Source organism: Coturnix japonica, chromosome 8 (assembly GCF_054131305.1).
Source record: "Coturnix japonica strain WE chromosome 8, WE-NBRP24, whole genome shotgun sequence".
NCBI lineage: Eukaryota > Metazoa > Chordata > Aves > Galliformes > Phasianidae > Coturnix > Coturnix japonica.
Window position 1 is genome coordinate 1,557,368 of NC_140670.1, and position 121,896 is coordinate 1,679,263.

Sequence of the window (121,896 nt, forward strand, 5' to 3'; positions counted from 1 at the left end):
ATCTCGTTCCCAGGCTGGAGTGCCCTCCTTCTTCTCTCGAACTTCTCGGAGAGTGGGAAGCGTTCCAGCCGTGTCGCCTAGAGTTCACAGTAGGCCTCTCGGTTTTCGGGGACTCTCTCTCTCTCTGTTTGTTCGATTTGTTAGCCTCAATTATATTATATTGTGTTATCTTGTATTTCGATATATATTTAGTAAAATAAGTTTTTCCTCCTTAGATTGTCGCTGTTTTTATCCCATTCCCCTTTTCCCCCTCCTTTCCGGGCCCTGGGGGGAGGGGGGGGGGGGGCATGGGGTGGCTTCCCCTGTCACGGGCATAGGTAAATCTAAGTAACCCGTGACACTGATCCTCGGGTGTTTACCAGCCAGGTGGCTTCTGCTAGATGTTTCTCCCAGTTCTTAAATGTTCCACCACCCATCGCTTTCAGCGTGGTTTTCAGCAAACCGTTGTGGCGCTCGATCTTACCAGCGGCTGGTGCGTGATAGGGGATGTGATAGATCCACTTGATGCCATGTTCTTTGGCCCAGGTGCTCACCAGTGAATTTTTGAAATGAGTCCCATTGTCTGATTCGATCCTCTCTGGGGTGCCATGTCGCCACAGGATTTGTGTCTCTAGGCCTAATATGGTGTTTCTCACAGTGGCATGGGGCACCGCATATGTCTCAAGCCACCCGGTGGTTACCTCCACCATGGTGAGTACATAATGCTTACCATTACGAGTCCTTGGCAGGGTGATGTAATCAATCTGCCATGCCTCCCCATATTTATACTTTTCCCATCGCCCTTCCCACCAGAGAGGTCTCATCCTCTTGGCCTGTTTGATCATGGCACAGTTGTCACAATCATGGATGATCTGCGCAATAGCGTCCATAGTTATGTCCACCCCTCGGTCTCTAGCCCACTTATGTGTTCCATCTCTGCCTTGATGGCCTGAGGTTTCATGGGCCCACTGAGCTAGGAATAACTCTCCCTTATTCTGCCAGTCTAGATCTATCTGGGCCACCTCAATTCTGGCAGCTCGATCTACCTGGTGGTTATTTTGTTGCTCCTCTGTCGCTCGACTCTTGGGCACGTGGGCATCCACATGACGCACCTTTAGGACCATGTTCTTTATTCGGGCAGCAATGTTCTTCCATAGTTCAGCGGCCCAAACAGGTTTACGATTCCGCTGCCAGTTGTTTTGCTCCCATTGCTGCAACCACCCCCATAAGGCATTGGCCACCATCCATGAGTCAGTATAGAGGTAAAGCACTGGCCATTTCTCCCGCTCAGCAATGTCTAGGGCCAGCTGGACAGCCTTTACCTCCGCAAATTGACTCGATTCTCCTCTTCCTTCTGTGGCCTCTGCAACTTGTCGTGTGGGGCTCCACACAGCAGCCTTCCATCTGCGATGTTTCCCAACAATGTGGCACGATCAATCAGTGAACAGAGCAAACTTCTTTTCGCTTTCCGGAAGTTCACTGTACGGGGGAGCCTCTTTGGCGCGTGACACCTCTTCTGCTGGTGGTGCTTCAAACTTTTTACCTTCAGGCCAGTCCATGATCACTTCTAGGATCCCTGGACGGCTGAGGTTCCCCATCCGGGCCCGCTGTGTGATTAGTGCAACCCACTTACTCCATGTGGCGTCTGTGGCATGGTGAGTGGAGGGAACCTGCTCTTTAAACATCCAATTCAGCACTGGAAGTTGAGGTGCCAGGAGAAGCTGTGTTTCGGTGCCAGTTACCTCAGAGGCAGCCCGGACCCCTTCATATGCGGCTAAGATCTCCTTCTCAGTTGGAGTGTAGCCCTCTTCCGACCCCCTGTATGCTCTACTCCAGAATCCTAGGGGTCAGCCTCGGGTCTCATCTGAGGTTCTCTGCCACAAGCTCCAAGTGGGACCTTTCTCCCCAGCAGCAGTGTAAAGGATGTTCTTCACATCCTGTCCCATCGGTACTGGCCCCAGGGCCACAGCACGGGCTATCCCTTGCTTGATTTGCTCAAAGGCCTGCTGCTGTTCAGGGCCCCACACGAAGCTATTCTTCTTTCGGGTCACCTGATAGAGGGGGCTCACAATGAGGCTATAATTTGGGATGTGCATCCTCCAAAAGCCTACTACACCCAGGAAGGACTGTGTCTCTTTTTTGTCAGTGGGCGCAGACATTGCAGTAATTTTGTTGATCACGTCTGTTGGGATGTGGCGATGCCCATCTTGCCATTTCACCCCTAGAAACTGGATTTCTTGGGCAGGGCCCTTCACTTTGTCTCACTTAATAGTGAAACCAGCAGACAGGAGGATTTGGATTATCCGTTCTCCTTTTTTAAAAACCTCCATCGCTGTATCACCCCACACAACGATATCATCTATGTACTGCAAGTGCTCTGGAGCACCGCCCTGTTCCAACGTGGCTTGGATCAGCCCACGGCAGATGGTCGGGCTGTGTTTCCACCCCTGGGGCAAACGGTTCCAAGTGTACTGAACACCCCTCCAAGTAAAGGCAAACTGTGGCCTACACTCTGTGGCCAAAGGGACAGAGAAGAATGCATTGGCAATATCAATGGTGGCATACCATTTTGCCTCTTTTGATTCCAGTTCATACTGGAGTTCCAACATGTCTGGCACTGCAGCGCTCAATGGGGGTGTGACCTCATTAAGGCCACGATAGTCCACTGTCAGCCTCCATTCTCCACTGGCTTTGCGCACTGGCCATATGGGGCTATTGAAAGGTGAATGGGTCTTACTAATTACTCCCTGACTTTCTAGTTGTTGAATTAGCTTATGGATGGGTGTCTCGCTCCGATTTGTAGGAGGGAGGCAAGGTTCTTTGATATGTGTATACCCGGCGTGAGATTAAGAAGCAACGGTTCAAATGTTGGTCCAACCAGTTTATTATTAAAGTCCTAGCCATTTTTAGGGAGATGGGGAAGGGAAGGTAGGCGATAGGGAAAGTAGGAAATATAAGCAAGGAGTCTTTGCAGAGAGCAAAAGAGATAGTCACCACCGTGGGTCCAGCGAGATACACAGTAGGTCTGTTGATCTCAGGAACTCGTCTGATCACCGCAGAGGATGGGAGACAGCCAGGGAGCTTCGCAGCAAGCCGGTCCCGGGGTTCTTCCGACGAGGTTTTCCCCTCAGGGAATTCTCTGTCAAAGGTGTCTTTGGGAGTTTGTCTCCAAAGTCCCCAGTTTAGCGAGGGCCTTTTATCCCCCATTTCGGTGAGGTTGTTTTTCTCCTTCTTTTAAGTTTGACTCAGCATTTTTGGGAACGTATCTTGGGCAAACACTGAACTTCCAAACAAGCAGGTAAACACACTTTGTAGTAGGGATTTAAACCAGCTTTTGTGACATTCCTGGCCCACAGATAAGCCAGCAAGGGGGGGGATCTCTGTCGCCAGACACAAGCATTATCGCCTTCTGCAGTGGTCAGCTCCTTCGAGCAGCACCCCTGAAGAAAACTGCTCGTCCTGCTTCTGCTTATCTTTGCAATCGTAAGCAGAAACACTATGGCACAATGACAACCAACGTCCATCCCCAAGGACATTTAACAGATGTTAGTCAGAGTCTTATCATCAGGAAGGCCTCATGAAGCAAACTTTGAGACAACAAAAGAAAGCCAGTTCTGTCTTTCACAATGGGGAGCAAGGAATCCCTATTAGTACGGTACTGTCGTCTATGCACTGTTCTCGTGGCAATCGGTACCCGTTGTTCTTCCACCCGTAGTAACCCCACAGCAGACGGGTCCCCTGATAGGCCAGGCAAATCAGACAGCTGCTTAATGTTGTCTGTTTCTATAGCAGCTATTCCAAAAGCCCATTGGTGTCCTTTGGGGTCCTTGAAATGTCCCCTTCTTAGGTAATCTATTCCAAGTATGCAAGGAGCCCCCTGGCCAGTCACTATACGATGTTTCTGCCAGTCTCTACCAGTGAGGCTTATCTCGGCCTCCAACACAGATAGTTCCTGCAAACCCCCAGTCACCCCATGTATATGTATCCGTTCTGTCCCTTTGAAACCTGAGGGTATCAGAGTGCACTGTGCACCGGTATCCACCGGTGCTTTATATTTTTGTGGTTCTGATGTGCCAGGCCACCGAATCCACACAATCCAATACACTCTGTTATCCCTCTCCCCCCCTGGCTGAGGGCAGGGCCCCTCTATTGGTTGTCTGAAGCGGTAGAGGCAATCTCAGTAGTGGCTGACCTCTTTTGTAATTCTCTTACCTGTGCTCCCAGTGCAAAATTGGGTTCGTCATGCCACTTCCTCATATTCTCTCCATGGTCACGCAGGTAGTTCCACATGGCGCCACGTGACATAGGCTCACTGCGGTCATTCACTCGGACAGGCAGGAGTTTGCGTCTGATGGCTGAGACTGCCACAGGTTCACTGTGGTTTCTTGCCGCAGACTAGCTCTTCTGCATGTTGTCTTGTTTTCTCTCCATTTGGTCCAGTCTATCCACCAATTGACAGACAGCTGTGATGGTGGTACGGTGTGGCAGTAGTGTGTTTTCGGTATTTTGCAGTGAAAGGATGAGCTCAAAAATTGCAGGTCTTCTATCCAGCTCATCATACCTGTTAGAGTTCGTTAATAGTATACTGGAATACTTCCCTGGTGCTGACCGTATGAGTTTCTTGCATATTTTCTGAGTACAGCTCACCTTTTCTGGGTCATGGCCATCCTCTGGGTCCCCAGGGACAAATGTGGGATCGAACAGCATTTCTGCCACAGCCATTTCTCTCAGGTACTGGATACCTTCCTCAGCTGTACTCCATTTTTCCAGTACAGGCTCCAAATCACTTTTGAGAAGACAGGTTGCCTTTACAGCTGATAGCATCCTCTCCCAGACAGTGGCGACTCCATCGAGACATCTGCTGATCCCTCTATCAATAGATGAGTCTCGAGCAGTTTCCTAATTGACGAGCCTCATTGCAGCTTAGGGACATGCAGGCGGCCCCATTGTCCCAACACCGGAGCAGCCAAGTGACAAGGCGTTCACCTGGGAGTCGGGCAAACTCCCTTCTCGCACCTTGGATTTCAGTAATTTTCAGAGGTTTGCGAGTTGAGGAAGCAGTGACTTTTCCCTCATCATCACTATCCTCTCCACGTCTGTTAGTCTTCTGAGTTGCCTTTCTCGGTGGTTTTGGGGAGGGTCCCTCGCCAGGATCTTCCTCTACTTCCTCCATCTGTTCCAGACGTGAGGACACACGTTCCCATCTCTGGCCTTCCACTGGGGCGACTGACACTGATGCTGGTGCTTCCTGTGGTCGGCTGGGATTAACTTGGCGCCTTCCCCTTACGGTTTGGATCTCATTCTCGAGACTCTCTATCTTTTTCATAAGCCGTTCGTTCTGAGATCCCCCTGATCTCCCACCCTCACTCACCAGTTCTTTTAATCTCTCATTAAAAAGTTATATTAATTTCCCAAGGTCCCTTTGGTGTCCAGGGGTGAGATTACCTGATACTGGGGGTCCCGATGCTTCTGGCCCTTTTCCTGAGTCTCTCTGCACTATTCTTTGCAAGTCTCTCCGCCCTTTATAGTAAACTACTACAATTAGAGAGACTAACAACACAGTATCCCATTTGACACCCTAGTCATACTTATCGAATTCAGAGCATTCGTGAGCCAGTTCGAGCACAGTGCCGGTGATGTTCGTTAGTCTGGAAGGGAGCCAGGCAAGTATCTCTATCCCTGCTAGCCATCGGCTTAATATATCTACCCATACCCCCATCATCAGGATGTTCTGAAGCCAGGACCACAGGAACTTAAGGACTGTCAGTCCTACATACAGGACTGCTGAAAAAAACCACCTAATTACTGCCCAAAACATTGCCCAGAGCATTGCCCGCATTCTCCACCAAAAATGTCACGGAGTTCTCTCTAGAGCTCACTCCGGGACAGTGGGAACAAACCCAGGGGAGCAGGAACTAAAGTCCCCCCCCTTTTCTCTAGCGGCACTGTATGGCACGGTGCGGCGCGGCCCGGCCACGTGCGTTTAGGGAGAGGGGAAGGGAAGGGAGATTGTGATTAGGTCTAACAAAAAATGAAGGAGAAAAAAAGGTGATCTGAGAACGAATGGCAGTTTAATAACCTAATAACACTAAACAACAACAAGAGAGTCTCAACAAAGAGAATACCAAGTCCCCAATCTCACCGATGGAGCTGTGGAAGGCGGGAAGCTCCGACCACATTGTCTCCTCGCAGGGAGCTGGGCCAGCAACCCTGTCCCCTTCCCCACTTCCCTTCTGGTGCCACTCCCCACATTCCCATTTAAGTGGGTCCACAGAAAAAAACTTGTCCCCTTTACTCCCATTATTACGCATGGTGTTCTGATGTGGAATACCAACACCAACCAAATTGCAAAACCGTAACACTGGGGTACCAGGTGTCTGGGGACAGGCAGCACAGCTCCCACCTGGGGGGCTGCTCTCAACCATGGGCCAGCTGCCACCTGGGGGCTTGCCCCCAACTGCGGGGCTGCACTTACCGGTGCTGCAGCTGCTGCCTGGGGGGCTGCACCCACGGATGGCTCCCCCCGCTGCCCCTGCTCACTGCTGGGGACATCCCCTGCTGGCAGGGACGTTGCTGCCCCAGCAGCCCATGGGGCTGTGGCCTGGGGCCGTGCCCCATGCAGAGCCCCCGCAGCCCGCAGGCACCTGCCTGCGCAGGTCCCCGGCCGCCCCAGCCCCCCGCCACTTCTTTTGCAGGTACCGGCACTGCAGCAGCTGCAGCAGCAGGTGCTCCCCGTGCTCTGCACCCTGCCCACCAGCTGGGAGCCACCAATGGAGCCCTTTCAAGACGCCGTGCTGCTCATGGAGGACCAGGGGCACCCAGCACCCACTGACGTCTGCCCCCATCCAGACACAGCTCCACTCACCTGCAGCGCTGCCACGCCGCAATCAGGAGGTGAGTTCAGGGGCTGCAGAGCGGGTGGCTGGCTGTCCGCACCGACTGGCTGTGGGAAAGCTGGCATTGCCCCACTAGGGATCTTCTGGCTTTTCCAGCATGGACAACAAGCGCCGGCACCCCGCAGGACATGGCAGACATCAATGAGCTGCTGGCATGGATCAACAACAGTGAGTTTGGGGGCAGCAGAGCTGGCCAGGCTTGTTGGCACCCAGTGGCTGTGGGAGAGCTTGCATTGCCCCACTGGGCAATGGATTTTCTTCCTTCTCCAGAAGTCACATCTGAGACAGGCATCCTGTACGACACCGCAGACTTCGACCAGCTGCTGACGTGGATCAGCCAGGGTGAGTTTGGGGGCAGCAGAGCTGCTGGGGGGGTGTCTGAACCGAGTGGCTGAGTGGGAAAGCTGGCACTGCCCCACTGGGGATTTTCTTCCTTCCTTTTCCAGAAGAGACACCCAGCAGCAACAGACGTGAGGACGACGTGGAAATGGACAGTTTCCTCACCTGGATTCTTGGTGAGTTTGTGGTTTACAGAGGTGATTGACGGGTGGCTGTCTGCACCCAGCAGGTGTGGGAAGGATGCCATCATTCTTCTGGTCTCGGGGATGTTCTTGCTTTTTCAGAAGTGACGAGTGCTCTGGAGGTCCCCCAGCACAACCAGGGCCTGCCTGCAGTCACAAAGACAGAGGGAACAAAGACACTGAGAACGCGCAAGAGGAAAATCATGCTGACAAGCTGCTGGCAGAACTGGACAGCTGCAAAAGGGAAGGGCAGATGCAGTGCATTGCTGCCATGAGGCCAGATGTCTCCAGCAGCCTGGGCTCTTCTTCCAACACAGAGACCCCTGATTCCTCAGGGGCCAGCAGGGAGCTCAGCAAAGAGCCAGATCCTGAATCAGGGCTCCTCACAAACATGCTGTGGCGGCAGCCAGCATCCCCTGAGCTGCCTGAGCTGACCCCCCTGGCTGCCCCCACACCTCCGTCGCCCTGCACTGCACGTCTGATGGAAGAGGCACGGCAGAGGCAGCCCCGAGTGCTGCTCAGCTGCCTGGCACTGCCACCCGACTGCATCTCCTGCCAGCTGGCAGACAAGCACCACGGGGACAGCAGTCAAACGGCCTAGTGCCCAGAACCCACCTGCACCACCACAAGAGGCAAAAGCAGCGGGCACAAGCAGCACACTGGCAGTGTCCCCGCCACAACCAGGAAGCCACCATGCTACCAGCATGTTCCAGGTCACAAACACTGGCGCTAGGCAGAGCTGCCTGTGTCAGCACGGCGGCCAGCAGGAGGACTCAGTGCCCATCACACCCCAACAGTGGCTCCAGCGGGAGCAGACCAAGAAACCGGCCCGCTTGGTGTAGCAGGAGATGTGGCCATAACCAACCAAGGCGGTTCCCTGTAGCCCTGGGCTCCTGGCCGGCCCCCACCACACCCAGAGAGCAGCGGCAGTGTTCCAAGGGCACCAGCACCAGCCCCAGCCCTACCCCTCCCAAACTGGGCTGTCCGCAAACGGCATCTTGGACTGGGGCACTGCGGGGCTCTGAAGATGATGGACCGACAAAGCGTTGCACTGTCAAAGCTAGGGGCTGGGAAATGCTGGGTGGGGGGTGGGAAATGGTTGGGGGGGGAAGGGGTGGGAATTCTTGGGGTGGCCAATATGAGGGTGGGAACTGGGGGTGGCTGGCGGGTGGGAATTGGGGGTGGTGAATTGCTGGGGTGGGGGAGTGGTTGGGGTCTGGAGTTTGGGGTGGGAATTCGTGGGAATTGGCGGTGGGACCTTTTTGGGGTGGGCAATGGAATGGCTGTACTCTGCTACTGGTGGGGTGGGAATCTGGGGGGTGGGAAATGACTGGGGAGACAAATGTCTGCGCTGGGAGATGGCTGGCATCCAAAATGAGTGGACTCTGTAACTGCTGGCACTGGGGATGTGGTGAGGGGGAGGGAACTTGGTAGGGTGGCAATTCTGGGGGAGAAATTGTACTCTGATAATGTTACACTCTGAAAGGGTTGCAATTTGGAGGAAGGAATTACTGGGATGGGAATCTGGGGGGCCGTTGTAATACCAGAAAAATTTTACAGAGCAGCAGCCATGCATCAAGAGAAGGGCTTCACAGAGCAGCAGCTGTGGAGGGAGCAGGAGAAACCGCATGAGAATCAAGAACACCTCTAGGAAAAGAATGAGTAGCTCGTGGCTTTCAAGGGGGGTCTTTGAATGGGGATTGTTATCGCGGTAGCTTTCCTCCAATTGGTGTGTATGGTTTTTAAATGCCCTCGTCTGTCTGTTATAAAAGCATGGCTGTTCGGGCAGTCGATGGACGCAGCCATATTTAACAATATTGGTGTGTGGCTGTTTGCCTGCTGACTTTTTGCCTTCAGGTTCACCAACTACTGTCTCAGGAACCAGAGTTATTAGGCATTATCCAGGTTATCGTGTGCTTCTTTTTTGTTAATAGATTGGATGTGAATCAAATAGGATCTGATGTTACCGATGGTGCTGGAATCTACAGGAATAATCATTGAATGTATTAGTAATGCTTGGTTATGATGCTATTAGCCTATTTTAATTTAAAGCCTTTTCTTAATTTGAAAAGACAAAACCTGGAAAGGAATCCCAGGCAAAGGGATGACCCTGTATCACAGAATGGCTACCTCTCTTACATCAAAATAAGAGGGAATTTTAAAATATCACCATGCATCACTTGAGACAAATGCGCACGCTCATAGAACTGAATGGGAGAGTTGATTTCATTTTCCAAGCAGGTGTTCCTCTTGGGCTCTGTATCACGCACTGGCCATGCGGATATGGAGTACAATGGGAAGAAATCCTTCAGAGCCTGAATGCAGGAGAGAATGTGTGGTGGGTGAGAGAGGAAAGGTGCACTTTGAAGCAGGGGACGCCCTGCTGGCACTGCCTGTCGCATCCACCACCAACACGGTTTGCTCTTTATCCTGCTCCACAGCTGCTGCTCTGTCAAGTCCTTCTCTTGATCCATGGCTGCTGCCATTCTTCTTGGATTACAACAGGGGGCTGGGAGTTTTTTTGCAGAGGAAGGGAACTATTGGCGGGAGGAAGCGGGGCGGGGAGAAATTGATTGGGGGTGGGAGTTTTAGGGGGTGGAAGCAGAAAGAATTGTTAGGGTGGGAAATGGTTGGGAATACTGTCATTTATTTACTGTTTGGTATGTTCAGTTATTAAATGTCTTACATTCACTTTGCTATACCTCTGCCTGCAGCTGTTCATTCAGTTACAAAGCTCACCTCCCTGGGCCCACCTTCAGGGCAACTTGGGCAGCAGAAAGGGCAGTGTCCCAGATCTGCCGCCACCATTGGACCCATCCCTCCCCTCCAGGACCCCCTCCCCTCCTCAGTCAGTTCTGCGTGGGAATGGAGGGATGAGAAGGGGAGATCGGAATTCTGTTAGAGCTGAGTGGCTCAGCCTGTAGTGGAGGAGGCTCACTGCCATCCCAGACACAGCCATCAGTCCCCAGGTGCAGAGAGGACTGAGCCAGGCTGCACACTGCAGTACCCAGCAGCAGTATCAGAGTCTGAAGCCTGCCTAGTCGTGTGGCTGCGCTGCAGGCTGAGCTATGGAGAAAGCCCCATTTCGAGACTGTTTCAGTTCCTGAATCCCCCTCCGTCTTGCTCTGCTCCATCCCCAGCCGCAGGCCGGCGTCCCCAACATGTTGCTGTGGTTGCAGAGCTGGACTTGGCCCTTGACCTGTGCCCCTGCCCCCATGATCCACCTTGCCTTCTCATCCCTCTATATCCAGCGCATGCCCCATCTATCTCAACTCCATGTCCCACCCATGTCCTCTCTACGTCCTCTCCCTACTCTTCTCCATATCCACCCAACAGCTGCCGAAGCACTGCGGGGAAGGAAGTGGGAGCTGCCATTCATCCCTATAGAGAAAGTGCCAATGCAGAAGCAGGAACGCCCAGCACAGATCCACCTGGAGCAGCAAAACTCTGTCCCGAGACAGAAATGCTTCCTTGGCAGCTCCTGCCTGTGCTGCACTGCTGCACCCAGACATGGGCCCTGCTCTCCCTTCTCAAGCCGGGGGCTGGGAGCTGCGTCCTTCCCAGGCAGCACAGCAACTGCTCCGCACATTGCAGACCGCTCCCCCAAACCACCCTCACGGTGCCTTACCTCCTGGCAGGCTCAGGGAAGGAGCACCCGGTGCCCTGAGCCCACAGGCCCAGCCCTGCACAGCACTGCACACAGTACTGTCATGGCGGCACCCGGTGCTGCCGCACAGCATCCTGGGAGTGGTAGTTCCTGCGGGCCCTGCAGCTCCCAGCAGGCCCTGCAGCTCCCAGCAGGCCCAGACGAGGGCAGAGGGGAGCAGTGCTGTCAGCCGGGAGCTCGCCCAGAGAGCCCGATGTTCGGAGCACTTCACACCAGGAACTTTGGACTCGGCTGCTTCTGTCCACAACGGCCCTGAGCTGCTCAGGAAGCACAACTGTCTCACCCTCTGAGAGCTGGGCTGTGCAAAGGAGGCTGCAATTGCAGGCTCAGCTCTGCCCTGTTCCAGCAATGCACTTCCTTACAACTGGAGCACTGTCACGCTTGCTTCTTGCACGTAGCAGTCGCCTGTGATAAAATGTTTGCTCATTAAGACCGGGATGTGGTAGCATTGTGGTGGAGTGCTTGTTCATTAGGACCGGGATGTGATGGTGGAATATGGAGGCCACAAGGGTTGCAGAACACTCTAATTTTATGGGTAGATTGTGTACTCTGCATAGTTACAGGCAAAGCGCGCCCCGATGGATACAAAGTTTCACGGAAGGACCAACCAAGGAACGACACACCAAGTGGCACGATCACGACCGACCAATTAAAGGACAATACGCTCGGGATGGACAATACAAAAGAAGTTGCAAGGGACGGGACGGTGCGGCAGTTGGAGGAACGATAATCCCCCTGTCGCCCAGCGCTGAATTGCCTTTTTGTTTTACCCGCTACAATTAATAAAAGTTTATAATTGGAAAATTATTGGCTCATTGCTTATAAATTGATGACATCGCCCACCACTTTGCACACCTCTGTGCTCGTGCAAATGGCCACCACCCCATCCCTGCACACATACACCCACGTACCACCTCATGCTTGCACACCCTCCCACATGCGTGCACAAATCTCTGCAGTGCATGGACACACCCATGCACACCCACATGTGTGCAAACCCAGCACTGTCCACAGCTCCGTGCACGCTCATTTGTGCATGAAGATGTGCACAGCCTTGCTCATAGCCATGTGCATACACACAAGTGTGAAGAACAAACAGTCCACTGGCGTCCCTCTGTCTGTGCCTCACTGGCTGTGTCACCAGAAGAGAATTCAACTCTAAAGAATGAAGAACTCACATCTGGCTCCAAGGATTGTAACCCTCCTGTCTCTCTGAGATCTCCACTGTCTCACCTGGACGTGAGCGTCTCTCACAGCCAGCCAGAAAAGCAAGCAGAGGCTGATACCAAGGAACCCCTCCCTGATGTGCAACTCTCTGACAGTTTCTCTTTACACAGAGTGCTGGCCGCAGCCGTGTGCATTATCACATGCACTTGTATGGGCAGTTGGTGTCTAGGCGTGAAGGAGACTTGCTAATTGCCCTGCTGACATATAGGGACAGACAGAAAATTTCAAGGGAGAGCTGGAGCATGTATATAAAGGATGTACAGACCTACAGTTAAGGATGTGGATTTGCATCTGAGTCCGTGCCTGCAGACGATGCAAGTGCTATGCATTGTCACCCAATGGAAATGATCAAACAGCTGCTTTGGGACAGACTGTCTATAGGGCTCAGGAAGTGTGGCCTTCCAAGGTACTTCAGGTGTCCCAAAGAACAGAGGCAAGCAGTGATGATTCCCTTCTCTCTTGATTCTAATACTTGTTGGTAGAGCGCTTGAGAAAGACTTTGGAGGCTTTCCTCAGCCTCTACCTTTCCTTGTACCTTTACAAAAGCAGACTGCCTAAAAACAAGAAGACTGGACACACTTTTTGGGTTTGGTTATTTTTATTAGTATTTTTTTAATATTATAATATATATAATATAATATTATTTATTATTGTATTTATTATATTATATATATTATGTGTATTGTGTATATTATAATATATATATTATATATATTATATAATCATATATTATAATATATATAATATATAAATAATATATAATATATATATATTTTTAGTTGTTTTGGCGTTTTTGGTGTTTTTTGTTGTTTTTTGTTGTTTTAGTCCAGTCCAATGTAATAAATTCTCAGTCTTACATGGGATGAATTTTTAAGGTCTTCCTGCTGATGGACCACACTCCACTTGAACATCAAGGGGAGCATGAGGTAGCCTTCATCCAGAAAGGTGGAATCTTGATGGGATGTTGCTGTCTTATGGAGAGGAATCTCGGCGTCCCCCAGGTTGAGCCAACACACGGACACAGATTTCTGGATGGTGACCATCACTTTCTGCCCCTGCTCCTGCTGCCTGGTCTCTCTTCGTCATCGGTATCCAGCAGGAGATCACGAAGCCCTGGAGGCACAGTGGTATCCAGGTCATCATCAGAAACTTCTTCCACCAGATTGGAAGGGACCAGTCCTCTTGTGCCGTCCGTCAGCTCTCCCAGAAACCAGCCATCCTCATCCATGTCTCCGTAGACGTAAACATATTGTCCAGCTGTCAGTGGAAGCTCTTTTTCTGGGTCCTCATTAGGGCCTTCAAAAGGATTGTAGCTGTGACGAGATAAGAATCTTCGTATTAGTGGTAGTGAGGGTCTGTGAGAATGCATGCTGCAGACTGCCACTGGCCACACTTCAGACTCCCCCAGCTTTTCCTGGGGGTTGGGGCATTCCTGTTCGGGATATCTGTGCAGCCTCAGCTTTTTCCCGATCTCCTGGAGCTGTGTGCAGTTTTCCTCCAGACGCTTGCCAAGTGCACCAAGCTTGACATCAGCCTGCTGGAGACTCTGCAGCTTCTGGCACAATTCTGGAGAACGTCCCTGTCTCAGCAGGTGGTTCTGGGCCTTCAGGGCCTGGCACTGCCTCTCCAGGTTGCTCAGGGTTCGTTGGAGGCAGCTGCACTGCTCCAGCAGCTTGCTGCTTGTGCTGCTTGGGAACCCCGGGTCTTCCTTGGCCTTCTCATTCTCCTTTTCCACATGCTGTCTTTGCAGCTGGTTAATGTCCTCTGCCTTCTCTGTGGCCTCTTCAGATGTGGAAGAGGCCTCCTTGAGCTGCTGGACTCTACGCTTGCCTAGTGCTCCTAGTTTGACCTCAGCCTGATGGAGAGACTGCAGCTTCTGGCATGCTTCTGGAGAGTGTCCCTCTCTCAGCAGGTGGTTCTGGGCCTTCAGGGCCTGGCAGTGCCTCTCCGGGTTGCTCAGGGCTGGTTGGAGGCAGCTACACTGCTCCAGCAGCTTGCTGCTTGTGCTGCTTGGGAACCCCGGGTCTTCCTTGGCTGTCTCATTCTCCTTTTCCACATGCTGTCCCTGCAGCTGGTTGACGTCCTCTGCCTTCTCAGTGGCCTCTTCAGATGTGGAAGAGGCCTCCTTAAGCTGCCGGACGCTACGCTTGCCTAGTGCTCCTAGTTTGACCTCAGCCTGATGGAGAGACTGCAGCTTCTGGCATGCTTCTGGAGAGTGTCCCTCTCTCAGCAGGTGGTTCTGGGCCTTCAGGGCCTGGCAGTGCCTCTCCGGGTTGCTCAGGGCTGGTTGGAGGCAGCTACACTGCTCCAGCAGCTTGCTGCTTGTGCTGCTTGGGAACCCCGGGTCTTCCTTGGCTGTCTCATTCTCCTTTTCCACATGCTGTCCCTGCAGCTGGTTGACGTCCTCTGCCTTCTCAGTGGCCTCTTCAGATGTGGAAGAGGCCTCCTTAAGCTGCCGGACGCTACGCTTGCCTAGTGCTCCTAGTTTGACCTCAGCCTGCTGGAGAGACTGCAGCTTCTTGCATGCTTCTGGAGAGTGTCCCTCTCTCAGCAGGTGGTTCTGGGCCTTCAGGGCCTGGCAGTGCCTCTCCGGGTTGCTCAGGGCTGGTTGGAGGCAGCTACACTGCTCCAGCAGCTTGCTGCTTGTGCTGCTTGGGAACCCCGGGTCTTCCTTGGCTGTCTCATTCTCCTTTTCCACATGCTGTCTTTGCAGCTGGTTGACATCCTCTGCCTTCTCAGTGGCCTCTTCAGATGTGGAAGAGGCCTCCTTAAGCTGCCGGACGCTACGCTTGCCTAGTGCTCCTAGTTTGACCTCAGCCTGCTGGAGAGACTGCAGCTTCTTGCATGCTTCTGGAGAGTGTCCCTCTCTCAGCAGGTGGTTCTGGGCCTTCAGGGCCTGGCAGTGCCTCTCCAGGTTGCTCAGGGCTGGTTGGAGGCAGCTAGACTGCTCCAGCAGCTTGCTGCTTGTGCTGCTTGGGAACCCCGGGTCTTCCTTGGCCGTCTCATTCTCCTTTTCCACATGCTGTCCCTGCAGCTGGTTGACGTCCTCTGCCTTCTCAGTGGCCTCTTTGGATGTGGAAGAGGCCTCCTTAAGCTGCCGGACACTACGCTTGCCTAGTGCTCCTAGTTTGACCTCAGCCTGATGGAGAGACTGCAGCTTCTGGCATGCTTCTGGAGAGTGTCCCTCTCTCAGCAGGTGGTTCTGGGTCTTCAGGGCCTGGCAGTGCCTCTCCAGGTTGCTCAGGGCTGGTTGGAGGCAGCTACACTGCTCCAGCAGCTCGCTGCTTGTGCTGCTTGGGAACCCCGGGTCTTCCTTGGCTGTCTCATTCTCCTTTTCCACTGCATGGGAAAAGGAGAACTGTCCCTGCAGCTGGTTGACGTCCTCTGCCTTCTCTGTGGCCTCTTTGGATGTGGAAGAGGCCTCCTTGAGACACTCCACATCCTCCCACATCTGCTGAGAGCTTCTGCTCTTCTCTTCAAGGAGGCTGCACGGTCTCCGCAGCTCCTTCAGCTTACTCAGCAGATGTGTGTTCTGCTCCTGCTGCTCCCTGCACTCAGGTGGGCAGGCCTCTTGTTGCTCTGCAGCCTGAACACCCACCTCTGCTACAGCCCGATGGCAGGCCCTGGCCCTGTCGAAGAAGACGCGTGGCTGCCCCTCCACGTGCTCCAGGATGTACTGCAGGAAGCGTCTTCTCTGCTCCTGCAGCTCACACTGGAGGCGCTTGCTCTCCACGGCCTGCTCTGCACGGGACTTCCAGCAGAGCTGCCGCTGGACTTCCTGCTGCATTCTGCGGTCTGCTCTGCTGCTGCTGCTCCTCAGCAGTGCCTCCACCAGCTGCCGCTGCAGATGCCATGCCTGGTGGATGGTGTCGTTGCGCCGCTTCTGCAGCAGCTCCTGCATCTGGCGCAGCTGGGCCTCCTTCTCCTGCAGCAGTTGGCGGATCTCTGCTTTCCACTGCCTCAGGCTCTGCTCCTGCAGGCGCTGCAGCTTTGACACCCTCACCCGCTCCCACTTGGAGCGCAGTTTGTCGGCCAGAAGCTGTCGCTCCCGCTCTGCCGCCTCCTGCCGCTCACGTCTCTCAGCAGCACAGCGGTGCTGCAGCTCCTGGGAGCGGAGCCGCTCGCCCTCCAGCTGGGCCTGCAGTGCCTTCAGCTCCTGCGCCTTCTCCTCCCGTTGTGCAGGGCAAGCAGGGGGCTGTGCCGGGCCCCGGTGGGGAGAGGGCCGACTGCCCAGGAGCCCCAGGTCTTCCTTGGCTTTCTCTGGCACCTAGAACCAGAAAATCATAGAATAACAGAATGGTTTGTGTAGGAAGGGGCCTTCAAGACTCTCCCGTTCCAAGCCCATGCCAAGGGCAGGGACAGCTTCCACTAGGACAGGTTGCCCAAAGGTGCGTCCAGCCTGGCCTGGGGCACTGCCAGGCGTGTGGCAACCACAGCCTCTCCTGGGCAGCCTGTGCCAGCACCTCTGCCCCCTCATGGTGTCCCGTCTTCTTATATCTCATCCAGATCTCCCCTCTTCTACTTTCAGGGTGTTGTCCTTTGTTGTATCACTACCCTCCCTTACAACCAGTCCCTCTCCAGCTTTCCCCTGTTCTCCTTCAGGCACTGGAGGGCCACTCTGTGGTTTCCCCAGAGCCTCCCCTCCCCAGGCTGAACAATCCCCACTCTCTCAGTGTGTCATCTCACCTGGACGTGAGCGTCCTTCATGGCCGGTTGACTGGAGCCCTGCTCTGCACGGTGGCGGCGCAGAGCTCCCTCTTTTTCCTGGGAGCAGGACATTGCGTTACGGAGCACGTCTGCCCAGCTCCCCACAATGTAATAGGTGAAGAGCCTCCTCTCCAGCTCCAGCTGACGCTGGAGGTGGCGGATGTAGGCAGGCTGCTCACCATCCGTCTCCCAGCGCAGCTTGCTGAGGGCGACCTGCAGCTGGGCATGGGCCGCCTCGCTGCTCGGGGGGTTCCTCAGCACCTTGGACAGATGCTGCTGCAGCTCCCGAGCCTGGCGCAGGGCTGCATCGCAATCACGCTGCAGCTGCTCCTTTGTCGCGCGCAGCTCGGCCTCCTTCCAGAGCAGCAGCTGCCGGGTCCCCGTCACCCGCTGCCGCTGCTCCCACTCCTTCAGCTGCTGCTCTTCCTGGGCCTGCTGCTTCTCCCAGGCACAGCGCAGTTGGTCGGTCAGCAGCTGCCGCTCCCGCTCTGCCGCCTCCTGCAGTTCACATCTCTCGGCAGCCCAGCGGCGCTGCAGCTCCTGGAAGTGGAGCCGCTCGCCCTCCAGCTGTGCCTGCAGCACCTCCAGCTCCCAGCTGTTCTCCTCCTGCTGCGCAGCGCAGGCTGGGAGCTGTGCCGAGCCCCGGCGGGGAGAGGGCCGGCTGCACTTGGCTTGTCCCTGTCCCGCGCTGCCTCGCAGCACAGCCATGGGAATCTGAAGAGATTTTCGGCCTCCAAAAGCTGTAGCCAAAGGCCGCCAACAATCACTCTCACTCGTGGGGTCTGCAAGGACAGCTGCCCCTGACCCCGTAGCGCCCACTGCCTCTCGTCCCTGTCGCAAGGGTGTGCAGACAGTGAATGCCTTGGGGGTTCTGCGCCAGCACCTTCTGTGCTGTGTGCTGGCCCAGCTCATAATGGAGGGCGGGGCAGTGACCTTCAGTCCTATTGGACAGTGGGGCCTTCTGGCCCAGCTCATAATGGAGGGCGGGGCAGTGGCCTTGAACGCTATGGGGCAGTGAGACCCTGTGCCCCCAGCACGTCATGGAGGGTGGGGCAGTGGCCTTCTGCGCTGTGGGGTAGTGCAGCCTTCTGGCCCCTGCACAAAATGGAGGCTGGGCCAAAGTGGATTGAAGCGGTGTTGGGCAAAACCACCTCTCACAGTGCTGGGCTACGTGGACTTCTCTGGCACTGGAGAAGAACAGCAGCGGGCCACCCGTCTCATTGTGATTTCCATTTAGATGGCAATAAAGGAAACATCTCACCATACCTACAAGCTAGTTAAGTTAAAAGAACCTGGTTGCCGATGTACCCTGCTCAAGGAGCTGCTGGAGCAGATGGCCAGGCTGCTGCAAGAAATCAGCAGCCTGAGGAGCTCTTGGGAATCTCTGAGGGAGACAGGTAGGAGGTGGTGTGAGCCTACTTCCACCGCAGACAAACAGCCTCATCCTAAGTCCCCGCTAGTGGGAGGAGCCAATCCAGCTGCTCAGCTGCAGGTCAGAGACCTAGACAGCCCACGAGAGGAAGGGGGCTGGGCCCTCGTCCCTGCTCAGAGCAGAAGGAAGCGTCTGCCCCCAAGCTCCCACAGTGATGCCAACCCGTGCAGCATCCCCTACAGCGTCCCTGAGTAATAGATTCTGGGTGTGAGAGGTAGATTGTGTTTTTGCAGCGTAAATTGTCAGTATTTCTGTATGTAGCATAGGAAAAGTTGCCTTTCACAAAGAAAGCTTCCGAACAGAGTAAACTTGAGACTAGGGCAATCTGACCACAGTAAAATTGGCATAGGCACCAGGTGAGGTAATTATGTAGGGCAGGGACAAAAAGACAAAAAATGGACACAAAATATACACCAATTGGACAAAGGATTAGACAAAAAATAGAGAAAAAAATTGTATTAAGAAAGTAAAAAGGAAAAGAATTGGACAAAAAAAAATTGGAATAAGAAACTTAAAAGGACAAAGAATTGGACAAAAATGGGAGAAATAACTTGAAAGGAAGAGAACTGGACCTGCAGCTTCATCACAGAATCACAGAATTGTAGGGGTTGGAAGGGACCTCTAGAGATCATCAAGTCCAACCCCCCTGCCAAAGCAGGCTCCCTACACCATTGTGCACAGCTCGGCGCCTGGGCGGGTCTTGAATAGCTCCAGAGAAGGAGACTCCACCACCTCCCTGGGCAGCCTGTTCCAGTGCTCCATCACCCTCACCATAAAGAAGTTCTTGCACACATTCATGCGGAACTTCCTATGCTGAAGTTTCAGCCCGTTACCCCTAGTCCTGTCCCCACGCACTACTGAAAAGAGACCAGCCTTGCCACTATGGCTCCCACACCTCAGGTATTTATAAACCTGGATCAAGTCCCCTCTCAGCCTTCTTTTTTCTAGGCTAAACAGACCCAGTTCACTTAGTCTCTCCTCATAGGGGAGATGCTCCAGGACCTTCACCATCATTGTGACCCTCCGCTGGACTCTTTCCAAGAGATCCCTGTCTTTTTTGAACTGGGGAGCCCAGAACTGGACACAGTATTCCAGATGAGGCCTCACCAGGGCAGAGAAGAGGGGGAGGATCACCTCCCTCGACCTACTGGACACGCTCTTTTAATGCACCCCAGAATGCCATTGGCCTTTTTGGCTACAAGGGCACACTGCTGGCTCATGGGCAACCTGTCGTCCACCAGGACGCCCAGGTCCCTCTCTGCAGAGCTCCTCACCAGCAGGTCATCCCCCAGTCTGTACCAGTGCATGCAATTATTTCTTCCTAGGTGCAAGACTCTACACTTGCCTTTGCTAAACTTCATCCCGTTTCTTACTGCCCAGCTCTCCAGCCTGTCCAGGTCTTGCTGAATGGCAGCACAGCCTTCAGGCGTGTCAGCCAATCCTCCCAACTTTGTGCCATCAGCAAACTTGCTGAGGGTGGTCACTATCCCCTCATCAAGGTCATTTGGAAGTTTGATACGTATTTATTCTACCATGTCATTTTAAGAAGTCTGACCAACTCCATTTCCTTTCTGCTCCCTGCTGTTCTGTGCTGGGGAGCCCTCTGGGCAAGACACGGTGCATGGTCCAGATGAACTGCTGCTCAGCTGTGGATGCTTCCCAGCCACCACTGTTCCTGGAGAAGTCCCAGCTCAGCTGGTTCCCAATAGATCTGATGGTTTCAGGATGCATTGGTTTTCCTGCGGTTCCTTTATAGCAGCAGACAGTTCACAGGATTTGCAAATGGACCACCGGGGAAGAAGGTTGCAAGAGGCTCTGTGGCATACCGGCTGGGCGTCACATGATACGTGCTATTTTACCACTAGGCAGCTGATCTCATTCCCCCAGACACACAACTGGATAAAAATAAAGGCCTGGTTTTCCTGGGATTATCTATTGGATGAAATGCCTTTCAGGCTGTAGTGTCTGTGTCTGTGCACACAGATTTCTGCAGGACCGAGGGAAAGCTGCTTGCTTAGATTTTAAATCATGTATGAGCATCGTACAGTCAAGAAGAAATGAGCCCGTGAAATCTAGACACTTAAAGGTGTTCTGCACCCTGCTGTTAGACTGTGTTGCTAGACTTTGCATTTCTTTTCTTATCTCATTGGGTTTTAAAGCTTTCAGTAAACTTAACAAGATGGGAGTGTTTGTTCTTAAAATAGGAATATTGTGTTTTTCTGAGCAGAGCATCTCTGAAGCCCAATGAGATACTTTGGAAAAGGAAATTCTTCCGAGCGTGAGTCACGTGCAAGCAAAACAGGCCATAAGTAGGCTAATGTAAATACCTAGAATGGAGCTGGGTCCCAGTGATCCTTCTTTATGAGATATATCAGGAGGATATGAGCAAATGTTTAATGTCTGTGAAGTTCCTTTTTGGAAATTAATTGAGGAATTTCTACTGATAATCAATAAAGCTTTTTCTTATCATTATTTTTATTATTTATTTTTATTTTTTGTTTTTTCCCAGCAGTAATGCAAAAGGAATAATTCTTAGCCTAGAATTGTGCTGTTGATGGAGCTGTTAATAAATGCGCTAAAATAAGCTCATCTGGGGTTATAAGTTCAATGGTGCCACACTTACTTGGAATTGTTTTAATTATTTTTTAAAGAAACTAAGGAGTATTTAAAAAACAAACTGATGGAAACACACACAAAGATGAAAGCAAACAAACAAACAAACAACAACAAATCCCCCCTCCCCCCATCCAATCCAGACTCCTATCTTGTTTCACTGGAATTCACTTGATAAGCATTAACCCTTGGCAGCTGGCTTTGCCATAATTGCTTCCCAGAGCTCAGCCTGCATGCTTCTTAATAGCATTATCTCTGGTGGCTGTGGGTGGTGATGTCAGTCCTGAGATCGGTTCAACTTCACACTGGGGTTAACACAAACAGTTTGTACAGGTCGTCCTGGCTCACCAGCACTCCCTGCACTGTGGTACCATTTCTTTTGACCCCTTTATTCATTTCTTTTATCCATCTGATAATGATTGACGTGAAACTATCCATGGTATCTCCAACTTTCTAACAAACTGGGATACGAATCAAGGGACCTTTCTGGGTGGCCCCTCCACCCATCTTAACTTAGAGACCAGATGGGGATTGATTGGGAAATAAATTCCAAACTAACATTAAAATAAGTTTTGTATTGGTTCTGGTGTTCCGAACAATGTATTTCAGGCAGTAACCTCCACCTGTGGTGCAGCAGTGCTGCAGTGATGTTGGCAGTGTTTGGCAGATGCTGCTAGTGAGCTGTGTCTGCAGGGGCAGCACGAGTGCCAGTCTGCTCTGCTCCCAGATTTGACACAATGGAGCTCAGGTTGGAACAGATGGAAGAATTCACTGGGTCTGACGTCTTCTGCAGATCTGCAATAGGTTCATGGAGCTGAAACAATTCAAACATCTCCTTATTGCTCCTGAAAAAGATTTTGCATAAAACAGTTGACATATGATCACTGAAAATTGGAGAGTTACAGCAACACAGAAAAGAATTTACAGAAAATGGCTTATTTTATGAGGAATAATTTGGATTACTTCGGGAGTTTGGTGTAATTCTGTCTCCCGGCAGAAAGTTCCCAAGGTACAGACAGAAAAATCTTGGCAAAAATCATCAGGTACTGCACTTTCACTTGACTAAGTGCTATTGAGACATCGTATAGTGGAAACTGCAAGAAAGGCTGTGAGGGCATTTCCCCAAGGAGAAGTATGATTTCAGAAACGGGACACACTCAGAAAACCCAAAATGATATCGAGGCAAATGTAAGAACGGCTGCTACAAAGCCAGTGATAACAAGAAAGAATTCACTTCCAGGAGTATTTCAGAGTCCAGTTAACAAGATTCATGACACTGGCTATAAGATCCTCTTTATTTCAAACAATCTGGATTTCTGAGCTAACTTTAGTTTACTTCCAATGAAAGCTGTGATTCAAACCAAGGTATTTCACAAGAAAACACCGCTTTCCCAGAGTTCAGATTTGTTCCTAAAAAATCCCATCAAATCCCAGAGCTCTGGAAATAATGAACTCTAAGGGAAACAACAGCTGAACTCATATGTCTGCTTTGGGAAACGAAAAAATCCCATTAAGTAACGCCCCCATGAAAGCCAGCAGCACACTTCCACTGACGCAGTAAAGATCCCTGTTGCAGCCAATCCGTCACCAGTAAGCAATGGAAACCTCTTTTCTAAAGGTTAACAATCTCCCCAAAGCCTGGACTGCCTCATGGCTGTAACTCGTGTTTTATCTGGAAAATGTCAGGTTGGCCAGTGTCCATTGTCACATGCAGCAGTAAGTGTCCAGAGGTTTTTTCCAAGGAAAATGTTTGTCACAGACAGGTAACTGCTAGCAAAGAACGTCCAGCATTGTCTGCACTGGAGCAAGCAAACAGCAAAGCAGAGGTTTTGAAAAAGGACAAAGAGAAAAGTTCCCATGTGTACTGATCTCTACAATAACCAACAGAATAATGGCAAGAAGGGATTACCTTATAGCAGAGAGGTGTTGCAGTACAACCAGGAGTTTCTCCGTATTTTGAATGTCCAGTAACGAGTCCTTTTTCCATCGCTGTGCCACCTTGCTTCGTTACTGCAGGCTGCCAGGAAGGGCTGAAAGGGACCTGCAAAAGAAAAGGGTTTTAAAATGGCTGCACAGAAGTTGGGGCAGAACAAATAGACTGGTGACTGATGGCTTTTCAGGGCTTTATATGCAACCGGAATAACTGGGTTGGTTCTGGGCACATGGTGCACAACTCAGGTAGAACTAGGAATGGCGTGGCATTGACTGCACCTAGAAACCACCGAGTGCCATCCTCCTGATGAGGAGTACATCTCATCAAGCATTATGCGACACACTGAAGGCAACAGTATTTGTGGGCACCTGCTAGATGACACTGTCAGGTGAACAAACTGACCAACAGCAAATGCCTTCAGTGCAGAAGTGGCACCGTGTGAAGAGGCAGCAGCCCGTGCAGCCTCTGTCTGCAGCGTGTGCACCAAAAAGCCATCCTGAACACAGTCCTGCCTGTCAGTAAGAGCCCAGAGATAAAGTCAGCAACTAAAGAGACCAAGTGACAGAAAGCATACTATGGATTTACAGTCCAGCTCGTGTCTAGCAGTTTGAGGCATGTTTTGTCAGAGCAGCCCAATGCTTTGGTCCATTAGTGCTACAGAACAGAAGCAGACAGCAACCTGTCTATGGGCAACTGATTCTACCAAAGAAAAATGCACTGCAGAAAGTCTTATCTCCAGCTGCTGAGAAATCAATTCCCAGTCCTACGTTCATTCAATTAAGCATGACTCATCCTTCTCCAAGGGGGATCCTCTATGAGAAGCAACATGGCAAAACGTGACCCTCTCACATTACTCAACTATCCTTCAAACCAAGGCATCTAGCATCTCAAGCTTGGATTCTGGCAGGCAACAGGTTAGGAGGCAGTGGGTTCTTTTCTCACCAATCAGATCTTACAGCCGCACTGACCTTCCTTTTTAGCAAAGCCAGACCCAAATTTCTCTTGTGCAATATTATGGCTGGTTTTGAAACTTGCAGCACATCCCTGGGATGTTTCCCACATAGTTGGATTTGGACTTTGGCATGAAACTTTGCAGTTGCTTTCTTTGGAACAGCAACAACCTACCTGTTAAGGGAGCTTGATGAAGATTTTCCGTTATCTGAGAACCATCTGACACAGCATTTGTTCCACTGGTGAGATGATACACTCACAGTGGAGTTATTACATTTCATTTCTCAAATTTCATTCTGTTAAAGACAGTGTTTCAATTAAGAAAATGTAAAGGTATTCCATAAGTACCTGAAGGAAACCTAAGCAATGATCCCTACACTCTTGCTGTTTAAAAGCACGTTGAAGGTCTGAAAAAAAAAATCAGGAGTTAACTGCTGGAATAATTCAAGATCTGACCACGCTGTACAGAACACTGAGACTGTTCTCCAAGGCCAGAACCATCCAGAACCAAGAGGATAATGGCCACGTGGATGAAAGCAGGACTCTTTCTGTTCACACAGTCCTTGGAAAGGTTCCCTTCACATCTCTGAGTCCCAGTCAGAGTTTATAGGCAACAAGTTTTACTCTCGCACTCAGTTTCAGATGTTTAGAGCTGATGTTTTCACTGAGTGATGCAGCAGTCCAGTAAGAAAGTCTGTCCAACGCTAGGATCACCAAGTACCTACCATAACGAAAAGATCTACTCTTCTGCATTGAATATAGTGACAAAGTTGTTTACCTTTAAAGCCTCCACTTGCTGACAGAGCATTTGAAGGAAAGACTGGGCATCTTCTGCCCACTGAGGGAGAGTTTTAGGAGAAAACTGGAAAACAAAGAAGAACGTACTGAACTTTGAGTTGTTATTCAAAAGTAACACTTCCCCAAAATCATATAGCTAATATACCTTGTAGCTGTCAGTTGGTGAGAACAATAACGTTTTAGATAATGGAATGGAATGTTTTACTTCTGATTCTGCAGCTTGAGAGATCTTTCCAGAGGGAAGATCCTCCTTTTCTTTCTCTTAAGGTTCTCCATTCATCAATGATCTTTGTTAGGTAGTGCTTTCTTTTCAGTAGATAGGGTTTGTGTTCTTCTCGCTCTTCTGGCAACACATCATCGTTCACAGTCTCCCATGCCTTCCTTTGGCAAAGCTAAGCAACAGCATTTAGATTAATAAGAAGCAGTTGGAATGCAAGGAACAAAAAAGCATTTGGGGTAATGCAAGTTAGCACTCAACCTCAGCAAGATTCCAGTATGAAACCACATTCTTCATAGATTCAAGTGCTTGGAAAGCATCATCAGTTTTGCCTTCAACTGCATCCATCACTGCAAATGCTATACATGCCTCTTCTTCATAGGTTGCAACCTGAAAGACCTACAACCAAAGCGAAAGACAGTCATATCTAATATACACGTGGATACTTGGAACAGCTAGTGCATCCTGGAAGTAATCATGTGGGAGGAGGTTAATGACATTACTCATTTTCCTCTAAGACAAGAAAATACTTTTCCAAGAAAGCTGGTGCTTAGGGAGTTCACTGTTTCCTTCAGTGTGTCTGGGATGATCTGATGTGTTGGTTCTAGGAGAATAGCAATGTTGATAACACACTGATCTTTGTCGTACCTGCTAAGCATGTTGTACAGAACCAAAGCCATTCTCAGCTAAGGATCCAAGGAGTTGGAAGAGAACAGAATTAGGACAGCTGACTTAAACTGGCCAAAGGGGTGTTCTGTACAGTAGGACATCATGCTTAGCCATCTTCCGGGATAAGCCAGAACCAAAAGCTTGTAATTCAATTCAATCTGCACCTGAATGTCCACATTACAGAAATGTCTAAAGAGAGGATCAGTCAGTTCAGGAATATTTTTGTTCTTTCTGATGGTTTCCAAACTAATCAGAATTTTTTTCCAGTAATATTTAATGAAATATTATTTAATGAAAATAACAACTTAGAACTTTGGTTCTAACCTCGCTCCTAATTAGAAATGCTCTACTAGAAACATAAAGCCCATTTTTACAAAGCTCTTATGTGTCTCAAACCCCTCCTGCAACATAACATTCACAGCCAAAACAAACTAGTTTTACACAATCCACAGGAATCAATTCAGAAGCTGTCTGAAGGCTTGTTTCAAATATTCCCAAACTGAAGAATTCTTACGTGTTTATTTTCTGCATAAGAGTGCAAGCAGCATCACACCAGGATCTTTGCCTCTCAGTATAGTACTGTTTGCACAGCAGTAAAGCTAAGAAAGGAGGCTGGTGCGTTTCATTCTGAGTCTTAAACTCCTCATGCAGTTCTAACTTGCTAGTGAATACCACCACAAGTAGAAATACCTGTTTTAGAAAAAATAAATAAACAACAACAATAACAAAATATTAGGTACCAAATAAAGAAAAGAACAGAAAAGAAATAAGAAAAAATAACATTGAAATGCAATTAAGATCTTGGAAAGTGTACTTACTTCAAGGACCAACAGGAAAATGTATTCAGGAGCATCGGTCTCAAGTCTTGATGTCTCTTGGGGCAAGTGAAAAAGTTATTTTAACAATTGCCTATATGCTACACATATTTCCCTTTAGCTACATCTATAAAGAGAAAGGGCCATCGGCCTTATTGTTTTGCATCCTGCTAGATTGTTTGAGATTTAATAATCTAAACACCTCTGAAAGCTAACAGCTAAGTAGAAGACTACTTCGAACTTTCTGACACTCAGTTTCTAAGCCAGACTTCACCATCAGGTCTCAGCATTTCATCCTAGAATTACTGTATCTTCATGCTTGGAAACTGCATTTGTGCGTTACAATAAAGCTATATGTGACTTCCTCTGAACACTTTCTAGTTCAGACACAAAAGGCTAAACAGACAGCTGCAATTGAAAATGAATCAGAACAGACGAGAAGACAGCACCGTGAAAGCAGGAAGTACGTGAGAAATTCTTCAGAACCCAGCATGACAATACCACCTCCCAGCAACAAGCATCAGGTGAAGCTTCATGCACATCACCCTCTTGTACTGGTGAAGGCTACGCTGAACAGCTGTTACAGCCCCAAACTCGCTGGTTGCAAAAGGAAGGAGTTACAAAAGCTCCTCTGATACAGCCATGCTTCATCTGAGTTTAAGCAAGAAACGCCTCTTACCAATATCATATTTAGAAAGTACTTTTTGCATTGGTGCTAGTGTACTGACATTGCCCATCTCATCTGTGCCAAGGAAAGAACTCTCTCGAGAAGCTGCCCTCCCAAAGAGGCTTTCAAACAACTTCAGTAAACACATTGTGCTGGCAAAAGATTCCACGGTTTCTTTCAAGAAATCTTCCTTGCCATGGCTTAAGTTCAGCAACCGATGACCTAGAAAGCAAAAATGGGATTTCACATAAAAACACTGAACATAATGAAGGACAACCCCAACAGTGGGCTGCTCTTGCTCCTTAAGGTTGGGAATCAAGCCACTTAACTCTTCAAGTAACTATTCATAAGATTAAAAGAGACCTATGGAACTATTTTATGATTAAGTCTTCTTACCAGACTGGCTTTTTCAATAACAAGCCAGCATTTCCAGCTTGTATTGTCCAGCAGAATCCGCTTTTATTAGTTTTGACTTTGGTTTATGAACCTGGTGAAGAAAGGACAGAATATGTCGCAGCTTCTACACTACAAAAAGCGGACCACTTAATTGAGTCTTGAACATGAGGGAACAGATCCTTATTTCTAGCACAAGAAAACTTTAGAAAAATATACTCATTCTGAAGGCATTCTGCAACATATCAATGAAGAAGACACAAAGTGAGTAATTTTAACTACTGCCAATAGCTGTAAGCACACACGAGAGAAAGTAATGCTCCAAACACCAGCAGCTGCACAAAGTGGAACATTAAGTGTATTTCATAAGGCAAAGAATTAAGCCTGATTTAGCTCTGCTGGCTGGCTGTGCAACAAGAAAGCCAGAGCTACTCAGTTTGCTCCTCTCCCTTCCATGCCAGTACAGTTAATGGTGTGTTTTCAGCTGTATTACAGAACAGGGAATGATCCAACTGTAGGAAATGCACCCATCAGCCTTTAGGAGGTGTTTTACTTCTGACAAGAGAAAGAGTTGATTATGTGCTTATTTCCTCCACAACATTTGAAATCACTTAAAGACATGTGGAAGAGTAAGACTTAGTGAGGAGGGAGCCATACAAGCACTTGCTAATCTTTGGAATGCAGGTGTTCCACACACGTGCAGCAGGAGTGGTCAAGAACTGCACTAACTAGAGGCAGAAAGTGAAAAGTGACTTACGTTGAAACTTTTCAAATAACACAATGCTGCCAGTTGACGCGCATCTCTCCACTGCACCTCGTTGTTCTGGGCCAGTTTTAGCAGAAACGTTCCAGCATGCATGTATAGCTGCCCTTTCATTTCCAGGAAGGAGTGAGACAGCTCCTCGGGTTCTCTCACATACTGTTTCACAGAGTGAAGGAGATGATCAAAACTAGAAGGCAGAGAAGACTCATTTTCAACTAAGTCCTGGTAAAAGCCATTGCATGCTTTGGATCAGTGTTATTTAACTGTGGACCGAGTAACTTCATGATTCAACTGCTACTACCATCTCAGCTGTTTAAACTTGAGTTGCGCAAGAAAGCAGGACAAGAGCCTCAAATTCCCAAAGCTCTTCATTTATTTTTCTTTATTTACTTACCTTCATTTATGTAAGTGAAATCAGCTGAAGTCAGTAGAAATCAGCATGAAAGAAAACATAATGGGAAGAATGGAACATAGAACTTTGCCAAGGAATTGTCTACAAACATTGTTTTGCACTACTCCAGCTACGCTACAGATGATACACCTTGAAGTCAGCTGGATTAGCTGGCCCTACCAGTTTCCCTGAAGGAGAATGTTCTTACTGAGGGTGGCCTTCTGCTTCCCATTTGCACTTACAGTTCTTCACTATTTCACTGCAGGTTACATTAAGTTGACCAGGACAAAACTGGTCCACTGCTGAAGTATAGAATAATGTTCTCTTACTGAAGAGACAGAAGACAAAAGACCCAGGATATCGCAAGTCTTCTCCAAGGCTTGTAGCTTGGGCAAATACATAGCTTGGGCTTCAAGCCTTCTAAGAACCTTTATTTGTGGTTAGTACAGAGAAACTCCTCTCTTGTCCACAGACTGGTTACTCGGGTGAACTGATGCCTGCTAGATGCTCTGTGACTAAGAAAAACATATTCTGTTCTGGATTGTTTCCGTTTGTTTGCTTAAAAGAATACAGAAAAGATAAAACAATACCTTTCAAGTGCCTCTCTGCACTGACAGACATCTCCCGAATCAAATTTCACTTTAGTAAAGCTAGAATGAGCCAGTAGATAAACGCTCTTGATAGCTCTCCAGTTCTTTGTATTCGATTCCAAGTCCAGGGATGAGCCAAGGTATTCCTGAAAAATAAAGTTCATCAGAGGATGAGGAACCACCATCTTTCTGTGAAGGCAAGGACATCACTCGTCCAGAACACACTTCTACCAAACTGAGTTTCACAGGTCAGGCATTAACATATCCGTCAGCAGTGAAGTTCCAGGAATCCACTGCCTGAACAGTTCTCTCCTTGATGGAGCTGCTCTATCTAGCTTAAACCTGAGGTTAGAAAATAAACAAGGCTTAACTTGAGGAAGAAAATCCCCATTAAACAATTGGCTTCAATAGATTTTCATCCTTTGGAGGAGTGAAATCCCTTGAGCAATAGCTGTCAGTGGAACGAAACTAAGAGACTATGACCAGTTTTGTGGGTACGGAAGATTGTGACAGGATCAAAAGATGATGAAATATCTTGTGTCTTTACGACACAGGAACACAATTCCAAGCTTGTCTCCAGAGGTATTTGATTTTCTGCCTCCTGAATATGGAGCACAGCATCTCTTAATTTATTGTGTGAGTGGTACAATGCAACAAGTCTGATGTTAAGGTAGACGTCATCAGGTCTTGCACGGAGTTCAGCTTGAGTCATATGAAGGAGCTCATTCCAGCCATCTTCACCTAGTGAAGTTCTAGTAACTTCTCCTATTAAACATCAGGGCAACACATTAATTTTCTTTTTCCACATCAGGCTTTTCAACAACCACACTACCTGACAGCTTTCTCACCTCCACTACACAGACTACAGACTTGATGAAATTGCTCCACCATCTTAGAAATGCGATAACGGGGAAAAAAAACTTCAGAATGTGCCTCTTGCAGATGCAAATTTAGGGCGGTCTGACTGTTTGACTCAGGGACAGCACATCTTCTGACGGAATAGCTAGTCCAAATAAAACAACAGAAAACCACCTAAGGCCTCGGAGAACCTCGATGTCATTGCTGCTGTGCTACATAAAACTAAGTGCCAAAGTGACGTTGTATAACTGAAAGCATTTGCACAGCAGTTAAGAATGTCAGCCACTTCCTACGCAACGAAAATACTGTGAGAAATGACAAGGTGACATGCTATCTGATCTGCTAATCTGATCAACAGTTTCACTCCTAAGAACGATCCACATACAATTAAGCCCCTGTGATGCTGACAAAGTAAACCAGTTTAGCATAATGATTTAAACCATTTCCATGTAGGAAACTTTCCACGTGTTCCCAGGCAGTAAAAATGCCATCATCCAGTTCAGCGGTATATACACACAGCTTTGTGAATCTCATCTATGCCTCACACACACAAAAGCAAAATGGTAGGCAATCCTGCTGAAAACAATGCCATGCCTCCAATCCTTCCCATACCTACCATCCTCACACACTAAAACTCAATGGGGATTACTCTTCTTTCAACTCAGACATTTCCTTTAACATAGCATGCAAACTAAATTTACCCTCTAAAAAGTTCAGCAGGCTGTGGCAGAGCGTCCTTCTGCAAAGGAAAACACAAAATCTACTGGGACTTGGAACTACTTTGTATATCGAGATCAGAAGGAACTAGGAAGTTTTCAAGTACAAAGAACTTACATTTCCAGATTGCTTTTTCCAGACTGCTGTTCCAGCAGTGACAACAAGCGCAGGCACCCCAGAGGATGTGGCAGGCATCGATGATCTGCTGGCATGGATCAGCGAGGATGAGTTTGGGCACAGCACAGCTGGCAAGGGATGCTGGGGTGGCTGCAGCAAGACAAGAGCTCCTCTAGCCTGAAGATCTCCATCACCATTGCTGCTGTCAACAACTCTGCTGCCTTGTTTTCCTCCTGGCCAACTGGAGAGCTCTGGACAGCACTTGCCATGAGGGAGGAGGTTCAGACAGTACCCAGGTGGCACATTCTAACCTCATTCATTTCCCGCTCTCCAGCATCTCACCCAAGGCATTACACTATCCTTCTTCCCATGGTTGGGGGGGGCTTTCCCTTTGGAGCTGACCTTCCCCCACAACCCCACGCTGCTAGGCTCTGCCCAGGGAGATATGTTCCACACATTCCCAACCTGATGCTGTCACTCAGTGGCACATTTGTCACCGACATGCTCGCTGTGGGTCCTAAGGAGGGCTGGGGGTGTCCTGTGAAAGCAGCCACAGTGACAGACCTGGTCCTGAGCCCTAGAACACACGGATCCCGGAAAACTACTTTTAATACTGCCAACGTCAGCTACATCTCATCCCCTTGGGACTCCATTTGGGGGTTTTGTGGGAGCTAACTGCTTCCCCTGTTTCAAGCTGGTGCTACCCCGTGCTTGTTGATGCTTTGTGCTCTGGCAAACACGCCCATAAAGGCTAAAGCTACGCTGCACCCTCACTTTAAGTCAGACATTGTTCAACCAGTTCAAATATTCCCAGAAACAGAAATACAAAGTAGAAATTCTCTCGTACAAATCTATGCCTGGATTACCGTTTCTGCACACCAAAACTAATTCCGACATAGAGCTGCGGTGCAGGCATTGGACACTTAGCAGAGCAGGAGAAGAGCAGGAGACGGGAAGAGCGGATACAGGTAAGACGGAACTAAAGAAGAGCAGAAGAGAGGAATGAGAAAGGATGCAGGTAAGAAAGAAGAGCAGCGGACAAAAGGGGCAACACAGGAAAGGAGTGGAGGCAAGCAAGTCAGCAAAACAACGGGAAGAGAAGATGAGCAGAAGAAAAAGGAGAGGGTGAAAGTAAGGAAGACACGCAGACGAGGAGAAGAGCAGAAAGGGAGATGAGTGGATACAGGTAAGGCAGAAAGCCAGAAGTGGAGAGGAGCTGAAGAGGAGAAGAGTGAATGGGCGCATGGCAGAAGGACAGAAAACGGGAAGAGAGGACACCGGTCAGTGAGAAGTGCAGAAGAGAAAAAGAGCAGAAGGGAGGAAGAGAGGGCAGAAGAGCAGAGAAGGAAAAGCGCCCTGGAGCAGAAGAGCAGATAGTGGTCGGAAGAGAAGAACAGTAGAGCATGAGAGGTGCAAAGAGGATGCAGTGAATTGGGAAGAGCAGATGAGAAGAACAGGAGAGGATGCGGGTAAGAAAGAAAAGCAGAAGAGGAGAACACGTGCACAAGAGGAGTGAGCATCCAAGGAAAGAAAAAGAGCAGAAGAGCTGGAGAGGAGAAGAGTCAGGGAGAAGAGCTGAAGGTTGGATGGTGGATGAGGAAAGGGAAGCAGCCAAGAGGGAAGAGCAGCAAAGACAGTGCTGTGTGTTCTGCCCCAAGATATATTGGAAGCCAGGAGAAAAGGTCCACGCTCTCAGGTTAGAGATGGGACGGGAAGGATGTTTGGGTCTGACAAATGAAATCATGGCAATCTGGGGGAAAGGGGCTGAGCCCAACGGTCACAGAAGCCCCGTTGGGGGAGGGGCTCCCCTAACTGCCACTCTCCAGCTGTCACGGCAGGTAAGGCAGCAGGCTCCCCCTGCTCCCGTGCTTCAGCTGGCCCCAGCTGAAGCCCCATATCCCAGCTGAAGCCCCACATGCCACCCTTGTGAGCCACATCTCAGCCCAGCAGCCCAGCAGCCCAGATCTCAGCCCAGTGTCCCTTCTGGTCTTTCCCCACAGAGAGAATCCCTCGAGGAGCGCTGACGGTGCCTCTGACGCCTGACGCCACTTTTCCACAAGCCACTGTGCTGCCACCGGACCCCGCCTGGATGCAGCCCACCATCCGCGGACCGATGCGGGTACCACCCCAACCCCTCCCTGTCCCCAGTGCCACCCACCTGGCGCCTCAGGCCTCTGTCTGGCCTGGGGTACTAGGTGTCTGGGGACAGGCAGCACAGCAGCTCCCACCTGGGGGGCTGCCCCCAACCGTGGCTCAGCTGCCACCTGGGGGCTTGCCCCCAACTGTGGGGCTGCACTTACCAGTGCTGCAGCTGCTGCCTGGGGGGCTGCACGGATGGCTCCCCCCGCTGCCCCTGCTCACTGCTGGGGACATCCCCTGCTGGCAGGGACGCTGCTGCCCCAGCAGCCCATGGGGCTGTGGCCTGGGGCCGTGCCCCATGCAGAGCTCCCGCAGCCCGCAGGCACCTGCCTGCCACAGGCCCCCGCCGCCTCGGCCCCCTGCCACTTCTTTTGCAGGTACCGGCACTGCAGCAGCATGTGCTCCCCGTGCCCTGCACCCTGCCCGCCAGCTGGGAGCCGCGCATGGAGCCCTTGCAAGACGCGGTGCTGCTCATGGAGGATCAGGGGCACCCAGCACCCACCCACGGCTGCCCCCATCCCGACACGGCTCCACTCACCTGCAGCGCTGCCATGCCACAATCAGGCTGTGAGTTCAGGGGCTGCAGAGCAGGCGGCTTGCTGCCGGCATTGCCTCACTGGCAATCTTCTGGCTTTTCCAGCAGGGACAACAAGCGCAGGCACCCCGCAGGACACCGCAGACATGGATCATCTGCTGGCATGGATAGACCACGGTGAGTTTGAGGGCAGCAGAGCTGGCCAGGCTTGTTGGCACCCAGTGCTCCCAGCTGTGGGAGAGCTGCCAGCATTGCCCCACTGGGCAATGGATTTTCTTCCTTCCCCAGAAGTCACATCCTAGACGGCCATCCTGGATGACAGCGCAGACTTTGACCAGCTGCTGACGTGGATCAGCCAGGGTGAGTTTGGGGGCAGCAGAGCTGCTGGGGGGGTGTCTGCACCGAGTGGCTGAGTGGGAAAGCTGGCACTGCCCCACTGGGGATTTTCTTCCTTCCTTTTCCAGAAGAGACACCCAGCAGCAACAGACGTGAGGACGATGTGGAAATGGACAATTTCCTCACCTGGATTCTTGGTGAGTTTGTGGCTTACAGAGGTGATTGACGGGTGGCTGTCTGCACCCAGCAGGTGTGGGAAGGCTGCCATCATCCTTCTGCTCTGGGGGATGCTCTTGCTTTTTCAGAAGCAACGAGTGCTCTGGAGGTCCCCCAGCACAACCAGGGCTTGCCTGCAGTCACAAGAGAGGGGACCAAAGACACTGAGAACAACACAGAGCACCCTGACTCCCCGGGGGCCAGCAGGGAGCTCAGCAAAGAGCCCAATCCTGAATCAGGGCTCCTCGCAAACCCGCTCTGGCAGCAGCCAGCATCCCCTGAGCTGCCTGAGCCGACCCCCCTAGCTGCCCCCGCACCTCCGTCGCCCCGCACCGCACATCTGATGGAAGAGGCGTGGCGGAGGCAGCCACGGGTGCATCTCAGACACCTGGCACTGCCACCCGGGAGCATCTCCTGCCGGCTGGCAGACAAGGACAAGCAGCACGGGGACAGCAGCCAGCTGGCCAAGCACCCGTGCCTCCTCTGATGCAAACTGGACAGTTCACGGAGGAGGCACGGTGAAGGCAGCCCCGGGTGCTGCTCAGCCACTTTTGACTGCCACCCGACTGCATCTCCTGCCAAACGGCAGACAAGCACCACGGGGACAGCAGCCAGCCGGCCAAGTGCCCAGCACCCACCTGCACCACCAAAAGAGGTCATAGCATCGGGCACAATCAGCACACTGGCAACATCCCCGCCACAACCAGGAAGCCACCACGATGCCAGCATGTTCCAGGCCACAACCACCGGCGCTAGGCGGTGCTGCCTGTGTCAGCACGGCGGCCAGCCGGACGACTCGGTGCCCATCACACCCCAACAGCGGCTCCAGCGGGAGCGGACCAAGAAACCCGCCAACTTGATGTAGCAGGAGACATGGCTGTAGCTGACCAAGGCGGTTCCCTGTAGCCCTGGGCTCCTGGCCGGCCCCCACCACACCCAGAGAGCAGCGGCAGTGTTCCAGGGGCACCAGCACCGGCCCCAGCCCTACCCCTCCAAAACTGGGCTGTCCGCAAACGGCATCTTGGACTGGGACACTGTGGGGCTCTGAAGCTGATGGATCGCCAAAGAGTTGCACTGTTAAAGCTAGGGGCTGGGAAATGCTGGGTGGGGAGGGGGAGAGAAATGGTTTGGGGGGGAAGGGGTGGGAATTCTTGGGGTGGCCAATATGAGGGTGGGGGATGGCTGGCGGGTAGGAATTGGGGGCGGGGAATTGTTGGGGTGGGGGAGTGGTTGGGGGTGGGAGTTTGGGGTGGGAATTCTTGAGGCGGCGGGATCTTTTTGGGGTGGGCAATGGAATGGCTGTACTCTGCTACTGGTGGGGTGGGAATCTGCGGGGTGGAAAACGACTGGGGAGACAAATGTCTGCGCTGGGAGATGGCTGGCATCTAAAATGATTGGACTCTGTAACTGCTGGCACTGGGGATGTCGGGAGGGGGAGGGAACTTGGTAGGGTGGCAATTCTGGGGGAGAAATTGTACTCTGATAATGTTGTACTTTGCTGTAAAATTGTACTCTGATAATGACACTCTGAAAGTGTCGGAATTTGGAGGAAGGAATTACTGGGGGGTGGGAATCTGGGGGGGGCATTGTAATACCAGAAGAATTTTACAGAGCAGCAGCCATGCATCAACAGAAGGACTCCACAGAGCAGCAGCTGTGGAGCAGGAGAAACAGCATGAGAACCAAGGACACATCTAGGAAAAGAATGAATAGCTCGCGGCTTTCAAGGGGGGTTTTCAGGTTGTTATTGCGGTAGCTTTCCTACAATTAGTGTGTGTGGTTTTTAAACGCCCTGTCCGCTGTCATCTGTCTGCTATAAAAGCATGGCTTTTCGGGCAGTCGATGGATGCAGCCATATTTAACCACATTGGTTTAATTGTGGCTCTTTGTCCTAGCGCACTGACCTTTTGCCGTCAGGTTCGCAAACTATTGTCTCAGGAACTAGAATTAGTAGGCATTAACCAGGTTATTGTGTGCTTCTATTTTATTAGTAGATTGGATGTGAATCCAATAGGATCTGATGTTACCAATGGTGCTGGAATCTGTGGGATTAATCATTGAATGTATTAGTAATGCTTGGTTATGATGCTCTTAGCCTATCTTAATTTAAAGCCTTTTATTAATTTGCAAAGACAAAACCTGGAAAGGAATCCCAGGCAAAGGGATGACCCTGTATCACAGAATGGTTACCTCTCTTACATCCAACTAATTGGGATTTTTTAAATATGACCACGCATCATTTGAGACAAGGGCGCATGCTAACAGAACTAAATGGGATTCCTGATTTCATTTTCCAAGCAGGTGTTCCACTTGGGCACTGTATCATGCACTGGCCATGCGGATATGGAGTACAATGGGAAGAAATCCTTCAGAGCCTGAATGCAGGAGAGAATGTGTGGTGGGTGAGAGAGGAAAGGTGCACTTTGAAGCAGGGGACGCCCTGCTGGCATTGCCTGTCGCATCCACCACCAACACGGTTTGCTCTTTATCCTGCTCCACAGCTGCTGCTCTGTCAAGTCCTTCTCTTGATCTATGGCTGCTGCCATTCTTCTTGGATTACAACAGGGGGCTGGGAGGTTTTTGGCAGAGGGAGGAAAGTTGATTGGGGGTGGGAGTTTGAGGGGGTGGGATCAGAAAGGATTGTTAGGGTGGGAAATGGTTGGGAATACTGTCATTTCTTGACTGTTTGCTACGTTCAATGATTAAATGCCTTGCATTCACTTGGCTAGACCTCTGCCTGCCTGCCTGTGGGCAATGTGGGCAGCAGAAAGGGCAGTGTCCCAGATCTGCCACCACCATTGGACCCATCCCTCCCCTCCTCAGTCAGTTCTGCGTGGGAATGGAGGGATGAGAAGGGGAGATCGGAATTCTGTTAGAGCTGAGTGGCTCAGCCTGTAGTGGAGGAGGCTCACTGCCATCCCAGACACAGCCATCAGTCCCCAGGTGCAGAGAGGACTGAGCCAGGCTGCACACTGCAGTACCCAGCAGCAGTATCAGAGTCTGAAGCCTGCCTAGTCGTGTGGCTGCGCTGCAGGCTGAGCTATGGAGAAAGCCCCATTTCGAGACTGTTTCAGTTCCTGAATCCCCCTCCGTCTTGCTCTGCTCCATCCCCAGCCGCAGGCCGGCGTCCCCAACATGTTGCTGTGGTTGCAGAGCTGGACTTGGCCCTTGACCTGTGCCCCTGCCCCCATGATCCACCTTGCCTTCTCATCCCTCTATATCCAGCGCATGCCCCATCTATCTCAACTCCATGTCCCACCCATGTCCTCTCTACGTCCTCTCCCTACTCTTCTCCATATCCACCCAACAGCTGCCGAAGCACTGCGGGGAAGGAAGTGGGAGCTGCCATTCATCCCTATAGAGAAAGTGCCAATGCAGAAGCAGGAACGCCCAGCACAGATCCACCTGGAGCAGCAAAACTCTGTCCCGAGACAGAAATGCTTCCTTGGCAGCTCCTGCCTGTGCTGCACTGCTGCACCCAGACATGGGCCCTGCTCTCCCTTCTCAAGCCGGGGGCTGGGAGCTGCGTCCTTCCCAGGCAGCACAGCAACTGCTCCGCACATTGCAGACCGCTCCCCCAAACCACCCTCACGGTGCCTTACCTCCTGGCAGGCTCAGGGAAGGAGCACCCGGTGCCCTGAGCCCACAGGCCCAGCCCTGCACAGCACTGCACACAGTACTGTCATGGCGGCACCCGGTGCTGCCGCACAGCATCCTGGGAGTGGTAGTTCCTGCGGGCCCTGCAGCTCCCAGCAGGCCCTGCAGCTCCCAGCAGGCCCAGACGAGGGCAGAGGGGAGCAGTGCTGTCAGCCGGGAGCTCGCCCAGAGAGCCCGATGTTCGGAGCACTTCACACCAGGAACTTTGGACTCGGCTGCTTCTGTCCACAACGGCCCTGAGCTGCTCAGGAAGCACAACTGTCTCACCCTCTGAGAGCTGGGCTGTGCAAAGGAGGCTGCAATTGCAGGCTCAGCTCTGCCCTGTTCCAGCAATGCACTTCCTTACAACTGGAGCACTGTCACGCTTGCTTCTTGCACGTAGCAGTCGCCTGTGATAAAATGTTTGCTCATTAAGACCGGGATGTGGTAGCATTGTGGTGGAGTGCTTGTTCATTAGGACCGGGATGTGATGGTGGAATATGGAGGCCACAAGGGTTGCAGAACACTCTAATTTTATGGGTAGATTGTGTACTCTGCATAGTTACAGGCAAAGCGCGCCCCGATGGATACAAAGTTTCACGGAAGGACCAACCAAGGAACGACACACCAAGTGGCACGATCACGACCGACCAATTAAAGGACAATACGCTCGGGATGGACAATACAAAAGAAGTTGCAAGGGACGGGACGGTGCGGCAGTTGGAGGAACGATAATCCCCCTGTCGCCCAGCGCTGAATTGCCTTTTTGTTTTACCCGCTACAATTAATAAAAGTTTATAATTGGAAAATTATTGGCTCATTGCTTATAAATTGATGACATCGCCCACCACTTTGCACACCTCTGTGCTCGTGCAAATGGCCACCACCCCATCCCTGCACACATACACCCACGTACCACCTCATGCTTGCACACCCTCCCACATGCGTGCACAAATCTCTGCAGTGCATGGACACACCCATGCACACCCACATGTGTGCAAACCCAGCACTGTCCACAGCTCCGTGCACGCTCATTTGTGCATGAAGATGTGCACAGCCTTGCTCATAGCCATGTGCATACACACAAGTGTGAAGAACAAACAGTCCACTGGCGTCCCTCTGTCTGTGCCTCACTGGCTGTGTCACCAGAAGAGAATTCAACTCTAAAGAATGAAGAACTCACATCTGGCTCCAAGGATTGTAACCCTCCTGTCTCTCTGAGATCTCCACTGTCTCACCTGGACGTGAGCGTCTCTCACAGCCAGCCAGAAAAGCAAGCAGAGGCTGATACCAAGGAACCCCTCCCTGATGTGCAACTCTCTGACAGTTTCTCTTTACACAGAGTGCTGGCCGCAGCCGTGTGCATTATCACATGCACTTGTATGGGCAGTTGGTGTCTAGGCGTGAAGGAGACTTGCTAATTGCCCTGCTGACATATAGGGACAGACAGAAAATTTCAAGGGAGAGCTGGAGCATGTATATAAAGGATGTACAGACCTACAGTTAAGGATGTGGATTTGCATCTGAGTCCGTGCCTGCAGACGATGCAAGTGCTATGCATTGTCACCCAATGGAAATGATCAAACAGCTGCTTTGGGACAGACTGTCTATAGGGCTCAGGAAGTGTGGCCTTCCAAGGTACTTCAGGTGTCCCAAAGAACAGAGGCAAGCAGTGATGATTCCCTTCTCTCTTGATTCTAATACTTGTTGGTAGAGCGCTTGAGAAAGACTTTGGAGGCTTTCCTCAGCCTCTACCTTTCCTTGTACCTTTACAAAAGCAGACTGCCTAAAAACAAGAAGACTGGACACACTTTTTGGGTTTGGTTATTTTTATTAGTATTTTTTTAATATTATAATATATATAATATAATATTATTTATTATTGTATTTATTATATTATATATATTATGTGTATTGTGTATATTATAATATATATATTATATATATTATATAATCATATATTATAATATATATAATATATAAATAATATATAATATATATATATTTTTAGTTGTTTTGGCGTTTTTGGTGTTTTTTGTTGTTTTTTGTTGTTTTAGTCCAGTCCAATGTAATAAATTCTCAGTCTTACATGGGATGAATTTTTAAGGTCTTCCTGCTGATGGACCACACTCCACTTGAACATCAAGGGGAGCATGAGGTAGCCTTCATCCAGAAAGGTGGAATCTTGATGGGATGTTGCTGTCTTATGGAGAGGAATCTCGGCGTCCCCCAGGTTGAGCCAACACACGGACACAGATTTCTGGATGGTGACCATCACTTTCTGCCCCTGCTCCTGCTGCCTGGTCTCTCTTCGTCATCGGTATCCAGCAGGAGATCACGAAGCCCTGGAGGCACAGTGGTATCCAGGTCATCATCAGAAACTTCTTCCACCAGATTGGAAGGGACCAGTCCTCTTGTGCCGTCCGTCAGCTCTCCCAGAAACCAGCCATCCTCATCCATGTCTCCGTAGACGTAAACATATTGTCCAGCTGTCAGTGGAAGCTCTTTTTCTGGGTCCTCATTAGGGCCTTCAAAAGGATTGTAGCTGTGACGAGATAAGAATCTTCGTATTAGTGGTAGTGAGGGTCTGTGAGAATGCATGCTGCAGACTGCCACTGGCCACACTTCAGACTCCCCCAGCTTTTCCTGGGGGTTGGGGCATTCCTGTTCGGGATATCTGTGCAGCCTCAGCTTTTTCCCGATCTCCTGGAGCTGTGTGCAGTTTTCCTCCAGACGCTTGCCAAGTGCACCAAGCTTGACATCAGCCTGCTGGAGACTCTGCAGCTTCTGGCACAATTCTGGAGAACGTCCCTGTCTCAGCAGGTGGTTCTGGGCCTTCAGGGCCTGGCACTGCCTCTCCAGGTTGCTCAGGGTTCGTTGGAGGCAGCTGCACTGCTCCAGCAGCTTGCTGCTTGTGCTGCTTGGGAACCCCGGGTCTTCCTTGGCCTTCTCATTCTCCTTTTCCACATGCTGTCTTTGCAGCTGGTTGATGTCCTCTGCCTTCTCTGTGGCCTCTTCAGATGTGGAAGAGGCCTCCTTGAGCTGCTGGACTCTACGCTTGCCTAGTGCTCCTAGTTTGACCTCAGCCTGATGGAGAGACTGCAGCTTCTGGCATGCTTCTGGAGAGTGTCCCTCTCTCAGCAGGTGGTTCTGGGCCTTCAGGGCCTGGCAGTGCCTCTCCGGGTTGCTCAGGGCTGGTTGGAGGCAGCTACACTGCTCCAGCAGCTTGCTGCTTGTGCTGCTTGGGAACCCCGGGTCTTCCTTGGCTGTCTCATTCTCCTTTTCCACATGCTGTCCCTGCAGCTGGTTGACGTCCTCTGCCTTCTCAGTGGCCTCTTCAGATGTGGAAGAGGCCTCCTTAAGCTGCCGGACGCTACGCTTGCCTAGTGCTCCTAGTTTGACCTCAGCCTGATGGAGAGACTGCAGCTTCTGGCATGCTTCTGGAGAGTGTCCCTCTCTCAGCAGGTGGTTCTGGGCCTTCAGGGCCTGGCAGTGCCTCTCCGGGTTGCTCAGGGCTGGTTGGAGGCAGCTACACTGCTCCAGCAGCTTGCTGCTTGTGCTGCTTGGGAACCCCGGGTCTTCCTTGGCTGTCTCATTCTCCTTTTCCACATGCTGTCCCTGCAGCTGGTTGACGTCCTCTGCCTTCTCAGTGGCCTCTTCAGATGTGGAAGAGGCCTCCTTAAGCTGCCGGACGCTACGCTTGCCTAGTGCTCCTAGTTTGACCTCAGCCTGATGGAGAGACTGCAGCTTCTTGCATGCTTCTGGAGAGTGTCCCTCTCTCAGCAGGTGGTTCTGGGCCTTCAGGGCCTGGCAGTGCCTCTCCGGGTTGCTCAGGGCTGGTTGGAGGCAGCTACACTGCTCCAGCAGCTTGCTGCTTGTGCTGCTTGGGAACCCCGGGTCTTCCTTGGCTGTCTCATTCTCCTTTTCCACATGCTGTCTTTGCAGCTGGTTGACATCCTCTGCCTTCTCAGTGGCCTCTTCAGATGTGGAAGAGGCCTCCTTAAGCTGCCGGACGCTACGCTTGCCTAGTGCTCCTAGTTTGACCTCAGCCTGATGGAGAGACTGCAGCTTCTTGCATGCTTCTGGAGAGTGTCCCTCTCTCAGCAGGTGGTTCTGGGCCTTCAGGGCCTGGCAGTGCCTCTCCAGGTTGCTCAGGGCTGGTTGGAGGCAGCTAGACTGCTCCAGCAGCTTGCTGCTTGTGCTGCTTGGGAACCCCGGGTCTTCCTTGGCCGTCTCATTCTCCTTTTCCACATGCTGTCCCTGCAGCTGGTTGACGTCCTCTGCCTTCTCAGTGGCCTCTTTGGATGTGGAAGAGGCCTCCTTAAGCTGCCGGACACTACGCTTGCCTAGTGCTCCTAGTTTGACCTCAGCCTGATGGAGAGACTGCAGCTTCTGGCATGCTTCTGGAGAGTGTCCCTCTCTCAGCAGGTGGTTCTGGGTCTTCAGGGCCTGGCAGTGCCTCTCCAGGTTGCTCAGGGCTGGTTGGAGGCAGCTACACTGCTCCAGCAGCTCGCTGCTTGTGCTGCTTGGGAACCCCGGGTCTTCCTTGGCTGTCTCATTCTCCTTTTCCACTGCATGGGAAAAGGAGAACTGTCCCTGCAGCTGGTTGACGTCCTCTGCCTTCTCTGTGGCCTCTTTGGATGTGGAAGAGGCCTCCTTGAGACACTCCACATCCTCCCACATCTGCTGAGAGCTTCTGCTCTTCTCTTCAAGGAGGCTGCACGGTCTCCGCAGCTCCTTCAGCTTACTCAGCAGATGTGTGTTCTGCTCCTGCTGCTCCCTGCACTCAGGTGGGCAGGCCTCTTGTTGCTCTGCAGCCTGAACACCCACCTCTGCTACAGCCCGATGGCAGGCCCTGGCCCTGTCGAAGAAGACGCGTGGCTGCCCCTCCACGTGCTCCAGGATGTACTGCAGGAAGCGTCTTCTCTGCTCCTGCAGCTCACACTGGAGGCGCTTGCTCTCCACGGCCTGCTCTGCACGGGACTTCCAGCAGAGCTGCCGCTGGACTTCCTGCTGCATTCTGCGGTCTGCTCTGCTGCTGCCGCTCCTCAGCAGTGCCTCCACCAGCTGCCGCTGCAGATGCCATGCCTGGTGGATGGTGTCGTTGCGCCGCTTCTGCAGCAGCTCCTGCATCTGGCGCAGCTGGGCCTCCTTCTCCTGCAGCAGTTGGCGGATCTCTGCTTTCCACTGCCTCAGGCTCTGCTCCTGCAGGCGCTGCAGCTTTGACACCCTCACCCGCTCCCACTTGGAGCGCAGTTTGTCGGCCAGAAGCTGTCGCTCCCGCTCTGCCGCCTCCTGCCGCTCACGTCTCTCAGCAGCACAGCGGTGCTGCAGCTCCTGGGAGCGGAGCCGCTCGCCCTCCAGCTGGGCCTGCAGTGCCTTCAGCTCCTGCGCCTTCTCCTCCCGTTGTGCAGGGCAAGCAGGGGGCTGTGCCGGGCCCCGGTGGGGAGAGGGCCGACTGCCCAGGAGCCCCAGGTCTTCCTTGGCTTTCTCTGGCACCTAGAACCAGAAAATCATAGAATAACAGAATGGTTTGTGTAGGAAGGGGCCTTCAAGACTCTCCCGTTCCAAGCCCATGCCAAGGGCAGGGACAGCTTCCACTAGGACAGGTTGCCCAAAGGTGCGTCCAGCCTGGCCTGGGGCACTGCCAGGCGTGTGGCAACCACAGCCTCTCCTGGGCAGCCTGTGCCAGCACCTCTGCCCCCTCATGGTGTCCCGTCTTCTTATATCTCATCCAGATCTCCCCTCTTCTACTTTCAGGGTGTTGTCCTTTGTTGTATCACTACCCTCCCTTACAACCAGTCCCTCTCCAGCTTTCCCCTGTTCTCCTTCAGGCACTGGAGGGCCACTCTGTGGTTTCCCCAGAGCCTCCCCTCCCCAGGCTGAACAATCCCCACTCTCTCAGTGTGTCATCTCACCTGGACGTGAGCGTCCTTCATGGCCGGTTGACTGGAGCCCTGCTCTGCACGGTGGCGGCGCAGAGCTCCCTCTTTTTCCTGGGAGCAGGACATTGCGTTACGGAGCACGTCTGCCCAGCTCCCCACAATGTAATAGGTGAAGAGCCTCCTCTCCAGCTCCAGCTGACGCTGGAGGTGGCGGATGTAGGCAGGCTGCTCACCATCCGTCTCCCAGCGCAGCTTGCTGAGGGCGACCTGCAGCTGGGCATGGGCCGCCTCGCTGCTCGGGGGGTTCCTCAGCACCTTGGACAGATGCTGCTGCAGCTCCCGAGCCTGGCGCAGGGCTGCATCGCAATCACGCTGCAGCTGCTCCTTTGTCGCGCGCAGCTCGGCCTCCTTCCAGAGCAGCAGCTGCCGGGTCCCCGTCACCCGCTGCCGCTGCTCCCACTCCTTCAGCTGCTGCTCTTCCTGGGCCTGCTGCTTCTCCCAGGCACAGCGCAGTTGGTCGGTCAGCAGCTGCCGCTCCCGCTCTGCCGCCTCCTGCAGTTCACATCTCTCGGCAGCCCAGCGGCGCTGCAGCTCCTGGAAGTGGAGCCGCTCGCCCTCCAGCTGTGCCTGCAGCACCTCCAGCTCCCAGCTGTTCTCCTCCTGCTGCGCAGCGCAGGCTGGGAGCTGTGCCGAGCCCCGGCGGGGAGAGGGCCGGCTGCACTTGGCTTGTCCCTGTCCCGCGCTGCCTCGCAGCACAGCCATGGGAATCTGAAGAGATTTTCGGCCTCCAAAAGCTGTAGCCAAAGGCCGCCAACAATCACTCTCACTCGTGGGGTCTGCAAGGACAGCTGCCCCTGACCCCGTAGCGCCCACTGCCTCTCGTCCCTGTCGCAAGGGTGTGCAGACAGTGAATGCCTTGGGGGTTCTGCGCCAGCACCTTCTGTGCTGTGTGCTGGCCCAGCTCATAATGGAGGGCGGGGCAGTGACCTTCAGTCCTATTGGACAGTGGGGCCTTCTGGCCCAGCTCATAATGGAGGGCGGGGCAGTGGCCTTGAACGCTATGGGGCAGTGAGACCCTGTGCCCCCAGCACGTCATGGAGGGTGGGGCAGTGGCCTTCTGCGCTGTGGGGTAGTGCAGCCTTCTGGCCCCTGCACAAAATGGAGGCTGGGCCAAAGTGGATTGAAGCGGTGTTGGGCAAAACCACCTCTCACAGTGCTGGGCTACGTGGACTTCTCTGGCACTGGAGAAGAACAGCAGCGGGCCACCCGTCTCATTGTGATTTCCATTTAGATGGCAATAAAGGAAACATCTCACCATACCTACAAGCTAGTTAAGTTAAAAGAACCTGGTTGCCGATGTACCCTGCTCAAGGAGCTGCTGGAGCAGATGGCCAGGCTGCTGCAAGAAATCAGCAGCCTGAGGAGCTCTTGGGAATCTCTGAGGGAGACAGGTAGGAGGTGGTGTGAGCCTACTTCCACCGCAGACAAACAGCCTCATCCTAAGTCCCCGCTAGTGGGAGGAGCCAATCCAGCTGCTCAGCTGCAGGTCAGAGACCTAGACAGCCCACGAGAGGAAGGGGGCTGGGCCCTCGTCCCTGCTCAGAGCAGAAGGAAGCGTCTGCCCCCAAGCTCCCACAGTGATGCCAACCCGTGCAGCATCCCCTACAGCGTCCCTGAGTAATAGATTCTGGGTGTGAGAGGTAGATTGTGTTTTTGCAGCGTAAATTGTCAGTATTTCTGTATGTAGCATAGGAAAAGTTGCCTTTCACAAAGAAAGCTTCCGAACAGAGTAAACTTGAGACTAGGGCAATCTGACCACAGTAAAATTGGCATAGGCACCAGGTGAGGTAATTATGTAGGGCAGGGACAAAAAGACAAAAAATGGACACAAAATATACACCAATTGGACAAAGGATTAGACAAAAAATAGAGAAAAAAATTGTATTAAGAAAGTAAAAAGGAAAAGAATTGGACAAAAAAAAATTGGAATAAGAAACTTAAAAGGACAAAGAATTGGACAAAAATGGGAGAAATAACTTGAAAGGAAGAGAACTGGACCTGCAGCTTCATCACAGAATCACAGAATTGTAGGGGTTGGAAGGGACCTCTAGAGATCATCAAGTCCAACCCCCCTGCCAAAGCAGGCTCCCTACACCATTGTGCACAGCTCGGCGCCTGGGCGGGTCTTGAATAGCTCCAGAGAAGGAGACTCCACCACCTCCCTGGGCAGCCTGTTCCAGTGCTCCATCACCCTCACCATAAAGAAGTTCTTGCACACATTCATGCGGAACTTCCTATGCTGAAGTTTCAGCCCGTTACCCCTAGTCCTGTCCCCACGCACTACTGAAAAGAGACCAGCCTTGCCACTATGGCTCCCACACCTCAGGTATTTATAAACCTGGATCAAGTCCCCTCTCAGCCTTCTTTTTTCTAGGCTAAACAGACCCAGTTCACTTAGTCTCTCCTCATAGGGGAGATGCTCCAGGACCTTCACCATCATTGTGACCCTCCGCTGGACTCTTTCCAAGAGATCCCTGTCTTTTTTGAACTGGGGAGCCCAGAACTGGACACAGTATTCCAGATGAGGCCTCACCAGGGCAGAGAAGAGGGGGAGGATCACCTCCCTCGACCTACTGGACACGCTCTTTTAATGCACCCCAGAATGCCATTGGCCTTTTTGGCTACAAGGGCACACTGCTGGCTCATGGGCAACCTGTCGTCCACCAGGACGCCCAGGTCCCTCTCTGCAGAGCTCCTCACCAGCAGGTCATCCCCCAGTCTGTACCAGTGCATGCAATTATTTCTTCCTAGGTGCAAGACTCTACACTTGCCTTTGCTAAACTTCATCCCGTTTCTTACTGCCCAGCTCTCCAGCCTGTCCAGGTCTTGCTGAATGGCAGCACAGCCTTCAGGCGTGTCAGCCAATCCTCCCAACTTTGTGCCATCAGCAAACTTGCTGAGGGTGGTCACTATCCCCTCATCAAGGTCATTTGGAAGTTTGATACGTATTTATTCTACCATGTCATTTTAAGAAGTCTGACCAACTCCATTTCCTTTCTGCTCCCTGCTGTTCTGTGCTGGGGAGCCCTCTGGGCAAGACACGGTGCATGGTCCAGATGAACTGCTGCTCAGCTGTGGATGCTTCCCAGCCACCACTGTTCCTGGAGAAGTCCCAGCTCAGCTGGTTCCCAATAGATCTGATGGTTTCAGGATGCATTGGTTTTCCTGCGGTTCCTTTATAGCAGCAGACAGTTCACAGGATTTGCAAATGGACCACCGGGGAAGAAGGTTGCAAGAGGCTCTGTGGCATACCGGCTGGGCGTCACATGATACGTGCTATTTTACCACTAGGCAGCTGATCTCATTCCCCCAGACACACAACTGGATAAAAATAAAGGCCTGGTTTTCCTGGGATTATCTATTGGATGAAATGCCTTTCAGGCTGTAGTGTCTGTGTCTGTGCACACAGATTTCTGCAGGACCGAGGGAAAGCTGCTTGCTTAGATTTTAAATCATGTATGAGCATCGTACAGTCAAGAAGAAATGAGCCCGTGAAATCTAGACACTTAAAGGTGTTCTGCACCCTGCTGTTAGACTGTGTTGCTAGACTTTGCATTTCTTTTCTTATCTCATTGGGTTTTAAAGCTTTCAGTAAACTTAACAAGATGGGAGTGTTTGTTCTTAAAATAGGAATATTGTGTTTTTCTGAGCAGAGCATCTCTGAAGCCCAATGAGATACTTTGGAAAAGGAAATTCTTCCGAGCGTGAGTCACGTGCAAGCAAAACAGGCCATAAGTAGGCTAATGTAAATACCTAGAATGGAGCTGGGTCCCAGTGATCCTTCTTTATGAGATATATCAGGAGGATATGAGCAAATGTTTAATGTCTGTGAAGTTCCTTTTTGGAAATTAATTGAGGAATTTCTACTGATAATCAATAAAGCTTTTTCTTATCATTATTTTTATTATTTATTTTTATTTTTTGTTTTTTCCCAGCAGTAATGCAAAAGGAATAATTCTTAGCCTAGAATTGTGCTGTTGATGGAGCTGTTAATAAATGCGCTAAAATAAGCTCATCTGGGGTTATAAGTTCAATGGTGCCACACTTACTTGGAATTGTTTTAATTATTTTTTAAAGAAACTAAGGAGTATTTAAAAAACAAACTGATGGAAACACACACAAAGATGAAAGCAAACAAACAAACAAACAACAACAAATCCCCCCTCCCCCCATCCAATCCAGACTCCTATCTTGTTTCACTGGAATTCACTTGATAAGCATTAACCCTTGGCAGCTGGCTTTGCCATAATTGCTTCCCAGAGCTCAGCCTGCATGCTTCTTAATAGCATTATCTCTGGTGGCTGTGGGTGGTGATGTCAGTCCTGAGATCGGTTCAACTTCACACTGGGGTTAACACAAACAGTTTGTACAGGTCGTCCTGGCTCACCAGCACTCCCTGCACTGTGGTACCATTCCTTTTGACCCCTTTATTCATTTCTTTTATCCATCTGATAATGATTGACGTGAAACTATCCATGGTATCTCCAACTTTCTAACAAACTGGGATACGAATCAAGGGACCTTTCTGGGTGGCCCCTCCACCCATCTTAACTTAGAGACCAGATGGGGATTGATTGGGAAATAAATTCCAAACTAACATTAAAATAAGTTTTGTATTGGTTCTGGTGTTCCGAACAATGTATTTCAGGCAGTAACCTCCACCTGTGGTGCAGCAGTGCTGCAGTGATGTTGGCAGTGTTTGGCAGATGCTGCTAGTGAGCTGTGTCTGCAGGGGCAGCACGAGTGCCAGTCTGCTCTGCTCCCAGATTTGACACAATGGAACTCAGGTTGGAACAGATGGAAGAATTCACTGGGTCTGACGTCTTCTGCAGATCTGCAATAGGTTCATGGAGCTGAAACAATTCAAACATCTCCTTATTGCTCCTGAAAAAGATTTTGCATAAAACAGTTGACATATGATCACTGAAAATTGGAGAGTTACAGCAACACAGAAAAGAATTTACAGAAAATGGCTTATTTTATGAGGAATAATTTGGATTACTTCGGGAGTTTGGTGTAATTCTGTCTCCCGGCAGAAAGTTCCCAAGGTACAGACAGAAAAATCTTGGCAAAAATCATCAGGTACTGCACTTTCACTTGACTAAGTGCTATTGAGACATCGTATAGTGGAAACTGCAAGAAAGGCTGTGAGGGCATTTCCCCAAGGAGAAGTATGATTTCAGAAACGGGACACACTCAGAAAACCCAAAATGATATCGAGGCAAATGTAAGAACGGCTGCTACAAAGCCAGTGATAACAAGAAAGAATTCACTTCCAGGAGTATTTCAGAGTCCAGTTAACAAGATTCATGACACTGGCTATAAGATCCTCTTTATTTCAAACAATCTGGATTTCTGAGCTAACTTTAGTTTACTTCCAATGAAAGCTGTGATTCAAACCAAGGTATTTCACAAGAAAACACCGCTTTCCCAGAGTTCAGATTTGTTCCTAAAAAATCCCATCAAATCCCAGAGCTCTGGAAATAATGAACTCTAAGGGAAACAACAGCTGAACTCATATGTCTGCTTTGGGAAACGAAAAAATCCCATTAAGTAACGCCCCCATGAAAGCCAGCAGCACACTTCCACTGACGCAGTAAAGATCCCTGTTGCAGCCAATCCGTCACCAGTAAGCAATGGAAACCTCTTTTCTAAAGGTTAACAATCTCCCCAAAGCCTGGACTGCCTCATGGCTGTAACTCGTGTTTTATCTGGAAAATGTCAGGTTGGCCAGTGTCCATTGTCACATGCAGCAGTAAGTGTCCAGAGGTTTTTTCCAAGGAAAATGTTTGTCACAGACAGGTAACTGCTAGCAAAGAACGTCCAGCATTGTCTGCACTGGAGCAAGCAAACAGCAAAGCAGAGGTTTTGAAAAAGGACAAAGAGAAAAGTTCCCATGTGTACTGATCTCTACAATAACCAACAGAATAATGGCAAGAAGGGATTACCTTATAGCAGAGAGGTGTTGCAGTACAACCAGGAGTTTCTCCGTATTTTGAATGTCCAGTAACGAGTCCTTTTTCCATCGCTGTGCCACCTTGCTTCGTTACTGCAGGCTGCCAGGAAGGGCTGAAAGGGACCTGCAAAAGAAAAGGGTTTTAAAATGGCTGCACAGAAGTTGGGGCAGAACAAATAGACTGGTGACTGATGGCTTTTCAGGGCTTTATATGCAACCGGAATAACTGGGTTGGTTCTGGGCACATGGTGCACAACTCAGGTAGAACTAGGAATGGCGTGGCATTGACTGCACCTAGAAACCACCGAGTGCCATCCTCCTGATGAGGAGTACATCTCATCAAGCATTATGCGACACACTGAAGGCAACAGTATTTGTGGGCACCTGCTAGATGACACTGTCAGGTGAACAAACTGACCAACAGCAAATGCCTTCAGTGCAGAAGTGGCACCGTGTGAAGAGGCAGCAGCCCGTGCAGCCTCTGTCTGCAGCGTGTGCACCAAAAAGCCATCCTGAACACAGTCCTGCCTGTCAGTAAGAGCCCAGAGATAAAGTCAGCAACTAAAGAGACCAAGTGACAGAAAGCATACTATGGATTTACAGTCCAGCTCGTGTCTAGCAGTTTGAGGCATGTTTTGTCAGAGCAGCCCAATGCTTTGGTCCATTAGTGCTACAGAACAGAAGCAGACAGCAACCTGTCTATGGGCAACTGATTCTACCAAAGAAAAATGCACTGCAGAAAGTCTTATCTCCAGCTGCTGAGAAATCAATTCCCAGTCCTACGTTCATTCAATTAAGCATGACTCATCCTTCTCCAAGGGGGATCCTCTATGAGAAGCAACATGGCAAAACGTGACCCTCTCACATTACTCAACTATCCTTCAAACCAAGGCATCTAGCATCTCAAGCTTGGATTCTGGCAGGCAACAGGTTAGGAGGCAGTGGGTTCTTTTCTCACCAATCAGATCTTACAGCCGCACTGACCTTCCTTTTTAGCAAAGCCAGACCCAAATTTCTCTTGTGCAATATTATGGCTGGTTTTGAAACTTGCAGCACATCCCTGGGATGTTTCCCACATAGTTGGATTTGGACTTTGGCATGAAACTTTGCAGTTGCTTTCTTTGGAACAGCAACAACCTACCTGTTAAGGGAGCTTGATGAAGATTTTCCGTTATCTGAGAACCATCTGACACAGCATTTGTTCCACTGGTGAGATGATACACTCACAGTGGAGTTATTACATTTCATTTCTCAAATTTCATTCTGTTAAAGACAGTGTTTCAATTAAGAAAATGTAAAGGTATTCCATAAGTACCTGAAGGAAACCTAAGCAATGATCCCTACACTCTTGCTGTTTAAAAGCACGTTGAAGGTCTGAAAAAAAAAATCAGGAGTTAACTGCTGGAATAATTCAAGATCTGACCACGCTGTACAGAACACTGAGACTGTTCTCCAAGGCCAGAACCATCCAGAACCAAGAGGATAATGGCCACGTGGATGAAAGCAGGACTCTTTCTGTTCACACAGTCCTTGGAAAGGTTCCCTTCACATCTCTGAGTCCCAGTCAGAGTTTATAGGCAACAAGTTTTACTCTCGCACTCAGTTTCAGATGTTTAGAGCTGATGTTTTCACTGAGTGATGCAGCAGTCCAGTAAGAAAGTCTGTCCAACGCTAGGATCACCAAGTACCTACCATAACGAAAAGATCTACTCTTCTGCATTGAATATAGTGACAAAGTTGTTTACCTTTAAAGCCTCCACTTGCTGACAGAGCATTTGAAGGAAAGACTGGGCATCTTCTGCCCACTGAGGGAGAGTTTTAGGAGAAAACTGGAAAACAAAGAAGAACGTACTGAACTTTGAGTTGTTATTCAAAAGTAACACTTCCCCAAAATCATATAGCTAATATACCTTGTAGCTGTCAGTTGGTGAGAACAATAACGTTTTAGATAATGGAATGGAATGTTTTACTTCTGATTCTGCAGCTTGAGAGATCTTTCCAGAGGGAAGATCCTCCTTTTCTTTCTCTTAAGGTTCTCCATTCATCAATGATCTTTGTTAGGTAGTGCTTTCTTTTCAGTAGATAGGGTTTGTGTTCTTCTCGCTCTTCTGGCAACACATCATCGTTCACAGTCTCCCATGCCTTCCTTTGGCAAAGCTAAGCAACAGCATTTAGATTAATAAGAAGCAGTTGGAATGCAAGGAACAAAAAAGCATTTGGGGTAATGCAAGTTAGCACTCAACCTCAGCAAGATTCCAGTATGAAACCACATTCTTCATAGATTCAAGTGCTTGGAAAGCATCATCAGTTTTGCCTTCAACTGCATCCATCACTGCAAATGCTATACATGCCTCTTCTTCATAGGTTGCAACCTGAAAGACCTACAACCAAAGCGAAAGACAGTCATATCTAATATACACGTGGATACTTGGAACAGCTAGTGCATCCTGGAAGTAATCATGTGGGAGGAGGTTAATGACATTACTCATTTTCCTCTAAGACAAGAAAATACTTTTCCAAGAAAGCTGGTGCTTAGGGAGTTCACTGTTTCCTTCAGTGTGTCTGGGATGATCTGATGTGTTGGTTCTAGGAGAATAGCAATGTTGATAACACACTGATCTTTGTCGTACCTGCTAAGCATGTTGTACAGAACCAAAGCCATTCTCAGCTAAGGATCCAAGGAGTTGGAAGAGAACAGAATTAGGACAGCTGACTTAAACTGGCCAAAGGGGTGTTCTGTACAGTAGGACATCATGCTTAGCCATCTTCCGGGATAAGCCAGAACCAAAAGCTTGTAATTCAATTCAATCTGCACCTGAATGTCCACATTACAGAAATGTCTAAAGAGAGGATCAGTCAGTTCAGGAATATTTTTGTTCTTTCTGATGGTTTCCAAACTAATCAGAATTTTTTTCCAGTAATATTTAATGAAATATTATTTAATGAAAATAACAACTTAGAACTTTGGTTCTAACCTCGCTCCTAATTAGAAATGCTCTACTAGAAACATAAAGCCCATTTTTACAAAGCTCTTATGTGTCTCAAACCCCTCCTGCAACATAACATTCACAGCCAAAACAAACTAGTTTTACACAATCCACAGGAATCAATTCAGAAGCTGTCTGAAGGCTTGTTTCAAATATTCCCAAACTGAAGAATTCTTACGTGTTTATTTTCTGCATAAGAGTGCAAGCAGCATCACACCAGGATCTTTGCCTCTCAGTATAGTACTGTTTGCACAGCAGTAAAGCTAAGAAAGGAGGCTGGTGCGTTTCATTCTGAGTCTTAAACTCCTCATGCAGTTCTAACTTGCTAGTGAATACCACCACAAGTAGAAATACCTGTTTTAGAAAAAATAAATAAACAACAACAATAACAAAATATTAGGTACCAAATAAAGAAAAGAACAGAAAAGAAATAAGAAAAAATAACATTGAAATGCAATTAAGATCTTGGAAAGTGTACTTACTTCAAGGACCAACAGGAAAATGTATTCAGGAGCATCGGTCTCAAGTCTTGATGTCTCTTGGGGCAAGTGAAAAAGTTATTTTAACAATTGCCTATATGCTACACATATTTCCCTTTAGCTACATCTATAAAGAGAAAGGGCCATCGGCCTTATTGTTTTGCATCCTGCTAGATTGTTTGAGATTTAATAATCTAAACACCTCTGAAAGCTAACAGCTAAGTAGAAGACTACTTCGAACTTTCTGACACTCAGTTTCTAAGCCAGACTTCACCATCAGGTCTCAGCATTTCATCCTAGAATTACTGTATCTTCATGCTTGGAAACTGCATTTGTGCGTTACAATAAAGCTATATGTGACTTCCTCTGAACACTTTCTAGTTCAGACACAAAAGGCTAAACAGACAGCTGCAATTGAAAATGAATCAGAACAGACGAGAAGACAGCACCGTGAAAGCAGGAAGTACGTGAGAAATTCTTCAGAACCCAGCATGACAATACCACCTCCCAGCAACAAGCATCAGGTGAAGCTTCATGCACATCACCCTCTTGTACTGGTGAAGGCTACGCTGAACAGCTGTTACAGCCCCAAACTCGCTGGTTGCAAAAGGAAGGAGTTACAAAAGCTCCTCTGATACAGCCATGCTTCATCTGAGTTTAAGCAAGAAACGCCTCTTACCAATATCATATTTAGAAAGTACTTTTTGCATTGGTGCTAGTGTACTGACATTGCCCATCTCATCTGTGCCAAGGAAAGAACTCTCTCGAGAAGCTGCCCTCCCAAAGAGGCTTTCAAACAACTTCAGTAAACACATTGTGCTGGCAAAAGATTCCACGGTTTCTTTCAAGAAATCTTCCTTGCCATGGCTTAAGTTCAGCAACCGATGACCTAGAAAGCAAAAATGGGATTTCACATAAAAACACTGAACATAATGAAGGACAACCCCAACAGTGGGCTGCTCTTGCTCCTTAAGGTTGGGAATCAAGCCACTTAACTCTTCAAGTAACTATTCATAAGATTAAAAGAGACCTATGGAACTATTTTATGATTAAGTCTTCTTACCAGACTGGCTTTTTCAATAACAAGCCAGCATTTCCAGCTTGTATTGTCCAGCAGAATCCGCTTTTATTAGTTTTGACTTTGGTTTATGAACCTGGTGAAGAAAGGACAGAATATGTCGCAGCTTCTACACTACAAAAAGCGGACCACTTAATTGAGTCTTGAACATGAGGGAACAGATCCTTATTTCTAGCACAAGAAAACTTTAGAAAAATATACTCATTCTGAAGGCATTCTGCAACATATCAATGAAGAAGACACAAAGTGAGTAATTTTAACTACTGCCAATAGCTGTAAGCACACACGAGAGAAAGTAATGCTCCAAACACCAGCAGCTGCACAAAGTGGAACATTAAGTGTATTTCATAAGGCAAAGAATTAAGCCTGATTTAGCTCTGCTGGCTGGCTGTGCAACAAGAAAGCCAGAGCTACTCAGTTTGCTCCTCTCCCTTCCATGCCAGTACAGTTAATGGTGTGTTTTCAGCTGTATTACAGAACAGGGAATGATCCAACTGTAGGAAATGCACCCATCAGCCTTTAGGAGGTGTTTTACTTCTGACAAGAGAAAGAGTTGATTATGTGCTTATTTCCTCCACAACATTTGAAATCACTTAAAGACATGTGGAAGAGTAAGACTTAGTGAGGAGGGAGCCATACAAGCACTTGCTAATCTTTGGAATGCAGGTGTTCCACACACGTGCAGCAGGAGTGGTCAAGAACTGCACTAACTAGAGGCAGAAAGTGAAAAGTGACTTACGTTGAAACTTTTCAAATAACACAATGCTGCCAGTTGACGCGCATCTCTCCACTGCACCTCGTTGTTCTGGGCCAGTTTTAGCAGAAACGTTCCAGCATGCATGTATAGCTGCCCTTTCATTTCCAGGAAGGAGTGAGACAGCTCCTCGGGTTCTCTCACATACTGTTTCACAGAGTGAAGGAGATGATCAAAACTAGAAGGCAGAGAAGACTCATTTTCAACTAAGTCCTGGTAAAAGCCATTGCATGCTTTGGATCAGTGTTATTTAACTGTGGACCGAGTAACTTCATGATTCAACTGCTACTACCATCTCAGCTGTTTAAACTTGAGTTGCGCAAGAAAGCAGGACAAGAGCCTCAAATTCCCAAAGCTCTTCATTTATTTTTCTTTATTTACTTACCTTCATTTATGTAAGTGAAATCAGCTGAAGTCAGTAGAAATCAGCATGAAAGAAAACATAATGGGAAGAATGGAACATAGAACTTTGCCAAGGAATTGTCTACAAACATTGTTTTGCACTACTCCAGCTACGCTACAGATGATACACCTTGAAGTCAGCTGGATTAGCTGGCCCTACCAGTTTCCCTGAAGGAGAATGTTCTTACTGAGGGTGGCCTTCTGCTTCCCATTTGCACTTACAGTTCTTCACTATTTCACTGCAGGTTACATTAAGTTGACCAGGACAAAACTGGTCCACTGCTGAAGTATAGAATAATGTTCTCTTACTGAAGAGACAGAAGACAAAAGACCCAGGATATCGCAAGTCTTCTCCAAGGCTTGTAGCTTGGGCAAATACATAGCTTGGGCTTCAAGCCTTCTAAGAACCTTTATTTGTGGTTAGTACAGAGAAACTCCTCTCTTGTCCACAGACTGGTTACTCGGGTGAACTGATGCCTGCTAGATGCTCTGTGACTAAGAAAAACATATTCTGTTCTGGATTGTTTCCGTTTGTTTGCTTAAAAGAATACAGAAAAGATAAAACAATACCTTTCAAGTGCCTCTCTGCACTGACAGACATCTCCCGAATCAAATTTCACTTTAGTAAAGCTAGAATGAGCCAGTAGATAAACGCTCTTGATAGCTCTCCAGTTCTTTGTATTCGATTCCAAGTCCAGGGATGAGCCAAGGTATTCCTGAAAAATAAAGTTCATCAGAGGATGAGGAACCACCATCTTTCTGTGAAGGCAAGGACATCACTCGTCCAGAACACACTTCTACCAAACTGAGTTTCACAGGTCAGGCATTAACATATCCGTCAGCAGTGAAGTTCCAGGAATCCACTGCCTGAACAGTTCTCTCCTTGATGGAGCTGCTCTATCTAGCTTAAACCTGAGGTTAGAAAATAAACAAGGCTTAACTTGAGGAAGAAAATCCCCATTAAACAATTGGCTTCAATAGATTTTCATCCTTTGGAGGAGTGAAATCCCTTGAGCAATAGCTGTCAGTGGAACGAAACTAAGAGACTATGACCAGTTTTGTGGGTACGGAAGATTGTGACAGGATCAAAAGATGATGAAATATCTTGTGTCTTTACGACACAGGAACACAATTCCAAGCTTGTCTCCAGAGGTATTTGATTTTCTGCCTCCTGAATATGGAGCACAGCATCTCTTAATTTATTGTGTGAGTGGTACAATGCAACAAGTCTGATGTTAAGGTAAACGTCATCAGGTCTTGCACGGAGTTCAGCTTGAGTCATATGAAGGAGCTCATTCCAGCCATCTTCACCTAGTGAAGTTCTAGTAACTTCTCCTATTAAACATCAGGGCAACACATTAATTTTCTTTTTCCACATCAGGCTTTTCAACAACCACACTACCTGACAGCTTTCTCACCTCCACTACACAGACTACAGACTTGATGAAATTGCTCCACCATCTTAGAAATGCGATAACGGGGAAAAAAAACTTCAGAATGTGCCTCTTGCAGATGCAAATTTAGGGCGGTCTGACTGTTTGACTCAGGGACAGCACATCTTCTGACGGAATAGCTAGTCCAAATAAAACAACAGAAAACCACCTAAGGCCTCGGAGAACCTCGATGTCATTGCTGCTGTGCTACATAAAACTAAGTGCCAAAGTGACGTTGTATAACTGAAAGCATTTGCACAGCAGTTAAGAATGTCAGCCACTTCCTACGCAACGAAAATACTGTGAGAAATGACAAGGTGACATGCTATCTGATCTGCTAATCTGATCAACAGTTTCACTCCTAAGAACGATCCACATACAATTAAGCCCCTGTGATGCTGACAAAGTAAACCAGTTTAGCATAATGATTTAAACCATTTCCATGTAGGAAACTTTCCACGTGTTCCCAGGCAGTAAAAATGCCATCATCCAGTTCAGCGGTATATACACACAGCTTTGTGAATCTCATCTATGCCTCACACACACAAAAGCAAAATGGTAGGCAATCCTGCTGAAAACAATGCCATGCCTCCAATCCTTCCCATACCTACCATCCTCACACACTAAAACTCAATGGGGATTACTCTTCTTTCAACTCAGACATTTCCTTTAACATAGCATGCAAACTAAATTTACCCTCTAAAAAGTTCAGCAGGCTGTGGCAGAGCGTCCTTCTGCAAAGGAAAACACAAAATCTACTGGGACTTGGAACTACTTTGTATATCGAGATCAGAAGGAACTAGGAAGTTTTCAAGTACAAAGAACTTACATTTCCAGATTGCTTTTTCCAGACTGCTGTTCCAGCAGTGACAACAAGCGCAGGCACCCCAGAGGATGTGGCAGGCATCGATGATCTGCTGGCATGGATCAGCGAGGATGAGTTTGGGCACAGCACAGCTGGCAAGGGATGCTGGGGTGGCTGCAGCAAGACAAGAGCTCCTCTAGCCTGAAGATCTCCATCACCATTGCTGCTGTCAACAACTCTGCTGCCTTGTTTTCCTCCTGGCCAACTGGAGAGCTCTGGACAGCACTTGCCATGAGGGAGGAGGTTCAGACAGTACCCAGGTGGCACATTCTAACCTCATTCATTTCCCGCTCTCCAGCATCTCACCCAAGGCATTACACTATCCTTCTTCCCATGGTTGGGGGGGGCTTTCCCTTTGGAGCTGACCTTCCCCCACAACCCCACGCTGCTAGGCTCTGCCCAGGGAGATATGTTCCACACATTCCCAACCTGATGCTGTCACTCAGTGGCACATTTGTCACCGACATGCTCGCTGTGGGTCCTAAGGAGGGCTGGGGGTGTCCTGTGAAAGCAGCCACAGTGACAGACCTGGTCCTGAGCCCTAGAACACACGGATCCCGGAAAACTACTTTTAATACTGCCAACGTCAGCTACATCTCATCCCCTTGGGACTCCATTTGGGGGTTTTGTGGGAGCTAACTGCTTCCCCTGTTTCAAGCTGGTGCTACCCCGTGCTTGTTGATGCTTTGTGCTCTGGCAAACACGCCCATAAAGGCTAAAGCTACGCTGCACCCTCACTTTAAGTCAGACATTGTTCAACCAGTTCAAATATTCCCAGAAACAGAAATACAAAGTAGAAATTCTCTCGTACAAATCTATGCCTGGATTACCGTTTCTGCACACCAAAACTAATTCCGACATAGAGCTGCGGTGCAGGCATTGGACACTTAGCAGAGCAGGAGAAGAGCAGGAGACGGGAAGAGCGGATACAGGTAAGACGGAACTAAAGAAGAGCAGAAGAGAGGAATGAGAAAGGATGCAGGTAAGAAAGAAGAGCAGCGGACAAAAGGGGCAACACAGGAAAGGAGTGGAGGCAAGCAAGTCAGCAAAACAACGGGAAGAGAAGATGAGCAGAAGAAAAAGGAGAGGGTGAAAGTAAGGAAGACACGCAGACGAGGAGAAGAGCAGAAAGGGAGATGAGTGGATACAGGTAAGGCAGAAAGCCAGAAGTGGAGAGGAGCTGAAGAGGAGAAGAGTGAATGGGCGCATGGCAGAAGGACAGAAAACGGGAAGAGAGGACACCGGTCAGTGAGAAGTGCAGAAGAGAAAAAGAGCAGAAGGGAGGAAGAGAGGGCAGAAGAGCAGAGAAGGAAAAGCGCCCTGGAGCAGAAGAGCAGATAGTGGTCGGAAGAGAAGAACAGTAGAGCATGAGAGGTGCAAAGAGGATGCAGTGAATTGGGAAGAGCAGATGAGAAGAACAGGAGAGGATGCGGGTAAGAAAGAAAAGCAGAAGAGGAGAACACGTGCACAAGAGGAGTGAGCATCCAAGGAAAGAAAAAGAGCAGAAGAGCTGGAGAGGAGAAGAGTCAGGGAGAAGAGCTGAAGGTTGGATGGTGGATGAGGAAAGGGAAGCAGCCAAGAGGGAAGAGCAGCAAAGACAGTGCTGTGTGTTCTGCCCCAAGATATATTGGAAGCCAGGAGAAAAGGTCCACGCTCTCAGGTTAGAGATGGGACGGGAAGGATGTTTGGGTCTGACAAATGAAATCATGGCAATCTGGGGGAAAGGGGCTGAGCCCAACGGTCACAGAAGCCCCGTTGGGGGAGGGGCTCCCCTAACTGCCACTCTCCAGCTGTCACGGCAGGTAAGGCAGCAGGCTCCCCCTGCTCCCGTGCTTCAGCTGGCCCCAGCTGAAGCCCCATATCCCAGCTGAAGCCCCACATGCCACCCTTGTGAGCCACATCTCAGCCCAGCAGCCCAGCAGCCCAGATCTCAGCCCAGTGTCCCTTCTGGTCTTTCCCCACAGAGAGAATCCCTCGAGGAGCGCTGACGGTGCCTCTGACGCCTGACGCCACTTTTCCACAAGCCACTGTGCTGCCACCGGACCCCGCCTGGATGCAGCCCACCATCCGCGGACCGATGCGGGTACCACCCCAACCCCTCCCTGTCCCCAGTGCCACCCACCTGGCGCCTCAGGCCTCTGTCTGGCCTGGGGTACTAGGTGTCTGGGGACAGGCAGCACAGCAGCTCCCACCTGGGGGGCTGCCCCCAACCGTGGCTCAGCTGCCACCTGGGGGCTTGCCCCCAACTGTGGGGCTGCACTTACCAGTGCTGCAGCTGCTGCCTGGGGGGCTGCACGGATGGCTCCCCCCGCTGCCCCTGCTCACTGCTGGGGACATCCCCTGCTGGCAGGGACGCTGCTGCCCCAGCAGCCCATGGGGCTGTGGCCTGGGGCCGTGCCCCATGCAGAGCTCCCGCAGCCCGCAGGCACCTGCCTGCCACAGGCCCCCGCCGCCTCGGCCCCCTGCCACTTCTTTTGCAGGTACCGGCACTGCAGCAGCATGTGCTCCCCGTGCCCTGCACCCTGCCCGCCAGCTGGGAGCCGCGCATGGAGCCCTTGCAAGACGCGGTGCTGCTCATGGAGGATCAGGGGCACCCAGCACCCACCCACGGCTGCCCCCATCCCGACACGGCTCCACTCACCTGCAGCGCTGCCATGCCACAATCAGGCTGTGAGTTCAGGGGCTGCAGAGCAGGCGGCTTGCTGCCGGCATTGCCTCACTGGCAATCTTCTGGCTTTTCCAGCAGGGACAACAAGCGCAGGCACCCCGCAGGACACCGCAGACATGGATCATCTGCTGGCATGGATAGACCACGGTGAGTTTGAGGGCAGCAGAGCTGGCCAGGCTTGTTGGCACCCAGTGCTCCCAGCTGTGGGAGAGCTGCCAGCATTGCCCCACTGGGCAATGGATTTTCTTCCTTCCCCAGAAGTCACATCCTAGACGGCCATCCTGGATGACAGCGCAGACTTTGACCAGCTGCTGACGTGGATCAGCCAGGGTGAGTTTGGGGGCAGCAGAGCTGCTGGGGGGGTGTCTGCACCGAGTGGCTGAGTGGGAAAGCTGGCACTGCCCCACTGGGGATTTTCTTCCTTCCTTTTCCAGAAGAGACACCCAGCAGCAACAGACGTGAGGACGATGTGGAAATGGACAATTTCCTCACCTGGATTCTTGGTGAGTTTGTGGCTTACAGAGGTGATTGACGGGTGGCTGTCTGCACCCAGCAGGTGTGGGAAGGCTGCCATCATCCTTCTGCTCTGGGGGATGCTCTTGCTTTTTCAGAAGCAACGAGTGCTCTGGAGGTCCCCCAGCACAACCAGGGCTTGCCTGCAGTCACAAGAGAGGGGACCAAAGACACTGAGAACAACACAGAGCACCCTGACTCCCCGGGGGCCAGCAGGGAGCTCAGCAAAGAGCCCAATCCTGAATCAGGGCTCCTCGCAAACCCGCTCTGGCAGCAGCCAGCATCCCCTGAGCTGCCTGAGCCGACCCCCCTAGCTGCCCCCGCACCTCCGTCGCCCCGCACCGCACATCTGATGGAAGAGGCGTGGCGGAGGCAGCCACGGGTGCATCTCAGACACCTGGCACTGCCACCCGGGAGCATCTCCTGCCGGCTGGCAGACAAGGACAAGCAGCACGGGGACAGCAGCCAGCTGGCCAAGCACCCGTGCCTCCTCTGATGCAAACTGGACAGTTCACGGAGGAGGCACGGTGAAGGCAGCCCCGGGTGCTGCTCAGCCACTTTTGACTGCCACCCGACTGCATCTCCTGCCAAACGGCAGACAAGCACCACGGGGACAGCAGCCAGCCGGCCAAGTGCCCAGCACCCACCTGCACCACCAAAAGAGGTCATAGCATCGGGCACAATCAGCACACTGGCAACATCCCCGCCACAACCAGGAAGCCACCACGATGCCAGCATGTTCCAGGCCACAACCACCGGCGCTAGGCGGTGCTGCCTGTGTCAGCACGGCGGCCAGCCGGACGACTCGGTGCCCATCACACCCCAACAGCGGCTCCAGCGGGAGCGGACCAAGAAACCCGCCAACTTGATGTAGCAGGAGACATGGCTGTAGCTGACCAAGGCGGTTCCCTGTAGCCCTGGGCTCCTGGCCGGCCCCCACCACACCCAGAGAGCAGCGGCAGTGTTCCAGGGGCACCAGCACCGGCCCCAGCCCTACCCCTCCAAAACTGGGCTGTCCGCAAACGGCATCTTGGACTGGGACACTGTGGGGCTCTGAAGCTGATGGATCGCCAAAGAGTTGCACTGTTAAAGCTAGGGGCTGGGAAATGCTGGGTGGGGAGGGGGAGAGAAATGGTTTGGGGGGGAAGGGGTGGGAATTCTTGGGGTGGCCAATATGAGGGTGGGGGATGGCTGGCGGGTAGGAATTGGGGGCGGGGAATTGTTGGGGTGGGGGAGTGGTTGGGGGTGGGAGTTTGGGGTGGGAATTCTTGAGGCGGCGGGATCTTTTTGGGGTGGGCAATGGAATGGCTGTACTCTGCTACTGGTGGGGTGGGAATCTGCGGGGTGGAAAACGACTGGGGAGACAAATGTCTGCGCTGGGAGATGGCTGGCATCTAAAATGATTGGACTCTGTAACTGCTGGCACTGGGGATGTCGGGAGGGGGAGGGAACTTGGTAGGGTGGCAATTCTGGGGGAGAAATTGTACTCTGATAATGTTGTACTTTGCTGTAAAATTGTACTCTGATAATGACACTCTGAAAGTGTCGGAATTTGGAGGAAGGAATTACTGGGGGGTGGGAATCTGGGGGGGGCATTGTAATACCAGAAGAATTTTACAGAGCAGCAGCCATGCATCAACAGAAGGACTCCACAGAGCAGCAGCTGTGGAGCAGGAGAAACAGCATGAGAACCAAGGACACATCTAGGAAAAGAATGAATAGCTCGCGGCTTTCAAGGGGGGTTTTCAGGTTGTTATTGCGGTAGCTTTCCTACAATTAGTGTGTGTGGTTTTTAAACGCCCTGTCCGCTGTCATCTGTCTGCTATAAAAGCATGGCTTTTCGGGCAGTCGATGGATGCAGCCATATTTAACCACATTGGTTTAATTGTGGCTCTTTGTCCTAGCGCACTGACCTTTTGCCGTCAGGTTCGCAAACTATTGTCTCAGGAACTAGAATTAGTAGGCATTAACCAGGTTATTGTGTGCTTCTATTTTATTAGTAGATTGGATGTGAATCCAATAGGATCTGATGTTACCAATGGTGCTGGAATCTGTGGGATTAATCATTGAATGTATTAGTAATGCTTGGTTATGATGCTCTTAGCCTATCTTAATTTAAAGCCTTTTATTAATTTGCAAAGACAAAACCTGGAAAGGAATCCCAGGCAAAGGGATGACCCTGTATCACAGAATGGTTACCTCTCTTACATCCAACTAATTGGGATTTTTTAAATATGACCACGCATCATTTGAGACAAGGGCGCATGCTAACAGAACTAAATGGGATTCCTGATTTCATTTTCCAAGCAGGTGTTCCACTTGGGCACTGTATCATGCACTGGCCATGCGGATATGGAGTACAATGGGAAGAAATCCTTCAGAGCCTGAATGCAGGAGAGAATGTGTGGTGGGTGAGAGAGGAAAGGTGCACTTTGAAGCAGGGGACGCCCTGCTGGCACTGCCTGTCGCATCCACCACCAACACGGTTTGCTCTTTATCCTGCTCCACAGCTGCTGCTCTGTCAAGTCCTTCTCTTGATCTATGGCTGCTGCCATTCTTCTTGGATTACAACAGGGGGCTGGGAGGTTTTTGGCAGAGGGAGGAAAGTTGATTGGGGGTGGGAGTTTGAGGGGGTGGGATCAGAAAGGATTGTTAGGGTGGGAAATGGTTGGGAATACTGTCATTTCTTGACTGTTTGCTACGTTCAATGATTAAATGCCTTGCATTCACTTGGCTAGACCTCTGCCTGCCTGCCTGTGGGCAATGTGGGCAGCAGAAAGGGCAGTGTCCCAGATCTGCCACCACCATTGGACCCATCCCTCCCCTCCTCAGTCAGTTCTGCGTGGGAATGGAGGGATGAGAAAGGGGGATGGGAATTCTGGGAGAGCTGAGTGGCTCAGCCTGGAGTGGAGGAGGCTCACTGCCATCTCACACACAGCCATCAGTCCCCAGGTGCAGAGAGGACTGAGCCAGGCTGCACCCTGCAGCACCCAGCAGCAGGATCAGAGTCTGAGGCCTGCCTAGGTCGTGTGGCTGCGCTGCAGGCTGAGCTATGGAGAAAGCCCCACTTGGAGATTTCTTCGCTCCCTGAATGTTCCCCCCTTTCTCCATCTTGCTCTGCTCCATCCCCAGCCGCAGGCCGGCGTCCCCGACATGTTGCTGTGCTTGCAGAGCTGGACTTGGCCCTTGACCTGTGCCCCTGCCCCCATGATCCACCTTGCCTTCTCACCCCTCTCTCGAGATCCAGTTCATGCCCCATCTATCTCACCTCCATGTCCCACCTACGTCTTTTGGTCTCCCCCAAACCACCCTCACGGTGCCTTACCTCCTGGCAGGCGGTAAGATAGATGAGGTGAGATAGATGGGGCATGAACTGGATCTCGAGAGAGGGGTGAGAAGGCAAGGTGGATCATGGGGGCAGGGGCACAGGTCAAGGGCCAAGTCCAGCTCTGCAAGCACAGCAACATGTCGGGGACGCCGGCCTGCGGCTGGGGATGGAGCAGAGCAAGATGGAGAAAGGGGGGAACATTCAGGGAGCGAAGAAATCTCCAAGTGGGGCTTTCTCCATAGCTCAGCCTGCAGCGCAGCCACACGACCTAGGCAGGCCTCAGACTCTGATCCTGCTGCTGGGTGCTGCAGGGTGCAGCCTGGCTCAGTCCTCTCTGCACCTGGGGACTGATGGCTGTGTGTGAGATGGCAGTGAGCCTCCTCCACTCCAGGCTGAGCCACTCAGCTCTCCCAGAATTCCCATCCCCCTTTCTCATCCCTCCATTCCCACGCAGAACTGACTGAGGAGGGGAGGGATGGGTCCAATGGTGGTGGCAGATCTGGGACACTGCCCTTTCTGCTGCCCACATTGCCCACAGGCAGGCAGGCAGAGGTCTAGCCAAGTGAATGCAAGGCATTTAATCATTGAACGTAGCAAACAGTCAAGAAATGACAGTATTCCCAACCATTTCCCACCCTAACAATCCTTTCTGATCCCACCCCCTCAAACTCCCACCCCCAATCAACTTTCCTCCCTCTGCCAAAAACCTCCCAGCCCCCTGTTGTAATCCAAGAAGAATGGCAGCAGCCATAGATCAAGAGAAGGACTTGACAGAGCAGCAGCTGTGGAGCAGGATAAAGAGCAAACCGTGTTGGTGGTGGATGCGACAGGCAGTGCCAGCAGGGCGTCCCCTGCTTCAAAGTGCACCTTTCCTCTCTCACCCACCACACATTCTCTCCTGCATTCAGGCTCTGAAGGATTTCTTCCCATTGTACTCCATATCCGCATGGCCAGTGCATGATACAGTGCCCAAGTGGAACACCTGCTTGGAAAATGAAATCAGGAATCCCATTTAGTTCTGTTAGCATGCGCCCTTGTCTCAAATGATGCGTGGTCATATTTAAAAAATCCCAATTAGTTGGATGTAAGAGAGGTAACCATTCTGTGATACAGGGTCATCCCTTTGCCTGGGATTCCTTTCCAGGTTTTGTCTTTGCAAATTAATAAAAGGCTTTAAATTAAGATAGGCTAAGAGCATCATAACCAAGCATTACTAATACATTCAATGATTAATCCCACAGATTCCAGCACCATTGGTAACATCAGATCCTATTGGATTCACATCCAATCTACTAATAAAATAGAAGCACACAATAACCTGGTTAATGCCTACTAATTCTAGTTCCTGAGACAATAGTTTGCGAACCTGACGGCAAAAGGTCAGTGCGCTAGGACAAAGAGCCACAATTAAACCAATGTGGTTAAATATGGCTGCATCCATCGACTGCCCGAAAAGCCATGCTTTTATAGCAGACAGATGACAGCGGACAGGGCGTTTAAAAACCACACACACTAATTGTAGGAAAGCTACCGCAATAACAACCTGAAAACCCCCCTTGAAAGCCGCGAGCTATTCATTCTTTTCCTAGATGTGTCCTTGGTTCTCATGCTGTTTCTCCTGCTCCACAGCTGCTGCTCTGTGGAGTCCTTCTGTTGATGCATGGCTGCTGCTCTGTAAAATTCTTCTGGTATTACAATGCCCCCCCCAGATTCCCACCCCCCAGTAATTCCTTCCTCCAAATTCCGACACTTTCAGAGTGTCATTATCAGAGTACAATTTTACAGCAAAGTACAACATTATCAGAGTACAATTTCTCCCCCAGAATTGCCACCCTACCAAGTTCCCTCCCCCTCCCGACATCCCCAGTGCCAGCAGTTACAGAGTCCAATCATTTTAGATGCCAGCCATCTCCCAGCGCAGACATTTGTCTCCCCAGTCGTTTTCCACCCCGCAGATTCCCACCCCACCAGTAGCAGAGTACAGCCATTCCATTGCCCACCCCAAAAAGATCCCGCCGCCTCAAGAATTCCCACCCCAAACTCCCACCCCCAACCACTCCCCCACCCCAACAATTCCCCGCCCCCAATTCCTACCCGCCAGCCATCCCCCACCCTCATATTGGCCACCCCAAGAATTCCCACCCCTTCCCCCCCAAACCATTTCTCTCCCCCTCCCCACCCAGCATTTCCCAGCCCCTAGCTTTAACAGTGCAACTCTTTGGCGATCCATCAGCTTCAGAGCCCCACAGTGTCCCAGTCCAAGATGCCGTTTGCGGACAGCCCAGTTTTGGAGGGGTAGGGCTGGGGCCGGTGCTGGTGCCCCTGGAACACTGCCGCTGCTCTCTGGGTGTGGTGGGGGCCGGCCAGGAGCCCAGGGCTACAGGGAACCGCCTTGGTCAGCTACAGCCATGTCTCCTGCTACATCAAGTTGGCGGGTTTCTTGGTCCGCTCCCGCTGGAGCCGCTGTTGGGGTGTGATGGGCACCGAGTCGTCCGGCTGGCCGCCGTGCTGACACAGGCAGCACCGCCTAGCGCCGGTGGTTGTGGCCTGGAACATGCTGGCATCGTGGTGGCTTCCTGGTTGTGGCGGGGATGTTGCCAGTGTGCTGATTGTGCCCGATGCTATGACCTCTTTTGGTGGTGCAGGTGGGTGCTGGGCACTTGGCCGGCTGGCTGCTGTCCCCGTGGTGCTTGTCTGCCGTTTGGCAGGAGATGCAGTCGGGTGGCAGTCAAAAGTGGCTGAGCAGCACCCGGGGCTGCCTTCACCGTGCCTCCTCCGTGAACTGTCCAGTTTGCATCAGAGGAGGCACGGGGTGCTTGGCCAGCTGGCTGCTGTCCCCGTGCTGCTTGTCCTTGTCTGCCAGCCGGCAGGAGATGCTCCCGGGTGGCAGTGCCAGGTGTCTGAGATGCACGCGGGGCTGCCTCCGCCACGCCTCTTCCATCAGATGTGCGGTGCGGGGCGACGGAGGTGCGGGGGCAGCTAGGGGGGTCGGCTCAGGCAGCTCAGGGGATGCTGGCTGCTGCCAGAGCGGGTTTGCGAGGAGCCCTGATTCAGGATTGGGCTCTTTGCTGAGCTCCCTGCTGGCCCCCGGGGAGTCAGGGTGCTCTGTGTTGTTCTCAGTGTCTTTGGTCCCCTCTCTTGTGACTGCAGGCAAGCCCTGGTTGTGCTGGGGGACCTCCAGAGCACTCGTTGCTTCTGAAAAAGCAAGAGCATCCCCCAGAGCAGAAGGATGATGGCAGCCTTCCCACACCTGCTGGGTGCAGACAGCCACCCGTCAATCACCTCTGTAAGCCACAAACTCACCAAGAATCCAGGTGAGGAAATTGTCCATTTCCACATCGTCCTCACGTCTGTTGCTGCTGGGTGTCTCTTCTGGAAAAGGAAGGAAGAAAATCCCCAGTGGGGCAGTGCCAGCTTTCCCACTCAGCCACTCGGTGCAGACACCCCCCCAGCAGCTCTGCTGCCCCCAAACTCACCCTGGCTGATCCACGTCAGCAGCTGGTCAAAGTCTGCGCTGTCATCCAGGATGGCCGTCTAGGATGTGACTTCTGGGGAAGGAAGAAAATGCATTGCCCAGTGGGGCAATGCCAGCTCTCCCACAGCCACTGGGTGCCAAGAAGCCTCACCAGCTCTGCTACCCCAAAACTCACCACTGTTGATCCATGCCAGCAGATGATCCATGTCTGCGGTGTCCTACGGGGTGCCTGCGCTTGTTGTCCCTGCTGGAAAAGCCAGAAGATCCCCAGTGGGGCAATGCCAGCTTTCCCACAGCCAGCCGGTGCAGACAGCCAGCTGCCCGCTCTGCAGCCCCTTAACACACCGCCTGATTTAGGCGTGGCAGCGCTGCAGGTGAGTGGAGCCGTGTGTGGATGGTGGCAGACGTCGGGTGCCCTTGGTCCTCCATGAGCAGCACGGCGTCTTGAAAGGGCTCCGTCGGCGGCTCCCAGCTGGCAGGCAAGGTGCAGGTGCTCCCCGTGCAGCAGTCCTGCTGCAGCTGCTGCAGTGCCGGTACCTGCAAAAGAAGTGGCGAAGGGCCGGGGCGGCCGGGGGCCTGTGGCAGGCAGGTGCCTGCGGGCTGCGGGAGCTCTGCATGGGGCACGGCCCCAGGCCACAGCCCCATGGGCTGCTGGGGCAGCAGCGTCCCTGCCAGCAGGGGATGTCCCCAGCAGTGAGCAGGGGCAGTGGGGGAAGCCATCCGTGGGTGCAGCCCCCCAGGCAGCAGCTGCAGCACTGGTAAGTGCAGCCCCGCAGTTGGGGGCAAGCCCCCAGGTGGCAGCTGAGCCACGGTTGGGGGCAGCCCCCCAGGTGGGAGCTGCTGTGCTGCCTGTCCCCAGACACCTGGTACCCCAGGCCAGACAGAGGCCTGAGGCGCCAGGTGGGTGGCACTGGGGACAGGGAGGGGTTGGGGTGGTACCGGAGCACTGGGCTGAGTTCTGGGCTGCTGGGCTGAGATCTGGCTCACAGGGGTGGCATCAGGGCTTCAGCTGGGCTGGGAGCTGGGGCTTCAGCTGGGGCCAGCTGAAGCACAGGAGCAGGGGGAGCCTGCTGCCTTACCTGCCGTGACAGCTGGAGAGTGGCAGTTAGGAGATCCCGTCCCCCAACGGGGGCTCTGTGACCGTTGGACTCAGCCCCTTTCCCCCAGGCTTGCCATGGTTTCATTTGTCAGACCCAAACATTCTTCCTGTCCCATCTCTAACCTGATAGCGTAGACGTTTTCTCCTGGCTTCCAATGTATCTCGGTGAGGGCAGAACAGACAGCACTGTCTTTGCTGCTCTTCCCTCTTCACTGCTTCCCTTTCATGCTCTTCTCCTCATCCACCATCCACCCTTCAGCTCTTCTCCCTGACTGTTCTCTTCAGCTCTTCTGCTGTTGTTCTTTCCTTGGATGCTAACTCCTATCGTGCACGTGTTCTCCTCTTCTGCTTTTCTTTCTTACCCGCATCCTCTCCTGTTCCTCTCGTCTGCTCTTCCGACTTACCTGTATCCTCTTTGCACCTCTCATGCTCTACAGTTCTTCTCTTCTGACCACTATCTGCTCTTCTGCTCCAGGGTGCTTTTCCTTCTCTGCTCTTCTGCCCTCTCTTCCTCCCTTCTGCTCTTTTTCTCTTCTGCACTTCTCACTGACCGGTGTCCTCTCTTCCCGTCTTCCGTCCTTCTGCCATGCGCCCATTCACTCTTCTCCTCTTCAGCTCCTCTCCACATGTGCCTTTCTGCCTTACCTGTATCCACTCATCTCCCTTTCTGCTCTTCTCCTCATCTGCATGTCTTCCTTACCTTCACCCTCTCCTTTTTCTTCTGCTCTTCTCCTTTTCTGCTCATCTCCTCTTCTACTTGTTTTGCTGCCTCACCTGTCTCTGGTCCTTTCCTGTGTTGCCCTTTTTGTCTGCTGCTCTTCTTTCTTACCTGCATCCTTTCTCGTTCCTTTCTTCTGCTTTTCTTTAGTTCTGTCTTTCCTGTATCTGCTCTTCCAGTTTCCTGCTCTGCTCAGCGTCCAATGCCTGCACCGCAGCTTTATGTCGGAATTAGTTTTGGGGTGGAGAAAGGTACTCAGGGCTTAGATTTGTAGGAGAGAAGCTCTCACACGGTGCCCTAAGGGTGATCAAATGGAGCCCTTAGGAATCAGGACCACAAAGGCAGCTTGTTTCTCCAAAGGCCGCAGCGAAAGCTTGTGTTCACTGTGAAGGACTCCATTGTACGTCTCCTGGAGCTGCTTTTGAATGGGGGATTTTCTGGAGTTGCTGCCCGTCGTTGCTCAGGGGAACTGAGGCTTTCATCCTCATGTCTTTGCAGGAAAGCAGAGCAGAGGAAGCGTCTGTGGTGAGACTCTCAGGAGAAATTCCCTTCCTTGCAGCAGCAGCCTGTTTGTGTCCACGTGGTGCGCGGTGAAGAGAAGCCTGCTGTTCTGTGAGTCAGCCTGCCACGCAGGAATAATGGTTCTGGCCTCTTGTACAAGTCTCTGAGGAGAGGTCTTTAGACTGGTCTTTAGGCAGATATTTGTCATGTAGACAAGCAGTGCTGTAGCACCAGGGAAGTGAGAAATCTCGTGTACAGCCAGTCTTCTCCACCAGCCTTACGTTGCCTTCCCACAATGAAATGCCTGTAGAAATGGCGAGGGGAGAAATGGGAAAGAGGTGAGGTGCAATTCCTGTGCATCCTGTGCCCACGCAACAGGTGTCACCTACAGAGAGCTGGGAGCCCTTTGCAGCATCCTCATTGTTTTGGATTTGTTTTCCTTCCTTGTTGGAGCTTCTGTGACGCTTTTGTAGGTGCTCTGTGCATTTGAGGTAACTGTGAACTCTCCTGAGACCACAGATGTGCGGACTCTTTCTTTTGGGCTTTCAAATGTGTACGGGGGCATTGCTAATAAAGAAAGAGCAGACATCTTCCAATGCCGGGGAAAGGAAGGTGCTTGCAAAGAAAAGGCAGGTAGACGTGTGCTTGCTTGGAAAAGGCACACAGGCACATGCCTGCAAAGCAAAGGCAGGTAGACGTGTGCTTGCTTAGCAAAGGATTTCTATTTTGGATTTCTGCTTCTGGGAATATTTGAACTGGTTGAACGATGTCTGACTTGAAGTGAAGGTGCAGTGCAGCTGTAGCCTTTACGGGCATGTTTGCCAGAGCACGAAGCATCAACAAGCACGGGGTAGCACCAGCTAGAAACAGGGGAAGCCGTTAGCTCCCACAAAGCCCCCAAATGGAGTCCCAAGGGGGTGAGATGAAGCTGATGTTGGCAGCATTAAAGGTAGTTTTCCAGGATCTGTGTGTTCTAGGGCTTAGGACCAGGTCTGTCACTGGGGTTGCTTTCACAAGACACCCCCAGCCCTCCTCAGGACCCACAGCGAGCCTGTTAGTGACAAATGTGCTACTGAGTCACGTCATCAGGGTGGGAATGCGTGGAACGTATCTCCCTGGGCAGAGCCAAGCAGCGTGGGGTTGGGGGGGGAAGGTCAGCTCTAAAGGGAAAGTTCCCCCCCATGGGAAGAAGGGACAATGTAATGCCTTGGGTGAGATGCTGGAGAGCAGGAAATGAATGAGGTTAGAATGTGCCACCTGGGTACTGTCTGAACCTCCTCCCTCATGGCAAGTGCTGTCCAAAGCTCTCCAGGGCCCCTGGTGCTCTTTGCCGTTCCCCAATAAGCTCCCACTGCCTCCCTGTATTGTCTAGACTGTCCTTGTGCAAACTCAGTGTCCCCCAGTGCTACCTGGAGCCAACTCAGTGCTGTCTGCAGCTTTCAATAGCCTCCCATTGCTCCCCAGTGAACCTCCCTGTGTCAGCAGTAATGCCCAGTGCCCCCAGAACAACACAGCCTTTGCTCAGTGCGTGACCATCTCTCGTTGGCCAGGAGGAAAACAAGGCAGCAGAATTGTTGACAGCAGCGATGGTGATGGAGATATTCAGACTGGAGGAGCTCTTGTCTTGCTGCAGCCACCCCAGCATCCCTTGCCAGCTGTGCTGTGCCCAAACTCATCCTCGCTGATCCATGCCAGCAGATCATCAGTGTCTGCGATGTCCTCCGGGGTGCCTGCGCTTGTTGTCACTGCTGGAAAAGCAGTCTGGAAAAAGCAGTCTTTTTACTTGAAAACTTCCTACTTCCTTCTGATATACAAAGTAGTTCCAAGTCCCAGTAGCGTTTGTGTTTTCTTTTGCAGGACACACTGCCACAGCCGGCTGCACTTTTTAGAGGCTAAATTTAGTTTGCATGATATGTTAAATGGAATGTCTGAGTTGAAAGAAGTGAAAAGTAATCCCCATTGAGAGTTTTAGTGTGTGAGGATGATAGGTGTGGGAAGGATTGGAGGCATGGCATAGTTTTCAGCAGGATTGCCTACCATTTTGCTTGTTCTCTTACGCAGAAAAAAACAACATAAGAATTCTTCAGTTTGGGAATATATGAAACAAGCCTTCAGACAGCTTCTGAATTGATTCCTGTAGATTGTGTAAAACTAGTTTGCTTTGGCTGTGAATGTTTTGTTGCAGTAAGAGACACATAAGAGCTTTGTAAAAATGGGCTTTATGTTTCTAGTAGAGCATTTCTAAATAGGAGTGAGGTTAGAAGCAAAGTTCTAAGTTGTTATTTTCATTAAATAATATTTCATTAAATATTACTGGAAAAAAAAACTGATTAGTTTGGAAACCATCAGAAAGAACAAAAATATTCCTGAACCAACTGATCCTCTCTTCAAACATTTCCGTAATGTGGACATTCACGTGCAGTTTGAATTGGGGTGGGAGGGTGGGCGGGGGGTTATATATCAGAATACAAGCTTTTGGTTGTGGTTTAACCTGGAAGATGGCTAAGCATGATGTCATACTGTACAGAACACCCCTGCGGCCTCTTTAAGTCAGCTGTCCTAATTCTGTTCTCTCCCAACTCCTTGGATCCTTAGCTGAGAATGGCTTTGGTTCTGTACAACATGCTTAGCAGGAACGACAAAGATCAGTGTGTTATCAACATTGCTATTCTCCTAGAACCAACACATCAGATCATACCAGACACACTGAAGGAAACAGTGAACTCCTTAAGCACCAGCTTTCTTGGAAAAGTATTTTCTTGTCTTAGAGGAAAATGAGTAATGTCATTAACCTCCTCCACATGATTACTTCCAGGATGTTGGCATGCACTAACTGTTCCAAGAATCCACATGTATGTTAGATATGACTGTCTTTCGCTTTGGTTGTAGGTCTTTCAGGTTGCAGCCTATGAAGAAGAGGCATGTATAGCATTTGCAGTGATGGATGCAGTTGAAGGCAAAACTGATGATGCTTTCCTAGTACTTGAAGCAAAAACTTGTTCCCCTGGACAAATAGCTTGCCTAACTCCACTGGGTTGGTATATTCCAGGAAACTTCTTTAACACACCAGAACATGAAATGTTTTGACTCCTGCAAATGACAACTTTTTTGTAAACAAATAGCTTTTTCACACTATCTTCTTTGTGTTGTTGATAGTTTCCAAGAAGAATTAATGCTTGTGTGAATTGTCCTCTTGTGAAAGACAGAACTGTTTTTCTTTTATTGTCTCAAAGTTTGCTTTCGTGAGGCCTTTCTGATGATAAGACTCTGACAGGCAACTGCTAACTATCCAGGAGGGTGAATGGTGGGTGTTATCGTGCCATCCCTGCTTAGGACTGCAAAGATAAGCAGGAACAAGACAAGCAGTCTTTTCCAGGGGTGCTGCTAGGAGGAGCAGACCCCCGGCAGAAGGTGGTAAATCTTGTGTCAGGCAACAGAGACCTCCAACCCTTGCTGGCTTATCTGTGGGGCAGGAATGTCAGAAAAGTTAGTTTTAAATCTTCTTACAAAGAAGCGTTTGTTAAGAAGAAGAAGAACCCCCACCGAAGTGGGGGATAAAAGACCCTCGCTAAACTGGGGACTTTGGAGACAAACTCCCAAAGACACCTTTGACGGAGAATTCCCTGAGGGGGAAACTTCGTCGGAAGAACCCCCGGGACCGGCTTGCTGCGGAGCTCCCTGGCTGTCTCCCATCCCCTGCTGCGATCAGACGAGTTCCTGAGATTGTCGGACCTACTGTGTACCTCGCTGGACCCACGGTGGTGACTATCTCTTTCGCTCTCTGCAAAGACTCCTTGCTTACATTTCCTACTTTTTCTATCGCCTACCTTCCCTTCCCCATCTCCCTAAAAATAGCTAGGACAATAATAAACTGGTTGGACCAACATTTGAACCGTTGCTTCTTAATCTCACGCCGGGTATACACATATCAAAGAACCTTGCCTCCCTCCTACAAATTAGAGCGAGACACCTCTTACATTAATTTTATAGAGCAAATGTGTTCTCTAATATCGTAGAGATTCTCGGTCCAGCAGTCAGCTCTGAACTGAACTGAACACTCGATTTGGGCAGCATTATCACTATACTATATACAGTACAACTCTGAACATTGCTCCAAGGCTAAATACAAGTAGAATTTTCCATTTGAGCATCTCCAAGGCAATCCAAATAGTTCAGGATTAAGACTGATTTGGCCAGTTCAGGTATTGATATAGTGTATAGAAATTTAAGAGAACAGCGTGCGTAGGGTACCCCACAATATAAACCACAAGAAGGTAACCCAAGCACATACACATCTCTTATCAAAACTTAGACACTTTCCAACAACCGTGTTCCAAATGGAACTCCTGGACTGGTGTTACAATCAATGACTCCATGACACTACATCACGTTGCAAAGGGCTTTCTGATGGGTTTCTTCTGTGACCACATCTAACAGATAGTAGATAGGTCCCTTGATTCATATCCCAGTTTGTTAGAAAGTTGGAGATACCATGGATAGTTCCACGTAAATCATCATCAGGTTGATAAAAGGAATGAATGAAGGGGTCAAAAGGAATGGTACCACGGTGCAGGGAGTGCTGGTGAGCCAGGACGACCTGTACAAACTGTTTGTGTTAACCCCAGTGTGAAGTTTAACAGATCTCAGGACTGACATCACCACCCACAGCCACCAGAGATAATGTGATTAAGAAGCACGCAGGCCCAGCTCTGGAAAGCAATTACAGCAAAGCCAGCTGCCAAGGGTTAATGCTTATCAAGTGAATTCCAGTGAAACAAGATAGGAGTCTGGATTGGTTGGGGCTTTTTTTGTTGTTGTTGTTGTTTGTTTTCTTCTTTGTGTGTGTTTCCATCAGTTTGCTTTTTAAATACTCCTTAGTTTCTTTAAAAAATAATTAAAACAATTCCAAATAAGCATGACACTATTGAACTTACAACTCCGGATGAGCTTATTTTAGCGTGTTTATTTCACAACTCCATCAACAGCACAATTCTAGGCTAAGGATTATTCCTTTTGCATTAATGTTGGATAAATAAATAAATAAATGAAAGCTTTATTGATTATCAGTAGAAATTCCTCAATTAATTTCCAAAAAGGAATTTCACAGTCATTAAACATTTGCTCATATCCTCTTGATATATCTCATAAAGAAGGATCACAGGGACCCAGCTCCATTCTAGGTATTTACATTAGCCTGTTTTGCTTGTATGTGACTCACGCTCAGAAGAATTTCCTTTTCCAAAGTGCCACACTGGGCTTCAGAGATGCTCTGCTCAGAAAAACACAATATTCCTATTTTAAGAACAAACACTCCCATCTTGTTAAGTTTACTAAAAGCTTTAAAACCCAATGAGATAAGAAAAGAAATGCAAACTCTAGCAACATAGTCTATCCAGATTACACAGGCTCATTTCTACTTGACTGTACGATGCTCATACATGATTTAAAATCTAAGCAAGCAGCTTTCCCTCCTTTTCCCCCTGCAGAAATCTGTGTGCACAGACTGACCGACAGCCTCAAAGGCGATTCATCCAATAGATAATCCCAGGAAAACCAGGCCTTTATTTTTATCCAGTTGTGTGTCTGGGGGAATGAGATCAGCTGCCTAGTGGTAAAATAGCACGTATCATGTGACACCCAGCCGGTATGCCACAGAGACTCTTGCAACCTTCTTCCCCATGGTCAATTTGAAAATACTGCGGACTGTCTGCTGCTGTAAAGGAACCGCAGGAAAACCAATGCATCCTGAAACCATCAGATCTATTGGGAACCAGCTGAGCTGGGACTTCTCCAGGAACAGTGGTGGCTGGGAAGCATCCACAGCTGAGCAGCAGTTCATCTGTTCATCATTCCCTCACAATTTTTCACAAGATAACTGCACAAAAAGGAACAAACAAGTGAAGGAAGCGAAGCACTATTTTATTGGCTCCCACAAGACAGATATGGATTGCATACAACCCTAGAAAACTTCTTACTTTTTAAAATCCTGGAATCATAAATGAGAGAACTCATTCTCATAAATAACCTGACACCATTCCTTCATCAAAAGATTGTGGCATGGAACAGCTTTCCTTTACAGTTTAATTAAAATTATTCCTTCTAACGGCTCTTAAAAATCTATGCCGTTGGGTGGCCGGGCGGCCGGGTGAAGGTACCACTGCGGGGCCTTTGGGTCGTTTCCCTCACCCCAGGGCCAGGTACCTAGTATCCGCGTTTCCGCACGTCCGTTGGCTGCATAGCCGGGCAGAGGTTTAAAGACCAAAAATTACTCAAATAAATTATTTATGATTTGGAAACAGATTTGGTCTAATTCGTGACACTCCACTACACTTAGCAAGCCCTTAGCTTCTTCTGCATTACCCATGTCCTTTAGCAGAAAAAATGTAGATACTGAAAAGCCATTTTCAGTGAAAAGTCAAATACTATTTGACTGTTTAAGGACAGAGTGAAAACTCGATAGGCTGGATTTCAGCACAACTGGGATTATATTTCCAAAGAAATTAAAATGAGAAGACAAAAGGAAAGGAGTTAAGTTTGCTATAACCAAGGATTATCAGATCCTTGCATGCATTTTGTACTAGATGTTATACAATTAAATAACTTAAATAAGTGTGTTATCTTCCATTATGACATGCACTGGTAGCTGATGTCAGGCTCAACTTAAGACAGCAAATGGTTTCTGAATACACATGGACATGCTATAAAGAATAAAGCAAAAGTGAAAAATGTTCCAATCTGGAGTACATACCTTTGCATGAATACACATCCAGTGGCTGTACAAAGCATGCTTACAGAGGCGAGATGCACATCCCATTTCATCTTTGCCAGTTGTAGCATTAATAATTTCAAGACCAGTGACTCCCACTGTCCAATTTACACTGAAGTTTGATGCTTGCCCTGGCTGGCGTGCTTCTGCATTGCTAATACCTGAAAGAAGAGAGATTTAATGACAACAATAAACACTAACTCCTGATCATTCTTCTTATTAGGCTACTGAAATCACACCACAAACAATTCTTTTTCTATGGGGACGTTCTCCTGAAGATTTTTCACAGAATCATGGAAATACTGCTGTGCATATTTCATCCTCATCATGATTAAAAATCATCTCTCACTCTGTCATTTCTAGCTCAGCAGCTGAGCATAGGTGGAGCTATGAGAAACCAGCCTTCTGAGTGGAGGATTACGTATAAGACTGTAGTATAGCTCCACGTGGGCAGTGATATTAGCACCATGCCACATTGTCCTGGTTTTGGCTGTGATAGAGTTAATTTTCTTCAGAGCATCTGGCACAGCAACATGTTTGGGATTCAGGATGAAAACGACACTGGTAACACACCGACATTTTTAGTTGCTGAGCAGTGCTGCACCAAATCATTAGCGGTCACATAAGATGTGTCTTCCACAAGGAAATACAGGCAGAGCAAGCAACTGGCATGCCAGGTAATTTCTGTGCCCGTGGTCATCCAGTGTCACCAACCAGAATCACTGTGTGCCATCAGGCTCTTCTTGCTTGCTCTTGCACATCAGGTCGGCTGCCAAACCTGTGTGTGTGAGCACAGAGCACATGTTGTAAAAGAAGCCAGGAGTAGCTCTCTGGAAATGCCTGTCCTCCTCAGTGGGATATGGAGAGATGCAGCCTGCCCAAGAAGATACTTGCAGGCCTCTGTGACACTGCTCACTTCCCACCACTCCCAGAGAATTGTGAGGGTGGCCCTTTTTGGAGCTAAGCCACCCAAGGGAAATAAGCTGGGCTCTGTGTGGCAGGAGTCTGTGGGAGTTCATCTCCACTGGGCTGGCTCCAGCTCTACCCTGTGCTGGCTTGAGCCCGACTTTCAGCCTGGGGGATGTCCTGGGGGAGAGCTCAGGACACACGAGCTGGGGAAAGCATGGGGGCTTCTGCTCTGCAGCACTGCCCACAGTCAAAGCCCAGACTCCAGGCACAGCCTCAGCCTTTGGCCCAGAGGAATACATGAGCATTGCGGCTGCAGCCTCTCCCTACCCAACAAGAAATGGAAGCAATCCCGTTTGTCCATAGTATACCATCAGCACCTGGGAAAAGGAGTTTCCAGCATGGAGCACATCTAGGGGAAACAACGGGGTAGTGAAGGCTGCCAGTATAATGCTTATGTCTGCAGGTGAAGAGACAAAAGTCTGCTTTATGGCAGTCAGAGACCAGAAATCACAGAAATCATTGTATGAGTCATCGTAGAAACCATTGAATGGTGTGGATTGGAAGGGACCTCAAGGACCTTTGAGTTCCAAACTCCCTGCCACAGGCAGGGCTGTGAATCATGAAAGCAGCTTTTCTATATTGTGAAAACAGGTTATGTAAAAACATAACTTGAGCCGACTTAAGCTGGAAGACAGGACATGTACACGTGGAAGCCCAAGGACAGGTGGACTCCATTACCCAGCAAACAGGTTTTTTTATAAAGGTCCCCTTTTTGCTGTGGACATTGATTACAACTCTTGTCCAGGGAACTTGGTGTTCCCTTGTCCTGGGTAAGTAGGCGGACTCCATTACCCAGCAAAACACAAAGGATTTTCACCCTATACCTGAGACCAGCTAGCATAAACAACTGTTATGGGGCAAAGGTTGTCAAAAGAGGTACCGAGAAAGACCCCGCCCCTCCCCCCTCCCTCCCCCCCCCCGGGGCTCACTCGGAGGACATAGCTGATGAGCCAGGGGAACATTGAAAGAGAAAACTCTTATCAAATATTGTTATCAGTTGTGGCTGTTGTTTAAATCAGAGGAAGGGAAAAACTGGGTCCTTAATGGATCGTTAAATTATAAAATACTCCTTCAGTTAATGTTGTTTCTAAGAAGGGAAAGTAAATGGGATTAAGTAGCATATGCGGATATGTCTTTCACTCTTAGAAATCATTGAGAATGGCAAAAGGAATGTGGGATTAATTTGGCTCCAGAAGATTCTTTAGTATTAGCCTTAGAGAAGGAAAGGAGAGGAAAGGGTGAAAGACTGAGATGATGTTGTTTAGCATGTAGGACTGGTGTAAGATGTTTAAAAGTAAGAGAAATAAGGGAAAGGCTGGAGGATTATGTTTCCCCCTATGAGAAAGAAAGAGAGCTAGAAGACAAAGAAGGTGATAAGAAGAAGGTTATAAGAGCAGAAACCCAAGAAGGAGGAAAAGAAAATGAACAGGCAGAGAGGGGCTTGTCACCAGTCACAGCCCGTACTCATAGCAAGGCAGGAACGATTATGCAAGCTCGTCTCAGAGAAGCAGTGTGTTCTAGGGGACCCATTAGAATTAAGATACCGTTTGCAACAAGCGATTTAGACAACTGGAAATGTGCAGTTCAGGAATATAGGAGCGATCCACTAGGGGTCGCCTAAAGATTTTAAATGATATTAAAGCAGGATCCCGATTGGGCGGATATAGACGTGATGCCGAATGAGTTCACAGAGACAAAATTTAATTCTGATCACGGCTAGGACTCACGTCCAGGCTCAAATTACTGCCCGAACCCTGCAAGGTTGTCCCCACAGTAGATCCCAACTGGGACCAGAATGTGGTAGTGGAATGTAGACAATTAAATCCGGGAGAAACTGCAAACATGAAAGGAACCAGATGTTAGAGATTTAAAGAAACTTTTAGAGGAAGCATGGAGGGTCTATCAAAATAGAGAAATAGATAAAGATCTGTAAATTGAGTAAGACTGTAGCCACCACGACTGTGGCAGCTATACAGAATGCAGGAAGAAATGGACCCTTAAGAAGAAGTCAGTGCAGAAAATGTAAAGGTTTTTGACACTGGGATAGTGAATGCCCCAGTTGTGCTAGCAATGCACCTCCCACTTAATGATGTAGGAAATGTAAAGGGAAAGGACACTGAGAGGAGGAGTGTCCCAGCCTTGAAAAAAGGGCAAGCAATCTGATGATGGCAGAAGTGGAATCTACTTGATGGGGACTGGGCGGTTTTCCCTATTTGATCCACTGGTTCAAATACAGCTAGGGGAAAAGGGTGAGGAGGTAGAGTTCTTGGTAGACACAGGGGCTACTGCCCTGAATCAGGGCAGGCAGTGAAGCATGGAAGCACCTGGAAGGAGGAGTTTCCAGCACTGAGAACATCTAGGAGAAAAAACACGGTAGCAAAGGCTGAGAGGGAAAGTCCCTCACCCTGATGGCCACCCCTGTTCTGATGAACCTAGGATAGCATTGGTCATCAGGCTGCAAGCACACACTGCTGGCTCACGTTTAGTCTTTCATTTATCAGGACCCCTAAGTCCTTCTCAGCAGTGCCACTCTCAAGGACTTCTTGCAGCTGGTACGCATATCTTGGATTACTTCAGTCCAAGTGCAAAACCTTGTACATTGCTTTGTTGAACACAATGGTACACATGGGCCCACCTTTCGAGTTTATCATGGCTTCTCTGGGTGGCATTCCTCCTTTCTGATGCATCAAATGCACTGCTCAGCTTGGTATCACCAGCAAACTTGCTGAGAGTGAACGTCTGTATCACTGAGATGTTAACGAGTACCTGACCCAAGACAGAACCCCGGGGGTCCCTGCTCATTACCAGCTTCCACCTGGAAATGGAGCCATTGACAACCACCCTCTGGTGGTGACCTTTAACCAGTTCCTTATTCACTGAATAGTCCACCCTTCAAAGTCATATCTCTCCAATTTAGAGACAAGGATGTGGCGGTGGACCATGGTTTTGCACAAATTGAGGTAGGTGACGCTGGTCACTTTCCCACTGTCCACCAAAACCATCATAGAAGGCCACCATATTGGTCAAACATGACCTTCCCTCAGTGAAGCCATGTTGGCTGTGTCAGATTGCCTGTTCACCCTGTAAGCAACTTAACATCTTCCAGGATCAGTTCCATGATCTTCCCAGGCGCAGAGATGAGGCTCAGTGGCCTGTAGTTACCCAGTTTCTCCTTCCTTCCTTTCTTGTAAATGGCAGTTCCCTTTTCCCAGTATCTGGGGACTTTGTCTGACAGCCATGACTTTTCAAATATAATAGAGAACAACTAAGCAATCACTTCAGCCTTCTCCCATAAGACCCTGGAACGTATGTCATCCACCCCCATGGACTTGCATATGCTCAGTCTTATGTGCCAGTCTTGGACTTGCTGCACCCTTACAGTGGGAGGGAAGGAGTTTGCTACCCCAGTTTCCACCTATATGGGCATGTTGTTCTGATCTGTGGAGGAATGCTTGGGTTAGCACTCAGTGACTGATGCAAAGATGGGTCTTGTCCATTTCAGTAAAAGTTGCAATTAGTTAAACAGATCCACAGGCTCTCCTGCTCTAATGAGGTTTTTTTTTGTTGTTGTTTTTGTTTGTTTGTTTGTTTGTATTCACTGGGATAGCATGTCCCAAAGAGTTACAGTGTGCCTGTGTGCAGCAGTACTAGTGAGCCTCACAAGGTGAAGGTGGGTGAGTGCAAAAGAAATCTTAGAGTGTGATAGAGAAAAGAGGGCAAACCCATGACATAGTTCAAGGAGCACTGTTGCCTGCAACAAAGCTGGGAGCAGACTACTCTGCGCCCGTGGTAGGTGCCCTTCATTGCCTGTGCAGAGCACAGATTTGGAAAGTCAAGGAAAGAGGGGAAAAAAAGCAGATCTGATCCATCTTCTTGTTCCAGAGAGGGAGACAGTTGCCAAGACCCACAGCAAGCGATGTCCTCCCTGACTAGTTCTTCTGCCTGACAACCTAAAAAATAACTGGGCTCTGCAAAAGAGGAGAGTCCTGAGCTGGAAGGTTCCATGGGGGCACTCTTGGCTCCTGAGCCCTAGCTTACTGAGATGAAGAAGGAATAGAATGTCCTTGCAAAATAAGATCTGAGAAGAACTAGTTAAACAAACTTATCTTGCAGGTATATGGCAATATATACTAGCTTAGCTTCTGCCTGTAAATCTTGTATGCTTGACAGAACAAAGAGTATATATTTTGTCAAACAGGACACAATGATAGTTGGGGAAAACAACAAAGGAAATGGCAGGGTAGAGGGGAAATGCTAATCATGGCCTGAAACAGTGATGGAGCACCTGGTGGGAAGGCAGGGCCAACCCAGGGGAGCTCAGGTGCATTCAATGGACCTGAGTGACAGAAAGGGATGAAGCCAGGATCCACCCTCTCCCAGACCTTATTGTATGGTTGGCAGTGGAGGTGAGGGTATCTCTCCTGAGATCCCTGTTTGCCTGAGGCCTTCTGAAGGAAAGCAGCCTTTTTTTCTTAATGTCTGCTGTTGCTGCATGTGGGCTTGTTCTCATTTGCTGTAGCCAAAGACTTTTCCATTCTGCTATTATTGCATCACCTTCCATCTTGTTATAGCATTCCACACGGGGTACTTACTGGGGGGAGATGAGTGTGTAATAGGTGAACTGAAAAGAATGTGAACCCTGAGTACCTTAGCAATAGGGAAAGGGGGAAGGGTCCACTAGCATTAGGGAATAGGGATAAAAGAGCGTCTCTATCCATCTTGTCTCTGTCCCCCTGATACTTTGAGAGACCCCACAGGGGTATTCCCCAGTGGACTCTCCCTTTGTTCAAATATAGAAAACTAAAAACTTCTGTGTCTACTTTTGGGATAAAGATAATTAAACAAGCCTATTTGTTCATGAGTTTTCCCAATCTTACACCTTTTCTTCCTGGTTTTATGAGGAAAGAGATCAGATGGCCTGAATGCAGGATACAAGCCTCGGTCCCTGAAGCAACACCTGATGTCCCCATGCCCTGTGGCGTTCCCTCTTTGTATATTTGTTTTACTAAGAGGATGGATTTATTTTTATCATGCTGCACTGACTGTAGCTAGATTTTCATCAGGCTGATTTCTCCCGCTCTCTTCCCTCCTCTGACATTTTGTGGGATTGTCTCCAAGATGCTCTACTGCACCCTGCCAGCAAGGCTGAGGGGAGAGGAAAGCAGCAAGGTGGGGTTTTGAACCAGAACTGCTTTTACACCGGTGGGATCCTGGTCCTGCCCAGCACCATGGGTTTGCTGAGTTATACTGAAAGGGAGAGCTGTTCTCTGGTGCGTTGCAGCCCAGGCTGTGCACAGGGAGGCATGGGAAGGGCTTAGAGCTTGGAAAACAAGGAAGTGAGTGGAGGAGGTCTGCTAGCTGTGCTGCCCTGTTGACTCTCCCTAACCCAACATCACTGGGGCTGTATTTTCCCCCCTCATCCAAAACACAAGCTGACTTTGCTCCATACTTCTGCATGTAGAAGTCTTCTGCATTGGCGCCTCCAGTGACGCAGTGGTAGGATTGCCGCTTGCAACACTGTAGACCTGGGTTCGAATCCCCCCCTGTGGCACAAGTGGTAGAAGTGCCTCTCTGCTACACAGGAGGTTCGAATCCCGGGGGTTGGACTCGATGATGTCTAAGGTCCCTTCCAACCCGCACCAAACTGTGACTGTCAGACTGTGATGTATGGATTCCTGCATGCTTTCAAATCCCCCCTATCTGCTTTTGAATCTCTTAATCCAGAGCCTCAGAATAGGTAATTTCCATTTCCCTCTCCACTTCCCATGAGGCCCCTACTTCCCTTATGGGATCCAGCAGGCAAGATCTGCCTCTAGTGGCTCTTTTAAACTTGTGTTTTCCTTGAATAGCAGTTGACTTGATAGATCGCTTATTTTGGTGTTTCTGATAACCCCTGAGCTATCCAGGCTTGCTTTGTTGTGCAGCCCCCTCCCAAGGCTCTTGTTCAGGATCTCCCTGCGATTGAAGATGCCTTTTGCACACAGCTTTAGGTCCTGAGCATTTTCTGCATCCACACCAGCTCAGGTGCTGGGCTCCAATTCTGTTCTCTGCACATGCATACTACAGATCTCCTTGCATTTGCATGCCAGGGGACAGAAGGTATCTGAGCATGGTGGTTTAACAGCAGCAGAGAGCTCTGCACCACCACTCTGCTCACTCAATTCCCCTCCTAAACAAAGCTGGGGGAGAAAATACAATGAAAAGCTGAGAGCTTACAGGAAGAATTCATACTCCATCCAAAAAGCTTATTTGTTTGCAGTATGCAGTGAGCCCATCTCACACAGAGATGAGACAATGATTTATTGCTAAGTTGCACAAAGATAGCACACCCAGGATTTTTGTGTTGCCTCTTTTATACATACTTTTGTCACTTGACTGCTACCTGGCCCCAAACTAGTCAGTTTAAGATGGGGCTAATCTCTGTGTATATAAGCATATAATAGCTAATTGTGCTAATTAACTGCATGTGTTTTTCAATGTGCTCCTATCTTCAAGGACAAGTTTAGTAAATTGATTTTGATTAAGAGCTTCTTCTACTTCATCACATTAGCAGGTTTGAAGATGATTGTCCTGACCTAGATAGAAGCATATATTTGCTATATCTGAGGATACATATACACGGAGTTATGCAAATATTAGTTCTTACTAGGCTGACAATCTTCCCCTGCCCTTTGAGACTTATCTAACAATATAGGTTAGATCTGTCTCATTTTCTCTGAGGTTTTGAGATTTATTATCAAGCAACACATGGATATATTCTGCAGTATTACACACAAACAGGTAAAAGCTAACATTACTTGAAATGCAGCTGCTATGGTTTTCATAATGTATAAACTAAAACCAGGAAGTGAATCATTGGAATATTTCTACAAACCTGTGGCAAGTGTTGTCTTTCTAAACCTTGTGAAATATTTTTGCCTGAGGAATTCTCAGTGATTCCAAAAGGAGAACTCCTACCTGTTTCAAACATGTTTCTTGTCAAAACTTTGCAATCTGTCTTTGTAATATTTGATTCGTTTTCTACCTGATCACTTGACTGAGGCCTCCATGGGGCACGTAGGTCCCATTTAATGTGCAGGAATTTAAATATTCCCTGGTTATTTCTGCTACAAAGTGAGGTCTTCTATCTGACAGGAGTCTTCCCGAATACCAAATCTTGGAATTATTTCTGTTAGTTGAAGGCTACTTCTAGACTACTTCTCTTGCTTGGTTAGTTTAGTGCAGGAATGTCTCAGGCCACCCTGAAAAACTGTCAACCAATATCAATAAATATTTGCACTTATTTCACTCTTGTAATTCATAGAAATCAATTTGTCAGTATTCCCTGGATAGAGAACCCCTTTTTGCCATTTCTGGGGGTTCTTTTCTGAAGTTTAGGATTACTTTTAAGACAAATCTGCATGACTAGGTACTACTTCTGGCAATCAGTAACATATTAATTCCCAATATATATTTTTCTACCGCTTGAGCTACATCTTCTGTCCCTGTGAGTACTTTTGTGTGTTTTTTCCATTAATTATTTCATTTTTTAAACTATGCATTGTTCATTAGATGTTACCTATCCTTCCGTACTTTTAGTACAATTTAATAGTGCTGTTAACTTATCCTCTTTTTTCATATAAACAATAGTCTTAAAGATCTTCTCAGGAAATAAGGCTCCTACAGTAACTGATTATGCTGTTTTCTTGGCAGCTTCCTCTGCTCTTCTATTCCCTTTGATGACATCAGCGTGTCCAAACTGGTGGGTCTTGCAATATTTTAATTGCCACTTCTCTTGCTTTGATAACTGCATTAAATATTCTCATAATTTCTATACAATACCTGATAGGAACTCCTGGAGATGATAATAATCCTCTGTCTTTCAAATAGTTCCATGGACATATGCAAAGGCACATAGTGAGACAGTACAAATGTTAGCTCACTTTTCATTTGACAGTTCTAATGCTTGAGTCAGAGTGATAACTTAGCTTACTGAGCTGACATATTGCCTGGCAAGGATCTTAGTTACTTACGTAAGTGAGTAGGAGCCAGTCGTGGTTTTAGGTCTGGCCAGCTGGCATGCTCTTGTTCAATTGCTATCAAACAATCATGAGGATGGCTTGTCTCTCTCATTTGCAGATAGCAGACACACAGGATTTAAAATGCTTAAAATTTTCAGTTTCAAAGTACAAGATTAGATCATTGTTTTGCCAGACTTCAGCTAAGCATCTGATACTGATACCAGGGGGAGACTAGCTTGCTAGGCAAAGAAAGGAGGGCAACGCACCACGGGAACAGGAGTCAACCATTCTCTAGCCACCTTCCTTCATAAATATTCTGAGTGAGATGGGAGTAGGGGCATCAGGGCCTGTTGTAAAAGTATGTACCCAAGTAGAACATCAAAAGAACCAGTTGGTGGAGTGGGCAGCTAGGACTGAAGCGGCTCATATAACTCTCTGGTCAGGCAACATAATAGCCATTTGTTTCTAGCTTGGTGGGCCCGTGACGCCTGAGGTGTCAAGGAAAAGACGCAACCTATAGATGATCTCAGGATCGAAGGGCAGACTTGACTATGGATACTATTGCATTGATCATCCATGAATGTGAAACTTGTGCTGTAATGAAGCAAGCAAAGTGGATAAAGCCTCTATGCTATGGAGGCTGAAATATAAATATGGGTGTAGAGAGTGTTTTTTACAGCTAGTTAGCTGAGAAGGGTCATAAACACGGTGCAGTTTATCAAGCAGCCATGCCAACTGCAAGGGCAGTTAGAATAACAAGATGCCCTGGGATGGTGAAAAACTAGCCATGGTTTTGGGAACTCAGCAAGGGAGTAGCTTTCAGTTGATAACAACAAGCTGTTAAGATACTCAGGGATGGTATGTAATTGGGAACCAATGATGAGCTCCACTTTTGCAATATGTATGAGCTAATTATCCGTATTATAAATGTACACGCAGCCAAGGAATAAACGAGATTAGCTGATCATATGTCAATGACAGGTGTGGTTGTCTGCTTTTCTCCCGCCGTTCTGCAACAATTGGTGACCCTTGACGTGGCCTACCAGGAAGGATCGCAGCGGTGAAGGTGTTCGGATCCTTAAGCAGCAGGGATAGCATGCGCCAGGAAAAGTTGGTGCAGGTGCTCTACGTGACCTTATAGAAGGACCTAGCTGATATGGGCCGCCGACGTCCTTTAAGGCTGCAACAGCGCGCTGACAATTAGGTATGGGATGGCAAGCGGTTTATGAAATATTTTCTTGCTTTTTGAAAAAAAAAGAGTCAGGTTAAGGGGATAGACTTGCAAAAGGAACTCCCCGAGTTATTAGCATATGGGTATGCTAAAGGGTTATTTCAGAATCCGCATTTAGTGCATTATCTTGCTGAGTGGCGTAAATTTGGAGATGCAATTTTTCAGGGAATGATAGATGGGGAGAAAATGGCTAAAAAATGCGGGAAGTGGCGGCGTGTGGTTTATAATGATTTGCTGCAATATCAGGCAGAAAAGGAAGCAGCAGAGCAAGCTAGTGCTGTGCAGGGGAGGAATAAGAATTATAATGAATTGTCAGATTGCCCGGGGCCCCCTGCAGTGTCCACCGTAAAGTTGCCGCCGGCCGCCGAGCCTGCGTTGCCAGCGGCTCCGGAGCCGAGTGCCCCGTCTCCGTCTCCCGGCACGTCTGTATCAGACGAGCCGCCTGCATCGACCATGGCGCTACAGCCGGCCCCCTCGCCCCCGCTTTGCAATGAGCCGCTCCCTGGGGCACAGAGTGCCCTGGCGGAGGCTGTCCCGCGGGAGCGCGGGGGGCTTGGGCTGCGCTGGCGTGGGCTTGTTTAGAGGCGGGAGACGGTGAGGCGTTAGAAGCGGTGCAACACATGGTGCTGCCGGGGGGGTATTCGCCCGATCCTGCAGGCGGGACACAGGCTGCTATCAGTGCTTTAGATTGGAAGTTGTTGTCACAATTGCGGTCTATGGTCAGTCAGTTTGGAGTAAAAAGTGAGCCAGCGAGACAGATACTGGATTATATCTGGAGTACTCAGGTTTTGTTGCCATCTGATTGTCGGGCTATAGCTAGGTTGATTTTTTCGCAGCACGAACAACCGCTATTTAATGCTTATTGGGAAGAGATGTGCCAACAGAGCGTTGTGATAGTTAAGCAGCCCGGAGATCCCTTGTTTAATGTAACCGCTGAAGAACTTTTAGGGGTGGGTCCTTTCATCCGGACGGAGGCCCAGGCTTTATTAGGACCAGTTAAATGTAGGGAGTCAATGTATCTGGCCAGGCAGGCTATGGATAAGATCAAGGCACCAGGTGGGCTGCCGTCTTATATGGGAATCCAGCAGGGGCGGAATGAGGATTTTGGAGCGTTTCTAGATAAGGTAGCCGGAGCCATAGAGAAGGCTGGAGTACCAGAGTACACGAGGGAAATAATGCTAAAACATTGTGCGCTTCAGAATTGTAATGCTACAGCTCGTGGCATTCTAAGTCCTTTGAGGAGTAACTGGACAATAGAGGAGGCGTTAGACAGATTATCGAGTGTGCCCACAGGGGCTCAGGCTTTCATAGTTGAGGCTATTAAAGAGCTAGGGGCAGGATTAAAGGCACAGTCTGAGGCTTCTCAGAATCAAGTGTTAGCAGCTCTTGCACCCTTACGAGTGTCTGCGGTAACCAATTCAGGCCCAAGCACCTCTTTTAAATGTTTCCGGTGCGGCGTTAAGGGACATTTGCGACGGAATTGCCAAGCTGTTGGTGTGTGGTGCCAGAACTGCCGCTCGGACAACCACAACACCGTCACCTGCCGTGACGCAAGAAAGAACAGCAGCCGCGTTCCGACACAAGCAGCCGTTCCCAGCCCGCAGCCGCCTGCCCCCCCGCACTCGTCGCTCGCCGCATTGTCAGTCTCTACGGCCCCCCGCCCTCTGCTCTGCCCACGTCGTTCTCTGCGCCTTGCCATGCCGCCCCCCCCCCCCTCATCGTGCGCGGCTGCGTCTGTGCAGCCCGTGTATAACGTGGTTAAAGACACGGATGGACTGAAACCAGGGGATCGTTGTGACCCCGGTCCAGTAGATCCAGAAAGAGAATCGGACGCATTTCCTCCTGATGATACTTTGAAGGGAGCAGGAATGACAAATTTCCCTACAGCGTACTGTGATGTCTTAGAGACGTGTAGAAAATAAACAATATTAAGGGGTGATGCTGACACGTTGCAAGCCTTTCCTGTGTTGTATCAGCCGAATCAGGTCCCCCGTTGGGAATCCCTGCCCTATGAGGCAGTGGAGGAGCTAAGGGAGTCAGTGAGAACATATGGAGTTCAGTCAGCCTTTACATACAATCTTTTGGTTGCAAAAAGTGACAGTTACGCTATGACCCCTCACGACTGGAAAACTGTGTTAAGAATGATCCTCTCTCCTACGCAGTACACCGTTTTATGACTGAATACCAGCTACATAATTTGACTGATACCTCTTTGCCTCAAATCGGGACAAATCCATGTGGCACAGCGCCTCTTCAACTGTGTCAGACAGATGTCACTCACGTTCCTGAATTTGGCCGTCTAAAATATGCACATGTAAGGATAGATACTCATTCTTCTTACATATTTGCCACAGCACATACAGGTGAACACAGTTGCAATGCCTGTAAACACTGGTTATCTGTTTATGCTGCTATGGGAATCCCACATACTACAAAAACAGATAATGGGCCTGCATATACCTCTAAGGCCACTCGAACTTTCCTCCAAGAAGGGTGTGTTAAACATACTACAGCCATTGCTCATTCTCCCACTGGACAAGCTATCACTGATCACATTTATCAAACATTGAAATCCACTCTTATTATTAAGCAAAAAAGGGGGCTTATGGGAGACACACTACAAGAAATATTATGCAAGGTTTTGCTTGTTTTGCTTGTGCTGAATTTTTTGAAAATATTATGTAAGGTTTTGCTTGTTTTGCTTGCGCTGAAGTTTTTGAATCGTGTTCATAGAGATACAGCTTATGTGGATCGTCATTTTGAGGCTTCCCCAGTGCTAAAGGAACAGCCTATGGTTAATGTTTGGAATATGGCCACAGGACTTTGGGACTGTTCCCTACCACTGACAACTTGGGGTCGTGAATATGCTCGTATTTCCACAGGGACTGGCCCTACATGGGTTCCAGCATGATATGTTCGGTCTCATCTGAAGGCAGAAAATAGCATCCAGCCTTTAAAATAATTGTAATTGTGTGTTTCTTACTTAGTGGTATTGCTTTGTAACTTGCTGTGTTATAGATAATATTAGTAATAGTTTGACATAGTGTGTGATTTTCTGTTTTACCAATGCAGTCTCAAGATTTAGAGTTTAAGGCATTAGCTAGGATGTTGTGTGCTTCTTCTATTTTAGTAATAGATCAGATGTGTATTAAACAGGATTTGATGTAATCAGTGCTAGAATCTACAGGAATAGCTCTTATAATGTTTTAGTACTGTTTGGTTATGATGTTATTAGGCTATTAATTAGCTTTTCTTAATTTGCAAAGACAAAACCTGGAAAGGAATCCCAGACAAAGAGATGACCCTGTATCATAGAATAGATACCTCTCTTACATCCAACTAATTGGGATTTTTGAAATATAACCATGCATTATTTTAGACAAAAGTGCACGCTAATAGAACTAAATGTGATAGTTTATTCTGTTTTCCAAGCAGGTGTTCCACTTGGGCTCTATATCACGCACTGGCCACTCAAATATGGTGTACAACTGGAAGAAATCCTTCAGACCCTGAATGCAGGAGAGAATCTGTGATGGGTGAGAGAGAAAATGTGCACTTTGAAGCAGGGGATGCCCTGCTGGCACTACCTGTCACATCCACCACCAACATGGCTTGCTGTTTTTCAAGGGTCAATAAGTATTAATGCCCCTAGTGATACTCTAGTACATTTGTCCTCTAAAATTGGTTCTATTTGACATGCTACTTCATAAAATTGCACGATCACTAATCAGTTATTAGCCCGGCTAGCTCAGTCAGTAGAGCATGGTTATGAGCATCCTAACAGCATTTATTGCACAAATTTTAGTGGTCATTAAAAATCAATACATCAGAGTATATGAAAGTTGAAGACTTTTCCTCACTAGTTACAGATTAACACAATGGGACCCTCACGGATTTATTTCTAGGTTGCAGAAACTTAGGTTGCAGTACAAACATGTTTGTACTTTATAGCAGGTTTGACAGTAATGTTGTTATGTTGTATTTGACTTGTCTCTTTTTTCACTTTTAGAGTATTATCAATCAAGGCCTTGATTGAGTTATAATAGTTATGTTATTTATATAAGTAGTGTTGTTATTCTATAGGCAGTATCTTGAAATTGTTGTAATACGAGAAGAATTTTATGGAGCAGCAGCCATGGATCAAGATAAGGAGTTCACAGAGCAGCTACGGAGCAGGATAAACAGCATGAGAACTAATTGAACAAATGAACTGAATTGCTTGTGAAATATGATTAGTTGGTCAGTAAACCGAGCCTTTTCAGCCTAAAAGAAAACGGGGGAAATGTAGAGAGTTTTATTTACAGCTGGCTAGCTGAGAAGGGTCGTAAACACAGTGCAGCCAAGCAAGCAGCCGTACCACCTGCAAGGACAGCAAGAACAACAGGATGCCCTGTGATGGTGAGAAACTAGCCATGGTTTTGGGAACTCAGCAAAGGAGTAACTTTCAGGATGATAACAACAAGTTGCAAAGATACTTGGGGATGGTATGTAATTGGGAACCAATGATGAGCTCTGCTTTTGCAATATGTATGAGCTAATTATCCGTACTATAAAGGTACATGCAGCCAAGGAATAAACAAGATTAGCTGATCATATGTCAATGACAGGTGTGGTCATTTGCTTTTCTCCCGCCGTTCTGCAACAGAAAACCACACTGAACATCACTGAGCTGCAGAGAGAGTGGGAGAACAAAGATGTCAGCAAGGGCTGGGTCAGCTTGCCCCAGGGCTTTGGTGGTTGATCTGACAGCTGTTGAAGCATCAGAACACACAATTGGAGAGCAAACTGGCACACAGCTGCGGTGAGATGAACTCCAGCTAATGGGAACTGTCTGAGGATCACAGACGGACACAGGGAAAGTTCAAAGGAGATGAGCAATCACTCTCACTCATTTCATCCTAAGCAAATGGTTCATCAGAATTGTCAAGGTCATATCCAGCCACAATTGTTTCAACACTGGTACTTCTCCAATTTCCCAGCCTATTTCTTCTGGCCTTACTATGTACAACCACTACCATTCTCAGAAGACATTATTGTCTTGAGTCTGACGTGTCTGGTCATTTGAACATTGCTCAGGGATCTCAAGAAGGGCTGCTAACTGCAGATTCCTGCTCTGGTGTTTCTCCAGTTCTAGTACTGACACTATAGACTGTAGCTTTTTTCTTTCCTCTCCCTGGAGAAATAAGTAAATAATCCAAAGTGATCAACATTTTTGTTCCCTTAATACTCTTGGAGTCCTTTAGGTTGAAAATGAGCCTTAATAGCAGCAAGTCTAGCACTAAACCACATCCCTAAGCCTTACAACCACAGGCCTCATAAATACTTCCAGGGAAGGCAACTCCACCACTCCCCTGATGGCCTGTTCCACTGTCTAATCACCCTTTCTGTGAAGAAGTTCTCCTGATACCCAGACTAAATCTCTTCTGGCACAACTCGAGGTCATTTCCTCATGTTCTGTCATGTCACCTGAGCAAAGGCTCAAAGGCCCACCTTGCTGAAATCTCCTTTCACTTATTTGTAGAGAGTGATGAGCTTTCCCCTCACCCTCCTTTCCTCCAGACTAAATCACAGCATTTTCCTTTGCTGCTCTTTGTATGTCTTGTTTCCCATTCTCTTCACTAGCTTCACTGATTTTCTCTGAATGCATTCCAGCAACTCAGCACCTTACTACCTGGGACAAAAACCAAAACAGGAATAGATCCCAAACTGCATTCGTGCTTGCCTGTCCAGAAGGGCCTTTATCTTATGGCCCTTGTAGGCCCATGTAACTAAATTACTACTAGATAAAGGAGCGCAAGTGTCTGTACTTAAACTGTGTTGACTGCACTAGGATTATAACAGAGACAACCTACAGATAAATTAACTGGCATCAGTGGTGCCAGCAGGCTATGTCCCACAGCTAAAGATTTGGCTTCCTGGTGAAAAACAGCTTTGCAATGAAAGATCAGTATGGAAAAACATAGGGGTTCAGTGTTTTAACGGGAACAAACCTGGCAGTTACCAAATGCATGCATATGGTCATTTGGATCTAAAAGTCCTGAGGTGGAACTTAACACTGGTAATATCTTTCTCTTGTGACCTGTACTTTCTCTTTCCAACTCTAGTCTCACCAGTGCTCCCCAGTATCCTGCCTTGGCTGCTGCCAAAGTAGGTGTTTTGACCACTTGTGGGTACCTATAATCTTGAGAAAATATTTTTTTGTAAGTATTCCCTATGTAACTCTCTCCCTGCAAGACTATAGAACCAGAAGAGCTTCACAAAGGGTAAATCATGCCTGACCTATCTGTTGATCTTCTGTGATGGAATAACTGCATCAGACAGCAATACTGACCAGTGACATCTTCTTGGACTTCCACAAGACCTTTGTTATGGTCTCGCACCACAGCCTTATATCTGAAGCTGAGAAATATGGATTTGAAAGGTGGATTGTTTGGATAGTGGTAGCCCAGGGGTTGGGGTCAATGTCTCCATGTCCAGGTGGAGGCCAGGGTCAAGTGGTATCCTCAGGGGCCCATCCAGGGACCGGTACTCCTTGTCCATGACTCATATGGTGGGACTGAGTGCTCCCTCAGCAGTTTTGTAGACGACGCCAATCTGAGTGGTGCAGTTGATGTGATAGAAGGAAGAGATATTATCCAGAGAGACCTGGACCAGCTTGAGAAGTGGACCCATGAGAACCTAAATGAGATTCAACAAGGCCAAGTGCAAGGTATTGCACTGTAAGGCACAGGCAGCGCAGGCAGGGACAGGTATCCTGCTTCTAGGGATGCTTTTAGTCTGTGTAGGCCCAGCTGGAACTGGAGTTGGCAAAGGGTGCCAGGAAGAGCAAGAAAGATTTCTAAAGTTGCGTCAAGCAGAAAAGTTCAAGAAGGTGCACACTTGCTAGTGAGAAATACAGGCAGGCTGGTAACAGCGGAGAAGGAGAAGGCTGAGTTGTTCAACAGGTTTTTATTGTCTCAGTCTACACTGGGAACTGCATTTCACACTGCCTAGACTGATGCGTCAGAAGGTGGGAACTGGGGGTGCAAGGTCTGTCCCATTAGGTGGACCATTTGAAGGGTGATGAACTGATTGTAAGATGGTATCCAAAGAGTACAGGTGGACATATACTACTAGTATACTTGCTTTTGGTGGTTTGTTGCTATCTGTAATAAATAGAACTCTTGGGTGAACAGCTTCCATGTTGCTGTGTATTAAAGAACACAACAAATCCACTGTTGTAACCGTTTTGTTCCTGCAGGCCAGGTAATTCCTTAGATCATGACAGAAGTCCCCCAAACTGCACTGATGCTTGACTCACCAGAGCAACTTTCACATCTCACCCTTATGGTGCACACATGCTACACTCTTGATACAGGTCACCTCTGCTGCATGGCCCAGTATGCCAAGGGGACAACTCTTCTGCTGGCAGCAAGGCAGTGGGGTAGGAAACACAAAAAGAGGGCAAGCGATTTCAAGGCAACGTGAGGGGTCAGGATATAACACTGAGGCTCAGGAGTGTGCTGAGGGACTGCAGCTCTCCAGCAAGGAGCAATGACTTCCCTTTCCTCCAAAAGCCCTTATTGCCTCTTCTGCCCACAAAAGGGATGCAGCATGGCTTTGTCCCGTGCCAATCCCAAGCAGGAAGATGAGAGCAACAAAAGGGCAGGGCAGTGCTCTTGAATCAAGGGGTCCTGTCCTGTGCTTCTTCTCATCCCAGCAGAGATCCACCCGTCTCCTCTATCAGCTATATCCTCTTGAAGAAAAGAAGTCTGGCACCTGGCCGAGAAGCAGCTTCCTGAGTATCAGCCAGCCCAGCATAAATGGCGCTGAGGCTCTGTAGCCAGTATCAGCCGGACCCTGTTCCGGGGTACTGGAGGCAGAAAAGGAGGACTTGATGGCATGGTGGGGACCTTGAATCTTTTATTTTTCCTTCTGACTCAGTCCAGTCGATGCTGTACCATCTCTGCTGGCTTTGAATGGAGAGCACCAGGTGAAAGAGCATTCTTGTTCAGAAAAGTGGCAGAGGTCAGCACAGAGATGCTTTCTTTGTTGTGCTAGCAGCCTTTGAAGAGGAAGCAGCATTTCTGAGCGTGTCTGACATCCCCTGCAATTGGGAGATATTACTTCCTCCTCTTGGGTTCAGATACCCAAGGAGAGGTCATTGACCAGCTGGTGCCAGCCATGGCTGAGCTGGCTTCCCTTCACTATGAGGCCTGGGGATGCACAGAACGGCCCTGGAATGCAGTAGGACACACAGAAAGATTCTGGCAGACAGTCAATCAGGGAGAACTTGGAATCTATTTGATGTCATGAGAAGAGCATGGCTGCGTAAACTGGAAATGGTAGGTGTAGTCAGGTCACCATAAAGTCCACCTTTGTGCATGCTACAGACACAAGTCTGAACACTCTCTGCATAAACCGGCACAATCGGGACCTACTTACTACTCAGAAGCAATTTCCTGTCACAGTCTGTATGCTGCTCAGGAGATATCAAACAACAAAAGGTGTTGTTTTGTCCTGCTGTATTTGTATGCTCCTCTGAACAAAAGAGAGGCATGATTGTAGCATTTATACTTGTTTGATAGGTGCGTGCCTCCCTGGGGAGGCCGTAAGGAGTTAAGAGTACGTTCTCTTCCCTTAGTGTAGATCCTTCAGCGTATTGAGAAATAAGTGACAGTATTGCCACTATGAAAAGTGAAAATGTGCTATCTGACCTATTAGAAAAGCATGGTGCTCGGCCCTCTTTATCAGGGGTGGATTGGGCACGACAAAACTGGCATAACTTGCAGTGTTTCTGACTGCATTTGTGTTCTACAAAATGAGGCTCATACCCAAGCCGGGAAAGGAAAATCGTTTATTTGTGTGGTACTCGGTGCTGCTTTAAAAGCAGTCGTGGAGTTCCGAGATAAAAAACACTCAACAGAAACTGAAACCATACAAGCATTACAGGAATCAGTTAAAGGCACGCAAGAGTTGGTAAAAACTCTGAAGAATCAGATAGTGAACCTTGAGGAACAATTACAAAGAGAGCAACATAATTCAGTTTTGTTGCAAATGGCTTTTAAGGAACTATTAACGTATAAGAATACTAGCAATACTTCTGTCCATAGTTTGCCTCAAGAAAAAACTTTTCCTCAGAAGAAACTACAAGGAATGAAGGAAGGGCTTGACAAATTAGAGGACTCGCCAACTCAATTGCGTCCTTTGTTAAAAACCGAATATACATTTGATAACAGTGAAGATCTGGACCCTCAGATGAATGTTGAAGAAATTATCTTTTCTGCCACTGAATTAGCAAAACTGAAAAAAGATTTTAGCCACTCTCCAAAGGAATCAGAGACTGAGTATGTATGGGGGGTTAGTCTCACTGGTGGAGACCAAACACTGTTAACTGAAAAGGAAGCTGAAGGTTACTGGGGACTGAGAGTATTTTTAACTACTGGTAACAACTGTGCTCCCTGGTCCCTAACACAGAGGGCTGCCTATTAGGCAGGTGGTCTCAACCCTTTAGAAAGGGGAGACCCTCTTGCCGTTAATGGAACAGTTGATCAATTAGTGGAAAGTATTCAAAAGGCTGCTTGCCTCCAAATGATGTATGATAGAAAGCTGCAGCCACATCATGAATCACCCATGATGATGCCTGTTGATCCTGACAGGATGACTCCTTTAATCAGGGGGCTTCCAGAATCACTGAAACCTATAGGTATACAGCTACAAGGAAAATACTGGCTATGTCCCAGGGAGAAAGAGCTAGGGCATCATTAGAAGGAACTGTAACCTCTAACCATCTGCAGTCAGGATATAAAGTATGGACATGGGGGGAGGTTGCCCAAGAATTAATTAACTATGGGAGAAAATATGGGCCAGTGATTTCTTCCACTAGTAAATTTGACCCAAGGGAAGTGAGACTTGCAGCAGTCAGCCTTTCCCCTGGGCCACCCAGCTCAAAGCTCAGTGGAACTGGAAGGGTCTCATTGCCAGTAAGAACAGGTAGGTGAAATATTGATCATAAACATAATCGTCTCTGGACACTGGGCTGGCAAAAGGGTGTTTGTCACGGTGTTATCTAGATCAATCTATGTCCATGACAGGGGGACATGGACCCCCTGGCCCCCAACAAAGGGGAAGAGAAAAAGGGAAAGGGGTAGGGAGATGGGAGTGGGGCTCAGGGAAAAAAAACAGAGAAGCAGCAACATTCTAAGGAGGAAAACTTATTTTACTAATTACAATCTAATTGAAATTGAGGCTAATAAATCAAGTAGAATAAAAGAGAAAGAGAGAGGTTTCCAAAGACCAAGAAGCCTACTTTGAAATTGAAGGCTCCCTGGCTTGGAAGCGCACCCACGCCCACTGTCAGGCAGTGAGAGAGAGAGAGAGCCAGCATCACTTCTGTGACGTGTTTCCCTCTCCGACTGTGAGGTCCTCTGGGACGTGTAGTTCTTCTACTCTGTGCTCCACATGATATTATGATGTGGAATACCAATAGCAAAAATTACAAAACCATGACAGTGTTCCACGAGAACTGATGAATGGGTTACTCACAGTCAGGTTAGAGAAATTATGATGGCCAGAACAAAAGCTCAAGAAGCTCAAGGAAAGCTGATGCTTTCACTCCCTCCCTCAGATGAGTGGGAGGTGGGGGGAGAGCAGTGGAGGTTGGATGTATTAGAAAGCTCACAACAAAAGGAGAAGATCCTCAATTTAACACCTTCTGTCCCAAGGCCTCACCACTCTTGCCTATTGCCCCTGTGAGTCACGATCCAGTTGCTGATAAGCTAGGGAAACATCTCCCTGGCCAGCCTGTGTTGACTGACTCAGATGACCTGAGGCCAGTTTCCCTAACCTTAATCAAATCCCATAATAAATATCCTTGAAAAGCTAAGGACACTCCAAAAAAGGAATGTAAAATCAATTCCTGATGGATTGTTCCCTCATTTATTTATTTTTAAAATTGTATTAACAGAGCCCCAAAAGGGCAAGTTGTTGTCCTGTTTTATTTTACAGAATATCCCTTCGTCCTGTTTTATTTTACAGAATATCCCTGTGGCACTATGATTGAACACAGAATGGCTGAGAGCTGACTTTACCCATCTGTGTTTTGGGACAGAAAAACTGAAGATGAGATCATGCTAGAATACACCTCTTTATTACATATTTTGTTTGCAATAGTATCACAGAATAGTAGGGGTTGGAAGGGACCTCTAGAGATCATCGAGTCCAACCCCCCTGCCAAAGCAGGCTCCCTACACCATGTCGCACAGCTCAGCATCCAGGCGGGTCTTCAATAGCTCCAGAGAAGGAGACTCCACCACCTCCATGGGCAGCCTGTTCCAGTGCTCCGTCACCCTCACCGTAAAGAAGTTCTTGCACACATTCGTGCGGAACTTCCTATGCTGTACTTTCATCCCATTACCCCTAGTCCTGTCCCCACGCACTACTGAAAAGAGACCAGCCTCGCCACTATGGACCCCACACCTCAGGTATTTATAAACCTGGATCAAATCCCCTCTCAGCCTTCTTTTCTCAAGGCTAAACAAACCCAGTTCACTTAGTCTCTCCTCACAGGGGAGATGCTCCAGGCCATTCACCATCTTAGTGTCCCTCCACTGGACTCTTTCCAAGAGATTCCTGTCTTTTTTGTACTGGGGAGCCCAGAACTGGACACAGTATTCCAGATGAGGCCTCACCAGGGCACAGTAGAGATCACCTCCCTTGACATGCTGGAGATGCTCTTTTTAATGCACCCCAGTATGCCACTGGCCTTTTTGGCTGCAAGGGCACACTGCTGGCTCATGGCCAACATGTTGTCCACCAGGACACCCTCTCTGCAGAGCTCCTCTCCAGCAGGTCATCCCACAGCCTGTAGTGGTGCATGCAATTATTTCTTCCTAGGTGCAAGACTGCACTTGCTTTTGTTAAGCCTCATCTGGTTCCTTACTGCCCAGCTCTCCAGTCTGTCCAGGTCTTGCTGAATGGCAGCACAGCCTTCAGGCGTGTCAGCCAATCCTCCCAACTACATGTCATCAGCAAACTAGCTGAGAGTGGTCACTATCTCCTCATCAAGGTCGTTGATGAAGATGTTGAACAAGACCAGACCCAGCACAGACCCCTGGGGGATACTGCTAGTTACAGGCCTCCAACCGGACACCGCACTGCCAACGACAACCCTCTGCACTCTGCCAGTCAGCCAGTTCTCTACCCACTTCACTGTCCACTCATCTATCCCATACTTCCTCAGCTTTGTTATAAGGGTGCCATGGGGGACAGTATCAAAAGCCTTTCTGAAATCAAGGTAGACTACATCTACTGCTCTTCCCCCATCCACCCAGCTAGTGAGTATTATGTTTTGGTTTGTTGTGGGTTGTGACTGATATCAGTCCTTGGATCCGTTAAACTTCTCAAATGGGTTTGGAGTTTTTTCAGGTCATCCTGGCTTTCTGGTGCTCCCTGCACAGTGATGCAATCCCTTCTGACCCCTTCTTTTGACTTGCGGAATCAAACTATAATCCAGAGATTGGTTATAAAGCAGGTATGTTTATTTTAGTGTTGCGTGGCGCTGGGCACAAGGGGGATAGCTCCACCAAACTTGCACACCAATGTGTAAAATCGTGACTGACATAGGTTAAACTATGTCAGTATACATAGTCAATAATTTCCTGGAATTCGGATACATATTCAATAGTTCTTTAGCATGCAGACCCCCCTCTTGTTATCGCCCATCTTATCAGGGAGATGCAACTCCTCTTCTGGTATTAAAACTTCTAATCCTCTCCTCACCCAATGTCTGGGGGAGATCTCACTCCTTATCTGCATCCTTCCTGCTCCCCCAGACCCGTTGTCTCTGATCCTTGTCATTCTAACTAACTTCTCATTCCTTTTCCAATCTACAAACTACCTTTAAATATCCCCATTTGGCCCCCCTTTATTCTAAATTCCAGCAGAGCCTCTGTCTCTCGCTTCACCGTTCATTCCCCCCTTTTCTAGCAGGATTTTTCTCCTGCTAGATCATTTCTTTTCCGGTGTGTGGCATCTAGCTGTTCTGCTATTACTTTAATCGCACTTTTTGTATAATTTATATGTAGTTCTATGTTCTTGTTGATTGTCACTCACCAAAACAGCACTTTGGCTGCCAAGTTAATGACAACAGGATGAAGCCTGAGGGAACGCATACGTATTGACCGAAGCGGTGGGTATTTGTGCGCTGTTTGTGAAAAGAGGACCCTCCACCAAGTGAAGCGCTGGGACATGCGGGCAGGCAGATACTCCATCCACTCATTTTAGCTGCGGAAGGGGTCCTGGAACAAAGAGAGGGCTGGGTGCAGCACAAGGCTTGCATTTCCTTATTTGCATTGGCGTCATTTTGGAATGTGTACCTGTAAAATGGACAGAAAGGAGAGAAAAGGGAAAGACGCATTGAATCAGAAGTGCTTGCAACAGCACAAAATATCCATACCTGAAACGGAACTGTTAACGCAGCCAGGCTTAGGTTATCAGTTACCAGAAAACAAACACCAAATGTTACCTTTATGCGCTTTTCTGTTGATTTTGGCCAATTTCACACAGCAACCTTTTTTAACATTCCGACCTAAGAGTGAAAAAATAATACTCCGTCAAGGGAAACAAAAGATGCAGAGTACACACACAGTACGTGTCAGAGTTCACAGACACATTGATTCCTTGACGAAGAGAGATCTCAGAGACAAAAGATCATTATGACTGATATTTCTATGCATTGACATGACACTACTAGCACAGAACAGAAATTAAATCATCCTCTTTGGTCCTTATGAGCGGATGCAACGTGCCAGATAGAAGAAGACTACCAAGAGGACAAGTAGAACGTCTCTGGGTCCACACTCACAGAGGTACAGAATGAATTGCTTTGAACAAGCAAAGACATTTAGTCACACCCCACCTAAGAGATCTAAGTGAGCCACTGATTACGCTTAAATGCTTGGTACACTATAAGGAGAAGAAAGGTTGGCAAGGTAGCAAGCACACGGCAGAAACAGAACAAGAGGGATGAAGGCGCTCGAGTTCTGAACGGCAAAACCTCCCATATGCTTAGCGGTCCTGGAAATCCCCATGGCACAGTTCTACAGCTGAGGCAAGTGACGGTGGCTGTTCCAGCATCCAAGAGGCTTGAGATGTCCCACTACCTCATTCTGATCTCATTCAGATCTAACAGATTTTACATAAAAAGCACCTTCAATTTGTACACCCAGGCGCTTATTCTGCGGCTGGAATGTGTAACGCTGTGTTGGGGCTCTGGTCATAAGCGAGCAGGTAGCTGCAGCTCATTCTGGAGCGCTCTTCAACACTACTGCATCAGTTGCGCTTGAGCACACTCACATGTTTACGTGACTGGGAAACTTTGTGCACATTACTTAGGAAGAGTTCTGCTGATCAGAGTGCTCTTGACAATCTACGTGTTTCTCCACGCTCATCTACACATGTTGAATGATTTTCTGAGCTTTCTAGAACGCAGCAAACCTACCGCTTTTCATCACTGCACGCTCACTTGGCTTTTCTTATCTCACGTTCATTCCCTACATCTCGTGTAAAAAATAAACCCCGTGGAACAATATGATAGGTCTCACACCTTGACAACATCAAAGATACAATCTGAACAGGTAACCGAGAGTTCTAAGAGTTACATCCTTTGGTTTCAAAACTACGCTAAACCCTTTCCCTCACAAAGCCAGAATGGCATCTGCATATTTGTTCTGTGGACAGCGAAACCTGCTCTAACGTTTAAACTCCATACTCGGGAATACTGCAAAATGGTACATGAGCACCACAAAGTCACGCAGTAATTACATAATGCAGTATCAGCACTGAGGAAAAATCCTGAGATGGTCTGACGGTCAGGAGAGCTACTGTCACCTGTCTCACGCTCTGATCAGAGCTTCCTATTTACTCCAATTCTGTTCCATGCTCCCCTCATTCCAGAAGCGTAATGACACGTTCGCTAACACTTTCTTCCCTATTCAGGCAACGTGCAGCTCTTATCATGTTAGATAATTATCTACAGAAAAAATATAACAAGGTCTTATTTGTTAGGTCTGCAGAGAGGGAGTGGGTTTCAGAACACAGGTGAAGGCTGAGAACTCTGCACAGTTAGCGACAGGTAGCAAAGAAAAAACTGACATGCGAAGCAAGCAAAGACGCGCTCGGCAGCTCTAATTTCTTCCCTGAATTTGTTCTCTTCTCCTCCTTGATCGCCAAGCTCTGTTCGTTCTCTTTAATTAAATTCAACAAAGGATTAGAGAAAGAGCACTTCTTTTTTAAGCTACAAGAGGGAAGCACAGGAGAAGAAAAGCAATGTCTGCCTTAGAAAAATATACCGTACCTTCCGCAGCAAAGGCACCGAGGCACAAAAGAAAGACAACCAGAAAGCCACAGAACGCCAGAAGCTTCATTCTCCCGACAAGTCAGGAGGTGTCTTCTAGGAGGATGAGGAGCGTTCTGCTCTGCCTCCAGCAAAATTTCATGTTTTTATCACATAGATCAGACCTGTCTTCAGAATGGGCGGAGATTTGGCCTTCGTGCAATCACTTTAGGGTAGGGAAATAAACAGCCCTTCCTCCTACAAGGAACAATTTACTCATAAATCAGGGAGAAGTTTGTGGCTTCAGCAAAAGCCCTCCCGGTTAAAGGAGAGCACCTGGCTTTGAGAATCAGAGCACAGAGGGATGGGCCGATGCGGAACGCTCCTCCTGTGGCTCACAACAGCTCCTCAATGAAAGCCTGAACGACTCGAGATGCCTGGAACGACACGGCATGGCTGAAATGAAGGGAGATGAAACTGGAAAGCCACACCAAACGTGGAGAAACTAAATCAAATCAACTCCAGTGTGGTGTCAACATAATTAAGAACACAGCTAGCTATGCAGCATGTTTCTGAGTTTATCATTAACTTCCCAGTATCTAAAGTAATTGAATAATTAAGTCTCTAACAGAGATTCCAGTTAACACTCAAGATAAGGAAGTCCATCAAATTCAATAAAGTATCAAAGTCCAGAGAACACATGTTTAAAAAGCCTTTCCAGAAAGGATCGACTGCGGTTGAGTCCATTAAATGAGGTAAAAGTTTACATCTGACAACAGCTCATTCTAACAGCTTATTCTGAAACAACTTAAGTCTGTAGCACTGTAATACACCGTGCACTGCACAGCCTTCCGGGCTACAGCTACAAGACGCCTGGACTCAGAACCACAGCGGGATGGAAGGGTGCGCTCGGTTGCACCCACATTCATCCTACATCCCTCAACACCGAGCTGAAAGTTTCATATTCTTGATTGTGAATTGAAGTTGACTTCTCGTGCTGGAGCTAGAGCCTTCCAAACTGGGGTCAGTCCTTTAGTCCACCGGCTTCAGCCCCCAAAGCTTTTCTCTACCTACGTACCTTATAGCATCCAAGTATCGTGAAGGCTGTTCAATTGCACATCTTTGCCACTAAGGCTCACGTTACCGAGTCTTTACAACAAAAATCACAAACACACACACCTCAATTACTCGTATCACTAAAATTCTCAAAGTACTTTCAAACTACAGTCAATCACACACCAATATGAATGGAACAACTCAACCACGATCTACACTTACAATTTTTGGCTCATAAATAGTTTAAACATATAGATGTGAGCCTGGATCTTGCACTTTGAGAGCCAGCAATGCTTCTGCATGTTCATATAGATTCGGTCCCTTACTTTGCATTGCTACGTATGCTTCTGCTCAAACTCAAAAGGAACAGACCCATATGCTGAATACAACAGAAAAATTTATCCAGAAGGGGGTATTCGCTTTGTGCTGTTGTGGAGAAAAAGAATCAAGTTAATTTTTTTCACAATAAAGTCAATTCTGTGACTGAGCCTAACCGATTATAGGTAGTAACCACATGAATGGGATGTTTCAGTGGTAGCCCAGAAAACAGTTCCTGTTTGCCACCGAAACGCGTAAGGTCTCTAAAGACCGATTGCTCAAATTCTTACATCAAAACTGTTACCTATCCCAAACGTTCTAAAGCCTTCAACTCCCCAAAGCGATTTTAATTTCACCGTCAACGTAGCTAATTCTGAAACATGCGCTTGACAACTTCTCGTGCTTCTCCATTAATAAAAACATCACGTCTTTCTTCCCCGTGCAGATGATGGCATTTTGCTTCTGCCTTTTAAAACTGCCTCGCCCGACTGACTTTCTTCCTTAAACGTGAAGTATAAATAAAAGAACCACCTCATAAAAGGCACATATTAACTCACAACCTACAAAGACTTTATACCCCAAGAAACTTTTGTGTCCATAGTACTGAATAACACCATCGCCTCCTCTTTCAGCGTGCCTATTAAGGAAGAAAAGTTGAATATGGAAAGTAACTAGGTAATAAGGCGTCTCTACCATATAAGAGAACTTCAAAACATTATGGCTATTGACATGCCCAGCTATGTTTGTACAAGTGAGCTGAAAGGGTACCAGAATGTTAAATGCAACACAGCCGCTGCCAATGCCCACAAGAAAAGGAATCGTTTCCCTTAAATACTTACATGACAACATTGGCAACAGGAGTGCTTAAACACTATTATTCTCCTAAACACAAATGACTTGTTAAATGTAGCTACAGTGATAAAGGATAATAAAAAAAGGCTTTTTAAAGTATGTCAACAGCAAAAGGAAAACTAGAGAGAATGTAGGCCCCTAACTAAGTAAGGTAACAAGGGATGCTGAGAAGGCAGAGATACTGAATGCCTTCTTTACTTCTGTCTTCAGTGAAAAGGCACTCCCTCACATTTCCCAGACCCCGGAGGTTACAAGAGGGTCTGGGGATTGAGGAACTTCCCTTTAGTCGAGGAAGAGGCAGTCTCATTTTGGAAGAAGAATGATGCATTTGAACAACCCTTCTACATAGCATTTAAGAAAGAACTGGATTTTTATTTCAGCGCTCAGTCGCGATGGCTTCCAGTCATTGCTGTAAGGGAGAGACATGCTCTTACGACAAAAGCAACCAAATACATTGGTCTGTGGCAGTTCTCAGTAAGGACGGCTGTTCAGACCTGCAGCCATACCCTGAAATTCCACCTGCTACAAAGCCAAAAACCCCATCAGCAGAAGGTCCCCAGATGAGTCATTAACCCACCCGTTTGCCACCTCACTCTAGCTAAGAAGAGCAGTCAACGGCAGCAGAACTGACGCAACCCAGAAACGTAATTCTCTCACCCACACGTTCTCCCACCATGTCTCACAGCGTTGACTTTAAGATCTAAGGATCTCTCCTTTCAGATCCTACTTTCAGACACAGACGAATAGAAAGAGGATCAGAAAGACAAGCTATCTTAGCCGATTTCTTCATTCCTCACTTTCAATGCTGTTCTGTTTCTTTTTGCAGACACCCATATTAAGCTTCTGAACAATTATTTACCTCTACTGCAAAGCAGTATTCTCAGGAACTAAGTTGTAACTAAAAAATTCTGACTTGTAATTTTTTTGCTTAAAAAAAAACAACAACACATAAATGCAATCTTTTAACATGTTGTGTTGCCACTTCTTACTTGCACGCATAGAAAAAGATAATTGTTGCACACCGTTTTCAATTACCAGTCTCTCGATGAGAAAATAGCATGACAGCGCTGTCACTGAGGATTTGGTCGACAAGGAAGTTGCCAAGGACTGAAGAAGAATAGAGCTTTGGAGCACTAACAGTGAAAGAAAACAACACAAAAAAACCCCAATGCTATTAAATGGTTAACTGCAAAATCTTGATGATTAAGTGAAATATTCACAAAATATTCCACATATACAATACACAGATGATATGGGGCTCTAGCTATCTGTAGAGGCACTAGATTTCTTCCGGGTCACTAACTCATCACCACTGCACCAGGAATGTAGCGGAGACAAGATGACTTGCTTGTATTGAAGCAAATGCTTCTGTGTTTTGGATGTGCCATTAATTTATTAAGCACAAACCTAACATCACTGTACCGTCCCACCAAGACCAAATGAGGTGCTACAAATCTAACATCGCTAACACCCCACTCTTTTTTTGTGGTGATTGCCTTTCCAGGCATGAAGATGTTCGGTATTTCCTCTTAAGTGCTACAACAAATGCTAAGGAAGAAGAACGATGACACAAGAAAGCTGAAAACACCACTGCCGCACTCCTGCAAAACCAAGCAAAAATAACCACATTCTTCAAAGCAATACATCTATTAGGGAGCTGAGAACTTGTAAGAGCAATTAACATAAAAGCTCTTCCTTCCGCCAGGATGTTAAAAAAAAAAACAAACATAACTTCCTAACAAAACAAAAACAAAACTCCAGATATGTTGGGAAATTTTACATCTGTGTCCCAACTGAAAGAGAGAAATGCAAGCTCAGGTGCAATGCTAAAAGCTCACCTTCTAATCACTGACGTCACTTGCCTATAAGGATTCAGACAAAACTTGGGCTCTTGATGGAAGTTTCAGCCAAGCTTCCCTGCCCCACCAAACCTCAAACTGGAAACAAAATGATTTTTCATGAAGTGCCTTTTTTTCTTCCTTCCCAGTCACAAAAACAGTTGAAGTTAGCATACATGCTTGGAGGGATAAATAGGGTTCATTACATTGAAAGAACACCCGGTGAACAGAACTAACTGACGGAAATAACTGAAAGTAAATCAAACAATGAACCGTACAACTCATACACAACTGTAGGAGATGACAGGAGGAAGAAGCTGAAATTAAGATTGTTACAGAAGTGCACGCCGCCTTAATGCGTGCTTCCAAAAGCCTTTGTTCAAAATCTGGACTTGATATTACCAGAACAAGAAATAACACTTACTTGTTTTGCATTAAGCCATCAGCGTACCCACACTGTAGAGAAGAACCAGGAATATGCTGCAACAGTTGAGCCACATCACATACACCCACATTCAGAAGGGCAAACGCTCCCTGCCAACCCCAAAACCAGAACCTGTCAGATAGACAAGTTTTATTTATGCTCGAAACTGATTGAAACGCAGATTAACCTCAACATCTTTCTGGAAACCCCAGAGGCTGACAGCTGTGCAGTACTTGCTGCTCTGGAAGCCTGCCAGCTGATTAAATGCCCTACCTATTCAGGAAGGAGAACAAGATGTCTGCCCAGACATTTGTCATTGCACTACTTCATTTCCACATACTGAGTTGTTACACGGTGCCGTGCGTCCTGTTCGTCCCTGGGTATCCGCAGCTGGACCAGATGCCGACACAACAAGGGAGTGCGCGGCAAAAGGCATTTTATTAAAACAAACAGACCCTTATACTACTTTTGGTATAGAACCTGCTAGAAAGTGGGCGGGGCTAATCCCGCCCATCATGAATATTAACTAAGGAGGAGGGACCTGTCCCGTCACATCCCGTGACCCCGCCTACCGCCTAATACACTACATGAGTCTTCGGGAATTAAGCGTTGAGCAATGAAACCAGGTACCCCGTGCAAAAGACCGGGTCAACATATCTGCTTCCTTCCATCATCTTTCAAAAAGAGGCCGAAGAAAAGCGATTTCTTAAACAGCAGCAGCTATGACTGAGAGAAAATAAATCTCTTAGAGTCAATGGAAAGATAGACGGTTCTCCCCAGTGTAGGTGCTCACATTTATCCCTTGATGTGGGGAAAAGGAGCAGGGCACAAAGGGGACGTGACTGCCTCTGTAACCGGAAGGTCGCACAGCTCCTCTCGCTGCCCCATCAAGGAGCTGCAAACTTCAGCATACTGGCTGTCAGAAAAGCTTCCTAAAATATATACCATTTAAACTAGATGAGCAGAACACAAGAAAAAAAAAAAAAAAAAAAAAAAAAAAAAACCACCAAAAAATCCCTTCTTTTGCACACAGAACAGTTAGTGCTGCATCTAATCAAAGTCCTTCCGGACAGAATTCACTCCCATCGGTATTCTGTCACTGTGGGTCTGAAGATGGATCGTCATGATTTCTATTCTCCCTGCAAACAGTGCCCCTGCATCAAAGACGACTTATCTTTCCCATTTAAACATAGCAACAGGCTGCGCACATACCAGAAATAGAGACGGGACCAACTACAACCAGTTTAGCAGTAAAGCCCGTGCCACGTACGCATACATTAAGAGTAATACAACAAGCAAAACTAAAAACAAAATGGTCACGTTGCTCTTGAAACAATTCTTATCACCTTGAACTACCCGCTCAGTTGATCTGGAAGAATGGCATACATCTCTATTTGTCTTCATTGGCTGGAGATACTAATGTGATAGAGAATCTATGGTTTGATGACTCTGACTTGTTCCGCTCAGTTGCCTGCAAAAACTAACAAAACCAAAGTCTCGACTGCCGCGCCCCATCCTCTTTCCCCCTTGTAATTCGCAGATGCAAGCACAGCCAAAATAAAATGTTTTCTATACAATTGCTTCAGTTAAATAAATAAACAGACCCTTAAGCGTCACTACATATGATGACTAAATAGGCTTTTACATTCTTAGCCCGAGTAAAGCTGTAACTACACTATTCTGTCAAACCTCCTGCATAAGCCACACTGAAAACAGCCAACTGTTCACAGTACCCATCACAATTCACTGTAAGATCCTACACTGACTTAAGACTTGAAGAAATAGAGCTCACCAGAACCTCCATTGGACTGAAACAACACCCCTTGAACTGCACTCCTGGGTTCTACACTATCTTAATCTTGATTGAAATAAGGCTCTATTTCTGGCTAACAAAACGTGTAATTCCTTCCTTGCCGCCACACTTACGTACATCTCATCGAACTGCACAGCGCTTTGTAGTCTCAATGGCACAGCAACCATTCTTTCCTTAAAAACAAGTTTACTCATTCAAAGCAGAGCAAAGTAAGCAAGGTTTTGATCCTGCCTGCTTTTGCAATTCAAATCTCCCGCTCCTCATAAAACCAATCAACGAAATTATCTCCTAGAGGTTTTACTAAAACTCAATCGGCAAATTCAATCCCATGTAACTCTCTGCAACCTAACAACAAAAAGAATCAAAAGGTGTGGAAAAAGAACCTCTTAACAGCCTCAAAACTGTCACAAAGCACAGCCTATGAAAGCAGCCACAAGAGAGGGCAAAGGAAAACTGGCAAAGTGTTAAGTAACATTCCTCATTCAAAACCAACAGAACCAGTTTTACTCCTCAATTGGTCTTAAATTTCTATGTGTTTACAGCCTCCCGGTAACAACTATGTAAACTTCCTGTTTTTCTGAGTTGAATGAAACTGGGTATCCAATGGCATAATCTAGCCACAGTATCAATTAGCTTTTACAGGCCTGAATTTCAGTATATAAAGTATCTAAAATCCTTCTGAGAGTATCAACATTTAGGACACTTAAAAAATAGCCCTTACACAGCTGCGTTCACTCTCAAAATTGCTGAGTAAGACAAACCTAGTGGATCTTAATACCTACTTAGGAGAATCTCCAAAGTTTTAAAAACCTAGAGAAAGAAAACGAACTTCTTCCAATAACAGCACTTTAATGAGTTCTACCGATACAATTCAATGCTGTTTGGAAATTCTGAGTACACAATTGCTGCAGGAAGATTAAAAATCAGTACAAGAAACTCTCCCACTGATGCAATCACTAGGTTTCTCATCCCTACTAAAACACTACATTTTAAGTTTTTATCCTTCCTCAAAACAGCACTGCATTAAACTAACTCTTGATTGGAACACAGCGTTCGCATTCACAGCCCTATAAAAATATTTTCCTGCTGACAGAATTTCACCTACAGGAGTCTTTCCAAAAGATCCGATACAAATTAGTGTTCAAAGCTTTCCAAGACAACCTTGGGTTGCCAGCTTTTGTTTTTATAAGGTTATCAGACTTCCTCATTACAGTGTTGTCTTCTATACCTTACTATTCCAAAGCACCCATGAATCCCGCTCACAGTTCAATCAGCCTCTAAACCTTTGTTCCCAGACAAACAAAACCAGTAGCTTGGTCCAAGCTCCCTTTCGTTACAGGCATGGCTACCTAGACTTGCTATCAGGGCAGCCAGCGGTAGATTAGACCTTGATAACAAGCATAGCACTACCTTCACCTACAGCAAGGGTATGTGGAAACTGATTAAGCCCGTGAAGTTGCTTGAAAAGACACTTTAAACTTAACACCTGTCACAACTCAGAGATTCCTTCTCCCCTTTTAAGCACTGCATACTTTACTTCAAGGAAAAAAATGCTGGAAACGAGATTGTGCTGTATAATCTTTGGGAAGGTTCTTCACTGTCCACTATTTCTTCCCTGTGACTGAAGAGAAACAGCACAGTACACAACAAAGTAGCAGCAATTCACAGCCAACAGCACACACAAGAAGGGTCCCTTGAAGCAACAGTAGATAATGATTCTCCGTCTGTGAAATATCTTCCAAAAGATGGCAGACAGTGAAACCGGAAATCATTTTTGTGCGTCCTCCCCACACCTCCAAACTGAGAAGTACACGTTCTCTTACCAAGAAATTAGTGGGGAAAAGAAGCATAGCACTCTTCACCAAATTATTAGTGTATTACTAGCACAAAGCTAATATTTATCTTTTAGTAACACAGGAGAATTGAGAATTATCAATATGTGAGGGCAGAATTTTATTTCTCCCAAAAACACAGCATAATTTACCAGAAAAATTGAAGCCTGAAGCATTTTTATCAACTCAAAACTTCCTTGTGCCTGAGAACTTGACCCTTACTCCACCATAATGAAAGTATGTATTTCATAATATTAAATCAATTTCACTGGAACATTTCCCTTCAGTTGAGCTATGCATACCAAACTGAAGAATTAGAGACATAAAACAGCATCTAATAATGGTAGGCTTACAATACTTGGGTTTGCAGCAGGCCATTCTCAATTCCCTTTCTTTTAGCGACAACTGAACAAGCTTCTAAGAGCAAGTAAACATGAGGAATTCTTCTGAAGAGCAGCGCTTCACTTGAAAAACCCAAAGTTTCTCACTAGAAGAAAGACATACTGATATAATTACCAAACAATCTGATAGATCTACTACCAAGAAAGTCCAACTGTTATTATATCCATTCAATACTAAAGTACTGGGTAAGGGACAAGGTGTTTTCACGTGCTACAGGAGACTGAAATTTTCATGTAGGGCAGACGTCATGCAGGCTCCTCATCTCATCTCCTTTATGCTTTTGGCCACGCCACCCATCCTGTCCGGTGCATTCCTGACAATTGCTTCAGTCCTCCTGAAATTTCTGCCCACAAGGCCGTACCCACTGCTGCATTCGGTGCCATATCTGCTGTGCTCAGTTCTTCTATATGCATCAAGAAAATATTATTTACACCATCCTAACTGAAAACTGTTGTATGTGAACAGTATTTCCTGAGCAGCTTGCATCATTGTCTACATATAAGATACCCATTTAAAGAAGTTAATACTATTTCTGCGCAGTTCCAGTAAAAAGGAAAACGATAGCTGAACTGCTTCCGAGCTTGTGAAAAATCAGATAGGTGATTATGCTCAGATGTTCTTTAACACTTAACACTTTAGCACTTAAACAACAGGCTGAAATGCTTTAAACCTTTGACCTGTGGCAAAACCGCTGGTAGCGATGAATTTTTATTTACTATATGCACTATGCAGACAACCTAAGAGTCTGAGCTGTCAGACAGCTGCTAAGAGTCTCTGTTTACTTCCATTTACTTTCTCCTTCCGCTTCCACCACCAGCGAGCATGGTGGCCACACGAATGAAGATGTTCAGCGTGTCTGTGTAAATGCCCATGCACCTAGGAGACAAAAAAGGACAGTTAACCCTGTTGAACATGAAGAGCATTAACTGGTACTTCATGCCATTATACTTGACTTTTTAAAAGCCTCCACTGAAGGCCTGTCATAGCGATGGCACGTCTTCTGCCCTTGATGAGTGAAAACACCCCCTTACGATTTCACTCTACCATCTTTGCCAGCAGCATCCATCGGCAAAAGCCCTTAGCAGACATCATACTGCTCTCTCATGGAATTCTTTCTGTAACGCCTTGTTTAAGCTATTGGGTTTTTTAAGCGATTGAAACTAATAAGTACTACATAACCACAGAACACTTAGAGTGCTTGATCTCGGCCGATACTGATAGTTATTTGCAGATACCTGCTACAAATCCTCCTAGTAATATTTCACAAACTTTTCTCTTTAACGAAGTTAGCATCACTGAAGGCACGTAACACCACATATTCAAAACCGTTTCCCTCCTTGCAGACAGATGCTTTCAGTTTCAACTGCGCTGGTTATTTTCACATTACATTACTAAACCCTATGATAGTTCCCATTTAATATAAAGATGCTTCCCAAAGGTAAACAAAAAGCACAGCTCTTCAGGAGTAAAGCATAGTCATACAGTAGCTCATAACGGTCACACGTACATTCGGATCAAAATACTTACGCATTGATGGGGTCATATTTGATTACTCCGTAATAAGGAATAGTCTCTGCGCGTTTGATAACATGCTGCGTGTCATAGAGCAGGAACAAGCCGAAGAGTACCAATCCTCCATAAACAGCTACGGAATACAAGCCAGCCCCAAAAGCAGAAGTAGGCGGCAAGAACATGGATCCTGGAAAAGAATACACAATAACATTCATAAACCTACTGCCAAGTCTGACAATGGTTATTTCAGGCCAACTTGAACTGGTCAGTTTGCAAAGAGAAGTCAGCTGCACATTCTAGTAGCTTCAGTTTATAGCCCGCTCTATTTAACAGTAATGAATTGGTACTTTACCAATCGAAGAGGCAAGAACGAAGCCAAAGCCTATTCCAAGCGGTCCTCCCATGTTCAGGAATTTTTCACTCGGAGCGCACACGGCCACAGTCGAAAGCCCTCCGACGATTCCAGCCGTATACCAGGCAGCTCTGATCAGCAAGGGACCACCCAAGAAAGCCAGAGGAGCCACCACCGCACCCATGACACCTAGCCAAAGTAGCAGAGAAACAAAACAAAACGTCTGGAACAGTCTGTGTAAAAAAAAAGACAACCTACCAAAACCATATATTTTTGAGTCAGATAATATGGCTTGAATCCACTTACATTAAAGCATACCAATGCACTTGGTTTTCAATTTATCATGCTACCTTCTAAACAGGCGCATGATTTTATGTTTGGTGACCTACTTTTTCTGTAGCTTAAGAGAAAACTTAAGGGAGCTCATCTTACAAAGAACTAATCGACCCCTTCACAGCTTCTGGAACACTCAGAACAGATAGATTTTTTTTTGCTAGAAATCAGTGATGCTTTTTGCTAGAATACTGTATGAAGCCCCTACCTACTAATGACAAATCACTATGTTAAATCTAATTTCTTTTTGGTAGAAACTTGAGCTCTACAGAGAAAAGTGTAATTCCAGCTCCTGATGAGTTTTTCTTTTCCAAACCACGCTTCTGGCCGAAGTTCTCAAGACAGACAGCCATTGTTAACTCAAGTATGTAACATCCATAAGAAACGTATCTGTACTCTACCCTGCAATTCAGTTGAGAACATACAATCGAGAAGTTGCAGTTTAATACCAAAACTGTACCTTTTTCATCAGTTTTCATACACTTATCAAGTACAGCTGAAAAACACTGAGCATAGTGCCGAGATCAACAGCAGTGCATAAAAATGAACAAAGCTTTGATATTGTAGTACAAGTAAGAATTTAGTCCTACAGCAGGAGACAACTTAATGAAAACTATAATCACGTACCCGAATGCATCATCCAAGCCAGATGTTTAGCTGCTGGACTGTTTTCATATGATATGGACCTGACCAACATTCCGGCACCAATCATGGTGGCAAAAGTTGCACCGATAGCCTGTAAGAACAGCATTACAGAACTCAAGATGGCGTAAGGACAAAAGGTCTCTGTTCTCCCACATGATCTTTTCCAGCCTACTAGAAGGTAACTTGCTCTTATCACAAAGGAATAACCACTGCACATTGTGCTATATTTAACCGTTACTATTCCACCGCACTCAGCACACCGAACGTGCAGGAAGCAGACATGTTCTGTTAGTATCTCATCTGAATGAGGTGATATCGGTCTGCCAATATCACTTTGGTCTCAGCAAAAAGGAGTTTTCAAAGAGTTATAAAGAGCAGCAAGCAAAGGAGAACAAATGCATAGAAACCTCTGCTACGACGTTTACAAAGTGACAGAAATAACATCACTAGCTTCAAGCAGCTATTCACAGCAAGCTATTACTAGGGCACTTATGCTACTGCAGTTGTCCTTAAGTGATAATTTGCTTTACTTTTCACAGCACACTTTATGTCGTGTACTTTTTATAACAACTGTTAACATTTACAATCATTTTAGAGATGCTCTAAAACAAATAGAAGCTTACCAGCCAGGAACCTTTTGTCATAAGACCCATGAGCGCAGGAGACCTGCTTACTGCTACAGCCGACAGCGCTGTCAAGCCAATGCTTCCCGCAAAGTACATGTAGGTAGACTGAATTCTGTCTTTCACATACTGGGGCCAAATACTGAAAAATAAGCATTTGGACGTAACTGTGCAATTAACAACACCATAACGAAGACCAACTATAAAGATATAAAAGCTAAGGATACAATGGGAGCCATTTAGTTGTTTAGCCATTGCTCTCATGCATCGCTCTTATAACAAAGGGGCTGAACTTTTAAATCCTTACCACTATACAGAGCCATTACATAACAATTACAGCAAAAACTATAAAGAATGCTACTATGGTTCAATTCTGTGAAGTAAGCACACGTTACAAAAAGTACAAATGGGAAAGAGAAATAAATGCACATTAATTACGGAAAACTATAAAACAGCATATGCACAATACACTGGGTAAAGGAAAAATGGTACAGAAGGTGCCCTCAGCAGTAGGAAGCCCAGTGTGCTGCTCGCAAAATGCTGAGTCACTCTGTCTGTGTTTATCTGCTGTAACAAGACACGCCTGTCATTTGGAGAGCACGAGTAATGCAAAAAGACCTGAATGAGAGCTGTTGCAGTACGGTTTCATCATGCTACAGATGAGAAGCTTAAAATCCTGCACAGAAGTAAGAGCTTTCTGCCCAGAGCTTAAGAAACATAATCTACGTGTATTTTCGGAGACAGCACCTAGAGAAGCAATTTTACTTACACTGCTCTTTCAATAGCTCCAATCTCACTGGACATGCCCATGCCATAGTAACAGAGCGCCCCCAAACCAACAGCAGCCCCTCCAGCAACAACAAGCCTTCCCAGGCGATCAACTGTACCAAAAGGAACAAAATAAAAATCATGCATTCACAAAATGCTTTTTCTTGGATAGAGAAAAACATTTTGACACCAGTTTCCCCTATCTGTAACAGCTGCCCCACCTTAGGCTTCTTCAAGCTTTGCTTCCCAAGTTGCCTTACTGTTTCTTGAAGATCTTTATGTGAAACACTCTAGATTCACTCCACTGCCACCACAGAGCTTCACAAAACACAATAAGAATTAAAAAAAGAAGCTAACTAGCTTACTTACTAAACTTACTTACTAAACTTACTAACTAAAGTCAGTAAAGCTGACTTTACTGGTCTTTATTACACAAACAAATAGGAACTGCAATACAAAACCAGTTAAAAAGATCCCCCACAGAAGAGTTGTGGATACCGTACCCTTTCCTGTCCTCCACCCTTAATGCCTGCTTGACCAAGATTAGAAAAAAATCAAGTTGGTTTTTTTCCCAGTCCTTATACATTGTACCGTACTCCCTTTCAACGGCATACAAAGCAGACAGCAAAGTACAAGCTTTTTTTTTCCCCCCCTCAAACATTTGCAATCAAGGAAGTACTAATCTCCATCAATATGAACTCATACTGACGTAACAGTTCAGAACTATAGTTCAAAACAAATACAAGGGTAAGAACACAGGAAAGATAAGCAGAGAAGCGGCCTCCAGACATTTAAGATAGACCATGGGTCAACTTAAAATACTAAACAATGTTTTCAGACTATTTAGCAATTTGAAAGGAACCACTTCCTTCAACAGAGTTTGAAGCTGAGCTTTAAAAAAAAACACGTAGTTTTTAGAGCAGAGATACCCCACCTTTAAAAGCAGTTTCAGCAGATGGCTCAAATGCCGCTTCTTTGATTTCCTGGCCAATTTTCCCACGCCTTATGCCCGTTCTTACTCTGGTGGCATAGCACTGTTAGATTCAAAAGGAAACATTAGAAGGATTCATTAAAATATAGTAAGAGAAGTTCCTTTTTAGGAACTGCACGTACAGATTAGTAACAAACTATTTCAGACAGAAAACTTTTATTGCACTGAAGCGCTGCCAGTTGATTGCCACATTTGCAATTGCTAGTTTGTCTCTTATTTTACCAGTGCTAGGAATATAGGAATATATATATATATTAGGAATAAAAACTTGAAAAGTCAAGTTTGTACATGAGCGCAGTATTTAGGACTCTTGCTGGGAAATAAGACACAGGAACAGATGGGACAAGGAATTCTACACCTCCTGACTTGTGTAAGAATGCCTATCCAATGTGAATTACTTTCTACTCTTTTCCCAAGAACTTTAATGGAACACATTACTCCAAGTCTTTTAAAACAAATTCTGGGTTGTAATTACCACTCTTCCTTCAGTCAGTTAGAGTGGGTACCTCAAACATGCAGACAGCTCATGAGCATTCAAAACGAGCACTGCAAGCACCACAGCTCTCTTAGCAAAACACTCAACGTTTCTAATTTTACTATACCTGGTTGGGCTGCCACAGACGGAATGCTTTTATACCAGAGTTCCTCAAAGCTGGGGAAGCCTGAGAGATGGTGGGGCGGAAAGCCTGGCATGGCAGCACCCTCAGGCACACGAGCCGTGCAGCCAGCATGTTTGCTTCGTAATAGCTTTATATGCCGCGTTCCTGTAACTGCACAAGAAAGTACACTTCTTCATTTTGTTACATGGTTTTCAAACAAAAACGCACACTTAGTACTTATTCTCAACAACAGCACAGCCTGTAACTGAAATAATAGTAATTCTTCCATCACATGACAAGTTCCACAGAGTTTTCAGTCAAGGTCACTGCCCAGAACACAAGTTCAGGCTGCCCTGCAGCAGTTTAAACCAAAGAACAATCACACAACTTAGACGTGAATCAGCAGCACAAGTAAACAATAGCCTCTGTACTCAGAGTTCAGTATTTCAACTGTTATCTTAGTTCCACAAGTACCGCGTGCATCACGAGCACGAAAATCAACGTTACGTGTACTCCAATGGTACACAACATTGAGAGCAGAAGAAAAACTCGCTATTTTGAAGCACAGTGACAAAGCTGTACTTTATAAACGAAAACTCTCAGAAAGCGGAATTTGAAGCAAACCGTTTCCTGCGTCAAACTGCTACGTGTGGTTAAGGGAAAAGGGAACGCCAACGCCCCAGCACGCCCACCTGCCAGGAAGGCACCGCGGAGCCGCAGCCCCAGGGCCGAGGTCAGCAACCGCAGCCGGGCGGGGCTGAAGAAGCGCACATCTCACGGTCAGGTCGCAACGAGAAAGCCTCCAGTAGGCCTAACTTGCGTCTGCGGCCCACTCCCGCTGCCAGCCCAGCTCTACACGGCACAGCCCAGCTCTACACGGCACAGCCCGGCCCAACCCTTCCGCCCGCCAGCCGACAAGGGCTGCCGGCTGCCCGCTGCCCGCCGCCCGGCCCGGCCCCGCACGCACCAGCACGGCTCCAGCGCCCGCTCGACCCCGCGCCCTTCCGTAACACCCACCCGGAAGTGGAACTGATGCACCACTGACCCGTACGCGCGCCGCGATTGGCTCGCTCCTCTCACGTGGTTCCGGAGCACGCAAACGCGTCGAAGTTGCGGAGTCGGGCCGAAGTGACGTCTCGACGACGGCGGCGGCGCCATCTTTAGCGAGGGCAGAGGAACTTCTGCAAGCTGCCCTCAGCCGCGTTTTGTCTCCTGTAGTTCTATATGTCACCACTGGGACCACAACGCTGCCTTCTGCATGACCGGCTCCGACCGGCTGCCGCTGCGGACGGTGCTGCTGCGCTCGCGAGGGAAGCGAGCGGGGCGTCTCGGCCGCCATTTGAGCCGCGGGCAGGTCCCCGCAGCGCCGCGCTGTGCTTGTTGCTCCCCGCAGCGCCGCCCTGTTGTGGTGCGGGCTTCTCGGCTGTGTGTAGCGATCAGCTCGGGCTCTGCCCTGCCCGCCCCTCTGCCGCCTGCTCGTGCTGTGGTGGCAGCGGCTCCAGGCATTGCCCGCCCCACGGAGCGGTCGGTCCCAACCGGGGCCATAAAGCTGCCGTTTGTCAGCCTGTCCGTGCAGTTAAACCTCTGTTCCATACCAGTACGTTACCTGCTTCGTGCGCCTCAGGTGGGCTCAGGTGCAGGTAAAGCATGATACACAAGCACAAAATACAACACTGCATACATAGATCAGAGGTATCCGTATTTCCAGCCCTGACCCAGACGGAGTCTGTTAAGGACACTCCAGCACCGCAGGACCGAGCCCTCCCTTCGGCAGCTTCTTTCTTGCCACAGTCCAACTGGAGCTTTAAGCTTTTCCTGGCCTTAGGCCTATCCCTATAACTACCCCTATCACCGCCCTTGAAAAGCCATTGCAGGACTTCCGTAGAGTATGGATTTCCCCAGGGATTTTCCATTTGTAGCCCTTGTTTTCCTTCAGCAGCTCCATACCAGCTGAAGCTCTGGCTTTCTAAATTGTTTTTCTCTCCATCCCTAACCACAAGCCCTACGCTGAACCAAAAGTCAGTGATACTGCATAGTCCAGAGCCTTAACACTGCTGGGAGAAAATTTCTTTTGGCAGCCCTATTTCTTTTTGCCAGCCCTTTCTCAGCTCCATCCCTGCTGCATTTCAGGCTTTTGCTTTCTTTCTGTGCTAATCCTAACCTTACCTTGAGCTGTAAGCCAGGCACTATTGAGAAACACAGTGTACTTCAGAGGAGAATTCTTCTGGCAGCCTTAAGTTTGCTTTGGCAGACCCGCTCCAGCCTCACTCCAGCTACTGCTCTGTAGTTTCTTCCAGCCTCAGCACTACATATGGGCATGGTTCTTCACGGCCAAGTAAAACAGACTGTGAGAGCCTTGAGCCAGGACCAAAGACAAATATAACAAGAGAAAAAAAAAGCTGTTGAAAACAGAATGAAGTACAGAAATAGAATGAGAGTTCCAGATGAACTTTGGAGGATTGCAAGATAAGCCTTTCTGTACCTCGGAGCTTCCTCAGTTAAACCACAAGAAAGGAAATACAGTGAACTGCTAGATCACAAAAGGAAAGTCATATAGGAGAGATTGGGTGTGGGAGAGAACGAAGCACAGGAACATGCTATAGAAGTGTGGAAATTCCATGTGTGAGGGCCCGACCTAGTGAGGCTGAAGGTCTGACTGTTACTTACTCTGAAGATTGTTGACTTTCCTTTGGAGTAAATGGAAATTCAGGACTTTGAAGTCTGTAGCCCCAGGGTCTCCTAAAACAGAATAAAGAAAAGCCAGTTTCAGTCCACAGATGTTGTTTATTTACAGGCTTGTAGTGTTTATTTCAGAGTTTGTAATACTCTATAATCGTTGGGTGCTAAATGATTCATTACAATAATTAATATTTGAACGTATAATTCAGTTAATAATAGTAAAATAGTAATAATTTATGCAGGAAATCAAATTTATCTCTCACTACAGCATGTAATCATGTAAAAAATTCTCCAGGGAATCTCAAATAAGATCCTCAATCCTGCTCTGTCCCAAATTGTTTCTTTAATAGACAGTTTTGCCAGAAGCAACAGAAATCCACAAAGGACCCACGCTGCAGCAAATGCAGCTGCTGAGACCATCTCATAGAAACTGACCTGCTAGCAGATACTTTTTTCCACTAGGCGGTCAACAAATTTAAATGCTCTAGCTAGCAAAATCAGTGATTGCATGTGAGTGGGAAAACAGTGGCCTCTTTTGGAGTCTCAAAGCATCTAAAAGGTTCTGAGTCGAAACCAGCAGGTTGTGTCCTCTCTGTTGGTGCCACTGCAACACACCTTTCTTTCAGACAGGAAAGCAACAGCTTCAGTCACTGTGCAGCCTTGTATTGCTGCAGAGCTTCGAAGCAACTAGCTAAGCTTTTGCACTAGTTCGAGTCCACACTGACAAAAACGTGGAATAACAGCATGATGGTAAAGCTCACTGATGAGCTGGCAGCCAAATACATGCATAAAAATTGCTTTTTAACACCGATATGCTGTTCTTCGTAGCATTGTGCTCAAATGCACTGTGTCCCCAACACCTGGAGCATAATCCAGTGTTTAGTTTAGCATCTTCATTAATAACCTGGATGATGGGACGGAACGTACCCTCAGAAGGTTTGCAGATGACAAAAATCCATTGGTTGTGTTGCCACTGAGAGGCATCTCGACAGGCTGGAAAACTGGGTAAATGGGAACATCATGAAATTCAAGAGAGTAAAATGCAAATTCCTGTCCTTGGAGAGGAACAGACGCAACCACTGGCACCAGCGGGGGCAGAACACCTGGAGAGCAGCTTTGTAGAGAAAGCTCTGGGCTGAACATTAGCTGGTAATGTGCCATAGCTACAAAGAAAGCTAAATATAGGCTTCAATAGGTTGCTTGCAGGTCACATGAGGCTCATTGAGTCTATGAAATACCAACATTATGATTGCTGAAAGACCTGCTTTTTTGTTTGTTGGTCTGTTTTTTTTTTCAGAAATAATATGCATCAATAAGACATGTTTGGAAAATATGAAACCTTTTCCCCAGTGTGTATACATATACATCAAAAGTGACATTTCTAAAGAAACAGAAATACTAAAGAAAAAAAACAAAACAGAGAGGTAATGTTATTTGAAAACAGATGAACAGTTCCTCACTAATCAAAAGGATAAACAGGGAAAGTTGTACTGACATAAAATTCTCCTATGATTTTAATTTCTATAGTCTGTGTTTTCGCTACAGCAGGTTATGCATTTGCTGGATATCTATCTTCTAGTTACCCAGACTGGATCAAGTTTGATATTAGAAGGTTAAATTGTGCAGGAGCGGAAGTCTCCGCTTTGTAGGGACTTTGAAGATCCCTAAAGGCTGTGCGAGGTCAGTAGGGCAGGCTGCAGATGCTGCCTTCCAGGCAAGAGCCGCGTGAGGGATCGGCCCTTTTGCTGCTTCCTCAGTCTTGCCAGCCCCCAGGAGTGACTTGTCCAATCAAGGGCTGCTGCCAGGGCAGGAGGGATGGTGGTGAGCAGCTGCAGTGCTCTGGGGTAAAGCTGGTCTGACCGCCTGCGCTCCCAAAGAGTTACTGATGCTCCTCTCCTCAAGCCTTGTATGAGAAACCAAAGAATAAAGTCAGTTGTACTTAAAGGTAAATGACTTCTGAAGGGATTTTGTGTCTTGCCACTGAAACGAGCATCACATTATGAGGATCACCATAATGTGATCTTCCAGGAAATACCACGTAGAGTATTTTCAGCTGGGCACTGTGCTATGCCAGTCACCTTGAAACAAGAAAATAAAATTCTTAGGTTTAGTGCAGTCCTGAGAAGCCAGGTGTGCTGCAACAAGCCTGTTCCTCTGCTAAAAACTATGGTCACTGTGAATTTTCAAACCTAAGCTTCTGACACAACAGCTATGGCATCCTTCTACACAAAATGACATCTCTATCAGTTGTTTGCATGACCGTGTTTCTTGACAGAAAGTAAATACATCGGTGGTTAGCACCATTTCTCCGTAGGGTAAACCTCACCGTTGAAGACTGTCAAATTAGAAGAAAACTATTTTGACTTTCTGGCAGCACTGACTCAGCATTCCAGGTCTCTCTCCTTGCAGTCTACAGGGGACTTCTGGACTGAATCCCTTCTTGCTACTTATGTGACAAACTTGTTTTTATTAGGCATCTAATGCAAGCATTTAACGTTAGATATCACAGTATGGTGCAGTGCAAAGGGAATTTGAAGAGCCAGTTAGATATGTGTAAGAAGCCATGCTTTTTACATTACTGTCTCAAAGTTTGCTG

At 48.0% G+C, this 121,896-nt stretch overlaps 9 protein-coding genes and 1 long non-coding RNA gene across 24 annotated transcripts; 3 read left to right on the top strand and 7 right to left on the bottom strand.

The window, feature by feature from the left end:
* Positions 1-7,126: 7,126 nt before the first annotated feature.
* On the top strand, positions 7,127-7,555 carry LOC146759912 (uncharacterized). The gene is made up of 3 exons (XR_014948821.1): positions 7,127-7,217; positions 7,322-7,390; positions 7,499-7,555. It is a non-coding gene; the product is annotated as an uncharacterized LOC146759912 (long non-coding RNA).
* Positions 7,556-13,007: 5,452 nt separating this feature from the next.
* On the bottom strand, positions 13,008-17,857 carry LOC146759913 (uncharacterized). Its single transcript, XM_085554925.1, has 2 exons — positions 16,977-17,857; positions 13,008-16,557 (listed from the first exon to the last, which is right to left on the bottom strand). Exons 1-2 carry the CDS (start codon positions 17,703-17,705, stop codon positions 13,333-13,335), a joined length of 3,954 nt encoding a protein of 1,317 aa, XP_085411051.1. The 5' UTR covers positions 17,706-17,857; the 3' UTR covers positions 13,008-13,332.
* Positions 17,858-20,972: 3,115 nt separating this feature from the next.
* LOC146759914 (ranBP2-like and GRIP domain-containing protein 3) lies at positions 20,973-32,645 on the bottom strand. 3 transcript variants are annotated; one of them, XM_085554934.1, is made up of 12 exons: positions 30,922-32,645; positions 29,230-29,375; positions 28,243-28,435; positions 27,489-27,579; positions 27,105-27,314; positions 26,429-26,484; positions 26,125-26,300; positions 25,203-25,340; positions 24,870-25,116; positions 24,705-24,788; positions 22,952-23,083; positions 20,973-21,887 (listed from the first exon to the last, which is right to left on the bottom strand). In XM_085554934.1, the coding sequence occupies exons 1-4, from the start codon at positions 30,997-30,999 to the stop codon at positions 27,502-27,504; spliced, it is 495 nt and encodes a 164-aa protein (XP_085411060.1). In that variant the 5' UTR covers positions 31,000-32,645; the 3' UTR covers positions 20,973-21,887; positions 22,952-23,083; positions 24,705-24,788; positions 24,870-25,116; positions 25,203-25,340; positions 26,125-26,300; positions 26,429-26,484; positions 27,105-27,314; positions 27,489-27,501. The 3 variants fall into 3 exon arrangements, 2 of the variants coding, with proteins under 2 accessions (XP_085411060.1, XP_085411061.1); XM_085554935.1 differs by lacking the exon at positions 27,489-27,579; XR_014948823.1 differs by lacking the exons at positions 20,973-21,887; positions 22,952-23,083 and adding an exon at positions 23,096-24,222.
* Positions 32,646-32,828: 183 nt separating this feature from the next.
* LOC146759915 (uncharacterized) lies at positions 32,829-35,236 on the top strand. 2 transcript variants are annotated; one of them, XM_085554932.1, is made up of 4 exons: positions 33,700-33,772; positions 33,884-33,955; positions 34,060-34,128; positions 34,237-35,236. In XM_085554932.1, exons 3-4 carry the CDS (start codon positions 34,101-34,103, stop codon positions 34,632-34,634), a joined length of 426 nt encoding a protein of 141 aa, XP_085411058.1. In that variant the 5' UTR covers positions 33,700-33,772; positions 33,884-33,955; positions 34,060-34,100; the 3' UTR covers positions 34,635-35,236. The 2 variants fall into 2 exon arrangements, 1 of the variants encoding a protein (XP_085411058.1); XR_014948822.1 differs by having other exon boundaries at positions 32,829-33,955.
* Positions 35,237-39,732: 4,496 nt separating this feature from the next.
* On the bottom strand, positions 39,733-44,582 carry LOC146759916 (uncharacterized). Its single transcript, XM_085554931.1, has 2 exons — positions 43,702-44,582; positions 39,733-43,282 (listed from the first exon to the last, which is right to left on the bottom strand). The coding sequence occupies exons 1-2, from the start codon at positions 44,428-44,430 to the stop codon at positions 40,058-40,060; spliced, it is 3,954 nt and encodes a 1,317-aa protein (XP_085411057.1). The 5' UTR covers positions 44,431-44,582; the 3' UTR covers positions 39,733-40,057.
* A 3,115-nt stretch (positions 44,583-47,697) lies between these two features.
* LOC107307674 (ranBP2-like and GRIP domain-containing protein 3) lies at positions 47,698-59,370 on the bottom strand. Of its 3 annotated transcripts, XM_085554937.1 has the most exons (13): positions 57,647-59,370; positions 55,955-56,100; positions 54,968-55,160; positions 54,214-54,304; positions 53,830-54,039; positions 53,154-53,209; positions 52,850-53,025; positions 51,928-52,065; positions 51,595-51,841; positions 51,430-51,513; positions 50,826-50,947; positions 49,677-49,808; positions 47,698-48,612 (listed from the first exon to the last, which is right to left on the bottom strand). In XM_085554937.1, the coding sequence occupies exons 1-4, from the start codon at positions 57,722-57,724 to the stop codon at positions 54,227-54,229; spliced, it is 495 nt and encodes a 164-aa protein (XP_085411063.1). In that variant the 5' UTR covers positions 57,725-59,370; the 3' UTR covers positions 47,698-48,612; positions 49,677-49,808; positions 50,826-50,947; positions 51,430-51,513; positions 51,595-51,841; positions 51,928-52,065; positions 52,850-53,025; positions 53,154-53,209; positions 53,830-54,039; positions 54,214-54,226. The 3 variants fall into 3 exon arrangements, 2 of the variants coding, with proteins under 2 accessions (XP_085411063.1, XP_085411064.1); XR_014948825.1 differs by lacking the exon at positions 50,826-50,947; XM_085554938.1 differs by lacking the exon at positions 54,214-54,304.
* Positions 59,371-59,553: 183 nt separating this feature from the next.
* On the top strand, positions 59,554-61,961 carry LOC146759917 (uncharacterized). 2 transcript variants are annotated; one of them, XM_085554936.1, is made up of 4 exons: positions 60,425-60,497; positions 60,609-60,680; positions 60,785-60,853; positions 60,962-61,961. In XM_085554936.1, the coding sequence occupies exons 3-4, from the start codon at positions 60,826-60,828 to the stop codon at positions 61,357-61,359; spliced, it is 426 nt and encodes a 141-aa protein (XP_085411062.1). In that variant the 5' UTR covers positions 60,425-60,497; positions 60,609-60,680; positions 60,785-60,825; the 3' UTR covers positions 61,360-61,961. The 2 variants fall into 2 exon arrangements, 1 of the variants encoding a protein (XP_085411062.1); XR_014948824.1 differs by having other exon boundaries at positions 59,554-60,680.
* A 4,991-nt stretch (positions 61,962-66,952) lies between these two features.
* LOC146759918 (uncharacterized) lies at positions 66,953-67,558 on the bottom strand. The gene is made up of 2 exons (XM_085554944.1): positions 67,495-67,558; positions 66,953-67,386 (listed from the first exon to the last, which is right to left on the bottom strand). Exons 1-2 carry the CDS (start codon positions 67,520-67,522, stop codon positions 66,953-66,955), a joined length of 462 nt encoding a protein of 153 aa, XP_085411070.1. The 5' UTR covers positions 67,523-67,558.
* Positions 67,385-107,194, bottom strand: LOC107315577 (uncharacterized). 7 transcript variants are annotated; one of them, XM_085554940.1, is made up of 7 exons: positions 107,025-107,194; positions 106,752-106,883; positions 76,733-76,911; positions 68,012-70,288; positions 67,842-67,913; positions 67,668-67,739; positions 67,385-67,563 (listed from the first exon to the last, which is right to left on the bottom strand). In XM_085554940.1, exons 4-6 carry the CDS (start codon positions 68,384-68,386, stop codon positions 67,683-67,685), a joined length of 504 nt encoding a protein of 167 aa, XP_085411066.1. In that variant the 5' UTR covers positions 68,387-70,288; positions 76,733-76,911; positions 106,752-106,883; positions 107,025-107,194; the 3' UTR covers positions 67,385-67,563; positions 67,668-67,682. The 7 variants fall into 7 exon arrangements, 4 of the variants coding, with proteins under 4 accessions (XP_085411066.1, XP_085411069.1, XP_085411068.1 ...); XM_085554943.1 differs by lacking the exons at positions 67,385-67,563; positions 67,668-67,739; positions 67,842-67,913; positions 68,012-70,288; positions 76,733-76,911 and adding exons at positions 99,447-100,305; positions 100,455-100,517; positions 102,285-102,521; positions 106,328-106,426; XM_085554942.1 differs by lacking the exons at positions 67,385-67,563; positions 67,668-67,739; positions 67,842-67,913; positions 68,012-70,288; positions 76,733-76,911 and adding exons at positions 99,447-100,305; positions 100,455-100,517; positions 102,285-102,700; positions 106,328-106,426.
* Positions 107,195-110,500: 3,306 nt separating this feature from the next.
* On the bottom strand, positions 110,501-117,668 carry GHITM (growth hormone inducible transmembrane protein). Of its 3 annotated transcripts, none has more exons than XM_015866073.3 (9): positions 117,639-117,668; positions 116,625-116,792; positions 115,966-116,065; positions 115,033-115,144; positions 114,264-114,405; positions 113,623-113,731; positions 112,663-112,851; positions 112,326-112,497; positions 110,501-111,674 (listed from the first exon to the last, which is right to left on the bottom strand). In XM_015866073.3, exons 2-9 carry the CDS (start codon positions 116,751-116,753, stop codon positions 111,587-111,589), a joined length of 1,041 nt encoding a protein of 346 aa, XP_015721559.1. In that variant the 5' UTR covers positions 116,754-116,792; positions 117,639-117,668; the 3' UTR covers positions 110,501-111,586. The 3 variants fall into 3 exon arrangements, with proteins under 3 accessions (XP_015721559.1, XP_015721557.1, XP_015721558.1); XM_015866071.2 differs by having other exon boundaries at positions 117,589-117,646; XM_015866072.3 differs by having other exon boundaries at positions 117,314-117,646.
* Positions 117,669-121,896: the final 4,228 nt, after the last annotated feature.

Excerpts from the sequence above, each read along its gene's own strand:
- LOC107315577 (XM_085554940.1), bottom strand. The coding sequence starts at position 68,386 with ATGGCTTCCCCCACTGCCCCTGCTCACTGCTGGGGACATCCCCTGCTG. Across the intron at positions 67,914-68,011 it reads TGCCACGCCTAAATCAGGCG|CAGGGACAACAAGCGCAGGC; the intron begins GTGTGTTAAGGG and ends TGGCTTTTCCAG. Across the intron at positions 67,740-67,841 it reads GCTGGCATGGATCAACAGTG|AAGTCACATCCTAGACGGCC; the intron begins GTGAGTTTTGGG and ends TTCCTTCCCCAG.
- GHITM (XM_015866073.3), bottom strand. The coding sequence starts at position 116,753 with ATGCTGGCTGCACGGCTCGTGTGCCTGAGGGTGCTGCCATGCCAGGCT. Across the intron at positions 114,406-115,032 it reads GGAGCTATTGAAAGAGCAGT|TATTTGGCCCCAGTATGTGA; the intron begins GTAAGTAAAATT and ends CTTATTTTTCAG. Across the intron at positions 112,498-112,662 it reads CGTTCTTGCCTCTTCGATTG|GATCCATGTTCTTGCCGCCT; the intron begins GTAAAGTACCAA and ends ATTCTTTTCCAG.
- LOC146759915 (XM_085554932.1), top strand. The coding sequence starts at position 34,101 with ATGGACAATTTCCTCACCTGGATTCTTG. Across the intron at positions 34,129-34,236 it reads TTTCCTCACCTGGATTCTTG|AAGCAACGAGTGCTCTGGAG; the intron begins GTGAGTTTGTGG and ends TTGCTTTTTCAG.
- LOC146759916 (XM_085554931.1), bottom strand. The coding sequence starts at position 44,430 with ATGGCTGTGCTGCGAGGCAGCGCGGGACAGGGACAAGCCAAGTGCAGC. Across the intron at positions 43,283-43,701 it reads TGAAGGACGCTCACGTCCAG|GTGCCAGAGAAAGCCAAGGA; the intron begins GTGAGATGACAC and ends TTCTGGTTCTAG.
- LOC146759914 (XM_085554934.1), bottom strand. The coding sequence starts at position 30,999 with ATGCCTGCCACATCCTCTGGGGTGCCTGCGCTTGTTGTCACTGCTGGA. Across the intron at positions 28,436-29,229 it reads TGCAGAGAGGCACTTGAAAG|TTTTGATCATCTCCTTCACT; the intron begins GTATTGTTTTAT and ends TCTGCCTTCTAG. Across the intron at positions 27,580-28,242 it reads GTTATTTGAAAAGTTTCAAC|GTTCATAAACCAAAGTCAAA; the intron begins GTAAGTCACTTT and ends TTTCTTCACCAG.
- LOC107307674 (XM_085554937.1), bottom strand. The coding sequence starts at position 57,724 with ATGCCTGCCACATCCTCTGGGGTGCCTGCGCTTGTTGTCACTGCTGGA. Across the intron at positions 56,101-57,646 it reads GGAAAAAGCAATCTGGAAAT|GAATACCTTGGCTCATCCCT; the intron begins GTAAGTTCTTTG and ends TTTATTTTTCAG. Across the intron at positions 55,161-55,954 it reads TGCAGAGAGGCACTTGAAAG|TTTTGATCATCTCCTTCACT; the intron begins GTATTGTTTTAT and ends TCTGCCTTCTAG.
- LOC146759913 (XM_085554925.1), bottom strand. The coding sequence starts at position 17,705 with ATGGCTGTGCTGCGAGGCAGCGCGGGACAGGGACAAGCCAAGTGCAGC. Across the intron at positions 16,558-16,976 it reads TGAAGGACGCTCACGTCCAG|GTGCCAGAGAAAGCCAAGGA; the intron begins GTGAGATGACAC and ends TTCTGGTTCTAG.
- LOC146759918 (XM_085554944.1), bottom strand. The coding sequence starts at position 67,522 with ATGGACAATTTCCTCACCTGGATTCTTG. Across the intron at positions 67,387-67,494 it reads TTTCCTCACCTGGATTCTTG|AAGCAACGAGTGCTCTGGAG; the intron begins GTGAGTTTGTGG and ends TTGCTTTTTCAG.
- LOC146759917 (XM_085554936.1), top strand. The coding sequence starts at position 60,826 with ATGGACAATTTCCTCACCTGGATTCTTG. Across the intron at positions 60,854-60,961 it reads TTTCCTCACCTGGATTCTTG|AAGCAACGAGTGCTCTGGAG; the intron begins GTGAGTTTGTGG and ends TTGCTTTTTCAG.